The sequence below is a fragment of the Mastigoproctus giganteus genome, chromosome 4, assembly GCF_048544385.1.
Source record: "Mastigoproctus giganteus isolate SK-2022 chromosome 4, ASM4854438v1, whole genome shotgun sequence".
In the NCBI taxonomy this organism is placed as follows: Eukaryota; Metazoa; Arthropoda; class Arachnida; order Uropygi; family Thelyphonidae; genus Mastigoproctus; species Mastigoproctus giganteus.
Genome location: NC_143578.1, coordinates 41,567,938 through 41,678,419, shown reverse-complemented (window position 1 = coordinate 41,678,419; position 110,482 = coordinate 41,567,938). Strand labels below are relative to the sequence as shown.

The 110,482-nt window shown below is 36.7% G+C and overlaps 1 protein-coding gene across 1 annotated transcript; it reads left to right on the top strand.

The window, feature by feature from the left end:
* Positions 1–15,947: 15,947 nt before the first annotated feature.
* LOC150086662 (pleckstrin homology domain-containing family A member 3-like) lies at positions 15,948–94,277 on the top strand. The gene is made up of 6 exons (XM_090371502.1): positions 15,948–16,565; positions 43,213–43,329; positions 62,936–63,088; positions 72,718–72,842; positions 81,090–81,266; positions 93,859–94,277. Exons 1-6 carry the CDS (start codon positions 16,163–16,165, stop codon positions 93,871–93,873), a joined length of 990 nt encoding a protein of 329 aa, XP_090227628.1. The 5' UTR covers positions 15,948–16,162; the 3' UTR covers positions 93,874–94,277.
* The last annotated feature ends 16,205 nt before the right edge of the window (positions 94,278–110,482 follow it).

Here is a 110,482-nt window from a genome sequence, read left to right as displayed (position 1 = left end):
TTGGTGGAAAGTTTGCTGCATAGTCCATCTGCTGTAATACTGACTACACCATATTAATTTTTTTTTAGTTACTTATGTGAATTTTTTTGGTTTCCCATTATTATAATATAGCACATATTTCTTCATAATTTATGAACTTCTACTTTCCTTAATTAAATTAACATTAAATTAATGGTAACTTAATTAAAGAAAATTATTTAAATTTTTTATTTTAATTACATGTGTCAATAATAACAGGGTACATTAATTGAAATATGTTTCTTTCAAGAAATTTTATTTTTGAAAGTTTTTAAAGTCACCTTTAGCATTTAGATATGACCCATTGCTTCAATAATACATCTGTATGACTAATCTACAGGGTGGCACACAAAATGTTGACACATTTGTATCATCAATTAAAATTTTGCAATTAAATGTCTACAATCAGTGAAGAATGTCTGAGAATAATCTGTAATCCTTTAAGAAATTAAACACAGATTACACTCTGTGTGCTGGTTGAAGTGTTAAAATCTCACTACTCTCCATTTTGATATACCTGCACACTATGCCACTAAAAGGACAACTTATAACCAGAGTAGTCACTCCATATAATTATTTAATTCTTCCTGGATTTGAAGTGGAAAATATGGTAACCCTGTGATAGTCTGCAGTAGTTCCTGGAAATATTTGATAGGAGTAATAAATGACAGCACTTTATGTGCTCATAATTGCATCTGTTCTCATCAGTAAACAAAATGGCAAAGTCATGCCACAGTCAAGCAGAAGACTAAAGTGGTCTTTTTCCTCCAAAACTAATTACTGCTCAGAGCAGATTTTGGAGTTTTTTTTTTAAATGCATTGGGTACCTGTGAGAAACAATATTTTGGTATATCCCTGCAGTTTGAAGAGGAGAGCTGCATAAAGGAACAAAAACAACCTTGTGGCTAGTGTTCATTCTTCAGAAAATGTTGAAGTCCTCTTAAGTGACAATGCAGCATAGTACAGACAAGTCAACAAGAAAGGCAGCTTGTCATTAGACTCCAAACCAGTTTTTAATAATAGAAAAGTGGTCTTTGGCTTCAACACAATTCTTTATTTCACTACTAATTGTGTGTTGGCTTGTTCTGATGTCACCGTAAGATCGTAACTCTGGGCATGCCAATGAAACTCTTTAAAGCCCAAGTCTTCAAACAAGAAAGGCACCCGGGGTGGATGGGATCTATCCAGTTATATTAAAGGAGGCAGCAAAGGAAGTAAGCAAACCCTTAGCCATAATTATGAGAGCTTCCTTGGACTCAGGGGAGGTACCCATAGACTGGAAATGTGCAAATGTGACCCCAATTCACAAAGGAGGATCAAAGGCTGACACAAGTAATTATAGACCTGTGAGCTTAACTTCTGTTCCAGGAAAATTAATGGAGGCACTGGTTAAAGAAGCACTGCAGGATCATTTAGACAAGACTTCAGTTATAGCTCAGACACAGCATGGTTTTGTTAAGGGGAAGTCTTGCCTGACCAACTTGATTGGATACTATGATGCAGTCACAAAAGAACTGGATGCAGGGAATAACTTTGATATTATATACTTGGATCTTAGAAAGGCTTTTGATACTGTTGCACATGGAAGACTGCTACACAAATTGGAGCAGTGTGACATTGGAGGCAAATTGCTGCTATGGATAAAGGGGTGGTTGAGGGGGAGAAGACAGAGTGGTAATCAATGGACACTGCTTATCGTGGACTAATGTTATTAGTGGAGTCCCTCAGGGCTCAGTGTTGGGTCCATTATTGTTTTCTGTATTTATAAATGATATTGATGATGGTATATCAAGCTTAATGTCCAAGTTTGCAGATGATACAAAGGTTGGCAGGGTTGTCAAGGACACTACTGACACTATGCTGCTGCAACAGGATCTGGAAAGGTTGAGCAGATGGGCTGAGAGGTGGCAAATGAAGTTTAACATTGACAAATGTAAAGTACTACACATGGGAAACAGCAACCCCAGAGCAACGTATCACCTCTGTGGTACTACACTGACAGTGGTAGAGAATGAAAGGGACTTGGGGGTAGTTGTGCAGGCAGATATGAAGTTCTCTGAGCAGTGCAGACGGGCTGCAAGAGTAGCTCATGGAGTATTGTCAATGATATACAGGAATTTTTCTAGCAGGGATAAGGAGGTGATTATTCCATTGTATAAGGCAATGGTCAGGCCACACCTAGAGTACTGTATACAGGTCTGGAGGCCTCATTACAAGAAGGATGTAGAGCTGCTGGAACGAGTACAGAGAAGGGCAACAAGATTAGTGAATGGAACAAAGGGGTGCTCTTACGAAGAAAGGCTTAAGTTTTGCAAATTACAGTGTCTGGAGACTAGGCACCAGCGAGGTGATCTGATAGAGGTGTATAAAGCCTTGAATGGTTTAAGCATGCTCAATGCTGATGGGATTCTTCCTCTAGCTCAGAAAAATCACCTGAGAGGGCACAAATTCAAATTGAGGAAAGACAGATGTAGGATAGACGTGCGGAAATTTGCCTTTAGCCAGCGGGTGGTTGGTTGGTGGAACAGACTTCCATCCCTTGTGGTGGAGGTTGATAGCCTAAATAAGTTTAAGGCTCAGCTGGACAGGTATTTTGAACGAACAGAGGGGTGAAGTGGAAGTGGGTTTTTTTTTTTTTTTTTTTTTTTTGGCTGATGCTGCATAAGCTTGCTTTCTTGCATCAAATGCCTCTACTAATGCTAATGCTAAAATCACTATATACTATGCAATACATTATGGTACAGTATTGTACATCAAGCTAAAACAGAGAAGTGCCTTCTCCATATTGCAGCTGCAATGTAAAAGAGGGACATTGTACAGAATGTCAACGTGCCAAAATTGCATTCATTGTTCCAGGAATAGCAACCAATGGTAAATGCCCAAACCACAAGAAACAACCACAGATAGTGACAGCACCTCCACCAGACTTCACAGTTAAGATAAATTCTGGTTAAATAACATTCTACTAGCATCCACTAGACCAAAACACAGCCAGCCATCAGATGGGTAGATCTTCGTGGACTAATGTTATTAGTGGAGTCCCACAGGGTTTGGTGTTAGGTCCACTGTTGTTTTGTATATTTATCAATGATATTGATGAAGGTATATCAGGCTTAATGTCGAAGTTTGCAGATGATACAAAGGTTGGCAGGGTTGTTAATGATAGTAATGGCAGTGTGCTACTGCAACAGGATCTAGATAATTTGGGCAGATGGGCTAAGAAGTGGCAACTGAAGTTTAACCTTGACAAATGCAAAGTACTGCATATGGATAGAAGTAACCCCAGAGAAACGTACCAACTCTGTGGTACTATGCTTAAGGTGGTAGAAAATGAAAAAGACCTGTGAGTAATTGTGCAGTCAGATATGAAGTTTTCTGAGCAATGCAGACAGGCTGCCAGGGCAGGTCATGGGGTTTTGTCAATGATATATAGGAATTTTGCTAGCAGGGAGAAGTAGGTGATTGTCCCTCTGTATAAGGCAATGGTCAGGCCATGCCTTGAGTACTGCATACAGGTCTGGAGGTCTCATTTTAGGAAGGATGTAGATTTACTTCAGCGTGTACAGAGAAGGGCAACAAGATTGGTGAGGGGAATGAAGGGATCCTCTTACCAAGAGAGGCTTAAGTTCTGCAAATTGCAGTGGCTGGAGACTAGGCACCTGCGCGGTGATCTGATTGAGGTGTATAAGGCCTTGAATGGGTTGAGCACGCTGAATTCTGATGGGATCCTTCCACTTGTTCAGATTACGAACCTAAGGGGGCATAAATTCAAATTAAGAAAAGACAGATGTAGAATATATGTGTGGAAATTTGCCTTTAGCCAGCGGGTGGTTAATTGCTGGAACAAACTTCCATCTGTCGTTGTGGAAGTTGATAGGTTGAATAAATTTAAGGAGGAACTGGATAGGCATTTGGAGGGAATGGTGTGATTTTTTTTTTTTTTTTTTTTTTTGGCTGATGCTGCATAAGCTCATACATTTACTTTCTTGCATCACATACTACTACTACTACCTTATGGCAGGGGTTGGCACCCTTTTTTGAGTGAAGAGCCATTTTTTGATCTAATTAAAAAAAAAGAGAGAATCAGAAGAGCCACACCTCAGCTCAAGCTGGAGGAGGGGGGGGGGGAAGTTTTTTAATAAATGGAATAGAATGGGAAGGTGTTTTATTAAAAAAATATATATTATTAATACTGAAAAAACATAACAAACATCCAATTAGCTATGGATTAATGTGAATTTTGCTGCTGAACTTCTTGAGCAAGTCTCTCAACATCAGGCAAGTATGCCGTAATTTTCATCTTTAAACATGCTGAGAGACTTGCATTGTTCAGACGGTTTCTTGATTTATTTTTAATGTAGTTCATGTTTGAATATGCCTGCAGAAATATGTCGAACCAAACACAGAGAAGTCCAAATGCAAATATTTTCAAATTTATATACGTGTCCAGTAGGCTACTCCACATATCAAACACAATTTGGTCTTGCTTTTTCAGCTCATTTATCGCTGTCCATTTGTGTAGAATTGCAAGGGCATCCTTTTACCTCTCCAAATCCTCAATTTCAGTTTTAAGGCATTTTAGTCTTGCACTCCACATGTCCTTGATTTTTAAGTCCTCTAACTCCATTTCATATTGTGCTTCATGTGGGCTAAAAGTTAGAGCGACAGGTTGCCGACCCCTTCCTTATGGTGTGATTTGTCTCCCCATAATGCAGCTGTCCAAGTACAATGGTTTGTGCACCAGGCATATTACCCCTGTGTATTGCATTTTTGATTTGTTGGATCAAAATGAAACATCTTACAAAACTGTTTACATAATTGTTTATAAAATATTTTTAATGATTAAGTATGTACATGGCATTTTCTGATTCATGCAGTGAACCAAAACATCATTCCAATGCACTCCATTCCATTCTGAGCATTGTTTTTTTTTTTTGTTTTAGGAGCATTAGCAACTAAGGCCATATTGCTCCGAGGATATGCGGTGGTCATTCCCTGACTTTTCTGCATCCTCCGTATTTGGTGGTCACGGGCTCGAACCCCGGTCTAATCAAGAAGCGTGTGCTATGCACTGCTGCGCCTGCCCACCTGGTTACGGAGGCATCATTGGTTTGTGTACCACACTCTAACTTAAAATCTGGGTACAGCTCCTTACATATTTTCCTTTTACCAATATCAGTTCCTGTGGCTTCGTCAAACTGGTTGATAGTATTTAAGAAGACTGGAAGAATCTAAATACCACTGTTCTTAGTGCCCCTCTGACCTCTCTGTCAGTTTCTGCGGTCTGACCCAATTCTCTCAGCTATAGTAGCAGCACTACATTTCCACTAGCAATTATGTTAACCATCATTGATCCAGGATGTAGTTTTGCTGCAATGGCACAAGCTGATTGCTTGTGCCAACACAAACAAAATGTTGATCTACTTCAAGTGTGAATGCAGTTTCTTTTGTCCATATTCTTGACATGTCACTGGCAGATAGGGTCCATTTTTCCTAAATATGAGAGGTGGCCTGATACTTTTAGCAATATGGTACTTTCACCCTGTGCATACCTAATTCAGAAAGCCAATTCAGAAAGATTTCCCTGGTCATATTTAGATGCAGAGAAGAAATGATAAATTTCTAAAATTTCAAATGATAAAGCCCAATGCACATTATCAAAATGTCCTATATGAATTTTAAAAACCAAACCAGCTGCCAAATCTCCAGGCTCCTCCTAGCATATCAGACCTGTGCATATGGTTGTTTTACAAATGTTTGGATGGTACCTTTCAAACGAAACAATATTTTGTTTCGTGGATCCGTAATTCCATATGATGCGGAGAATTTTTATAGGCCTTTTTCACAATACAGCTGAGTTAGTTGGTCTCAGGTGAGCATTGTATGGTTTTTTTCTCCTGCAAAAACACAAGTTTTTTGTCCAGAAAATAGCAAATTGACCACAGAACACATTCAATTTACAGACAATATATAGAACACAATATTACCTAAGCTGCTGCTGATGTGCCTAAAACCCTATAACAATAACTTGGATTTGTAACAGTATTTTAACCTGGTATACACATCTTTGCAAATTCAGTTCATGCATTATTAGCAATGGGCATAATCGAATGACTAATAAGTGAGAGAGTTCAATAATCAAAATATTCATTCAGGAAAACATCTTTAGTTCATTTGAATGGGAGAGAAACTTTGGCTGATTTATTTAGTAAAAATTAACCAATAAACACAAAATTCCATTCTTTCTTCCAGAAACTTAGTTCCAAACTGTTTTTCTAAATTCGGTCTCATGGGTAATCCCATCCAACCCCACACATGAAAAAAACGCCAATGATACAAATTTTTATGGGTCTTTTCCACAACATGGCTGAGTTAGTCTCAAGCAAAGCCACTTTTTTTTTTTTTTTCTTTCCAGAAACTAGGGGTTTTTTGTCCAGCAAACAGGAAGGCGACCGCAGAACTTCAATTTTACGTAACACAGAACAGAACTTATTTCAGTGGTGCAGGTAATATGGTACATATGTGGAGCCCAAATTTTGTCCTGGTCCCTAACCTTGCAACCAAATATATAAAGAATATATGTGTTTAGTAATACTGTAGATTTTCTTTTTATGAGATTGTTGTAAACATTCTGCACACGCAGCAGAAAATGTCAGGATTATTCCAATACTTGTTTAAACATTTTAACAATACAATGACAAGCAAGGAACATGAGAAACAAGGCAATAGTAATAGAGGCCTGTGATGCAAATGTATGGGCTTATGTAGCATCAGCCAAAAAAAAAAAAAAAAAAACAAATTCACACAACTATTCCTTCTAAAATTCCTTTTTGAATTTATTTAACCTATCAACTTCCATGACAGATGGAAGTTTGTTCCAGCAATTAACCACCTGCTGGCTAAAGGCAATTCTGCACATCTATTCTACAACTGTCCTCAATTTGAATTTATACCCCCTTAGGTTCATAATCTGAGTAAGAAGAATCCCATCAGAATTCAGCATGCTCAACCCGTTCAGGGCCTTTATACATCTCAATCAGATCACTTTGCAGGTGCCTAGTCTCCAACCACTGCAATTTGCAGGACTTTAGCTTCTCTCTTGGTAAGAGGACCCCTTCGTTTCCCTCACCAATTTTGTTGCCCTTCTCTGTATATGCTCAAGCAAATCTACATCCTTACTAAAATGAGGCCTCCAGGCCTGTATGCAGTGCAGTACTCAAGGTGTGGCCTGACCATTGCCTTATACAGAGGGACAATCACCTCCTTTTTCCTGCTAGCAAAATTCTTATATATCATAGACAAAACCCCATTACCTGCTCTGGCAGCCTGTCTGCATTGTTCAGAAAACTTCATAACATCCTCATGGATAGCACATTTGGTACACCACCGTAATCTTCACACCAGGCAAAAAATACTTGAGTTTGAATCCCTTTAATGACGTCAGGAATTTTTTATGGCCAGTTTTCATAATGTGATTGAGATAGCATATAGTATTGACAAATGATACAAGAACAGGTTTATAAAGCACAAAAAAAAAAAAAAAAAAAAAAATCACTTTCTAGTAGGACTGGTTCAAGGCATGTGTGACTGCACAAAGATGCCGAGCACGATAGGGGCATGCTAGACCTAGATAGCTTCAGGGAAGTGCTTGCGCTGCTAAGCTGATAAAGCAATATTTAACTTTTTTTATTGGCTTTCAGGCTTAGATAGCAAGATTCCCCCCCTCCCCTGGAAACTCGGGTTTTTTGTTCAGAAAAAGGACATCGACCAGAGAACACGAAATTCACCAATATAATACACTTTGGGTAATTAAATTTACATGGGGATGACCCTAGTTGACATTTTTTTAAAAGTAAATGCATCTGTAATAGAAATATAATTTTCATGTTCATCCTTACACATAAACATGAAGTAAGTATGCAATATTTTTGTTGGGAAATTGAGGGTTGTGTCCGATTTTTTTTTCACGCGGGTGGCAAATATCACGGATCGGTCCTGCTTTCCATACGCTACTTGGCCATCCCCTTCAATAGTATGTCTAGTTCTTCCTTGAATTCAAACTATCCACTTTCTAGTAGGACTGGTTCAACGCATGTGTGATGTGTGACTGCACAAAGACGGATGTAGAATAGATGTGCGGAAATTTGCCTTTAGCCAGCGGGTGGTTAATTGCTGGAACAAACTTCCATCTCTCGTTGTGGAAGTTGATAGGTTAAATAAATTTAAGGAGAAACTGGACAAACATTTAGAGGGAATTGTTTTGTAAATTTTTTTTTTTTTTTTTTTTTGGCTGATGCTGCATAAGCTCTACACTTGCTTTCTTGCATCACATGCCGCTACTACTTCCACAAAAACAGAAGGAAATTTGTTCGAACAATCAACCACCTGGCTGAAAGCAACTTCCGCAAATTATCCTGCAACTACCCTTATTTATGCCTACATGTGGTGTCTGAGAATGGGGAAGAAGGGCATTAGCTTTGAGCTTTACTCAATCCATTCAAAGCCTTAAACACCTCAGTCTAGATGTTTCTGTCTAGATGCCTAGTCTCCAGACGCCACAATTTACACTGAACCGAAACCTTTCTTGGTAAAACCCCTTTGTTTTCCTCACCAATCTCGTTGCCCTTCCCTGCTCCCGTTTGAGCCGATTTACATCTTTCCTAAAATGAGACCTCCAGACTTATATGCAGTACTCAAGATGAAACGTAACCATCGTCTTGTACAAAGATATAATCACCTCCTTGTCTCTGCTAGAAAAGTTCCTGTATATCGTTGACAAAACCCCATGACTTGTCCTAGTAGCCTATCTGAACTGATCTGAGAACTTTATATCTGACTGCACAATTAACCTCAGGTACTTTTCATTTTCCACTACCCTGAGTGTAGCATCATATCGTTCGTACGTTGAGACTACTGCTACCCATATGCAGTAACTTGCATTTGTCAATGTTAAACTTCAACTGCTATTTCTTGGCCCATCTGCCTAATTTTTCTTGCAGCTTTCTTTGATTACTGTCATTAATCCTGCTAACCTGGGTATTATCTGCAGACTTAGACATTAAGCCTGATATACATACATCAACATCATTCATAAATATTGAAAACAACAATGCGCCCAACATTGAACCCTAAGGAACTCTATTAATAGCATTAGTCCATTCAGAACCACTCTCCGTCTTCTCCAACTCAACCATCCCTTTATTCATTGCAGTAACTTGCTTTAGTGACACTTCTTTTATATGCAACAACATCAAAAGGTTTCCTGAAATCCAAGTACAGTATATGATAACAGAAATCTTTTTGCACCACAGTATTGAATCAGATTGGTCAGACAAGATTTCCCCATAACAAATCTATGCTGTGACTGCAGTATACTGCACTTGCATTTCTGTCTAGATGTTCCTGCATTGCTTCTTTAACCAGTGACTCTTTATTTTCCCTGGAAGAGAAGTTAAGCTAACAGGTCTGTAATTACTAATGTCACCCTTTGATCTTCCTTTGCGAATTGGGGATAACTTTGCACATTACCTATCCATAGGTATCTACACTTAATTCAAAGTGCCCTCATAATTATGGCCAAATGTTTGTTTACCACCTTTGTTGCTTTTCTTAATATAATTGGAGAGATCTCATCCAGCGACGGTACCTTTTTTACTCTTCGCTTCAGCAATTTCTCTTTCACTTTCCACTCAGTTATCTCAAAATGATTTATTTCACCTTCCCTAAAAGAATTCCTCACGCGTGAATGTACGCTGAAAGGACAGAAGTCATGGGATACCTGGTCCCGGGTTCGAATGCCGCCTCGGGCTTGGATCAGAGTAAATGCAAAAACTTTGGGAGGTACATTATGACCACAGAAGCCGATGCTCTAACAACTAACAAAAAAAAAAAAAAAAAAAAAAGGGGGCACCTGGGCAACCCGACGCTGTCACCCTCTCTCGATAGTGGACGAACCCGCTGCTTGGCAGGTATATAGGTACACTGCATTCGCGTAGACGGTAATTCGATGTCAGTATGTATAAACGTCGTGAGTTAACCAACTTTGAGAGAGGGATGATAGTGAGTGTCCGACGCATGGGTCACTCTGTCACGGAGGTAGTACAGAAATTGCATTAACCCCGTTCGACCGTAACAAGAGTGTATCGAGAATACGCCTCTTCCGAAATAATATCTCATCGTGGGCAGAAAAAGATGGTGGATGAACGTGGCCGTTGACGTCTGTCTCGCATTGTTTCAGCCAACCGGAGAGCGACAGTGGCACAAATCGCCGACTTCAACGAGGGAGATGCCAGAAATATCTCCACTAAGACCATCAGGCAATCATTAACCGCAATCGGTTATGGAAGTCACCGACCCACCAGAGTCCCATTGCTAATACCACGACACAGGACTCTATGCCTCAACTTGGAAAAAAAATTTCGGCATTGGACCTTGGATGATTGGAGATGGATCTCCTGGTCCGATGAGTCCCATTTCTAGTTATTTCGAGCGGACTGGGGTATCAAACCGCACGAAGCTATGCATCCATCATGTCAACAAGGAACTGTTCAAGCAGGTGGATTGTCAGTAATGGTGTGGGGTGTGTTCAACTGCACACGTTGGGACTTCTGGTACGTCTATACGCATCTCTGAACGGTCCAGGTTATCATGTCCATCCTTACACACCATCTCCATCCCTTCCTAGTCATTGTGCACCACAGGGCAATGGACGCTTCCCGCAGGACGATGCGCCTCGCCACAGAGCCGTGGTGACTAGAACATGGTTCAAAGAGTATTCCGCCGCACATTTTACCATCATAGAATAGCCTCCCCATTCACCGGACATGAACCCTGTGGAGCATCTTTGGGATGCTGTAGAAGGTGGGTCTACCCATTACTAGGCAGGTATCCCATAATTTCTGTGTACTCAGTGTACAGTAGTACTGTATTTCTTCGCAGCGTACATACGACACAGATGTGGGAAACCACAGGTGGTGCCTGACCCTAACACTATGCCCACATTTCCCTGGCAGGCGCCTCCGTAGCCAGTAGCAGCAGTGCGTAACACACGCTTCTTGATTAGACCGGGGTTCGAGCCCGTGCCCACCAAATACGGAGGATGCGGAAAGGTCAGGGAATGACCACCGCATATCCCCGGAGCAATATGGCCTTAGTTGCTAATGCTCCTAAAAATCAAAACAACAACAACATTTCCCTGGAACCCGGGGAATAAATACATATAACGAACAATGGGAAATGTATATCAGAAAATAGTAAAAAAAATAGGAACACTTAGAGGAAGACAAATATTGGTAAGAGGCAAAGCTAGGATATGTAATCAATATTTACTCTCAAAAATACAATACACTATGACAAATATCGCATATTATGGACAGTACGTCGATAAAATACACCGAGAATGCGCGAAATTTATTTGGGGTTCAATGAACCAATGAGACGAACAACAATGTACCATGATACAGAAGCAGGAGGACGCGGACTGATCAACGTACACTTGAAGACTTTGATTCATCGAGCCAAAATCCCAGAGTGAGCCTACAAAGACAAGAAAATATGAAGTTCCTATGTCCTGTTTTACATGCAGAAAGCACTGCCAAACCGATTTAATAATACTGTAATAAATTTTCTGTTTATACTCCGGGACGACCAAACGGTCAGAGGAGTTCACAAAATAGACAGATTACAAGAAACAGCACCGTATTCAGCAGTCACGGGCTGGAAGCCCGGTCACTCACGTTCCCGAGAACCACCAAACAGACACCACGCATGTTCAAAGAAATTGCAGAGGGTTATAGTTTTCTTGAAAAATAGATAGAAATGAGTAAAGTGCTAAAAATGAGGCCCAAAGCTATATACCATAAACTATCATGAGCAGTGCTACCCCCACTACAACACAGGGAAATGGAAAGAGGACGCATCAAGCTGTCACCCATACTAAATAATGTTTTTAAATTACCAATGAGACCGACATTTATAATCTTCTTCTATAAAGTACACCACGCCTGCTTACCGACAAAAATGTGGGCCGTTGCTAAAGGCATGCCAATTGCAACACCAGCCAAATGCCACCTCTGCAATGAACCGGAGGCACTGTACAACCTCATGCTTTACTGCAAGGTGGCATCTGAAATTTAGTAAACAGCAAAGCCACTGTTCATAGAAAGCCGCACCATTGACGAAGGTATCCTGTTCTGGCTCAATAACGGCAAACTGGGAAAAACAAAAATGATCATTGTGATTCATGTGATGGACGCCATCTGGATCTACAGATGCGACTCCACATATGGAACAGAAGATGCCCCAGACATCGTGACAAAACTGAACACATATCTGAAAGAAACAATCACAGATTCGGTATATAGTAAACAGATTAAAGCACAGCAATGGGCCCAGAAGTGGAACTGGGAAAAATAGAAGATGGAAGGCTCCACGTTATACCAATCCTAAAGAAACCTGCTACACCTGTCACGAGCTGAAAGGCCCTCTACAGAACTGTAGATATACAGAGTAGTATAAATGGCCAAAAAAGAGACAATCTCCTTATATGAAAACGTGAATTCCACACGAGATCATCACACGAGGTCAGCTTATATCAGAACTATAATTACTAATTTGTGAACAACTGAAATCAGAAAAGTAGACTCGTAATAATGTGTTATAAGAAAATGTCACATAAATTATACTAAAATTGAAAGTGTTAGAATATTTATTGTTTATAAAATTATGTTAAAGCAGACAAATATCTGGAAAAGTATATTTTATTAATCAATTTAAATAGTGTATATAATGCAGTTCCTTCTGTAATATATAAAATTGTGTAAAAATAAAATAGTACAGTGGTACCGTCACCGTTCTCCCCACACTGGGTGGAAAAGGCCCGGGCATCAAGAGTTTTATTCCACATGAGATTTCAATGTCATGAAGCCAGAAAGCAATTATTGATTGGAGGAAAGTCCATGTCACTAAAGCCAGCTTGCTGTCAATAATTGTAAATGATATATGCCACTCAACATGTGCATATAACTAGGAGTAACCGGATTCCTACTTTTTTTTTTTTTTTCTCCTGTTTGCACAATAATTAGCAGATTTCTTCAATTACTAATGGAGAAACCAGAGGAAACATTCTTAAAAAAAAAAAAAAAAAAAAACAGCATTAAGAGTTTTGGCTGAGCGGACAGAATAGATGAAAAGCACAAATTACTGAAATATTGTCTGGAGTTTCATCAATCCCAGTGCCTGGCTTAGAGTTGAAATAAAAAATGCATAGCAATAAAACATGATTGTTGGCAGTTCTTAAACAGAACATTGAAGTTAGTATTAAATAATGTAATTTTAAATTTGCATTGTTTTAACTCTGCACATAGAGTTACCCCTTTACTTTTATGGGCTGTTTTTACTCCGGGATGAGTTACTCGGTCTCAGCCGTAGACAGGTCTCCACCTCGGAAACACGGGGTTTTTCGACCAATAAAGCAGGCCAATCGATCAGAGAACACACGCATACAGACACAATACACGAATAATTCAAGTTACTTTCTAGATGATCCAAATATAATAGTTTTTTTCCCACACTACAGTCCTTCCGTTACTGAGAAAGAGAGAGAGAGTTGAACATGTACAGTCCTCAACGTTATTTCCGTTATTATCACATAAAGGTGATTTTATAACCTTAGTGTGATTAAATTATAAACAATTTTTTTTTAAAATTAGTACCGAAAAACCGGAATTTTTTGTATCATTACTGGAAAAATATGACCGGGTCCCGGTATTCGAGATCCCAGTATTGTAAGCCCTAAAGAACTGGATGCAGGGAATAACTTTGATATTATATATTTGGATCTTAGAAAGGCTTTTGATACTGTTGCGCATGGAAGACTGCTGCACAAATTGGAGAAGTGTGGCATTGGAGGCAAATTGCTGCTCTGGATAAAGGGATGGTTGAGTGGCAGAAGACAGAGAGTGGTAATCAATGGACACTGCCCAACGTGGACTAATGTTATTAGTGGAGTTCCTCAGGGTTCAGTGTTGGGTCCATTGTTGTTTTCTGTATTTATAAATGATATTGATGATGGTGTATCAGGCTTAATGTCCAAGTTTGCAGACGATACAAAGGTTGGCAGGGTTGTTAAGGACACTACTGATACTATGCTGCTGCAACAGGATCTGGAAAGGTTGAGCAGATGGGCTGAGAGGTGGCAAATGAAGTTTAACATTGACAAATGTAAAGTACTACATATGGGAAACAGTAACCCCAGATCAACGTATCAACTCTGTGGTACTACTGACAGTGGTAGAGAATGAAAAGAACCTGGGGTAATTGTGCAGGCAGATATGAAGTTCTCTGAGCAGTGCAGACGAGCTGCAAGAGTAGCTCATGGTGTCTTGTCAATGATATACAGGAATTTTTCTAGCAGGGACAGGGATGTGATTATTCCCTTGTATAAGGCATTGGTCAGGCCACACCTTGAGTACTGTATACAGGTCTGGAGGCCTCATTTAAATAAGGATGTAGAGCTGCTGGAAGGAGTACAGAGAAGGGCAACAAGATTAGTGAATGGAACAAAGGGTTGTTCTTACGAAGAAAGGCTTAAGTTTTGCAAATTACAGAGCCTGGAGACTAGGCATCGCGAGGTGATCTGATAGAGGTGTATAAAGCCTTGAATGGCTTGAGCATGCTCAATGCCGATGGGATTCTTCCTCTTGCTCAGAATAATCACCTGAGAGGGCATAAATTCAAATTGAGGAAGGACGGATGTCGGACAGATGTGCGGAAATTTGCCTTTAGCCAGTGGGCAGTTGGTTTGTGGAATAGACTTCATCGCTTGTTGTTGAAGTTGATAGCCTAAACAAATTTAAGGCTCAGCTGGACAGGTATTTCGAACGAATGGAGGGGTGAAATGGGAATAGTGTTGTTTTTTTTTTTTTTTTTTGGCTGATGCTGAATAAGCTTGCTTTCTTGCATCATATGCCTCTACTAATGCTAATGCTAATACATATAGGTAAACACAAAGTCCTGTATATGTCGAAATTGTTTTTCATTGTTTTTATATGTAGAAATTCGATTTAAAAAAACATAAATATTGACATCAAACAGCTAATATATTATTGGAGGTAAAAATCACATGGGCTAGTATTCAGGGCATGCTCTGAAAACTGGAACATAACCGTAGACTTCTACCAGGCTGCGGTTTGGGGCATGCTGACAGCGATTGTTACTATGTCGATAGCGTAGCGTTTGTTGGATGTAATCGCTAAAAAAAAAAAAAAATCGTTAAGAGCCGCGAGGTTATCTACAGTCAGTCGGTACCTGCCAGTGTTATTAGTTAGTGACTATTAATCATTCGTGTGGTACCAGTATAACGGAATAATTGCTGTAACCGGATGAATAGATTAATATCTCTCAAATTATGCCCATCACTATGTATTATATGCAATGTTTCCAGTGAGTTAATTATTTATATGTCCGCTAGGTGTCTCAGCATCTGCATGCATGTGAGGATCGTGCCTCTCCAAGTTGAATTGTTGTAATAAGCGTGAAATTGTGTAACGGAACTATAGAACAATTTCATAGTATGCTTTAAAGATATTCTTGCAGATCGAGGACGTATATTGCGGGTGTGCATTTTTTTATGTTTTTTATTTGTGATTTTTCTGCATACTTGGGCGATTTCTTTTTTTTTTATTTCTGTTTTGTTTGAGTAGTTGAAAAGTACAGTTTCTACCCCCCCCACCCTTCTCCTTTTAAATTATTGGCATTGAATGTGTCAAAATCGAGTTTATGATCTGTTTTTTTACCCGCAGGTTTCAGAAGGCTTTGCACTTTTGTGCAAAAAATGATTTTCTTTCTTAAAAACAATCATCAAATGCCTCGCACATAATGGGACGCTCTGTTGTGAAGTCCAAATCTCCAGTTGTGTTTTAACGCAAAGTGTGATGTATAAAATTAATTTGAATCGAGTAATTTTCATCATTCGAATTTTGGTAATTAGTGAAAAATCATCCAGTTTGTCAAGTGGAATTTAATGTGCGGGTTATTATTCTATTCAAATTCATTATGAATATTTGTCTTAAAGCATCTTTGGCAACCTAAAACTGTTACAGCGGTAAATTAGTCGTATATCTACCAGGTGTGTATTCAACCAGATATGGAGCTCAATTCAACTAATCATAGTGATGACATTAAAACAACTTGTGAAAATAATAGCACACCTCCGGTGGCAACTGTAACTAAAAAAAAGAGACGGAAACGTATGCCGGAAAGACGGGCGAGAGATGCACTCCGTAAGAGGAAAAAGAGAGAAGGCGAAGAATTGAAACAAAGGGAAAGTAAATATCAACGAATGGGTGGGTGTCAAGATGAAACTGTAGAACAGCAACATCGTGACAATGATACTGTGCAAAGCCAGAACGAAACATTTCAGGAACGTGAGTGTATGACAACGCGGCGAAGTTCAGTAAAAAAGGACCATGAAGGACATTCAACAACGGCCGTATTTTTTACACCTAAGATGGAGGGAACACTTATGAAATGGACAGATTACTGGAATGGTATGTTTACAAGCGACCATTAGTTTTTTTTTTTTCCCAACTTTTAACATGAAAAAATCTTATAGTCAGGGTCATGGCGATATATGCAGAAGCGGTTTCGACGCCGGAGGCGTATTTTAAACTTGACGCTGTCACCTGGTTCTCTATCTTTCCTTTTTTTTTAATGAAATAATTCCTTCTTTATCCGATGAAAGTTTCTTCCCGAGGTTTAATGTATCGCTCTGACTCTGTGTATAGTTTTTATTTTTTTAATGATAATTCCATGATACTACTACCCTCATATTATGAATATAATGGTTATATCTTAAAAAGGAAACTCGACGCCGTAGAAATTAATTAGACCAGTTGGTTATACTCCAGTTTATGGGTACACCTCCGGAGGAAGTGGCTTCTTTTGCTCGAATGCGCCCCGAATTATTGGTGTAAACTAACCTAACCTTTTTTCACTAGCCAAAAATGAGTATTAAAAAACCCACACTTCTTTTGCTTGAATCCGTCCCGAATTTGGCCATGCCCGCAAAGCGATGATAAGGTGTACCCATAATCTGGAGTTCAGCTGAACAATTTTATTGGGAATATTATCATGTAGGAGGTTTAGTTTTGCGAACTGTCTCCCTTTTAAAATATATTTCCACCTGCTTAATAAATATCATTCCCTTCAGACATTACATAATCATTAATGTTTTCTTCATCTAGATCCTTTTAGTTTCATATTGGGAGTGATAACATTGTACTGTAGTATGCATAGTTCAGTGAAGTAGTTAATTATTCTAACAGGTATTGTTTGGTTGTTCTCATTGTAACATATCCTGAATGGAGCAATTCGTTTTTTCATTCAAATTTGTGGTTACAGTGAGAGGCAGTGCAGTAATTTTTATGGGGAGTGGTGTTGATAAAGATAAAATATGAGCATAAGCTAAATTTCTTCAAAAAGTTCACATCCTTTCAACATGTGTTGTGTATTGGGGTTCATGCAGTACATGAACTTCAATCCACAGCAAATGCAGGTATGTGTCAACTGAAAAAGAAATGTTTCTTTCAAAATATATCAAGTATTTTACAGTAGTATTATGTGAAAAGTTACATGTGATATTCTTGTCAACTGACCAAATAAGAAATAAAACTTGAAAAAGTCAACCAAGATAGTATACCTCTCTGGGTTGATTCCAGTAATATCAGTTTTAAGGAAATAAAATCTGCCTATATATAAAGTAAATCTAATGATTGTAAGTAAAAGGAAATCTCCAAAATTCCTGTGAGATGGTAGGTTCAGGCATGTAGTTTTCATGAAATGATAACTACATGCCTGATAACTAAGTACAGAGGATGATTGGAAGAAATTTCAGAAGTGAAAAATTCCAGAGGGCCAGTGAGATAGTGTCTCCTTTACTGGCTTAGAGTTGTCACAAGCTGAAATGATGACTTTAAAGAAGAATAAAATAGTCTGCCTAATGGAGTAAGGATAGAAGTTGTGCATCATATATAAAGAATAAATGAAAATATTTGGGAAGAAATAGGCACCATGTTCCCCAACTTGTCACTTCTGGATTATTCTTTGTAGGGAACAGCACATAGGGGAGTTGTTATCCCCTAGGCATTAGAGTCAAATTGAACCCACATGCATACATTTTAAAAACAGCAAGAAATATTTCAAAATTGTTCACTTTTTGATGCTACCCTTGTTTTCAATCTTTTCTGTTCATAACTGAAAAATCCATTTTATTATGTTAAAAACAAAAATTTTTAATTAATTAATTTTTGAAAATAAAACTCCCTCTGATCCTATCGGTGAGCAAAATGCAAATTGAAAAATCCAAGCACTTCAATGAACATGTGCGGTTTTACACCAACTTGTTAGTAACACAAGCTGAGCCCTGAGGGACTCCACTAATAACATTGGTCCACGATGAGTGGTGTCCATTGATTGCCACTCTCTGTCTTCTCCCCCTCAACCACCCCTTTATCCATAGCAGCAATTTGCCTCCAGTGTCACACTGCTCCAATTTGTGTAGCAGTCTTCCATGTGCAACAGTATCAAAAGCCTTTCTAAGATCCAAGTATATAATATCAAAGCTATTCCCTGCATCCAGTTCTTTTGTGACTGCATCATAGTATCCAATCAAATTGGTCAGGCAAGACTTCCCCTTAACCAAACCATGCTGTGTCCGAGCTATAACTGAGGTCTTGTCTAAATGATCATGCAGTGCTTCTTTAACCAGTGCCTCCATTAATTTTCCTGGAACAGAAGTTAAGCTCACAGGTCTATAATTACTTGTGTCAGCCTTTGATCCTCCTTTGTGAATTGGGGTCACATTTGCACATTTCCAGTCTATGGGTACCTCCCCTGAGTCCAAGGAAGCTCTCATAATTATGGCTAAGGGTTTGCTTACTTCCTTTGCTGCCTCCTTTAATATAACTGGATAGATCCCATCCACCCCGGGTGCCTTTCTTGTGTTTATCTTCAACAATTCCTCCTCCACTTTACTCCCAGTTAATTCAAGATTCTGTAGCTTACTGCTAGAGTTGAATACACCTCTGGCATTCCCCTCGCCGAATAACTCATGTGTGAATGTCGATGCAAAATATTCATTTAGTTTGTTAGCTACCTGAGCAGGATCATCAACAGTTGACCCATCAATATCAAGTGGACCAATCTGATTCATCCCCTTCCTTCTAGAGTTTACATAAGTAAAGAACTCTTTGCTGTTTTTCTTTGCATCCCTTGCCAAGGATTTCTCATAATCTGCCTTCGCCTGCCTAACCTCCTTTGTAACTTGGTTGCATATCAACTTGTATCTATCATATAGATACAAGTCTATATGATAGATGGCTTCTGTGTCATGTGTTAATTTGTAAGTATCCCATGCATTTTTCTTCTCTGCCATATGCCTCATTAGTTCATCTGACATCCATTTTGGCCTAAACCTTGAACAGTATTTCTTAGTTGGTATATAAAGCCTAGTAGCTTCCAAGATAAGTTCTTTGAATGCTTCCCATTTTGCATTTGCTGTTGGTAACATCATCAGTTGGTCCCACTGTATAGAATTTAAATACTGTCTCAGTCCATCGTAGTCGCCTTTACGGAAGCAATAACCCTTCCCTTTACCCCTAATGGTAGTTACCTCTTTGAGTAAATCCCTACTTCAGCACACTGTGATCACTGCCACTTAGTGGTTCATTTATCTGCAGATTCTTAATGCATGAAGAATCACTTCTGATAATCAAATCAAGAGTATTACTCTTTCTAGTTGCCTCCCGAACATGCTGATGTAGAAAAAAATTATCCAATAAATCCACAAAAGCCCTGCTAGTGTGTGAGTGACCAGCCCCCAAATTCCAGTCAATATCTGGGAAATTAAAATCTCCCATTATAAGACTCTCTGATTTACTGGCCCACTCAATTTCCCTGTACAGTTCCTTATTATACTCATCAGAGTCATTAGGCCTATAGCACACTCCTACTCTCAATTTTGATCTCCCAATGCTTATGTCACACCAAACTGACTCAACACTGCACTGTCCAGCGATGTCGACTGGCTTCATTTCCTTGGTTTTTATGTGTTTCTTAACTAATAGCATAACCCCTCCCCCCTTCCTATCCTGTCTATCCTTTCTGTAGACATTGTACTCCCCAAATTGCAGTTCTGCATCCCTTATATCTGTGTGACACCATGTCTCTGATATCCCAACAATATCTGCCTTTGATGTTTTGAGCAATACCTCAAATTCATCAAATTTATTTACTAAACTCCTAGCATTGGTGTACACGCAAGTATACCTGCACCTGTTTCTATTCTTAGCTACCCTAACACAACCCATGTGTTTACTTGTACTGCAATGGCTCCCAGCAGTCTCTGAAATATCATGCATCTTGTTTTTCAGGCTTCTGCTCATTCTAATAGAAGCAGTGCAAGAATCTCTTTCACCTCTGCCAGTGGCTACTGTCAATCTGTTGGTCTTTGTCTCCCCCCAAGCTAGCAGTTTTCTGACTCACCTAACACTGCCTCGATAGCATCAGTAAATATTCTTGCACCCTTTCTATTTAAGTGTATCCCATCCCTGTAGAATAGTTGTAGAATAGATGTGTGGAAATTTGCCTTTAGCCAGCAAAGGCAAAGGAGCCTTGCTGGCCTGTAGGCTTGAAAGGTTTTTCATTAAATAAACATGTGAAATTTCAACATCATTAATTACATTTTTTTAAAACTACACTCCCATAATTTCTCATTGATGTAAAGGGTTTTTCTTCTGTTAATATCGATGCAAAGTAACTGTTGTGTTCATCTGCAACTTCCACTGGGCTCACATCTGGTGAGTATGGGTTTGGCACACCCAGGGTCCTGAGCTGGATATCATCATTCTTCTCTTCTTGGTGATTCCCCCCCCCCTCTCTCTCTCTCTTTTAGGGTAACTGGGGAATTTTTTTTTTTTGGCTGGTGCAGCATAAGCCTCAGGCTTCCTTGCACCATATAGCTAATAATAATAATATATAATATAATCACTGCATGAAATGCCAGGTGGCACAAGAGTTTTATTCCACATGACATTTCAATGTTATGAAGCCAGAAAGCAATTATTGATTGGAGGAAAGTCCATGTCACTAAAGCCAGCTTGCTGTCAATAATTGTAAATGATATATGCCACTCAACATGTGCATATAACTAGGAGTAACCGGATTCCTACTTTTTTTTTTTTTTTTTTCTCCTGTTTGCACAATAATTAGCAGATTTCTTCAATTACTAATGGAGAAATCAGAGGAAGCATTCTTAAAAAAAAAAAAAAAACAGCATTAAGAGTTTTGGCTGAGCGGACAGAATGGATGAAAAGCACAAATTACTGAAATATTGTCTGGAGTTTCATCAATCCCAATGCCTGGCTTAGAGTTGAAATAAAAAATGCATAGCAATAAAACATGATTGTTGGCAGTTCTTAAACAGAACATTGAAGTTAGTATTAAATAATGTAATTTTAAATTTGCATTGTTTTAACTCTGCACATAGAGTTACCCATTTAAATTGAAACCTATGTTAATTTTCAGTAATAGCCTTCAAACAATATGTCAGATCTAGTAGAGGACATTGAAAAATCATTTGTGCAGTTGAATTTACTGTTTATAGATATATGGATCCAGTGTAAACAGATTCACAGTTTATAGATATATTGATATGGATACAGTAATCATACCTTTTCTAAACTTTTCTTCTGTAGGGTTGATGGAAGTTTATTAAAATTAATTTCAAGTTAATATACTAGGGTCAAATTGAACCCACATGCATACATGCCCAGAAAACTCAAAATAAATAAGTGTATCTGAAACAGACTATATTTGTGCATACCACAAGAATTAGCTTTAGGTTCATTATTATTTTTGATATACTTTAATGACATAGCACAATTTTAAAATATAAAATTCACATATTTTGTCACTTAAAAAAAATATTCATAAAGTAAATTTCAGTCGGTTATTGTAATTGTCATCTTATGTGTTGTCTCAAAGACATGCATTGGGAATGGAGAGAGTTATAATGAGAAAACACTGTTTCATGTATTATTGAGAGATATATCTTGATTGCAAATGTTCAGTTGTATGCATAGATAAATTGAATAGCATTGTACTTGTTCTTCATGGAAATTAGGGTTTACAAATAGCAGATGCATAAGTAGTATTGAAAGTAACAAAGACACGGTACAGATTATAAAAACACAATTAGAGATTAAGGACAAAAATAGTTGTACATTTAAATTCAGAGGATTATTAAGAGGTAACAAGAATGTAAATTATATATACATCTATAGATTGAAAATTAAATAAATAAATACATTTATCATAAAATAAAAAACATAAATGAGTTCCTATAGCTATCTCAATTCTGGCTTCTCGAGTGTTTGTGTTACCTACTTGAGGAGCCAGAACTCTGCTGCATAAAGAAGTGAGGCATGCGCACTGCTCTTGACATATTTTACTGTTGTGATATTATCCAAGACATACTGTAGATGCTGTTTTGCCCTCCCCTTAACATGTTTGCTTTTTCTGACACAATATAAGCTTCAAATAGCACTAGGAGTACAGTCAGTTTTGCTATAACATGGTATGTGTGTTCCTAAAAATCTCCGCGTTATGATATTTCATGCATTAAAAACAACAGGGCTTATGGGAAAGATAGGGATAGGGGCAGAGCACTCAAAAAAATGTTCAGTCTGGTAAGTAAAACACTAAAAAAAACAATAGAAACCCAACGAAATTGCTAACACAGGTTTAAACATTAAATTTCTAATAAATAAATAAATATTACAGTAAATATAGCACTTTACCTTGACAAGATATGAAGTTTGCTTGTTTGGAGTGAGTGTGGTGAAGGGCTGCAGCTGGTGAGTTATAGCGAAGAGGTAGAAGGAGGGTTATCATTCTTAGGAAGAAATATTATTATATACGATGTGGAAGGGTGTGATTCACTGTCCTGCTTTTCTTTCTTCTGTGCTGGTTTAAAATGGCTATCTAACTTTAGTTGCTTTTCTTGCCTCCTTTCATACAAGAGTTGCCTGTATGGGTCCGAATGCTACCAAGCACTATCCTGCTACACTCAGCATTATAATCATTATCTTCAATCCACTGCAGATGCAGGTACTTTTCAATTCCACGTAAAGCAGCTGGATAACTCTGCTGTTTTAAGTTCTTGTCATCATCCACATCTTGACTTTCCACTTGACTGGCTGCAACAAGTTGTTGCAAGTCTTCAGTAGATAGATCCTCATTGTGAGACTCTAGAAGCTCTTCTACATCTTCATTTTCTACTTCCTCAAAACCAACTTCTTTTGCAAGAGCAACACAACCTGCTTTGATTTGTTTTAGTTGCTCAGAAGGTTCAATGCCTTCAAAATCGTGAATTAAATGAGGGATAAGTTTCCGCCACACATGATTCAAGCAGTCTTTTGTTACATTATTCCAGGCTTCTATAATCACATCAATGGCAACTTAGATGTTAAATCTCTTTCTAAATTCTATAACAGTTTGTGCCTTGTCACCTTCAGTAGCAGCAATTAACATGTTGAATGTTTGCCTTAAATAGTAAGCCTTAATTGCTGCTATCATTTTTGTTGTAAGCGTAATCTTCATCCTGAACCTGAATTAAAGCTCGGACAAAATGCAATTCCGGTAGCAGCGGACATAAAATTCTTGGGACTCGTATTCCATAAAAAGCTGACCTTTCTGGAACATATCCGTCAACTCCGCACAAAGTGCACAAGAGGGCTGAATATTCTGTGCTCTCTTTCCTCAACATCTTGGGGTGTGGATCAATGCACCCTACTACGCATCTATCGTGCACTTGTACGATCCAGACTAGATTACGGGTCCCTGGTATACAATTCGGCCAGAGACAGTGTACTTCGATGGCTGGATCCTGTCCATCATCAGGCTCTCCGTATCGCAATTGGAGCATTTCGAACATCTCCTGTCCAGAGCTGATACGTCGAAGCAAACGAACCACCGTTATCACTTCGACGTAAGCAGTTGTCCTTAAAGTACGCCTTAAAACTGAAATCCCTGCCAGACCATCCTACATGGCCATTCGTTTTTGAACCACGATGGGAAAATCTGTACAACACCTGTAAGACTGCCAATCGTCTTTTTGGTATTCGTCTCCAAGAGCTACTCAATGAACTTAATATTAAGGTAGACAAGGTTGCCCAAACACCAAAGCAACCCCTTCCACCCTGGCATGCTCATGTTCCAACATGTGACTTCTCCCTTAGAAATTGGGGAAAGTAGGACACTCCATCATCTGTCTACCTGCAGCTTTATTCAGCACACCGAGCTGAACATTCTGACTTCGCGCCAGTTTACACAGACGGTTCGAAGTCGGAATCATATGTGGGATCTGCCGCTGTCTTTACAGACAGCACTACATCGGAGCAGATTCCTTCTGAATGTAGCATATTTACTGCAGAGCTGCACGCTATTGAGTTAGCCTTGGATCACATTAGTGAATGCCAATACCAACGGTTCATTTTATACTCTGATTCTCTAAGTGTTTTACAGGCCTTAATAACTGTGAGATATAATTCTCATCCAGTTCTGTCTAGCATTCAGCAGAAGATTCACTTCCTCCGTGAACGTGAATATGATATCCGCTTCTGCTGGATTCCTAGCCATGTTGGGATTAGTGGAAATGATTTGGCTGACACCGCAGCCAAATCAGCAGTTCCCAGTAATAATCGCTGCCTGTTAGTCCCCTATACAGACTACAAGCAAATAATACACGAGAAAATACACTCCCAATGGCAGGATTCGTGGAATAGACAGACTGCAAATAAATTATATCATATAAAGCCTGTAATTGAACTGTGGCAGTCTAGTCTGCGCAGGAATCGTAAGGAGGAAGTTGTTGTTGCCCGGACCCGCATAGGACATAGTCATTTGACTCATTCATTTTTGCTGAGGGCTGATGACCCTCCTATGTGTGAGTCCTGTGGCACAGTTTTATCCATGAAACACATTTTAATTGATTGTCCAGATTTTAGCAATATCCATTTTACCGCTTTTAATCATCTGACTGAGCCGTATACACTCAGTCAGATTTTATGCGACAATGACAATGTGTCTGCTGTTTTTAGAGGGCGCCTCCGTAGCCAGGTGGGAAGGAGCAGCAGTGCGTATTACATGCTTCTTGATTAGACCGGGGTTCGAGCCCGTCACCACCAAATACGGAAGATGCGGAAAGGTCGGGGAATGACCACCGCATATCCCGGAGCAATATGGCCTTAGTTGCAAATGCTCCTAAAAACCAAAAGAACAACAGCTGTTTTTAGCTTTTTAAAATCAATAAATATTTTTGCTCGTATATAAAATTTACATTTTTCTTTTATATATTTGTTATACCTTTGGATATAGTGACCTAACTATTTAGGTCACTGAAAGTTTAAACTTTTTTATAAATGACATGGTATTGGCGCATTATAGCCTTAGTAGCTAATGTGCCAATAAAATCAAAACCAACAACAACAACAACAGCTGCTATCACACCCTGGTCAAGGGGCTGTAGTAGAGAGGTTTGATCGGAGGTAAAAAGATGAATTTGATATTCGGAGAGAGTTCAGCAACCGTCTGAGAATGGCTTTGGTGCATTATCAAGAATTATTAGAATTTTAAAATACAAGTTCTTCTTGCAATAATTCTTGAAAGTGTCATGGCAAGCTTCAACTGTCATGACTATTCCCAACCTCGTGTTGTTTGGTATTACAAGAATGCAAAACGGGATGACCTGCAAGATTTCTTTTCCTTGGTTGGATTACTGTTTCAAAACTTCTAATGTCAACGTTTGCTCAGATCGTGTCGGTGAAATTATTCTTGTAGGAATGGAATCCTTTATCCCACACTCCTCTTTAAAATCTTGTCCTTTATCTAAACCTTGGTTTTCCGATAAATGTGCTAAGACTGTTCAAGAGAAGAATGTTTCATACCGTAATTGGCTTGTTTCCAATTCTTCAGTTTCATTTTCTGCGTACACAACAGCTCGCAAAAATTGTAAAGAAGTTATTAATCAGTCCAAACTAGATTTTGAACATGCTAAGAGTAGAAAACTTGCTTCTAGTCCTAATGGTAGCTGAGAATTTTGGTCTCTTGCCAAAGCCATTGGCCACAACTTTTGTCCATCCTTGCTCCCACCTCTGTCAAAACCAGATGGTTCTGTTACCACTTCAGCCAAGGATAAAGCTGACCTGTATCATCCCATTTTTCTTCAAAGTCATGTATTAATGATTTTGGTAAAGCACCTCCCACTATTCCCAACAAGCTCCATTCAATGCCTCCTGTGGTCTTCCGTCAAAAGGATGTCAGAAGGATTTTGACGAATCTTGATGCTAAGAAAGCTCCACGTCCTGATGGTATTTCTCCACTTATTCTCAAAACCTGTGCTCCTGAACTTACTCCTTTTTTTTGCCGCCTTTTTTCACTTTCTTATTCCAAGGTGTTTTTTTTTTTCTGCTTGGAAATATGCTCATATCCAGCCAGTTCCTAAAAGGGTGACAAATCCCTCCCATCCAGTTATCGTCCCATTGCAATTACTTCTACTCTTTCTAAAGTAATGGAGAAATCAATTAACCGCCAACTCTAAAACTACCTAGAAACCTTCCATCTGATCAACGATCACCAGTATAGATTCCATCAGCGTAGATCCACTGGTGATATTCTGGCTTATGCTACCTGTTTAAGGGCAAATTCAATGGAAGAGTTCGGTGAAACACAAGCAGTTGCTCTTGACATCTCAAAGGCTTTCGATTGTCTTTGGCATAAAGGTTTCTAAATAAGCTTCCATCTTATGGTTTTCCAACTGTTTTTTGTAATTGGTTATCCTGTCTTCTAACTTCTCCACCAATGCCAGTGTCCCCCAAGGTTCAGTTCTTTTCCCCACTCTTTTCCTCTTGTATATTAATGATCTTCTTCCATTGACTGGAAATCCTATCCATAGTTTTGCTGATGATAGCACATTGCATTCCACTGTCCATTTTGAGAAACCTTGCTCTGCTCAATCAGCTTCAACTTCTCAAAAATCTGCTACCAATTCCTTAAATACTGATCTTCAGATAATTCTCCAGTGGGGCAAAGACAACTTAGTTGATTTCAATCCTAAAACTCAGTCTTGCCTTATATCTCGCAAAAAGGATTCTTCTGGTCCTGTGCCTATCTTTGGTGACACTCCGGTTTCTAGGCAAGTTGATATATCTCTTTTAGGGATTACCCTGACTTCTAATCTCTCTTGGCACAAGCACATTGCAAATATTGCTTCCTCTGCATCTAAAAAACTTGGTTTTCTCTTTCGCTCTTGGCGTTACTTTTCTTCCAAACAGCTGTTCATTCTGTACAAATCGCAAATTTGCCCTACCATGGAATATTGTTCACACATCTGGGACGATGCCCTTAAAATCTCTCGGGCTTCTAGATTCCGTTCAGAAGAGAAGAATGATGATGATCACCAAGAAAGAGAAGAATGATGATGATATCCAGCTCAGGACCCTGGGTGTGCCAAGCCCATTTATTTATTCTTTGTTTGTGTTAAGGTTAGTTTATGTACATGGAAAAAACTTTTGTAAAATTTTGATGTTTGTTCTGATTTACAGCTCAGCCCAAAAGTAAGTGCTTAGCTATGAATTCCAGATTTTTATTTCTACCATATGAATTTTGGAATATTGTTTTTTCTCACTTTTCTGAAGGTTATGGATAACTCTAGGTCTATATTTGGGAGAGTGCATTGGATGTACTCTCCCAAATATTGGCCTTAACATGTTTACTTCTGCAATGTTAAGGCATGATTAAGGAGTTTGTCATCTTGATGGTTGAATCTTGGCTTTCTGTTGAAAGTGAGCCGCAAATTTGATTGAAGTACAGCAGGGATGATGACTCCACCGAGCATGTTTGAGATGGCTGTCAGTTCTTTTTTCAGAGAGTAGAGCATCCATTCTGAATTTGCATTGATGTTGAGGCCAAATTGTTTGAGTTATCTGATGAGAGGAGTATATTGTTGATTTCTTTTGTGATTGTAGTTCAGTCTGAATTTGTTTGAAATGTGCTAAAATTTTTATGGCATCAGTAAACGACAAGATATTTGGTCTTTTTGGCTACAACTTAGGAAATGATAGAAGTAAAGAGGCTGTTAAGGTATGATTGAGGAGTGGACCCCCCCTCCTTGTTTGGCTCCTATAGATATCCAAATGGCATTAATTTTGTCACAAGTATGGAGTATGATTGTGCAGTCAAGTAGGAAGGATGAGAGGGAAAAGCAATGAATCTCTACCAATGCAGTTGTCTTTGAGCATTCAGAGTAGAGGAGGTACTTGATGGCATCAAATGATGCTTCAGTATCAAAGTAAGTTATGTGTTCTCTTCTTTCAGTTGCTGAAAGGATACTGTGAGTGGTGATCAGAAGATTGGTAGACGTTGACCTGTTTGATAATGAGAAATGAATTTGAGGAAGAGCATCTGGAAGTATCTACATTAGAAAAATAGGAAGGAGAATCCTTTCTTTAATAATTTCAGAAGATACAAGGAATTGGAGATAGATCCCAAGTACTTTTCTAGTGTTGGTGTTCAGATTTTTGGATGTGATTTCAACAGATAGACAATTTCATTGGTGGGAAAAAGTGCTTTGAGAGAGCAGTGCATTAAAAATGCTGCAGTTAGGGGCTAGATGATATGTCCAAAGCATCTCAGCCATATACTGGAGTATTTTTTTTGCACCATCTATAGATTTTGGGGTTGAGTTCAAGATTGCTATGATTTGCTACTTAGATATAGAAATTAATGCTAATTCGTCTGGTCCACCCTGGCTGGGCATGAAGTAAAGGTTAATTTGGGGCACATGGCCTCTTTAAATTGTATTGAATAGCCAGTCCATATGGGGACCAAGCTGATCTGGGAAACTAGGATTTTCTTCTGAATAAAGTACCTGTCCAATTACTAGTATACTGTTGAAGTAGCCCTTGATTGCCAGGGATTTCTTGGCAAAATTATTCAGAAATTGTCTTCTTTTATTCAGCGAACATATGAAGATTGCAAGACTCTTAACTTAGCAACATGGATAATGGTATGGTGCTGTTGTATTATTGGGGGGGGGGGTGAAATCTGGAATATTAGGCACAAACGAATGTAGTAGGAAATGTACCCACACAATGTAAATCATATTTAATGAACAAGATAGGATAGTAAAAGTATGTGCATTAATAGTTGTTAGAGTACTTATGTTTGTGTTTCCTGTGATAGTAAAGTGGCTCCATCACTTATTTGGAAAGGTCTGGATTCAAATCCTGTATTGTGGATACTGGAAGAATTCTTAAAGGCCTCTTCAGGTGGGACTATAGTTGGCCCATCGAGGAGTAGGATTCCCCATGGGTTAATTTTGGTTTTTCAGTCTGGGCAGCATGCAGATCAGCATGTAAACAGACTTGTATTGGAATACCATAAGAAGTGGTGCATTGTAGTCCGAGTAGTTGATGCATCAATAATTCCCAAAAACAGTGTGCATTCGTGTACATGCAAACTCAGTACAGATGTGAGATTATATGATAGAGAAACATATACAAACACTGAAAGTAGAAACAGTCCATGCTTCTCATTACAGTCTTGCAGGAATAAATCAAGGGATGTTGTTCGTTAGAAAATATCTGGACTTTGGAAAATGTGTGATCTTATTCCATAGTGCTATAACAGACATCCATGCAAGTCCAGCATAGTTTTACTTTATGCGGCATAGTATAATTTTTAATTACAAGAAATTTGTAACTGTTATTTCTTTGCAGTGGGTATCCATGAACCCATCCTGTCATAAATAAATTTTCTGTTTATTTTTTAGATGGCAAGGCCAGAAGTTTACAATTTCATTGTGACTGCATACCTTTTGAATTATTAATTGCAGCCAGATTTTCAGTGCCCCAGTCGCAATTGACTGTGCAATTTTTGTGGCAGCATATGTGCTTGAACCTGCAACCACCTTACTTGTGGCTGTACACACTAACCACTGGGACAGACTATATAACCTGTTATACTAATTGTTTTTGTCTTTATTCTATATGCACTATAGTCTTGTGGCAATAAATGAATTGATACAGAGCCCCAGGTACCTTACGTTCTGGGTGACCCTCGTAAAGTGAAAACAAAGTCAGTATTTTTAACCTTCAATTGCTAGCTAACTCATTTGTAACAAGGACACTTCCATGGCATCTGTGTGACTCTTTTTTTGTTTTAATTATAAAAAATTAAGTTTTAGATATTTTTACCAAATTGAAAATAGTGATCTGTTAATTATGATTTGCTGAACCCAATTAAAATATCAAATGAAAATAAATGAAAGAAGCCAACGATAATAATAAAGGAAGTTTTTCATATTTCTTTAGAACTTCAAGATTACTGACCCTACAGATTGAAACTCAGATGCTCATGTGATGTCTGGCAGACTCAATGTGAATGCCTGTCTGTATTTTTGTCAACTTTTCACATTTAGTTAGAGAAATGAAAGCATTATAGCAAGATTAGACACCTTTTGCTGGCATCTCATAGATTCCGCATGGGAATGGGAGGTGGCAAGAAGGGCAGATGCTTTTGCTTCTGATGTCTGTTAATGCCTTGTAATTCATAGTATATTGAAATGAAAACAGAAAATACTGTATAGCCAGTTAGAGAATGTTGGTGAGATACATATTAGGATTCAATTTTATTTCCAGATTTAAAAAAGTAACAGAAAAATTTTAAAAAGAGGTGTCTGTCAGATGCCATGCTAGCAGAGGAAGGTTAAGTTGTTTTCAGAAGCCACATGAAATTGTATACAAGATATTGCCACTTTGTTCTTAATAGAGATGTTATTAATTTGTAGTAGAAAGGTTGTGGCAAAAAAAAACCCTTCAAAATAATTGAGTTACTCCTGAGTGAACAGCGGATTAATTATACATTAAATAACGGATAGTGCACCACGGAGTTACAAGATTAAGTTTAATAATGGAGTAAACAAGATGTCTAAATAACTTTCAGTGTATCAAGAATCAGAACTTTATTGGTAAAAGGGATTTTTATATTGGGAATAGCTGAATAATAATATTCCCTGCAAACACCAACAGTAGATAATAAAATAAATTCCTAAAATACAATGTTTATTTTATTATATAATTTATATCATTGGTGTTTTCAATAAATATTATATCAAAAAATTCAACTGGGAGTGCCACAAGAAGAAGCTTGGGATTAAATTTTAGTGTTATTTAATATCATATTGTAGTTTATGAAGCTAGACATCGATTTAATGCCTACCTAAGTATTTTAGAAAGGTAGCCCTTCTCTTTCCTTTATGTCAGAATAACCCATGCATGTCACCAGCTTTTTAATAGAGTGTACAGAACCTTTAATAAACTGCCATTAGATTTATTTTTGAATGAAACAAATTTTTAAAAAGTTAAAAAAACGTAATTACAAATGCTACTTGGTTATTTTGTGTGCATGCTCTCTCTTTCACTCTATGACCAATAGTATTCAGACATGCATCCATGAGCTCTCTGTACCATGCCACAATGCCCCAGTTGTGTTTATTAGCTCAGAATACAAACAGCAGTCTCAGAGATTGGAACCTAATGACTTTCAAGGTGGAAAGGTGGTTGGCATCCAACCATCAGTAAGACATGCATGCACGGTAACCTCTTTATGTATGCAACTGATTCATATGAACCTTCCAAAATCTGTTGTGGCAGATGTTACTTGTTCTCTACCACTGACAATGGTAGAGAACGAAAAGGACCTGGGGGTAATTGTGTAGGCAGATATGAAGTTTTCTGAGCAGTGCAGATGGTCTGCAAGAGTAGCTCATGGTGTCTTGTCAATGATATACAAGAATTTTTCTAGCAGGGATAAGGAAGTGATTATCCCCTTGTATAAGGCAATGGTCAGGCCACATGTTGAGTACTGTATACAGGTCTGGAGGCCTCATTTTAAGAAGAATGTAGAGCTGTTGGAACAAGTACAGAAAAGGGCAACAATATTAGTGAATGGAACAAAGGGTTGCTCTTACAAAGAAAGGCTTATGTTTTGCAAATTACAGTGTCTGGAGACTAGGCACCTGCGAGGTGATCTGATTGAGGTGTATAAAGCCTTGAATGGTTTGAGCATGCTCAAAGCTGATGGGATTCTTCCTCTTGCTCAGAATAATCACCTGAGAGGGCATAAATTCAAATTGAGGAAAGACATGTAGGATAGATGTGCGGAAGTTTGCCTTTAGTCAGCGGGTAGTTGGTTGGTGGAACAGACTTCCATCCTTTGTTGTGGAAGTTGATAGCCTAAATAAATTTAAGGCTGAGCTGGATAGGTATTTGGAACGAACGGAGGGGTGAAATGGGAGTGTTTTTTTTTTTTTTGGCTAATGCTGCATAAGCTTGCTTTCTTGCATCATATGCCTCTACTAATGCTAAGATAGAAGACTGTAGGTGATACTTCAGTGGAAAAAGGACAGCTTCATAAACGTACAGAATGTATTCTGCAACCCATAGAAGTTCATGTCTGATACATATGGGAAGAAAACATCATAGAACAGATCAAAGAGGCTACAAGAATATCCATCAGTACATCAACCATTGCAGGAAGCTCTGTAGTGTTGGGTTTTGTAGTAGGGTAGTTGTATATAAGCCTAATATCATGGTAATCAGGATTAAAGAAGAAGAATGACACCACACCAAATATGAAATTTATTTGGTGTGGTGTCATTCCCAATGTTCATGCACCCTAGAAAAGCAGCAGCAAGAGGTGCTGTGAAGTGTAAATTTCTATACACAGTGTTTCATTGTGATGGATGTGTCTTGGTATGGAGATTTCCCTCAAGAGTTTGCATCCTATCAAAGTATGTTATCTGGACCATTAAGTTTGGTGGAGGTAGTCTTATGGTATGAGACTGTTTCACTTGGTTTGTTGATAGTAGTGCCTTATACCACAACGTTCATAACTTGGACATTTTGGACAACTGTGTGCCACTTATACTGTGACAATTCTACCAAAATTGACACTCTCAATATCAGCACAGCAGTGCTTTGTGTCATAGAGTCTAACCATCCACAAATTGGCCTTTGTGGATGGTTAGACTGGCCAGCTCATCGCCTGCACTTCAACTCCCATTGAACACCTATCAGAGGAATTGGAGCACCAGACTGGGCTGCAGCCGAAATGGCCTCCTTACAAACTGACTTTGACAGCTGCTTTGAAAGAGTAATGTAGGAAAATTCCAGTCAACATCCTCTAGAAGTTGGTAACCAGTGTGCCCAGTAGCACCAAAGAGAGAGCATGCGCACTAAACAACCAAGTGGCATTTGTAATTAAGTTTTTTTAACTTTTTAAAAGATGTTTCATTCAGAAATAAATCTAATGGCAGTTTATTAAAGGTTCTGTACACCCTATTAAAAAGCTGGTGACATGCATGGGTTATTCTGACAAAAAGGAAAGAGAAGGGTTGCCTTTCTAAAATACTTAGGTAGGCATTAATCATACAGGCCAAAGGTCACCCTACGTTTTAAATTAAATTGGTCATAAAGTGTATTTATTATTAAAATGAGGAAGCCTCATTTTAGTAAAAGTGTGGATGTTACAACAGGTGCAGAGAAGAGCAGTCAGATTAGTGAGGGTATCAAAAGGGTGCTCTTACCAAGAACAGCTTCAGTTTTGAAAATTGAAGCATCACTCGCAGGGAGATCTGGCTGAGGTGTTTAAGGCTTTGAATGGACTGAGTAAGCTCAGTGCCTATGGCATCCTTCCTCTTGCTCTGACTACACATATAAGGGACCATAAATTCAAATTGAGGAAGGATGATTGTAGGATAGATGTGTGAAAATTTGCTTTCAGTTAGTGGATAGGTGACTGTTGAAACAAACTTCCATCTGTTGTTGTGGAAGTGATTAGTTTAAATAAATGCAAGGAAGAACTAGACAAACTATTAGAGGGGATGAACAAGGTGATATTAGAAGTGTGGTTTTTTTTTTTTTTTTTTTGCTGATGCTGTATAAGTTTGCTTTCTTACATCGTTTTCTACTACTAATATTAATACTATTATCATATATATTAGTATATTGACATGTTGCATTTATATAGGCTTATGCTTTTGAAATTGTGCATTCCCTCCCCTGCAGGGGTTTGCATGATAGTGTTTATGGGGGAATACATAGATATCTGTTAGGTGATCCAGAAAATATTTTTACGTCAGGTGTCATTCTTTTATAACACTCTTTAACACTTGATGCTAAAACAATCAGTACAATGCTGAAACAATCAGTGATATTCATGTTTGGTCAGGTCCCATCTATACATTATTGGAAATATTTGTTCTCTGATTACAGTTACATTTTGCGTTTTATTGCCCCCCCCCATTAAGTCATCTGCTTATACATTGAAATGTATTTTGCCATGTTAATTGTCTCCAGTTGGTAACTCACAACAGCAAAATTTGTTCATAAAGCCTGACTGCTGTAATCGATAATTGTAATTTATTTGGTGGAACTGCACGTCAGTTTCCTAAAATTCACAATACTCTTAACATGTGTAAATTCAGACATGTATTTTCTGTGCATTTCATCTTGGCAGCTGCAAGCAATTTGTGAATTACCTGTTCTTAGTTAATTTTGACATCACAAGTTTTTGTTTCTTAAATTGCTCTCAGATAGTGGGAGATGAAAGCAATCAGAAAGACATAAATCTGCACAAGGCAGAGGAGCAACTATAAAATCACATCATGATGATATATCATGAAGTGATTTTATGATATCGATGGTTGATATATCATTATTTTATACTTACTATAAAATGACCACTGACATTGGCATATGTGAATGTTTCAGTAGCCACATTACCTTCATCAAAAATTTTAAGTATGAAAAATCACTATTATCCAAAAAAACCCATAAATATCTCTTCAGTATGAAAGCATTGAAGGTTAATAATGCAAGGGTGAACAGTGCGTTTACTAAACATACTGCATTTTAGGAACATAATTTAGTTTTTTGTCGAAACTGTTGGCTTGGCTGAAAGACTGTGTCATAGCATAGAGCTACGGTACCTTCTGTTGTACAAATTTTTGCACCCATTGAATATGCATTACTGGCAGAAGAGGTGAAGTAGTCCTAGTAAGTAAATAATAACTTTCCATTGGTACTTTCCTAAATTTCTTTCTAAATTGAAGAAAGCAGTGCAGAATTAAAAAAAATATATATGTATAATTTGTGCATTAATCTCTCTTTTTAACTATTATATATTGAGGGAATGTTCATGAGAAAAATGTAAAGTATATTAACATCATCAAAGTTCATCATAGTCAACTTTTGACATAATTTATACAAACTTAAATTTGCTCTGCAGAATAAAAATATGCTAAAAATAGTAATAATCATCATATAAAGGGAATACCTTTCTTTTTATTATTATCACTTAATACCTCTAAAAACATCCAAACCTGTACTGAACTTCCATCTGTTGTTGAAGTGAGTAATTTGAATAAATTCAAGGAAGAACAAATTCTTTTTTTTCTGTTAACACCTGTTCCCGAGAACAGTCAGGAACTGATTTGGTACAAATGACAGATCAAACAAATTGGTGATACCAATGAAACTAAAATAGGGTTGAATAATTTGTAATGTCAATAAACATGCATACAATGTGTCTGAAATTAAACCTTCCGTAATGATTTATAAAATAGCCAATCTCTTAATTATTTTAGAAGTTCTCATTTCAAACACATTGATTAATTTTATCAATTAATGAACCATATATTAGTGTCATTAGTATTTGCAGTTCATTTTGCCATATATTGTTTATTTCAAATCGGTTTTGGATGTTTCTTGAGAACGTTTCTCGATATGGATTTGTACACTTTAAACTTTTAATTGTTAAATTTCAGTTTCTTAAGTTCATTGAAACATGATGTTATTGTTCAAATTTGATGTGTCCATTGATTTATGGTTTACTTCCCACTATTTGAAAGTGATGCCCTCAAATAATAAAAACTCTTATTTTTAGCTTATGGCAGTCAGATTCCTACAGATTGGAGATGTGCAAATGTCTCTTATTCACAAGGTGTTCAAAGGGTGAAAGTGAATAATTAATTACAGACCTGTAAGTTTAACTTCTGTGCCAGAAAAGATAATGGAGCCAGTAGTTAAAGAAGTAATGCAAGTGTAAGGTTTGCACCTGAAGAAAAGAAATCCAGGAATTACTTATCTGAGGGAGAAGAATTAATGGTGGTTGGGGAGGAAAAAGACTTAGGAGTTATGGTACAATCAGATATGAAATTTACCGTGCTGTGTCCAGAAAGGCACATGGTGCATCTGTGATTTATAGGACCTTTCCATATATGGTAAAAGATATCATTGTTCCTCTGTATAGATAATGGTGAAGCCCTATTAGAATTGCATGTTCAGTTCTGGAGGTCACACCTGAAGAAAGACAGCACATCTAGGGAGGGTTCAAAGAACCCTAATTCAAATTTAAGAAAAAAGAACAACCAAATTGGAGATGAGTGCTAATTGATGTCCGTATGGAAATCAGCTTAGATGTGAACTGCAAAGCTTGGCAGCTATGCATTTTAAGGGAGATCTGATTGAAGTATATAAGGCTCTGAAAAGGATCAGTAAAATGAATGAGGAAGGTATATTTTCATTGTTAGGAGAAACAAGAACCAGGGACCACAAATATAAAATCTGGGGGAATAACAGAAGGCTGGAATTTGAGGTTTGCCTTCATATCGCACGTTATAGTCATTGGAATCAATTATCTGCCATCTGGTTGAGGCAGAGAGTTTGATAAAGTTCACAGTGGAATTGGATACTCTTTTTAGTGACAGAGAAAATGAATGATTTATTTTTTTAAACAGATGATGAGAAGTAAAATATCCTCTTCTTTCATCATTTGCCATTCTAATACTAAGATCATCTTGATAGGGGCAGAGATATAAAGCAATCACAGCATGGATTTATGAAAGGGAGATCATGCTCTAGTTCCTTTGTGTGAGGCCCCACAAAGGAACTGAAGATGCAAAGAACAATTTTGACATCACATACTTATTTCAGTAAAGCCTTTGATACTGTTCCACATAAATGTTATATAAATTGGAGCAGTGTGGTAGTAAGGGCAGGTTACTACTGTGGATTAAGGCAGTGGTGGCCAGCCTTTTCCTACAAAATGTCATGTATGTGAAAATGTATCATATACCATCAAAGGACAGATTAAGACAAATTAAATTTAGAAGGGAAAAAATGTTGTTCATTGCATAATTTGGTACTACTTTTCTATGAGGAAAAAAATCCTCTATAAAAACTTTTGTCAGTCTCTTAAATAGTATTAATTATTAATTCCTCCTTGCCTCCTTATGCCTCTTGCCTTCTAACGTTTTGAAACATTTATAAAATAAATTTAATTTAGACTAATGAAAAATTTTTCATCCTTACAAAATTAATGTCCTGAGGTTCTCGCTAGCATCATTATGAAAGGGAGATCATGCTCGGGAGGAGGTCATGAAACTGATGCTAATATGAAGCATAGCTTCCTGTCATGTTGAAACCTGGATTATCATTTTTGATAGTAAAAATGGAATTTAAACAGTGTGTTTATCTTTATTTCTGATTTTTGAAATTAGGTTTTAATTTTTTTTATTTTTTCCAAATCAGGAAGCATAATACTGGCTAGACTTATGCATGTTATAGCATGCACAATTCTAGTCAATGACAAACCCATGTATGCCATGGATTTGTCACCCCACATTTAAGGGTAAGTGGCAGGAGACAGAAAGTAATTATAAATGGTTACAAATATTAGTCATAAATATATAATGTTTTGATTGGGGTACCACAGGGTTTGGTATTGGGCTCCTTACTGTTTTTAATGTTTATTGATTATATTGATATAGGAGTTTGGAATTGATGTCTTAGTTTTCTGATGATACAAAGGTGGGCAGAGTAGTTAATAACATTAATGAGGGCATGCTACTTCAAGAGGATTTGGGTAAATTAGATAGATAAGTTTGAAAATAGCAATTGTGGTTTAATATAGATATATGCAAGGTACTTCATTTAGGTAGCAGTAATCCTTGAACAACATACCATTTGTGCAGCACCAGCCAAGGTAGTTGATAATGAAAAAGCCTTAGGGCTAATTTTGTGCAGTCTGCCATGAAGTTGTATGAGCCATGCAAACAGGGTGCTGGGACAACTCATGGGATTCTGTCAAGTCAATACAGTAACAGTATCATCAGAGATAAAGGTATGATTGTTCCATTGTATAAAGCAATGGTTAGGTCTCATCTGGAGTACTGCATATAGGCTGGACACCTCATTTTGGGAAGAGCATAAATCTGATGAAAAAGGTGCTGAGAAGAGCAACAAGGGTAAATTTACACAAGAAAAAGTTTAAAATTGGGCATTTTGAAATTTTATCCTTAATTCTGATATATTGGATAATGTGAACAAATAATATATCTGATAACAACGGTTTTGTTATAAAAAAAATTGTTTCCTTACTACCTTATGTCTAAATATCAGAGTTGAAGCATGTCTTGCATGAACATAAAACTATAAGGATTTTTTTTTTTTACTACAGCACTTCCCAATTAAAAAATAATTAATGATGTAGATCAAAAGTGAATGTGCTGTACTAGAAAAATACTAAAATTCACACTGACATAAATCGAATACAGTAGAACTCTATTAAGAAGTTTTCCAAGGGAGAGGAGGTTTAGAACTTCTTACAAGGGAAAATGACCTAAGGGTATGAAATATTAACTACACAAATAAAAATGAAAAGATATGCATACATGATATAAAGATGGTTTTTAAGTACTATTTCAGAATTTATAAATATTTTACTCTGCCCGTGGGAAATATATAAACTGAGGATTTCTAATTGCTTAACATTCTATTCATTAAACTTATTACCAAATACTTCAGACAAGCTTAAACACGTGGAAAGAATTTTCACTTGAAGCTTACCTTAATAAAACTCATTTCTGTGGAAAAAAGCTAATCATGTGAATTGTAGGAAAACTATCAAGAATAAAAATTGTCATTTAATGCAAAACTATTTATTTCAAACAGTATTATTTCAATGATAAGATTTCAAAATTATAAAAAGGATGTAATGAGAATAATAAAAATTAATGATTACAATAATTACAAGTAGTACAAAAAAAATAAGTAGCTACCAGAGAAGACTGCTTCAAATATTTTGGGAAGAGCTTCATGCAGAACAAATCAATTTCCCTAAAACACATTTCAACACTGACTAAGGAACATTGGCCCATTATGAATGAATTGCTCCAGTGAAGAGAAGCCAATCATTGTATCCTGGAATGTTCGCACAGCAGGCTCATCTTCTTGTTCAGACTCACTATCAGTCATGGTTTCTTTTTTTTTTTTTTTTTTTGGTAGTTGTTGGCGCATCGGCTACTTTGGCCCTAATGCACCTCCCAAGGTTTTTGCAGTACTTTGATTCCAACCCGCGACCTTTGGGTTGCCAGGAGTCATGTTTTGATCTTCATTGCAAATATCCATTATATCAGAATATTTATATTGTTTAATATTTTTTTAATATAAAAATAAAGAATTTCTATTTAAAAAACATTAAGTGGGAAAATGTCATTATAATAGTGCTCTGTGTATTCTTCATCACATACTTTTTATGCGGGAAAGCTTTTTACCCAGGAATAATCTTATGTGGGAAAATAATACATTACAATATAGAGAGTTGAAATTGGGAATTAAGAAACTAAACCTAGTACAGGGTAAAACTTCTTAGGCAGGAATTTCTTATTCAGGTTCTACTTTTTACCCAGGAATAATCTTATGTGGGAAAATAATACATTACAATATAGAGAGTTGAAATTGGGAATTAAGAAACTAAACCTAGTACAGGGTAAAACTTCTTAGGCAGGAATTTCTTATTCAGGTTCTACTGTATATATTTAAATTTCTAAGTTTTTCAGTTTTTGGTGTAACTTTTACACCAAAAACAGAAAAACTATCATCAGTGGATGGTCAGGTATCTTGGTATTGCAGACATGACGACCCAGTTGTGAAGATAATCACACAATATGAGAGATGCCAAAAGGTGTATATGACAATATTTAAAAATAACTAAATGCACAAGGCATAATACGTTAAGAGTTTAGAGTTTATTGTCAGTTTGGTGTGACATAAGCACTGGGAGATCAAAATTGAGAGTAGGAGTGTGCTATAGGCCTAATGACTCTGATGAGTATAATAAGAAACTGTACAGGGAAATAGAGTGGGCCAGTAAATCAGAGAGTCTTATAATGGGGGATTTTAATTTCCCAGATATTGACTGGAATTTGTGGGCTGGTCACTCACACACTAGCAAGGCTTTTGTGGATTTATTGGATGATTGTTTTCTACATCAGCATGTTCAAGAGCCAACTAGAGGGAGTAATACTCTTGATTTGATTATCAGTAGTGATTCTTCATGCATTAAGAATCTACAGATAAAGGAACCACTAGGTGGCAGTAATCACAGTGTGCTGAAGTGGGATTTACTCAAAGAGGTAACTACCATTATGGGTAATGGGAAGGGTTATTGCTTTCGTAAAGACGACTACGATGGTCTGAGACAGTATTTAAATTCTATACAGTGGGACCAACTGATGATGTTACCAACAGCAAATTCAAAATGGGAAGCATTCAAAGAACTTATCTTGGAAGCTACTAGGCTTTACATACCAACTAAGAAATATTGTTCAAGGTTTAGGCCTAAATGGATGTCAGATGAACTAATGAGACATATGGTAGAGAAGAAAAATGCATGGGATACATACAAATTAACACATGACACAGAAGCGTATGATTGATACAAGTTGATCTGTAACCAGGTTACAAAGGAGGTTAGGCAGGCGAAGGCAGATTACGAGAAACCTTTGGCAAGGGATGCAAAGAAAACCAGCAAAGAGTTCTTTACTTATGTAAACTCTAGAAGGAAGGGGATGAATCAGATTGGTCCACTTGATATCAATGGGTCAACTGTTGATGATCCTGCTCAGGTAGCTAACAAACTAAATGAATATTTTGCATTGACATTCACACATGAGTTATTCAGCGAGGGGAATGCCAGAGGTGTATTCAACTTTGGCAGTAAGCTAAAGAATCTTGTAATAACTGAGAGTAAAGTGGAGGAGAAATTGTTGAAGATAAACACAAGAAAGGCACCTGGGGTGGATGGGATCCATCCAGTTATATTAAAGGAGGCAGCAAAGGAAGTAAGCAAACCCTTAGCCCTAATTATGAGAGCTTCCTTGGACTCAGGGGAGGTACCCACAGACTGGAGATGTGCAAATGTGACCCCAATTCATGAAGGAGGATCAAAGGCTGACACAAGTAATTATAGACTTGTGAGTTTAACTTTTATTCCAGGAAAATTAATGGAGGCACTGGTTAAAGAAGCACTGCAGGATCATCTAGACAAGACTTCAGTTATAGCTTGGACAGCATGGTTTTGTTAAGGGGAAGTCCTGCCTGACCAATTTGATTGGATACTATGATGAGTCACAAAAGAACTGGATGCAGGGAATAAATTTGATATTATATACTTGGATCTTAGAAAGGCTTTTGATACTGTTGCACATGGAAGACTGCTGCACAAATTGGAGCAGAGTGGCATTGGAGGCAAATTGCTGCTATGGATAAAGGGGTGGTTGAGGGAGAGAAGACAGAGTGGTAATCAATGGACACTGCTCACCGTGGACTAATGTTATTAGTGGAGTCCCTCAGGGTTCAGTATTGGGTCCATTATTGTTTTCTGTATTTATAAATGATATTGATGATGGTATATCAAGCTTAATGTCCAAGTTTGCAGACTATACGAAGGTTGGCAGGGTTGTCAAGGACACTACTGACACTATGCTGCTGCAACAGGATCTGGAAAGGTTGAGCAGATGGGCTGAGAGGTGGCAAATGAAGTTTAACATTGACAAATGTAAAGTACTACATATGAGAAGCAGTAACCCCAGATGTGTCAACTTTGTGGTACTACACTGACAGTGGTAGAGAATGAAAAGGACCTGGGGGTAATTGTGCAGGCAGATATGAAGTTCTCTGAGCAGTGCAGACGGGCTACAAGAGTAGCTCATGGTGTCTTGTCAATGATATACAGGAATTTCTCTAGCAGGGATAAGGAGGTGATTATTCCCTTGTATAAGGCAATGGTCAGGCCACACCTAGAGTACTGTATACAGGTCTGGAGGCCTCATTTCAAGAAGGATGTAGAGCTGCTGGAACGAGTACAGAGAAGGGCAACAAGATTAGTGAATGGAATAAAGGGGTGCTCTTATGAAGAAAGGCTTAAGTTTTGCAAATTACAGTGTCTGGAGACTAGGCACCGGTGAGGTGATCTGATAGAGGTGTATAAAGTATTGAATGGTTTGAGCATGCTCAATGCTGATGGGATTCTTCCTCTTTCTCAGAATAATCACCTGAGAGGGCATAAATTCAAATTGAGGAAAGACAGATGTAGGATAGACGTACGGAAATTTGCCTTTAGCCAGTGTGTAGTTGGTTGGTGGAACAGACTTCCATCCTTTGTTGTTGAAGTTGATAGTCTAAATAAATTTAAAACTCAGCTGGACAGGTATTTCAAACGAATAGAGAAGTGAAGTGGTTTTTTTTTTTTTTTTTTTTTGGCTGATGCTGCATAAGCTTGCTTTCTTGCATCATATGCCTGTACTAATGCTAATTATCTATATAATATCGGTGTATATACACAGCTGGGTCATCATGTCGGCAATACCAGGATACCTGCCGATCCACTGATGATAGGCCAATAGCCTTGAAACGGTGCTGTCTGGGTGGTGGTACTCACTGAGAATAAGTAACAATAGTCTTCTCTATTAGTGAGGCGTTACTTATTTGAAGTAGTGAAATATCATGGCAACTCGTCGTGAAGGAAGAGCACAATATGAGAAACAGAGCAAATGATGCCTACTACAACAACTACTTTGTAATTTCTTAAGAGTTTTCTACGGTGTATCTACATCGATATTATATAGATAATAAATTGATATTAACCTACTTGTCTGATATTAAGATTTAAGAATTTATCATTTACAAATTATTTTTGAAGTTTAAATTTAAAATTTCTTTTTATTTGAATAAGGATGGCAGTCCAGATGGTTTATTCTAGATAATGGTATTTTAACATATTACAAATCACAAGAAGAAGCTAACCAGGAATGTCAAGGTACAATTAAGCTTTCATCATGTGAAATTGTTGGTAAGTATTTATACCATATTTTTATTGTAACTTCATATTGCAGGCCAACGCCTTATTTTGTATCTAGCAATCTGCAAACTGGATTTGCTACTAAGTGCATCCATCTAATTATATGGAGGCCCTCCATAATATGAGAGTGATAGTAACAGTATTTGCCATTAGTGCAAGGAAGCCACAGGCTTTTGCTGCACTGGCAAAAAAAAAAAAAAAAAAGTAGATAAGAAAATACAAATTTTATGCTTCCCTCCTCACACAGGTAATCCAATTGACCTTTGAATTTATTCAAACTGTCAGCCTCAGCTACCTGTGAGCACAACTTGTTTTGGCAATCAAAAACTCACTGGCAAGTTTCTGCCAAGAAAATTTCCTACAATCTAATCTAAACCTCAACCCCTGTAATTCAAATTTATGGCCCCAGGTTCTGGGGAATTCTTTATAACAGGGAAAATTTCACCTTTCCATATTCATTCATTTTACTAATCCCTCTCTGAACCTTATAAACCTCAATGAGGTCACCTCTGAGGTGCCTGGTTGCCAAACTGTGTAACCCACATAATGTCTTTTCTCGTATGGTCATCCTTTTGCTGATCTCACCATTTGAGTTGCTCGTTTTGGACCTTTCAAGAAGGTCAATGTCTTTTTTCAGATGAGGTTTCCATACTTGAACACAGTATTCCAAATGTGATCTTACAGTGTGTCCAAATGTTATACAGTGAGATTATGACTTCTCTATCTGTATAGGACATTGTTCAATAAATCTTCGATAGGACACCATAAATTTTCCTGGCTGCCTGTTTACACTGTTCAGAAAACTTTATATCTGCCCATATCGTGACTCCCAGATCCATTTTCCTATTCTGTTTTTAATTCAGCCCCACCAAGTGTATAATTTATTTGGGAATTTCTATTCCCCAAGTGTAAGACTTTGCATTTAGCAGCATTAAAACATAGCTGCCACTTTTCTGACCATCTTTGAAGTCTGTTCAAGTCATCCCGAAGGAGTGCTGCTTGGCACTAATCATTAATGACTCTACCAATCTTTATGTTGTCTGCAAATTTTGACATCAAGCCTTCTATCCCTTTGTTGGTTTCATTTATCAAAATGAGAAACAACAGTGGTCCAAGAACCGATTCTTGTGGGACCCCACTCCTGACGATACACCAATCTGAAGAATATTCATTAATCACAACCTTTATGCCTTCTGCCCTGCAGCCACCCAGCAGTCCATCTTAGAACCTTACCAGTAATCCCAACCTGTCCAAACCTATACAGTAACCTCTCATGAGGGATCGAGTCAAATGCCATACTAAAATCCAAATAAACTATATTGAAATTGTTCCTTACATCCAGCTCATGAGTAACTGTGTCAAAATATCATACTAATTTAGTTCAACATGATTTACCCTTAATAAAGCCATGTTAGAATACCATATCTATCCTAATGTCCCTGGATTGCACTTTTAATCATCGCCTCTAAGATTTTTCCTACCACTGAAGTCAGACTAACCAGTCTGTAGTTACTAACTTCACTCTTAAAACCATTTTTATGTATTGGAGATACATTGGCACTTCTCCAATCCAAAGGAATCCTCTTCCCAACTGAGTCCAAAGATGCCCTCATAATTAACCTTATTGGTTCAGTACATTTCCCGATGGCCTCCCTCAAAACTACCAGATATATGCTATAAACTCCAGAGGCCTTACTTGCTCAAAATTTTTTATAATAAACAATCACCTCTCTCTCTCTCTTAGCCAATGCTTTCTCATACGTAGCCTTGTCCTCCCTTACCTTATTTGTGATACTATTACAGATCAACTTGTACCTGTTGTAGGCTTCAGTACTTTATATTTCTTCTGTAAATATCCCATGCTATCTTTTTCTGCTCTATTTGTCCAGCCAGCTCTGCAGTCATCCATTTCAGCATCCTCCTCCTGAAATATTATCTTAATGGTATGTATTCACAGCTTCAGTGATTTTTGCTTTAAAAGTATGCCATAATTCAAATGTATTCAAGCTCCCTCAGCAATCCACCCATTTCATAGATACCATATAGCATTTTAAACTCTCAAAGTCCCCTCTTTTGAAATTAAAACACGAAACCCGTGCCTTTACCTTTAACTACCGCAACATCTTTCTTCATCTTCCAACTGATGATTACATGATCTCTTCCTGACAATGGTTCCTGTACTTTAAGCCATGTGATATCATCCGATTTGTTAGTAATAATGTGGTCAAGAATATTGTCGCCACTAGTATTTTCTCTAACATGCTGGTACAAATAATAATCTAGTTTATTTAAAATTTTTTTCCCCATAGTGAGTCCCCCCTCCCCCACTTTTTCCAATTAATCTGGGGCAAATTAAATTCACCCATAATAAGACATTCATGCTTTCTTGCCAATTTCATCTTCATGTAGAGACTCTCATCATACTCTTCAGTCTTCTGGTCTGCAGATTACTCACTCTTATACCTTTACTTCCTTTCTCACTAACTCGCACCACACAGGTTTTATGCTGGCAGTAATAACTTCAGACTCAGCAAAAGCTCTTTTCGTGCTCAGGCTGCTTTTGATGAAGAAGCATGACCTCTCCACCCCTTCTAATACGGAGAAGTAGATAAAGGAGGCCCTTCACATACTTCAGAGCAGAGGTTCATTTAACTTGGTACAATATGAAGACAATTTGCGATGCCTTCATATTGCACTAAGGCCTCCACAATGTGTTTAATGCATTTAGTGGAAAAGCTAGTATGCATATTTCTTCACTCAAAATGAGGCTGTATCTTACAATAATATTCATTACCTTTCATAGTATGAGGCTTTTTTCCCTAAATTTTACTTCACATGAAATTAATTTAGTGGTTCATCAGTAGTGAGTGTATGAGCTGTGATCAAATAGTGCTGGGACTGACTGTGTATCTAGAAATCGTGTGATTGTAGCAAGTTGCAAATGCAGCTAATCACCTGTTTATCTGCAGTCAAGTGTTGGCTGCTGAAAATTAAGTTTAGTTAAAAGTTGCTCTGAGAAAAGATAATTCATTATTTCATGAAAAGCAACTTAAGTTTCTTTCAAGTTTGTTTTTCCTTCAATTCTTTTGCTATCATATCAAAAAAAAAATTAGTATAAAACAGAGCTACGATGCTCAGTACATTCTACATTGTATATCAATATTTGTAGAAGATTAATAAATGTTAAATAATAAGTGTTGAATTATAATTTACCACCTCCAAGCTAGCTAAAAAAACAGTTTGTGATAGATATTGAATTGGACTTCGTAATTTTCCACAAAAAGATTTATTTATTCAACAAGTTAACCAAGTGGTGAATAATATAAAAGGCACACGGCTTCCTAAATTGAATAGGAATGAAATTTCAGCTTTACGTGACCTTCGGGAAAATAAAGACATTATTATTCAGAGAGCAGATAAAGGAAATGCAGTTGTAATACTTGATAAAACTGATTATATTAATAAGTTGGATGCACTTATATCAGATACCTCCACTTATCTTGAAGTAGACCGGTATGCTGCTGCATTATAACAGCTGTTTCCCTTTCACCTACAAAAGGTCTATTATTTTTAATCGATTTCTCAATGCTTATAAATGTTCAATGACAGAACCTGCTTTAGACTCAGAAATGCAGATATTATTAACCAGCAGATTCTTAAACAGGGGTTATCCCCTTGCTACAATAAATCAAATTAGGGTACAAGCTGAGAATAGGATACAAAAAACTACACCAACCAACAATAGGAACATCAAAAAATACTTAATTTCTGTCCCATACATTGAACAATAGCACAAACAGCTTAACAGATTCTTTAAAGATACCAAATTTAAAATTGTGGCCAGAAAAATATGGAAATTACATGCTATACTGAACAATTGCTCAGTCCTTTCCTCTTTCGGGACACAAATAAATGACCTGGTTTACAACATTTCTTGTAGTGATTGCAACTTGCCTTACCAGTGCTCAACTCGATGAACGCCGGATTTGAGAGTAAAGCAGTACACATCCTCAGTCCTTGCTTCTTGTACAGCAGTGTCAGAATTGGCCTTTCATGCTGTTAACGAAAAGCATATATTTTTATTCAACGAGGCCACAATATTTAGTGTCCAATGTAATTATACTCGACTATTTAATTACAGAAACCATTGAAATTAAATTACATGAGATTCTCTTAACATTCGTTGTCCATATCTAATCTCCGATTCATGGTCTTTTACGTACATGGTGCCGTGAAGGGTATTGTAGAGTCGTGGTACCTGCGTGTACCAGTGAACTTTACAATAAAGATCTTATTTATAAAAAAACAAATAATCTCACTATTTTAAGATTCCAGCTTGCACATACTTTGAGTTATTCCTATTCTTGTGATCAAGGCATATGGTCGAAAAGCACCATCAGCTTGAGGAAGGAAAATCGTTTTTCAAAATTTGTTGAAATTTTTGAATTGTTTTTTTTTTTTTAAATTGTTTTTAATTGGTTTTATTACTGTAATCATTTTGCATTAACTTTATATTATTTTTAATTTCTGGAAATGATCTATGTATCATATTGAGGTAAATTTCTCTTATTATTCTACTTTTGAAGACTAAATGCACAAGGCATAATATGTTATAGGTTCAAATTAATTATATAATATCAATATAGATACACCATAGTTTACTCATAAATTTATGAGATACCAGGTATTGCACTACTTTAAATAAATAACACTTCTTTAGTTGAGGAGACTACTGTTATTTATACTCAGCGTGCACCACCACCCAGATGTGTTTTGGAGCTAGTTGGCTCACTCATCACTGGGTGGGCAGGTACCCTGATAATGCAGACATGCCATCACAGTTGCAAAGTTAATTCCACAATATGAGAGATGCCAGGTGATGAAGATAATGATAATATTTTGAAGACTAAATGCACAAGGCATAATATATTATGGGTTGAAATGAACTATATGATATCAGTGTAAATACGCCATAGTTTACCCATAAATTTAACTATATAAGTAGTGTAACGGCATTGTTTGATTTTATCTCATATTGTGGCTGCCTTCACAACGAGATACCAGGTATTGCACTACTTCGAATAAATAACGCTTCTCTAGTAGAGGAGACTACTGTTATTTATACTCAGTGGGCACCACTACCCAGACTGTGATGTCATGTATGCATTATCAGGGTACCTGCCCGCCCACCGATGAGTGAACCAACTAGCTCAGAAACATGCCTGGGTGGTGGTGTCCACTGAGTATAAATAACAGTAGTCTCCTCTACTAGAGAAGTGTTATTTATTCGAAGTAGTGTAATACCTGGTATCTCGTTGTGAAGGTAGCCACAATATGAGATAAAATCAAATGATGCCGGTACACTACTTATGTAGTTAAACTTATAGGTAAACTATGGTGTATTTACACCGATACTATATACTTATTATTCTACAAAAAAAAATAAAATAAAATAAATTGAATATCTTTAAGTAGAGTACTAAAACTACTAAAATATGTATAAAATGAAAAATATGCTTATTCTATTTATTGTACAGAGATATCTTAATGATTTAAAAATTTCAGTGATGGCTGCATTTCAAAATTTGCACCAGATAGTTTTTCTTGAAATAATGACCATTTCTGTATTGTAGAATAAACAGAGAGATTTCATAATTGGTTAAATAGTTAGTGAGCTCTCTATATTTTCAAGACCTGTTCCAGAATTCAAAAAAATTGCCACTTTAGTTTCCAAGATGGTTTTAGGAAAATATTTTTGATTTCCTGCTGAGTAACACATCTAAATTGTCTTTCAGCAGTGATTTATGTTTATCACAGTTCAGTTTGAACTTGACTGTGCAGCAGTTGACATCGCAATACAATATGGAATGCAAGAATAATATCTCAAACGACGATGCACCGTACGCTGAGACTAATAAGGTTTCACAGTGAACGACCCAAGAGATTCCCTCTCCTCACCGCTGATCATTGTTGTTGTATCAACAGCACACTGGTTGAACACTGAAGGACTGGAAATGAGTGTGCTGGTCAGATGAGTCCAAATACCTGGTGCAACACCCTGATGAATGCCTTTGCTGTACAAGCAACGTGAGTCCATGGACTTATTGTGCTTAATGTTTGGTCCTTGAAGCTGTCGCAGACATTCTCTCAGATAGGCCAGGCAAGCTGTGCTTGCTACCTGGGAGTCTAAAACGCTCATGGAACTGATATTTGGGTGACACTCAAGTCAAGTTTGCCCAATTTTGATGAAGTCCGGATGGTCCGTGACAGCCAAATCCTCTGCTTCCACTTTCAGGATGGTGGGACTGTTAGTAATCCTAGGTATAACTCCCCATGCGCAAGCGCACTGTGGGTGTGAAACAACATAAGCAGGGGGCAGCATTCTTCCGTGTGGTGCCCACACCACATGGAAGAATGCTGCCCTTCTGTGTTACCAGGCAATACTAGGTGGTAGATGACTCTCATCAATCGGTGCTATACCATCAGTTTGCTTATTAGAGGCTTGAAGTGGTGGATCCCATGTTTAGTCTCCAGAACTAAGTTCCAGTGAACCCTCTCCCATCTCTTCCATCATGCAGTATGATTGATGTCTTTTGAGGTTATGATGAACACCATGGCGAGACCCAAACCTCCTTATATTTTGAGGGTACAGCTCTAAAATGGTGTTTGCAGGCCTGCCGCTAGTTAGTACACCAGACCAAACCTATTGGTAACTGTAGGAGGCTTTCGGATCAACTAGTGTATAATCTTGCTGCTTCTACTCTGCCAGATAGTGACTGGAGAGAGTCCGAGTAGTGTTTATGCGGGGGAGGGGCATTGTGGAGGTCACATTATGTCAAGAATGTGGGTATATTTTTACCATGTCTATGCCATATCCAAAAATTTCATTACTTCATACAGCATGCTCCCCCACTTTTTCTTACTATTGAATACACCATGAATTGTCAAAGTAATAGAGCAAACGTATTTGTGAAAAAGATCTAAACCTCTCAAACACTTCCTTGTTTATTTCCCAAATGTACGAGGTCTCAGTTCTAATCTCAACGATGTCCATTTTCACTTACAGTCTGCCAAACCCCATATACTTTTTCTGACAGAATCTCAGATATCGGTCGATTCAACTACTGCTCATCTCAGTTGCCCAAATTATTCGCTGTATGATTCCTTTCACCTCAAAGGTCGTACTTGTGCATATGTCTGTCCTGATATTCCCTGTCAGAGACTTGATAATTTGGAATCTCTTGTTTTTGATCATCTCTGGTTTAAAATCTCTCTACCTCATTCCGTGAAATTCATCTGTTGTCTCTACCGTTCTCCCAACTCCACTAATCACTTGGAGCTCTTTGACTTCCTCTCTTTGCAACTTGACTTTCTCCAGTCCAACTTTCCTAACAGTGAGGTAATTTTCCTTGGTGATTTTAATGTTCACAACTCCAGCTGGCTTCCGTTTTCTAGTCACACCGACCCAGCTGGTCGAGATGCTGAGGCTTTTGCAATTACTAATGATCTTGCACAGATTATTCATTTACCTACAAGAATACCGTACAATCCTAATCATACAGCCAATACACTTGATCTTTTTCTCACAAACAACCCTTCAAGTACACAGTCAAAGTGAGAGGTCCTTTAGGCACTTCAGATCATAACTTGGTGATTGTCTATTCTCCAATGGAACCTTTATCTCATGGCTATTCCCAACCTTGTGTTGTTTGGCATTACAAGAATGCAAAATGGGATAACCTGCGAGACTTCTTTTCTTCTTTTCCTTGGTCGGATTACTGTTTCAAAAGTTCTGATGTCAACGTTTGCTCAGATCGTGTCAGTGAAATTATCTCGTTCTTTATCTAAACCTTGCTTCTTGCCCTAATGGTAGCCGAGCATTCTGGTCTCTTGCCAAAGCTATTGGCCGCAACTTTTGCCCATCTCTGCTCCCACCTCTGTCCAAACCAGATGGTTCTGTTGTCACTTCAGCCAAGGATAAAGCTGACCTGCTAGCATCCCATTTTTCTTTCAGCTCATGCATTAACGATCTTAGTAAAACATCTTCCAGTATTCCCAGCACTCCATTCAATGCCTCCTGTGGCCTTCCGTCAAAAGGATGTCAGAAGGATTTTGACGAATCTTGATGCTAAGAAAGCTCCAGGTCCTGATGGTATTTCTCCACTTGTTCTCAAAACCTGTGCTCCTGAACTTACTCCTATTCTTTGCCGCCTTTTTTCACTTTCTTATTCCAAAGGTGTTTTTCCTTCTGCTTGGAAATTTGCTCATATCCAGCCAGTTCTTAAAAAGGGTGACACATCCCTCCCATCCAATTATCGTCCCATTGCAATTACTTCTACTCTTTCTAAAGTAATGGAGAAATCAATTAACCACCAAATTTTAAACTACCTAGAAACCTTTCGTCTGATCAACGATCGCCAGTATGGATTCCGTCAGTGTCGATCCACTGGTGATATTCTGGCTTATGTTACCCATTTATGGACTAATTCAATGGAAAGGTTCGGTGAAACACAAGTAGTTGCTCTTGACATCTCAAAGGCTTTCGATCATGTTTGGCATAAAGGTTTTCTAAACAAGCTTCCATCTTATGGTTTGTTAACTGTTTTTTGTAATTGGTTATCCAGTTTTCTCTCTGACTGCTCACTGATAGTGATGGTAGATGGCTGTCTGTCTTCTAACTTCTCCACTAATGCTGGTGTCCCCCAAGGTTCAGTTCTTTTCCCCACTCTTTTCCTCTTGTATATTAATGACTTTCTTCCATTGGCCGGAAATCCAATCCATAGTTTTGCTGATGATAGCACATTGCATTCCACTTTCCAGTTTGAGAAACTTTTCCCTGCTCAATCAGCTTCAACTTCTCCAATATCTGCTACCAATTCCTTAAATGCTTATCTTCAGGTAATTCTCCAGTGAGTCAAAAACAACTTAGTTGATTTCAATCCTTCTAAAACTCAGTCGTATCTTATATCTCGCAAAAAGGATTCTTCTGCTTCTATCCTTATCTTTGGTGACACTCCGATTTCTAGGCAAGATGATATATCTCTTTTCGGGATTATCCTGACTTCTAATCTGTTTTGGCACAAGCCCAGTGCAATATTGATTCTTCTGCATATAAAAAACTTGGTTTTCTCTTTCGCTCTCAGTGTTACTTTTCTTCCAAACAGCTGTTCATTCTGTACAAATTGCAAATACGCCCAACATGCAATATTGTTCCCACATATGGGGCAGTGCCCCCAAAACCTGGCTCGGGCCTCTAGATTCCATTCAGAAGAGGGCAGTTAGGTTAATTAATGACTCATCTCTAACAGAGTCTCTCCACTCTGTCTCATAGATGTGGCGTTTCTGCTGCATGCGTTTTCTACAGATACTTCCACGGGCACTGTTCTTCTGAATTGGCTTCTATAATTCCTGCTCTCTCTTTCGAAACAGTCTGAACACGTGCTACTACCAGCCAACATCTATTTACTGTCGAACTTCAAACTCACAGAACCAACTTTTCTTCTTCCTCATTCATTCAACTGCCGTTTTGTGGAACAATCTTCCTTCATACGTATTTCCTGAAAAACTAGTCTACAGAAGTTCAAGTCTAATGTCAACAAATATCTTCTCTTGTCTTCTCAACCTCCAACCCAAGTATGGTACTAATTACTATAGGTTCTAATACCTCTCGTGTTTGGGGGTTTCATAAAAAAAATAAATAAATAAAATAATACTCACTATCCAGGTAAGTGGCAGTGGTTCCTTAAATAATGCACCTTTAGGTGAACACTATTTAAATAACTGCTTTTCAGACACATTCACAATAATGCCATAATTTTACCATCGATCTCTGTCTGTTTGTTTGTCTGTCTGCATATTACTTGACTTCCAATTTTAAATTTGACTCTTTTAGAAAAAAAATTGTCCAGCCATTCCAAATTAGATTAAAATCCAACAAATAGAATGCAAATTTTTCTAAGAAATAAATTCACGAATCTCAGAAAAAAAAAAGTGCAGCAGAAAAAAAGATTCAAAGAAAAAGGGACTTTCAAAAAAAAAAAAAAGCAAGCCTTGTAAAAAATAATTCACTCCTGCTACCCTAAATCCAATATGGATTCCCTCTGCTTTTCCCTCTTTTCAGCTGCTAGACACCCAGTTGTATAAATTGTATAGATTACTGTCTCTTAGCTAGGTGGTCAGTAAAAGTCTGATAACAGTAGGGTGACAACTACAGGAACTCTCATCGTCTTATGTAAGTGTTGCGTTCCGCGGAATGCTACATAAGTCAGATTTTACATAAGTTGGAGTTTCCTCAATGCTTGTGCAACACTCGCAACTGTGCTCATGGCGCCTCCGTAGTCAGGTGGGTAGGAGCAGCAGCGCGTAGCACACGCTTCTTGATTAGACCGGGGTTCAAGCCCGTGACCACCAAATACAGAGGATGCGGAAAGGTCAGGGAATGACCACCACATATCCCCAGAGCAATATGGCCTTAGTTGCTAATGCTCCTAAAAACCATACAACTAACAAACAACAGCAACTGTGATTGCTGAATTGATTGATTCATAAAAGAAATGTTCAACGAACATGTAAATAGAATTATTTATTGTATTTATTAAATTTTTTATCTCATGCGCAGGAAAAATTACAAAAGCATGCAATTTAAAAAATTTCAAAATTATAAAATTACAAAAAAAGAGAGAAGACAGGCATAACGTCAGTAAGTTTTACCTCTCAAGCATCGTTGCCAGAATCGACATCTTCAGCTGATAAGTACGCTGTGGAGGTTGAGGGCTGTAGAGATTTAGAAGGGGTCAGCTGCTCAACCTTATGAAAGAACATATTAATGGATGACTGAACGGTGGGTGTTTTCTTTTCATCGCAGATTTCTCTGTAGCAAGCAAGCATATCATTCACCCCTCTGTTAACCCCTCTGTTAACACTATCAGGATCGGGCGCCTCCGTAGCCAGGTGGGAAGGAGCAGCAGTGTGTAGCACATGCTTCTTGATTAGACTTGGGGTTCGAGCCTATCACCACCAAATACAGAGGATGCGGAAAGGTCAGGGAATGACCACCGCATATCCCGGAGCAATATGGCCTTAGTTGCTAATGCTCCTAAAAAAAAAAACCAAACAAACAAACCATCAGGATCCATCTTCTCAAACTTTGCCGATGCAATTTCACGAAATGTCATTGCTATCTCTTTGGTGATGAAGTGTCTTGGCTCCTCATTTGGTTCATCTTGATCTTCATCAGCATTTTCTTCTTTTACTATTGCTGCCTGCAAGTCAATAAGTTCTTCGTTAGATAATTCCTTCTATTCTTCTATTAACTCCCCCACATCTTTGGCATGAACCACCAACTGAAGTAGCTCTGCAACCTTTACAATCTTATCTGTAACTTCTTCATATGATCCGTCTTTTTAAAATCCTTCGAAGCCTTTTACGTGCCGTGGGCACATTTTCTTCCGTGCGCCAATCAAACAACTTTTAGTAATTTCTGCCCAGACCTTATTAATGTTTAAGATGGGGTGGTAAAAATATTGTAAAGATGGGGTGGTAAATATTGTAAGATTTCCAAGAGTCTCTTAACGTAAAATTTTTCTCATAGTCTACTGCAGACAATGCCTGAGCAAATGTTCCGTAAATATTATGCTTTTAAATTCGAAATAACACCCTGGTCCAAAGGTTGGATGAGTGAAGTCGTGTTTGGCGATAGAAATATGACTTTCACCTTTGAATTGAAATCATCTAGATGCGTAGGATGTCCAGGAGCATTATCTAATAGAAGCAAAATCTTGAAAGGAACAACATTGTCTTTACAATATTTTTCAACCTTGGGAATGAAGCAGCATTTAAACCAATCCTCAAAGAGAGATATTGTTATCCATGCTCTCTGGTTCGATCGGAAATGCACAGGTAGGGTGGCTTTATTGATGCCCTTAAATGCACGAGGATTTTTTTTTAGGCCACCCGAATAATTAAATTCATCTGCCGTTCTGTGTGTGTTTTATGTCTGTTAATTGCTTGTGTTCTATAGTCAATTTGTCTGTTTTTCCTGAAGAAAAACCCCATTTCTGGGGGAAAATCCTTGCTATCTCTGCCTGAGACTGACCAACTCGGCCACGGAGTGAAAAAAAGCCCATTAAAGTTCCTTGCGTCATTGACGGGATTCAAACCCGGACCTCTTCCACCTGGCATGGGGAGGATGGTGACGATACCACTGTGCTACCCGTGCAGACTGCATGAGGATTTTTAGAATGGTACACAAGCAGTGGATTTAATCTGTAATCTCCTGCTGCATTAGCCCCAAGCAAGAGCGTGGCCCTATCTTTCGACGCCGTGAAACCTGGCATCATATTTTGGCAGTGTATGTTCCATCCGACATTTTTTTCCAATACAGAGCAGTCTCGTCAACATTAAAAATTTGCTGCGTTGAATAGCTGCCTTCATCAATAATTTTTTTCAACACATCACAAAATTTCTCTGCGGCTGCAGAATCAACAATGGAGACTTTACTACGCACTTTAACGTTGTGGAAACCAGCACGATGCTTGAACCCATTAAACCACCCGTTGCTTTCCATGAACTTGGGTTGGGGTTCGCGGTACTTATCCTTAATATCTTTATAAATACTTGTTGCTTTTGCTTGAATGGTCATTAGACTGAGGTACTCGCTTCTGAATCTGATTTTCCATCATATTAACAGCTGTTCCATCTTCGATATAGCACCTGAATGCTGTTTTGTGATCACTGTTGATCTTAAGTGCGTTGATCCTTTGACATGTTCTTTTATACGCTCACTGTCCTTTAAAATAGTATTCACTGTTGAAGCAGCGAGGCCTAATTCCCTTGCGATAGATAACAAACTTTGTCCTGCTTCGTACTTCTTAATCATTTTCATCTTCATTTCCAAATCAATTTTATTTCATTTCCTGGCACTACCACCACTTGCCCTTTTCGTTGGTCGCTTTCCCTTCATGATTGTAATATGTAAATAGGAATGAAGAGAAGTTTCTGAAAATTTGTATTTTATATGATTGAAGATTTCAGTGAAGGGGTAACACATTTCTCCATAATAGCGTAAAAACCCACAGAATTGCAGTTATCGGTATTATCACAAATGCAATACGATCGAGTTTACTAGGGCTTTCCTATTTTGTTTTATGGTACTGACCTGTAGAAATGCATTTTAGAAAAATATCACAAAGGCATTCAAAATTGATTCTTATAACGAAACATAAGATAATGATAGAAAGTGTAGTGCAATTTCCATTATAAAAATGATCTTTTAGAGAGACAAATAGCTTAGTAATATAGCGAAATTTTCAACTCCCAAGGACTGGGAATGAATTACAAAAAAAAAACAAAAAAACAATGGCTTATTGGGTTTACATTACGATATTTTCACGATACCTCCATTTATTCCTACGGGATGCAAAATACATTCCACGATTTTTTTTAAGTTTCCACTGGCCAGCCAAAACTTACGTAAAGTCGAATTTCTATAAGTAGAGTATTAAGTCGGGAAGTTCCTGTACGTGGATTAGAATAATGTAGATGGAAATTATTCTGCAAATTGCATGGAATATATCAATACGAAGTAGATTAAATATTCAGTGTATAACTAAAAAGGTGTGACACTATTTAAACAAAATATAGGCAGCTAACTAATAATTCCAGATCTGTAATCTTCCAATTTTTCTCTCAGATACGTTTTTCTCTTCGATTTTTTTTAATTTGTGGGATATATGAGTGCCCTAGGTACTGTATACATATTACATATATATGATAATAAAATTTAATTAAAGCATTAATAAAAAAATATAAAAATGGATGGCTTAAGCAATGAAATAGTGTCATTATATGAAATAATTTTTTTAAGCCTATTGAAGTGTTTAATTTCAGCCAGTCATGTATTAATTTTTTTATAATTATTCTTATTTGATTTTATTAATATAGAAGTCTAAAAAAAATTAAAATTAATGATTAGTTAACAGTCACTTCTACTTTTCTCTGATTCAAGGAAAGAAGGGGGATTATGAGAGTGAGTTGATCTGTGTAGTTTATATATCGAGGGGGAGACTTTTGCTAATCTTCCAATTTATGCCATTCAATTTACAACCCTGATTTATTTAAACAGGTTAAAAATTATTAACAAAATGGACGTTTCACTCGTGATTTCGTGGTGGTTTTTTTTTTTTTTAGCATGTACACCGAATATCACGGGCAGATTTACAAATTTGCTGACCAAAAGTAGTTATATGTAATGTTGTCCAATTTAAAAAAAAAGTTTATAGAACTTTTTTTGACAATAAGGAATCAACAGTGAAAAATAAGTTGCCTTGCTTTAAAAACTTGAAGATAAAATAGTAGAATGAATTAACAATAAAAAGTATTTGTATTTAATATAAAAGATTATAAATTGTTTCAAATACAAATTTTCGCATTTAACTTCCACAAGCTTTTCAGCAAAGTCATTAAAATTTAAATTATTTGGGTAGTCATTTTCAGTAACCATTGGCTATTTTTCTTTTTGTTTTGTTTTGTTGATTTTCTGCATTCATTCCTGCTCTTCCTTCTGTCACCCATCTAGAGTAATATTAAAAAGTAAACATAATTTTTACATTATTGAAAAATGTACAATAAATAAAAATAAAAACAAATCAAACTTAATAACTAATGATAATACCAATACAAATAAATGTACCCCTTTCTCACACTGTTACGGGATGAGTGCCACTTGTGTCATGTAATCTGCAAGTTTCATCCTAGCACAAAAAGAAATATGACTAGAATGCCAAAAGCGCTACTGTAGCCACCACATAAATAGTGACTAGCATTGCGAAAATTTTGCAATTGTTAGCAGAGTTTTTCCTCTAGCTGCCCTAAAGAAATGTAGTGTGTTTTTGTCATGAGCAGGTAAGCCAGTACACATTGAATCCTTTCTTGTTTCTTGTATCTGAGGAAACTTATAAATTTTCTTTCATTTCAACATCTTTCTGATATTCTTTTTGATCGTCAGAAATTGATGATTATTCTCTCTGATGAACAGTCAGAAAGATTTAATAATCTTTCTGATTATTCAAAATGTGCATGTTGCATAATAATTTCACATACAAAATGTAGTACAGTCTCTATAATACTTCTTTGAAAATGACATTTTTTATTCTTGTGCCCTTCTGGTAACCTTATCTTAACATGCTGGAATGATCTGACCCAAGACATTGCTACATACAACTGGCCATGACTAAATACAGAGTTTGTAAGCAAAATTCCAACTCTATCAAACGTGCCCTTGACTTTTATTTATAGCCAGCCAAATAGGAAACTGCTGTCTCTTAAATGAGAATGACAAAGTTGAATTGGATGGAGTCTAATCTACATGCTGTAAGGCTGCCTACCTTAGCGCATTAGGTAAAGTTTCTTAATTGGTAGCACAGTTTTTATTGCCTGATATTTTCCCGAAAACTTTTGGACAACTCATTGTCATCTCTATAAAATTCTACTGAAAAGAACAGAATATTAAAAAGTACACTAAAATCCAAATTCTCTATGCAAATAGCTGTATTCTATCTGTACCCGTTGCAAAAATTTTGCAATTGGCAGCACAGTTTTTATTGCCTGATATTTTCCCAAGTTGTACCCGTTGTGAAAATTTTGCAGTTGGTAGCACAGTTTTTATTGTGCTACCAGGGAAGTTGACATTTTGAATTCCCTGGTACCTCATCTCCATGTACTTAATGTCCTCTTTAAACCTCTCACACCCTGTTTTCACTTACACTTCGAAATGTGGAAGTGTAAAAATGTACCGTGACAATCACGTTGCCACCCAAGTTCTTGAAGTTCGCCAACATATTTTCAGCTATAGTCTGGTAGTCCGGATCTTTATTGTTCTCTAAGAAATTCTCAACCACAGACCTGAAACTAACATACCTGAATTTCTCTTTTAAATTTCATTCCCTCATTAGTATGTGAATTTAAAGTTTTCTCTAGCTGTTTTAAAGAAATGTAGTGCATGTTTTGTGGTAAGCAAGTAAGCCAGTACATGTTGAATGCTTTGTCATTTCTTGTATCTGAGGAAACTTATAAATTTTCTTTGATTTCACATTTCAAACCGATCCTGAATACATTTGCAGAAACATGGGAAGGCGTGTATCTTCTTTGTCGTAAGGTACAAGCAATCATAGTAGCATGGTGGCGGACACATCTTCCTGACTGTGACATAATTCTAAATCCTTAAATCATTACTCACTTTAAAAAACAAATAAACTCAGAGTTGATAACAATAAAATGATGACTTCTGAACATTTTAAACGTAACGAATGGCAATGAGTGTATGAGCTCGTGGGAACATATAGTGAGCAAGCCATGCAATGGAATCCTAACAATTAGTTCTTTCTTTTAAGGTGGACAGTTTCGCAATTTGTAGAAGAGTTTTATTTTTTTTATTTTTTTTTTTTTTTTATTTTTTTCAGAACAAAGGACATGATTGTGGGAATGTGCAAATTGTTACTCATTCAAATAGTTAAAGAAATTGTTAATCAGAAAAAATGCCTTATCAACTTAGACAACTGTTTGTTTAACAGTTAACATCTTCCTGTAACTCCATCTGTGAAGTGAACGTTGACCCATTCTCATTTGAACTACAAAACTGGCCCATTCTGTAAAATAAAACTATTCAGAATTTTTAAATTTTAATAACTTTGCGCACACCTAGGAAGAAATAGCTTCAATTTGGGACAGTTCACACTGACTTGTCAAAAGAAAATGCCTTTCGTATTAAATATATAGATTTTTGACCTTCTATGTATTTCCCGTGGCCTATTGCTTTTATCTCTCTTGAACACAAATGAGCTAGACCCTATCTCTGCTCCACAAACTGTGCAGAAGAGACAGGGCAACCTAGATACAAGTGATTACCATGTCTATGTGTTTAAATATGTCTTATAGATGCCCAATCTGCAGACTCAAAATAGGGTACTGTAGCCACATCATAAGAGATTCAAAATTTGAAATATCTAAATTGACCTTAGAAGGGAATATTCCCAGCAAAAGTCCCAGAGGAAGGAAAAGAAGAAACTGGATGAATGATATACAAAGGGTACTAGGAAAGTTTTGCAATACAGCTTTGTTTATTTAATTTTTTCAAAGTAATTTCCTCTACATTCAATACACCTCTCCATCCTCCGAAACCAATCTTTAAACCAGTTCTGCCCAGTTTCACTAGGGAGTAAAGCACACTCTTTGTCCCAAGCCCGTAGAAGGTCCTCATCACTGGAAAACCGCCTCCCTTTTAGCTTCATTTTCACATGCGGGAACAGTGCAAAGTCGCAGGGAGCAAGGTCTGGACTGTAGGGAGGGTGCTCGAGAAGTTTCAGTCCTGTCGTCGTCAAATATTCGGTGCAGGCTTTGGCGCGGTGAGCTGCAGCATTATCATGATGGAGGTACCAGGTGTCCATTCTTGACTTTGGCCGCAGGTTCTTCATAGATCCAATGACTTTAGGCAGGTATTGTTCAGTATACCACTTAGCTGTGACTGTCTTCTGCGTGTCCAAAACAACACGTTCCACAATTCCACTCGATTTGAAAAATACAGCTATCATTTTCTTCTTTACAGATCGGGATTTTCTGACAATTACGGGTGTGTCGTCGTCATCAAAGACCTAAACTTTGTTTTGAGCCTTGGTCGGCAGATCGTAATAGTACAGCCAAGTCTCGTCACCTGTTACGATGTTGTTCACATACCGAGATTGTCCCTTATCAAACTTTTTTAACATCTCCCGGCACCAAGTCACACGTCGTGTCATCTGCTCTTCAGTCAGTTGATGCGGCACCCAGAGAGAACAAAGTTTCTTCACGTGCAAATGATCTTGCAGAATCAAACGAATTGCTGGTGCATTTAGGCGCAAAGTATCCTCTATCTGTTGGTAGGTCACTCGCCTGTTTTCGTCAAGCATTTTCCTCACAGCAGTAACGTTTTCCTCCGTAACTGACGTTCGTGGTCTTCCCGGCCTCTCAGAATCCTCCAGAGTGAAATTTCCCCTTTGGAATTCTCTATACCACCTGAATATCGTTGTACGATGTGGACAATCATCATCTAGTGCAAGAGTCATTTCTTCTAAGCACTGGTCTAGGGTTAAACCACGCACGAAATTATACCACAAAACTGTCCTTATCTCATTTCGTGACCACGATGCCATCGCAAGCACTTTACACTCTCACTACTAATGAATAACTGAGCCCATCGACTTGGTGCGGCGGCTACTATGCACGTATGAACATGTCTCAACATGCAGCAACAAGCAGCTTCCTGTGATTCATTGTTGCATCATATTGCAAAACTTTCCTAGTACCCTTTGTATAAAAGACTGGACAGGACTCTCAACAGAAGAAATCATTCATAGAAGTAGAGAAATAGATTACTGGTGTTTGATGGCCTCCAAGATGGAGATGGCACATGCTGATAGATTTTTAAAATTTATAATTAATTAATATAAATAATTAATAATTATTTTTTAAAATTTATCAGCACCATTCTAAGGGCAGCAGTGCCACCCAAAGCAATTACTTTATGAAAAGCCTGCCACCGCCTAATATTCTTTCATTCTTTTGGATCCTTTATTTTCTGGACCTTTAGTTTCCATACACATAGGTATTCCCCACTTAAAATATTCACATTCCAGGAATTTTGTGCTAACCATCTGATAGTGATTTTTTTCCCCCCAATCAATTTGTTGTTTCAATTTATTTTTCTTAAGATAAAAATTACAAATATGTGAGGTATTCCTGAAGTTATGTAACATGAAAGTTACTTGACAGTTTCAGTTACAAATTTTTTTCAGTTTATTAAGTTGTCTTGTTAGTGGATACAAAAAAATAAATAAATAAAATAAAATAAGTTTAAAATTACCAAACGTGATAACCTCTGACTTGATTTTTAACCCATTACTACCCAAGTTTCAGTTAATTCCTCAGGAATTACTGGAAATTGGGTAGTAATGGGTTAAAATTAATAGGTTAACATACTGGGGTAGTAAAGTAACTAATATAATGTATAACAGTAAATGCAATTTTAACCCCATATGCTACTGAACAATATATTAATTAGATGACCTTTGATATTCGTAGTTAATTGGTTCCTTCAAAATGTAACGAATAATGAAAGAAATGTGGCGCAATGGTCTTGCATGTAATAAAGATAATTGGTTCCAAGGAAGTTAAACTTGAGCACTAAATTTATTTTTTGTATAAATAAACATCAATAAAAATCTAGTTTAACAATAATTTTATTGAATTGAACATACAAGCATACATTGTGCATATCAGTTTACTTCTTGAAGTAGATTCACCTTCAATCTACTTACCAGGAACTTAAATTCCAAAAGTTGAGGTGTAGATTCCTGGTTTCTTTGTTTGCAGCCGATGCCATCAGCACCTTTTCCATTTACACTTTGCTGAAGCAATTTTCAGAGCAGCCTCTAATATCATTACTGTAAATATTAAACTCTCCAAGATATTGACATGGTGGTGATTTAGATTGATGAGGTCAGTGGGAAAGAGGTTTCCAATATGGTTTTTGTAGGCTCTTTATTAACCTTTCTTAATTTTATTTTAGTTCATTTGACTGACCCTCAGAGATTGGACCTTGTAGTGTCTACTGAACAGCATCTGTATTTGAAAGCTGCTACTTCTAAAGAATGTCAACAGTGGTTGCTTGCTCTAGGTAGTGCTAAAGCAGCCCTTAATTCAAAAAATAAGGATATTGCAGGTTTGTACTTTGGAAGAGTTATTCTTGTAATGTGTTTACTTACTTTTTTATGTACTTTATTTTATTATTATTATTTATTTTTATTATACATAAATGTTTAGAGGTAGTCATCAACATTTAGTTCACTCAATCCGTATAAAGCCTTAAACCTGATTGAAGTGTTAAGGCTTTAAATAAATTGGGTGAACTAAATGCTGATGGTGTCCTTACTCCTTGGACAACACACATAAAGAGACTTAAATTGAAAAAGGATCAGTGCCAGATAGATATGAAAATTTGCTTTCAGCCAGAGAATAATTAACTGTTGGAACAAACTACCATCTGGTGTTGTGGAAATGAGTAGTTTGAGTTAATCTAAATAAAAACTTGACAGATTATTAGAGGGGATGGACAACTAAGATGGATAGTTTTTTTTTTTTTTATGATGCCGTGTAAGCTTCCTTCTTTGTATTATTTTCCACTACCCTAGCGTCTATTTTAATATTAGTTTTAATATTGGGGCAAGTGATGCAAGAAAGCAAGCTTCAGCATAAATCAAAAAAAATTAAAAATAAAAAAACCCTTACCATATCACCCATCCATCCCCTCTAATAATTTCTCTAATTCCTCTTTAAATTTATTCAAACTACCCACTTCCACAATACCAAATGGGAGTTTGTTCCAACAATCAATTATATCTGGCTGACTCAAATTTTCACACATCTCTTATGCGACTATCCTTCCTCAGTTTATGCTCAAGTTACAGCTACTCAATCAAATCTCATTGCAGGTAACTAGTTTCCAGACTGCAGTTTTTGCCAAATTGAAGTCTTTCTTGATAAGAGTACTCCTTTTGTTCCCCCTCACTATTCATTGCATCCACCAATTCCAACAAATCCACATTCTTCCTTCTTCCTAAAGTTAGGCTTCCTGCTTTTTATGCAGTTGTTCAGCATTGCTTATTGATGCGTAGCAGAAATGTATATATATAATGGTGTATGTAGACAGAAAAAAAAAAAAAAAAAAAAACACAAAATCGAGCAATATAGAATACTTTAATTTAACTGTCATAATGTTTCTGAAAATCCATATGAACCATTAAAAACAAATAAAATATTACAGTCAAGAATTATAAAAGGGAGTAATGCTTTACTGTGAAACAGTCAGATTGGCAAGAGTACAGATAGAGTACTTTCTTTCGTGGAGTAACAACATTGCAACAACAACAACTGTACAAAGCAAAATCAGTAACTAGCCACACAAACAGTGCATCAGAATTCGAGAACAAATCAGAACATTATGTAATCACTTCCACTGCACATATGTGAACCACAATAAGGAAAAATAGTGATAAAATAAACTGAAATGGTGATTACAATAAATGGCTTTTTTCTGTGTATTAGCATATTTCTGATTGGAACTTTATAAAAGTAATAACATTATCTGTGATCATAATAAATGGTGTGCTTTACTATAATGTAATATTTAAAGGTGCTTAACTCAGTGAAATTTCATGATCGTCGGTGATTCTGTATAATCACTGATCAACTTGGTGAATGTATATATTTCTCACATTCATCATTTTATATAATCACCAGTTGTCAGTGGTGTTTTATTTATGTAGAATAAGTGAATGGTACTCATTTGACTAACCCAGAATGTTCACAGTCACCCTCCACCCATTTTGTTTTGTGTTACCTCATAGAGCCTCACTTGTTTTAATAAGTAATGATTTTACTACTCTAAGAATAATTAAAAATTAAAAACAAGGGAGCTCATTTCTTCTAGTGCATTAAAAAGACTATTTATTCTTCGTTTCTTGTTACTTATTAGTCTGTTATTACTTCTAAAATGTGAAGAAACAAAAGATGATGGTGATACATAGCATATCAATAGACATTAAATTAAATATCCATAATTGCATTGTTTGCTATTTGCATTTAGGTTTCAGGTTCACCAGTGAAGAAGCAGAAAAACAAAAGGAAGAGAAGCCATTGTTGATGCTAAAATAAGCAGCTCAATTGTCAGTAATAGCAAAGATTATTTTCCACATTAAAATGTCATGAATACTTTTGCCCAAGAACTCAGAAGTGACTAATCGACAAAGTCAAAAAGGAAATATCATGAATATTTCTTCATGGTATCTCTTCATGAAATATCCTAATGGAGAGATTGGTTACACTGTCAGACCTCTGAATTCCTGACATTGACTGTGCTTGTAAAGCTAAACTGCAGCCATTATCAACCCACTGCAGGATGCAAGCCTCCTCAATAATTCATGTTGAGGGAAATGGACCATAATCTGCCACGCTGGTCCAGTGCAGGTTGGCAGATCGACTGTATTTAGCAATCAGGGGCTTGAACGCCAGTTTACTCAAGGAGCATGTGCTACTGCACTCCCGCTCCTGACCACTCGGCTATGGAGTACTGATCCTATAATATGTTAGCTATCATATTCAGTGTACAAAGTAAATAGTACTACAACCTGGATATGAAATTAGGAAATTTGGTTCAACTTTACACCCAAAGCCTAGTTAGTGTTTTTGCAAAGGAAATGTTTGCAGTGTAAGAAGGTCCCTGACTGGCTTTTCTGTGTGAATGTGTAAGAAAAGAGTCTGTAACAGGAGGTCAAGAGGTATCAAAGATACGTTTATAGGTGCAAATTCAAATTGAATAGTGGAAGAAAAGGAAATTTGTGGTGTCAATCTTCTCACTTTTTTTAATTATTATGGAATGATTTTATAATGTTAAATACTCCTTCAAGAATAAATGAAAATTAAAAATAGATGAGTTCAATTCTTCCAAACACATAAGAAATATGCAATTAGTATTTGCTTTTAGGCACTTATCAGTATGTTATTCCATTCCTTTTTTGTAAATGTGGAAATAAAGATGATAGTGAACAATTATATATTTGGATCTTAGAAAAGCCTTTGATACTGTTGCACATGGAAGACTGCTGTACAAATTGGAGCAGTGTGGCATTGGAGGCAAATTGCTGCTATGGATAAAGGGATGGTTGAGTGGGAGAAGACAGAGAGTGGTAATCAATGGACACTGCTCTTTGTGGACTAATGTTATTAGTGGAGTCCCTCAGGGTTCAGTGTTGGGTCCATTGTTGTTTTCTGTATTTATAAATTATATTGATGATGGTATATCAGGCTTAATGTCAAAGTTTGTAGATGATACAAAGGTTGGCAGGATTGTTAATGACGCTAATGACAGTACACTGCTGCAACAGGATCTAGAAAAGTTCAGCAGATGGGCTGAGAGATGGCAAATGAAGTTTAACATTGACAAATGTAAAGTACTACATATGGGAAGCAGTAACCCCAGATGTGTCAACTTTGTGGTACTACATTGACAGTGATAGAGAATGAAAAAGACCTGGGGGTAATTGTGCAGGCAGATATGAAGTTTTCTGAGCAGTGCAGACAGTCTGCAAGAGTAGCTCATGGTGTCTTGTCAATGATATACAGGAATTTTTCTAGCAGGGATAAGGAGGTGATTATCCCCTTGTATAAGGCAGTGGTCAGACCACACCTTGAGTACTGTATACAGGTCTGGAGGCCTTATTTTAAGAAGGATGTAGAGCTGTTGGAACGAGTACAGAGAAGGGCAACAAGATTAGTGAATGGAACAAAGGGTTGCTCTTATGAAGAAAGGCTTAAGTTTTGCAAATTACAGTGTCTGGAGACTAGGCACCTGCGAGGTGATCTGATTGAGGTGTATAAAGTCTTGAATGGTTTGAGCATGCTCAATGCTAATGGGATTCTTCCTCTTGCTCAGAATAATTGCCTAGAGGTCATAAATTCAAATTGAGGAAAGACAGTTGTAGGATAGATGTGCGGAAGTTTGCCTTTAGCCAGCGGGTGGTTGATTGCTGGAACAAACTTCCATCTGTCGTTGTAGAAGTTGATAGCTTAAATAGATTCAAGGCAGAACTTGACAAACATTTGGAGCGAGTGGATGGGTGAAATAAGGGTTTTTTTTTTTTTTTTTTTTGGCCGATGCTATATAAGCTTGTTTTCTTGCATCATGTGCCTTTGCTAATGCTAAAAATGCTAATTATATTTTTCCCATAGCTTGAGCAGTATTCGTCAGATTTGCTGGTATCATTCCCCTTCTCTCTCAACCCATGCATGGTTCAAATAGTAACTACTGCTATTAATACTAATATAAAATAGCCCTAATAATACAATACAATATATTGTATTATACTATAATGTAATATAATACTAATTTCTACTAATACTAACACTAGCTGGTAGATGACTCCATCAACCAGTGCAACACCACCACTTTGCTTATTGGAGGCTTGAAGTGGTGAAACCCTTGTATAGTATATCAGGCTTAGTGTCGAAGTTTGCAGATGATGCAAAGGTTGGCAGGGTTGTTAATGACAGTAATGGCAGTGTGCTACTGCAACAGGATCTAGATAATTTGGGCAGATGGACTAAGAAGTGGCAACTGAAGTTTAACCTTGACAAATGCAAAGTACTGCATATGGGTAGAAGTAACCCCAGAGAAATGTACCAACTGTGTGGTACTACACTTAAGGTGGTAGAAAATGAAAAAGACCTGGGAGTAATTTTGCAGTCAGATATGAAGTTTTCTGAGCAATGCAGACAGGCTGTCAGGGCAGGTCATGGGGTTTTGTCAATGATATATAGGATTTTGCTAGCAGGGAAAAGGAGGTGATTGTTCCTCTGTATAAGGCAATGGTCAGGCCACGCCTTGAGTACTGCGTACAGGTCTGGAGGCCTCATTTTAGGAAGGATGTAGATTTGCTTGAGCATGTACAGAGAAGGGCAACAAGATTGGTGAGGGGAATGAAGGGATCCTCTTACCAAGAGAGGCTTAAGTTCTGCAAATTGCAGTGGCTGGAGACTAGGCACCTGCACGGTGATCTGATTGAGGTCTATAAGGCCTTGAATGGGATGAGCACGCTGAATTCTGATGAGATCCTTCCACTTGTTCAGATTACGAACCTAAGGGGGCATAAATTCAAATTAAGAAAAGACAGATGTAGAATAGATGTGCGGAAATTTGCTTTTGGCCAGTGGGTGGTTAATTGCTGCAGAACAAACTTCCATCTGTGGTTGTGGAAGTTGATAGGTTAAATAAATTTAAGGAGGAGCTAGACATGCATTTGGATGGAATGGTGTTTTTTTTTTTTTTTTTTTGGCTGATGCTGCATAAGCTCATACACTTGCTTTCTTGCATCACATGCCACTACTACTAGTCACCAGAGCAAAGTTTCCGACATCCCTCTCCCCCTTCTCCTTCAACCCATGCACTATACTAAGTACTATAGGTTTTGAGCTTTTCATGTTTGGGGTTTCATTAAAAAAAAAAAAAAAAAAACACCTGTGTATTTATAATTGCATTATGTTTTACATCACGTGATTCCACAAAGTTATTAATTGCCAAAATAACATTTATTATTATTTACTTAGTATGAATCAGAGCTGTACTACTCAATATGTTCTACATTGATAATAATATTAGTAAAATAATAAAAGGAGTTTACCTCAATATAGTGCGTAGAACACTTCCGTATGATACCCTCCAGAAATTAATTTCTGGAGGGTATCATACAGAAGTGTTCTACGCACTATATTGAGGTAAACTCCTCTTATTATTTTACTAATATTATTATTTACTACATTCATCACTAATACTTGGTGATTATTTAAAATGATTGATGTCCACACACACACACACACACACACACACACACACCATGTGGTGATAAATATACATTTTAATTATGAATAAAGGATTGAAATATTTATATTCATTTACAGATTTAGAGTATTAGGGTATCCCAGGCTGTTCGGAAGTTGGTGCACGAGTACTTACGATGTACTGGATGTACTATCTGTTGTGTTCAATGTGTAGCAATTACGATAATGCTCATGTTCTGTGTTTTTAAGGTAGAGAATTATTTGCTCAACAGATTTGATCAGTATGGTATTAAAAACTTTTTAAAGTTAGAAAGGTAGACTTCAAAGTATCTTATATTTTCATTTTGAAATTTGTTTTCTTGCCTACAGTAACCAGATATGCATATAGTAATAGACTAGTCTTCTTTAAATAAATCATTGAATTTACTTCTTTTTTTTCTTTTCATATTATGATCTGCATGATATTAAAAAAATAATAGATACTACAAATCAAAATTCCCTCTCTGAGATATTTCTTCAATTTTAAGGCCTGGTGAGTTCACCACTTTCACTTGTTTGGATTTGAGTTTGAATCCTGTCATTCTCGAAGAATTCTTAAAGGCTTCTTCAGTTGGGACTATAATTAACTAATATTCTGAGCTTTTCATCCTGTGCATTATTCTAATAGGCCTGCGAAGACACATTTGTGTAGACATAGTTCGTGGTAAAGATCATATGGTCTAGTACCATGTAAATTATTACACTGTTATCAAAGCATTAGTATGCCAAGGAATCCCCAGAGAATCAAACAGCTAGTTATGAATTTTTGTAGAAATGGCTCTTCTTATGAATTCCACATTTTTGTAGAAATGGCTCCTTCATGTGCTATCATGATAATTTAAGAAACAAACCAGACTTCTTGACACCAGACTTGTTTGAGGAGAATGACACTGCAATACCAATCAATTCCCCCCCCCATTTTTTTTTTTCTCTCTCTCAATCTCAACCTGAATCATATGTAAAACATCTTTGGGATAACCTGGAATACCATATCAGGATACTGCCAGTATTATATGCCATTTCAATTATGCAGCTGATAATTACTTTGTAGGAGGAATGGAAATGAATAGAATATCAGTTGTTTATTAATATATAAATTGGTCAAATAAAAATATACCCTACAAATTAATTATGTAATGAAACATCTTATACCACATGGAAAGTTCAAAATTAGCCCAAGTGCTTGTTATTTAATTACACTAAATTTGAATGCATGAGCTGATTACTGCTCCTCACTCTGTGGCCATCAAACTAAGATTGCTGCATGACAGTAAAGAATAGAGCACAAGCACTTAATAAACTAACTTTGAACTATTCACATAGATGAGTGTTTTTTTAAAGTAAAATTTATGAAAAATTACCATGTATATTCCTAAAGTACTGGTTGTTCTCGACTTTCCGAGTTAATTCATTCCTAGCACGCGCTCATAAAGCGAAAACTCGTAAAGCAAGATCTTATTTCCCATGGATATAAGGTTAAAAATAGGGGTTACGTTATCAACAATGAAATTAGTTAGCTAATTAGTTTGTTTAAACAATGATTGATTTATCGAAAGAAATGAAAACGTAGTCTGTAAAATCAAGCAAATTATAATAATAGAGAAATTATTTACGACTTACAAATGTTAAAGAATGTTTATTCTTCATCATCATCGACTAAATGCACACTCGTTGATCACTTTTTATTGTCTCAGCACTCGTTGGTTTGTTGCACAAGGAGTCTTCTTCTTCAGAAATGTTTCAAGAGGTGTTTGTTTCCAAGATAATCTTCTCTTTTAATTATAAACTTCACGATTGCATGCATAAGCATTTTTTAATGGCACACAAATTGCAACTAACACGATTCGCGTGAAGTAACAAGTTTACGAAGCTTTAAAAAAAAAGCAACGAAGAGAAGATTCTGAAAATTTATTTATGTTTTTTATACAATTGAAGATTTCAGTAAAGATTTCAGATTTAAAAGGAGGAAAAGATAGAAAAGGAGGTGATTGTCTCTTTGTATAAGGCAATGGTCAGGTCACGCCTTGAGTACTGCATACAGGTCTGGAGACCTCATTTTAGGAATTTTGTAGATTTCCTTGAGCGTGTACAGAGAAGGGCAACAAGATTGGTGAGGAGAATGAAGGGATCCTCTTACCAAGAGAGGCTTAAGTTCTGCAAATTGCAGTGGCTGGAGACTAGGCACCTGCGCGGTGATCTGATTGAGGTGTATAAGGCCTTGAATGGGTTGAGCACGCTGAATTCTGATGGGATCCTTCCACTTGTTCAGATTATGAACCTAAGGGGACATAAATTCAAATTAAGAAAGGACAGATCTAGAATAGATGTGCGGAAATTTGCCTTTAGCCAGCAGGTGGTTAATTGCTGGAACAAACTTCCATCTGTCGTTGTGGAAGTTGATAGGTTGAATAAATTTAAAGAGGAACTGGACAGGCATTTGGAGGGAATGGTGTGTTTTTTTTTTTTGTTTTTTTTTGTCTGATGCTGCATAAGCTCATACACTTGCTTTCTTGCATCACATGCCACTACTACTACTATTTCAGGAAACACATTTCACCATAATAACGTAAAAAATAAAAAACCACTCCAGCTATCGGTATTTTGGCAAATGCAAGAAGATTGAGTTTACTACCTGTTTATAATTGCTTGCAGTAACAGAAAAGCCCAATAAACTGGAAAGTGCAAATTGTTTTATGGTCGTGACCTCCAGGAATGTGCTTTAGAAAAATATCACAAAGCCATTTAAAATCGATTCTTATAACAGAACATATGATAACGATGAAGGGTAGTGCATTTTAATGATTTGAATTGGTAACTAATACAATTTACAGACCATGCTCACGACCTTTTATATGGCCTTAAGGTCACGCTCGTAACCTTAAAAATGTCATTTTAGAGAGATAAATAGCTTAATTATACAGCGAAAATCTCAACTTCTGAGATCTTGAAACGAATTGCCGAAAAACAATGTGTTATTGGGTTCACATTACCATATTTTAACGATACGATGGTGTCTCTGGAATGGATTAATATCATAAAGCTGAGTACACTGTATTATATAGCTACGTAGGTGGTTTGGAATGTGGTATTTATGAATATTTAACATTCATTTTTTGCAACGTTCATATTTTCAATTTTGTTGATACTTGATACTTGGGAGGGAAAAAACTCTTAAACCCGGGAACTCATAAAGTGAGAATTGCCTTTATATTATACCCTGAAAAATCATGGTTGTCATTAAAGATAGAGGTAAGTTGCACTGTTTATTTCTTAAATAAACTTAAGTCCCGGTGTTTGAACTAGTGCCCTGCATTACAACATAAAAGGCATGTTCACCAGTGAGTAAAAACACATGTGCTCTGTTCCATCTGTTTGGGCTGTCTTTCATGCAGCCAAGTTACTGGACATAAGTTCAAATAACTGAAATATAGATGGTCAGGTTAACTTTAATTTAAGGTAATCTGGTGAGCTGTCCCTAAGTTTTAACTAACACAATACAAATTGTTTTGCTCGTCAATTTACAAGACTATTGCCAAAGGATGTGTTGCCTATGCATAGTTTTATGTGCTGAGATGTGGTATATTCTTTAAACAATTTTTTGTTTTTTAATGCGAATAAATATCAAATCTGTAATTGATTTTGCTGTATCATGCCCCCCCCCCCCCCTTTTTTGTCCAAAATTAAAAATAAATTGATGTTTGTGTAGTGCATATTCTTTTCCATCTATCTGAAGTTTCTCTATTCTTATGAATGGCCCTTATATATTTCATTTGTAACTTTGAAACTGGGGTTTTTTTTTGTTAATGGCTATTTTTATACATTGTTATAAATAATTCTTTTATATTGAATATTTTTTTTATTAATGGCTATTTTTATATATATTGTTCTTTTATAATATTTAATATCCTTCTGAATACTTAGATGAAAAAGAAACTGATAACCTGAAGCTAAAAAAGTCAGAACTGAGACTATACTGTGATCTGCTAATGCAGCAAGTTCATACAATTAGATCTGTGGTAACCAGTGACACAAAGCCAGATTTTGAAGTATGTAAATATTTATCTCTGTATTTTTTAGTGTTAAAATGTCCCAAAAGTATACCTGCATGAATGTTATTCTAATTTGTTTTTAACAGATTGAATGCTTGTCTCATATTAAATATTATTCAAGCTAGTTGTCAAATAGGAATTGAAAAACATTCTCTCAAGTTGAAATATCGTGTGGTAGCTGCCAAGCCATCATATCTGATATTGTTATCATGAAACATGCAACTTCTTCATTACCAAGTTTTTAACAGGATAGATCTGAGATTTCAAAAGAAATCTCTGATCTATCAGGTTCACACTACATTGTGATTACAATCCAGAATTTCTAAAAGCATTAGTGATAGGAAATGAAATTTGTTGTCTTCTAGAAACCTCATAGACAAACATGAAATCCTCTGAAAGGAAGTCTCTTTTGTTTACAAGGAATAAAAAACATAGCTAATTTTTTTTCCCTTCTCCCTATAATGTGGTGTTAAAGTTATCCCCAACATCCCTGTTATATTGAGGTTATGCTGTAGTATATCACAGGAAGTTTAATAAAAGTTAAACCTCCCATGATGATATTTTGAATTATCCACTTTCTAAAGATTTTATGATGTGGATACTACTGGATTTTGCCTAAAAATGGAATAAATTAATATGCAGTTTATTTGAACATTATAGTATTAGCTTGTACAATTATGAAAATAGTTACAAAGACAAAAAAAATTGACAAAGAAAACTTTGTGTGACTGCTCTGAAAATTGCAGCATATGCTGTTCTGTTATTTTAAAAAGATAAAATCTTTACACTAGTGCTTATTCAATTATATTTGAATAAGAATTGCTGTGATATATATATAATATTTGAATATACTTGTGTCCTGTCTTGGCTAGGCAAGTTTTGCTCTTTGTAGATAGTCATTAAAGAGCACCTTGAAGTCTTTTCTGATGATGCCAGTGCTTAGCCAAACAAAAATTATTTTATTAGAGAATAGTTAATCGAATAATATAGCAAACCCTTAGATTAATACTTGCTCAGTTCTAGTAATTACTTTTAATTCTAGAAAGTAATCAGTTACTCTTAAATGGTCATAGTAGTAAATGCAAATGATGCAAGAAAGCTAGCTTATATAGTATCAGCCAAAAAAACACACCATTCACTCATCCACTTCTACAACTACAGATGGAAACTTGTTCCAACAATCAACCACCCGCTGTCTGAAGGCAAACTTCTGCACATCTTTCCTGCAACCATTCTTCAACGTGAATTTATGCTCCTTCAATGTGAATTTATGCCCCTTCATGTGTAGTCTCAGCAAGTGGAAGAATACCATTAACATTCAGCCTACTCAATCCATTCAAGACTTTAAACACCTCAGTCAGATCTCCCTGCAGGTACCTAGTCTCGAGACACTGTAATTTACAGAATTGAAGTCTTTCTAGGTAAGTGCACCCTTTCATTCCCTTCACCAAATCTGACTGCCCTTCTCTGCATCTGTTCCAGCAGATCTACATCCTTCCTAAAGTGAATCCTCCAGACCTGTATACTATACTCAAGGTGCAGCTTTACCATGGTCTTGTATCCCTGTTAGCAAAGTTTCTATATATGTCATTGACAAAACCCCATGAGCTGTCCTGGCAGCATTTCTGCACTGCTCAGAGAATTTCAAGTCTGACTGCACAGTTATCCCCGGGTCTTTTTCATTCTCCACTACCTAGAGTGTAGTACCACACAGTTGATAAGTTACTCTGGGGTTACTGCTACCCATGTGCAGTACCTTGCATTTGTCAGTGTTAAACTTCAACTGCCATTTCTCAGCCTGTCAACCCAATTTTTCAGATCTTGTTGCCATAGCTCACCCTGCCACAACTTTTGTATCATCTGCAGAATTAGACATTAAGCCGGATATACCTTCATCAATATCATTGATAAATATTGAAAACAACAATTAACACAGAACTGAACCCTGGAGGACTCCACTAATAACAGTCCATGAATAGCAGTGCCCATTGATAACCACTTGCTGTCTTCTTCCACTTAACCATCTCTTTATCCATAAACTCGCCCTTAATGTCACATTGCTCCAGCAGTCTTTGTACAGCAGTCTTTTATGTGCAACTGTATCAAAAGCCTTCCCGAAATCCATGTATATGATGTCAAAATTGTTTTTTGCATCCCGTTCCTTGGTCATTGCATCATAGTAACCTATCAGATTGGTTGGACAAGACTGCCCCTTGACAAATAAATGCTGTGATTGCAGTATAATTGCATGCCTGTCCAAATGGTCCTGCATTACTTCTTTAATCAGTAATTCCATTATTTTCCTTGGAACAGACATTAAACAAAAAGGTCTGTAATTACTCATGTTGCCTTTTGATCCCCCTTTATGAATTGGGGTTATATTCACACAACTCCAGTCCATAGGAAACCTCTCCTGAATCCAAGGATGCTTCCATAGTTATGGGTAAGAGTTTGTTTACCTTCTTTGCTGCCTCCCTTAATATAATTGGATAGATTCCGTCCACCCCAGGTTCCTTTTATGTCCATCCTCAACAATTTCTCCTCCACTTTCCTTTCAATTATCACAAAGTCAAATAGCTTCTCGTTAGAGTTTGATGAACTTCTGTCATCCCCTTCACTAAAAGAATTCTTCATGTGTGAATGTAGATGCAAAATATCTATTCAGTTTGTCTCCAACCTGAGCAGGGTCATCAACAGCTTAATATTAGTTAATAAATATTTATGCTAACATTTTTAAGTATGTACATAATTAATACAGTAAATTGACAAAAAGTTTTTACCTTTAGTTAAAAAGATTGTTGCCTAAAAGGGCTGATAGAGAAAATTTTTGGAAAGAGTGTCTACTTCCATAATAACTTCTGCTTCCATAGTAACACTAAGATAAATTATAGCAATATCCAAATAAATTATACAATTGGTGGGGTTGAATTAAAAACAATAGAAGAAGAAAGGGATCTGGGAGTTACAATCCGGCAGATATGAAGTTTTTTGAGCAGCGTAAACAGGTGGCCAAGAAAGCCCATGGTGTCCTATCAATGACTTATCGAACATTATCCTATAGATATAGGGAGGTCATAATTCCATAGTATAAGGCAATTGTAAGACTGCATTTGGAATACTCTGTCCAAGTATGGAGACCTCATCTGAAAAAATACATTTAGCTTCTTGAAAGGGTCCAAAGACAGGCAACTCGCATGGCGAGATTGACGAAAGGGTGACCACATGAGGAAAGACTGATTATGTGGGTACAGAGCTTGGCAACCAGGCTCCTCAGAGGGGACCTCACTGAGGTTTGTGTCTCTGACAGGGGTTAGTAAAATGAATGAAGGTGGAATTTTTTCTGTTATAAAGAATTTCATAACTAGGGGCCAAAAAATTCAAATTACAGGAGAAGAGGTTTAAATTAGATTGTAGGAAGTTTTCTTTTAGCTAGCGAGTCATTGATTATTGGAACAAGTTGCCTCCCTAGGGAGTTGAGGCTGCCAGATTGAATAAATTCAAAGTCAACTGGATAGTTACTTTCATGAGGAGGAAAGTGCATGATTTGTTGTTTTTTTTTTTTTTTTTTTGGCTGCCATCAAAAGTCTCTGACTTTCTTGCATTATTTGGCTATTATTAACACTAACTTATCAAGGTCCAGTTGGTTGAAGCTTAAGTTACATCTGTTCCTCTGTCAAAAAAAAAGTATCCAATGTTGTCTATTTTGCAGCCATTCTCCTGCTTGTTAACAGCTTCTTGGAGTAGGCCAGGACAGTGTCTTTATACTGAAAATTCATAAGCTCTCTTTGCTCTATGGAAAGGTGTCTTACACTCAATAATTTTTTTACCTGGTTCCAATGATGCAGAATTTCTTTGACATTTGCACTTGTATTATGATCATCTTGCCCTCTTTTCTCTTCTCCATTGTCCTGTTTGCTCATAGACTCCAACTGTTGCAGGTCTTCAGTGGCGGAGCTCCCTTTCATGAGATTGAATCAGGTTTGCAATTTTCCTCGTCTACTTCAATCCCCATAGATTGACCCAGAGAAAGAGAGAAAATATCCTGGTATTCAAATCCCTCAAAGTCTTTGCTGAGTAACTGGCCAGAGAAGTTTCCAGGCAGTGATTGAGACTTCTTGTCATGCTACAAAAGTGTTCTTCACTGCCTCCAAGATTTTTAACTTTGTCTTCCAAAATTCCTTCTTCGTCATGCCATCACCAGTTGATATTGCTTCATGGCATTTCCTAAAAACCTTCATGTATAGCTTGAAGTCAGCTATCACTTGTTGATCCGTAGGCTGAATCAGAGAATTGGCATTAACTAGCAGGAACATCACTGATAAAATCAAATTTGCATTCCAAAAAAGCAGCAAGTCCAGGGTTATGGACGTGTGCATTGTTCAAAAGCAGTAGAGCCTTCAATGCCAGTTTGTTATCATTCAGATACTTTTTCACAGCAGGACCAAAAATTTAAATTTCCCATTCAGTAAATAGCTGCCTGATCATCAGTGCTTTGCAGTTGGACTTACAGTAGATCCACAGTTTACCTCTGATAATCTTTTGTTGCTTTAATACCCTGGAATTTTCAGAATGAATCCATAATCATGGGCTTTAATTTAATTACCAGAAACATTGGCATCAAACAACAAGGTTAACCTGTTCTTCATAGGCTTGTGCCCTGGCAAGGCAGCTTCATCCTTAATTATGTAGGTTCTCTTTGGCATCTTCTTCCAAAAGAGGCCAGTCTCATTTTCATTGAAGTATTATCTCCATTGTGAGTTGATGGAAGAGGAAGATAACCTTCCTCTTCCATCAACTCACAAAACTCAGCCTTAAATTTGTCTGATGCCATTTTATCTGCACTTACAGCGTCACCATGTTTACTACACTCTTAGCTTGAGATATCTGTATAAAGTTCTCAAACCATCTCTTACTAAAGTCTTCAAAATGAGAATCATGTGATTGAGGAGCATCACATTTTAAATCATCATAAATGGCTTTAGCTCTATCACAAATAAATCGAGCACTCACAAATTCACCTTTAATTTGTTTTTCATAAATCCATATCATTAATAGCTTTTCCATTTTAATAATTTGCCTTTTGAAAACTGGTAGAGGCCTCCTTTACTTTCACTGTTTTAAATACATCCTTTTGTTTAATGATTGTCAAAATCATGGGTTGCATGACATCATATTCACTTAAAAGTGCACTTACATTAACATTTTACTGTTTCGTTTGCACAGAAGTTGATTTCTTGCTTTTTTTTTTTTCCTTTTTTTCATACAAACTTTTGGGCCCTGACTGTTGATTTAATTTAGTAAAATCACAGATGTTAGCACTGCAAACACAGAATACAAAAAGAGAAGATAGACTCCAAGGGCTGATTAATGTTTCCTCTTGATTTTTAGAATACAGTAATACCCCGACTTACGCTACCCTGACTTACGCAAACTCAGAGTTACGCGGTTCTTGATTTTTTTCGTTTGGCAACGCTGCCGCCCACTATCTTCAAGGTCGTTTTTCATGTATATTATCGATATACGGTGCGACGGCGGAGAATGAGAGCGAAAGATGAACAAAATTCAACTTTGCTGCTTTTATGTTTTTTATATCAGTGAAGGGGAAACACATTTCACCATAATAACGTAAAAACCAACACAATTCCAGCTATCGGTATAATCGCAAATGCAATTAGATCGAGTTTACTACCAGTTTATAACAGATTTCACTAGCAGAAACGCAACTGGATTTTTATTGTTTTATGGTAGTAACCCCTAGAAATGTGAGGTGTTAATAGTGTATCTCTGCCTTTACGGTGTTGTTTATTCAGTTGCTACATGCGCGCAGCTTTGTTTATGCGTATCAAGCGTGCCTCCTCGTTTTGTAATTGTGCTTTATTCCCTAAAAATGAGTAAAATACTTAATTAAAAGGTGTGAAAAGGAAGCGTCCTGGTGAAGACACTGCAGATTCAGAGAGAAAAAGAAAATCAATTATCGATAAACAGGCGGACTGGGTCAAAAATTCTTACCCGGGAAAATTTATAGTGGCCTCATACTATGGTTTATGGCCAAAATCACACTGGCCCACCGGGGTTTCCCCGGTAAGGCTTATGGCCAGTCCACCTCTGTCAATAGAGAAAAAATATGAAATTGTGAAACGATTTCAAATTGAGCGAAATGAAAGACCATGTGATATTGCACGTGCTACAGGCCTAAATGAAGCAACGGCGAAAAGCACATGACAATTGCAAACTTGACAGGTTGAAAATTGAAAAGGGCTCAATTGTAAAGGGCTTAAAAATTTTAGAAAACATAGACTCCAACGAAGAACGCGTTATAGCTACAAAGCAAGGAATAAAAAAATTATTAGCTTGCTACGAAGAAATTCTGCGTGAAAAAAAGAACGCGCTGTGTCGTCAGACGAATTTGTTAGATTTTATGAAGCCATCGACATCAAAATAACTTTTTTACGTAAGTCATTTGTTTTTTTAATACATATTTTGTATTAATATGTATAAAGAACTGCAATTTTATTAATATTTTTCTTCTAAACTAGTGTTTTTGTTAGTCCTTGGTCCCAATTAAGCAAAATTTATATGTATTTATATGCAGCAAAGTTTTACCCCGACTTACACGATTTTCGTCGGACCCACCTATCGCGTAACTTCGGGGTATTACTGTACTGTGATTGCCCAAATATTAAAGAATTTTGGAAAGAATTCCACATTTTAGATGCAATCAAAATAATAAAACGAGCGTGGGACAAAATTGCAGCGAAAAAAATGAAGTGTGTTTGGAATAAACTCTGTCATCAGTTTATTGATAATGTTGAAGGATTTCAAGAACCAGAAGAGACAGTACAAAATGAAACAAAAGCATTTGTAAATGTTGCTAACCAATTGCAGCTTCAGGTTTGTACAACTGATGTCACTGATCTGCTTCAAGTACACAATGGAGAGCTTACAAATGAAAGACCCCACTGAAATGAGAAAATGTGAAGCTGAGTAAGAAGAAGGTTTAACAGCTGAAACTCCTGTTCATTCCTTCACTCTCAAAGAGCCTGATGAAGCTTTTCAACACAGAAAAAGCAACTGAGATTTTCAAGTCACAAGAAAAGACTGTCTTGGAAACAAATGACTCTTAAAGCATTTTTGAGAAGAAAACTCCTTGTGCTTCCAACAAACCAACGAGTGATGGACCATCAATGAGTGTGCATTTAGTTTGTGATGATGAATAAACTTTCTTTAACATTTGTATGATAAATAATTTCTTTATCATTATAATTTGCTTGATTTTAAAGGCTATGTTTTCATTTCTTTGGATAAATAAATCATTTTTTAAGCATAAACTATTGTTTTGTTGACCTTTATTTAACATTACTATGGTCAAATTTCATTTTTGAGAACGTAACCCGTTTTTAACATTACGTCTGTGGGACGTAATGTTAAAAACGGGTTACATTCTCAAATGTGCTCATAAAAGCGGGAATTAATTCCCGCTTTATGAGTGCGCGCTAGGAACAAATTAACATTTAAAGTCGGGAACTACCTATATATATGTTCATAATTTCATGCAACAAATTAATTTAAAGGAATGAAGGCATTATTTACTTTCTTAAAAAATATTACATATGATGCCTCTAATTTTCATAGCAACATCATAAATGGCCTGAAAAATGGTGAAATGGTTGGCTTCTTCACCATTTTTCACAGTGATGTGTAATAATGTGTCTTATCACACGTCACTCACTGTCCAGAAATTTTTGACCAGCAAAAGTGTTCTCAGGCAAATAAAGTGCTTCATCTACTTTATTTATATGATTTGTTGCAATGCAACTTTTGGCTGTTCCCAAAACTTAAACAGGATATGAAAGGAAAGTGATTTATTTGAGTTGATTCAAAAAATCTGTTCAGACACAATGGACTGCCTAAAAGCATTTACAAAATAAGACTTCCAAAAATGTTTTAATCAATAGCCCAGAATGGAAGAAGTATTAATAGTGGTAAATGAAGCGTCAGCCAAAAAAACTTCCCCATCACCTGTCCATCCCTTCCAATAGTTTGTCTTGTTCTTCCTTGAAAAGTGTGGTTGCAAGCAGTTATACTGAAGAATCTTGATGTAAACATTTTTTATTTAATAAAATTCATTTTTTGCAACTTTCACCAAACTATTTTGATTAAACATTATACATATAAATTTATTCTCTTTTTTTGATACCTTCTGTGTGCATGCCACATACTGAAGTTATTTTTATGCCACTTTAGAGAATGAATGATGCAGCAAGTTTAATCACTGGCACTTGTGATACTTTTATTATGACATTGGAGAAATGTATGAAGCTGTCAAGTACCAATTTTAGGTTTGAAATGCCACATCAACACATTACAGATTTGGTTGGGACCTCTGCAATTGAAGTATCGCCACCTCAAACATCAATAAAAGTGAGTTAAAAAGTTATTTTATATATAATGATGCATGTCATTATAAAGTTTGAAACCGTCTTTGTTTTATACATTTTTTCTTAGATAAATCAGTGTGGTGTATAGCCATATTATAAGATATTGGTTAAATAACTTTTTATTAGTAAAAAAAAACTGATTCATTCTGTGCAGAAATACAAATTAAGGATTACATTGTGCCATTTTCTTGATCACATGAATCACCACACGATTTTAAAAAAATAATAATGTAAATACTAGTTGTAGCATATACAAGATGGTCCAAAAAAAAAGTATCTCAAATGATCAAAATTATATAATTTCTGTTACTTTTTTTTCACACTTCAGTGTTGTCAAGCCTCTTGCAAATGAAATTTGCACATTTTTTGTTGGTTCAAACTTAACGTCTGAAATTACTCTCCCCCCCCATAAGTATAGATCCAGTTTTACTTGTTGTTTTAGAAGGCAGTATTTTAAAGTTTTCACAGAGTAATTATGTGAAAGCACCAGGCATGCTGTGTGATCCTTTTTGCAACTTTTTATGCATTTCAGATGTGTGGAACCTCACAGGTCTTGGTCCAGTATTTTGATTTCTGTTCTAGTTCAAGATAATCCACTATTATGCTCTCTGACTCTAAATATTTCATTGTCTCAACCTTGGAAGGAACAATTTATGGCTTTCACTATGTAATTAGCTCTAAAAACATCATTGGGAAAACATGAGCATGCTCGAAAGGTTGTTCCTTCAACCCTTCTTGTAAAAATTTTTTTTCAGAGCTTTGTGAAGCGAATGAATAATAAGTACTGTAGTGTTTCAGTTTGTTTATATAAAGCTACTCAATCTTTTGATATTAAAATATTTTAAATTAAGAAATATTGCTGAATGCATATTACAGTCCATAGATGAAAAGAATTTTAAGTAGAAAAAAGTGAAAACATATAATTTTTAAATTTCATGCTTTTAATGATTTTCTGCACTGGAAATGGCTATTAGTTTCATGTTTATATTTTACTGTGCAATGCTTTTTTTTTTTTCCAGCAGATTTAAAAAAATGTTCTGCAGATTTCTGCTTCCATATATAATATATAAGCAGAAATAATAATGCATGCATAAAATTGAAATTTTGCACTCAATGCCATCTAAATATAGTGGATCTGGGTGCTGCACATTCTCCCACAGATTTTTTTTTTGCAAAAGTTTGCTAATATTTCTGTTGGTATTTTGTTCAGTAGGACATCAATGTTTCACATTGGCACAGAAGAACTCCAGCACACAAACCAATCATCAAGGCACACATTGTGTACAGCATCAACATGCCTGGTACATAACCCATCAAAATTGGTCTCATCATAATTGACCTTTGTAGTGCTGAAAAGGTTGTGTTATGGAGTAACAAATTATACTTCATGGTTTTTAAATCTGTTGGCCATGTTTGGGTATGATGGATTCCCATACAACATTATTTACCAGAGTGTATCATCTCAAGTGTGAAGTTTGATGCCGATGTTGCTACTGTTTGGGGTCTTTTCTTGTGGTTTGGGCTTTGACCATTGGTTGTCATTACTGCAGCAGTGAATGCTGTTCAGTACATGACATTGTGGATGCTGCCTACTCTCTAGTGGTTGTATAGGGCCCATTTACATTTCAGCATGACAGTGCACTACTATACTTCAGACATTCATGTGCAAAAATGCCATTGTCCTGCCCTTAACCCAATGAGTACTTTCTGTATGAACTGGAAGGTTCATACTGAATCAGTATGAAAAGTCAGTTTCTAGCCAGGCCAATATGCCTGAAATTAGTAAGTAAATTGACCACTGTGTTGTGAAGGAGGAATGGACCAAAGTACTGACTTACTTTTATCAGAAAATTAGTTCAGTATCTTCCAAATTAATAAAAGGATACAGTGTGTAATTAAGACAAGAGGTGGGCTGATGTTTTATTATTAAATATTATATCAGTAAAAGGTTCTTAAAAACATGTAGGCTACTTTTGACAATATAGTGCATGTGGCAACAAGGCATCAATGATTTATGATATTACTCTAGGCGCACCAGACTTTTTCTCCTTTCATTTCCTTTACTTCCATTGGACCTTCCATCATATGTTTTATAAAAATTAAAACCTATAGAAATTCCAGTTCAGTTTTAAAAAGTTAACTTCAGTCTTCCCAACTCCCATCCCAATTCACCTTACTAGAAAACTGGATTTCAGTGGCCTTACATTTTTTGGATTAACATAAAAAATTAATATTTAGATTATTAAATGTTTTAGAAATTGAAATATTTAGTAAACTTCACTGTAAGGTGTTGGTCCTTTTGTAAATGTACACTGTTTGATTTTATCAAATAATTAAATTTTGGTGAATATTTCCAAGATACCGTGGGTGGCCAGTACAATGTTGAGTCAGTTTGATGTGACATAAGCACTGGGAAAACTAAAATGAGAACAGGGATCCTCTAAGCAGCAGACTCCTATTCAAACCTCTACCTGACAGACAGAATACACAGACTGGTAGAGTGGGTATCAGAATGTCTTATAATGGGGGACTTTAACTTTCCAGATATTGATTGGAATTTGTGAGTTGGTCACTCCACAGTATCAGAAATTTGCTGGATTTATTGGATGACTGTTTTGTACAGCAGCATGTTGGAGAGGCAACAAGAGAAAACAATACTCTTGATCTGATTATCAGCAGTGACTCATCATGCATTAAGAATACCCAGATTAAGTAATTACTAGGTGGCAATGATCATAATATATTAATGTAAGTTATACTTAAAGAAATAACTACTGTCAAGGGTAGGGGGAAGAGATTTTACTTTCATAAAGACAACTTCAGTGGGACCAACTGCAAATTCTAAATAGGAGCCATTCAGGGGAGTAATTATAGAAGATATTAAGCTTTTTATACCAACAAAGAGATATAGTTCAGGGTTTGGACCTAAATGGATGTCAAATGAACTGATGAGATTAGTGACAGAGAAGAAAAATGGATGGGATGCTTATAAATTATTGTGGGATATAGAAACCTACAGTAGACACAAACTAGTCTGCAATCAGGTCATAAAAGAGGGTTAGATAAGCTAATGTATATTACAAGAATTTTGGCTGATGCTCTATAAGCTTGCTTTCTTGCATCATATGCCTCAACTAATGCTAATTCTAAACCAAGGGATCTGGAGCTGGTGGTCTATCCGATTATCAGAGAAGCAGAAAAAGTAAGCAAGCCTTTGGCCATAATTATAGAAACATCCTTGGATTCAAAAGGGTGGGGGGGGTGTTCTTATAGATTAGAGGTGTGCAAATGGCTCTCCTATTCACAAAGGGGAGATCAAAGAGTGATGTGAGAAATTATAGACATATAAGTTTGATTTCTGTTCCAGAGAAAATAATCAAGTCAGTGGTTAAAGAAGTATTGTAGGATCATCTTAATAGGAAAGGAATGATATGGAAATCATACCATGGATTTTTTAAGAGGAGGGATCCTGTCTGGCCAATCTAATTAGTTACTATGACATAGTAACAAAGGAATTGGATGCAAAAAGTAATTTTGATATTATAACTTAGACTTCAGAAAAACTTTTAATACTGTTCCACATAAAAGGCTGGTATACAAATTGGAGCAGTGTGTCATCAAGAACAAGTTACTGCAATGGATAAAGTGATGGAGAAGGCAAAAAGTGATTGTGCTGCTCTTCTTGACTGCTGTTATTAGTGGAGTCCCACAGGGGGTCACTGCTGAGTCCATTGTTGTTTTTTTATATTTATTAATGATATTGATGGCCTATCAAGCTTATTGGCTAAGTTTGCAGATGATACAAAGGTTGACAGGAATCAAGTCATAATACTTCCCGCATGACTTAGAAAAATTGGGTAGATGGGCTGAGAAATGGCAATTGAGGTTTAACATTGATAAATGCAAGATACTGCATGCAGGTAGCAGTAATCCCAGAATAACATACTAGTTGGGTGGTCCCACACTCAAGTGAAGGAGACCTGGGTCTCTTCCTTCTGCACCATCTGTCCACATTGCACAGTCTTGACATGAAGTTCTCTGAGCAGTGCAAACAGGCTGTTACAACAGTTAATGGAGTTCTGTTAGTGATGTATAGGAACTTTGCTGGCAAGAACAAAGAGATGAGGCCCGGGTGCCAAGAGATTGTGACTGAGCAATTTTCCAAAAATTGATTCTTAGTTCTTTTACGTTCCTGTCCTTAAAAAAATTTATTTATTTAATAACAGCTCTTGTTATTAAATAAATTTCTTGTACAGAGCAAGAAAGGAAAGCCACCTTTCTTTATTTCTTATATTTTTATTACTAACACCTACTACTTCTCGCTTGGTCACTCCAGGCACTGCTCCTGCCTCCCTGTGGCGGGGCCGGAAACCTTGGCAGAACAGTTAATCTGCCAAGGGCCAAAAGGAGCAATTATGGAACACAATAAGTTTCCTCCTCTAGAGCTGACAAGCTCTCGGCCAGACATAGAAATTGAACATGACATGTCTCAACCCAAGAGGTTTAAGCCAACTCCGCAGCCATAGATTTTCCTGCATTTCTCATAATGCACTCTCTTACAGATCAGCCTCTCACCAAATTGTCTCCGTTTCTTATCCAGAAGCACCTCGAAAATCTTGCAGGATCTAAAACAGTCAAGCGACTGCAATCAGGGGACCTACTAGCAGGAAACATTCGGAGCATCTACTGAAAGTTACAAATATTGCTGAATTTCAGTAAAAGTTTCTCCCCACGGTACCCTAAACACATCTAAGGGTGTTATATCCAGCTGGAACCTATTGAATGTCTTGGAGGAGGAGATAAGTCAAGAGCTTCAGGAGCAAAATGTAATTGCAGTAAAAAGAATCATGATTAAAAAAGGACAGTACACTCACACCTACTCACTTTTAATACCCGAAACCTGCCTTCTTTCATAAAAGCAGGTTATCTTTGCACATTCAGCTCTACATACCTAATCCATTGAGATGTTATAAGTGCCAAAAATATGGCCACTCTCAAACGGAATGCAGAGGAAACCCAGTTTGTCTCAACTGTGGGTCCTCTGATCACACTCATATTGATTGTTCGGCAACAGGAATATCCTGCCCTAACTGTAAAGATAACCATCCTGCTTATTCTAGGACGTGCAACAAATGGAAAACTGAAAAGAAAATTGTAAAATACAAGATTGAAAATAAAGTAAGCTTTCAAGAAGCAAGGAAATTAATTACTCCCAGTATTTCTAAACGTACATACCAGTGTGGTGCAAAAATATCAATCAGTGGCTACCCAAACTGATGTTACAGTCCCCCCCCGCACAATGCTTCAATCTCTGACTGGGCTCAGACTGTTCTCTCTTAGCAACAGTCTAGTATCCCCAAGCACTTGAATCAGGCAAGCAATACTGCTCCTACAGTACCTGTGAAATCTCCTCCTCCAACAATTGATGCTACATCAAATAACCAAGGCTCAAACATAAAAAAGAATATTCAAGACACATGGATACAATTGACTCATCCAGACAGGAAGACCCAATCTTAGAAATATATGCGGAAGAGGATATGGACACTGGTCGGCCATTCTTCTCCAAAAAAGAAAAGCCGAAGCCTGAACCCATAAACCAGTCACATCAAAAAAAAAAACAGTCAGATACTTCTTCTTCTACTAAACGCCAATAATGCCTTATATTCTACAATGGAATTGTAGAGGATTTGGTAGCAACTTTAACAATATTCAAGATTTAATTAACTGCTACTTGCCAGTTGGTTTTTGTCTACAGGAAACATATCTAACTCCTCAAATTTCTACCACCATAAAGAACTATTCTATCTATCGACAAGATCGTAATACTTCAAATGCTGCCTGTGGAGGTGTGGCTATCTTGGTTAGCTCAAAGATCCCAACCAAGCAAATTGTTCTACAAACTGAAATTGAAGTTGTTGCCATATGTTTGATAGCCCAGATTGCGTTAACACTAGTATCAATCTATCTCCCACCAAGACATATCTTCTCTTACCAAGATCTTGAAAACTTGCTTGGGATTTCAATAGCCACCACCCGATATGGGAATCTACTAAATTAGATAGACATGGTCGACTAATTGAAACGTTTCTGGATAAGCAAAACTTTACCATTCTTATTACAGGTCTACCCATTCGCATACAATTACCTACTGGACAAACGTCTGCAATCAATCTTTCAATATGCTCTCCAATTCTGTTTCCAATCATGGAATGGTCTGTTATGGACAACTCCATGGGCAGTGACCATTTTCCAATTATTTGTGATCTGCTCATTGCACAACCACCATTAGCCCAACCCTGCAGGAAATGGAAGTTCTCTCAAGCCAACTGGGTCAAATTTCAGTCAGCTGTCACCCTGGATGAGAAATTTATACAAACGCAATTAATAGATGAAGCCACAGATTATATCATTTCACACCTACTATCTGCAGCTAAATGTTCAATTCCATTGTCAAATCCCCAGTCCTGACAGCACCTTAACTATTGGTGGAATGAAGAATGCACAAATGCAAAGAAATTAAAAAATAAAGCATGGAATTTATTTCGTAGATCCCCAACCACAGCTAATCTTATTAACTACAAGAAGCTAAGGGCAAAAGCACGCCTCATTCAAACACAAGCCAAGAAGAATTCTTGGATTCGGTTTGCATTTACCATAAATAGAAACACTAACTCCAGGTTAATATGGAAGAAAATCGGGCGGATTTCCAGCAAATTTCCAACCACCCCTTCACCAATTCTTTCATGGAATGGGCAAGAACTCTCTGCTCCTGAGGACATAGCAAATGGGCAAAATCTTTGCCCGAGTTTCAGCAGCATCAACTTATTCTCTGGATTTTCAGAAAATAAAGACCAAGACTGAATAATGATCCGTCAACTTTCAAACCTCAGTTTTTCTTCCGTATAACCAGCCTCTTCAATTTTCTGAACTTTTACATGCCATTAAAACAACACGCAACAGTACTGCTGGGCCAGATGGAATAACTTATGTTACAAAACCTTGGTGACAAAAATTTACAAATACTGCTGGTCTACTATAACTGAATATTTATGAAAAACATTTATCTCAGCTCTTGGCATCATGCCACAGTTCTTGCCTTTTTTAAACCTGGAAAAGATCCTAACAGTTATAGACCTATTTCCCTATCCAGTTGCCTCGGTAAATTACTTGAAAAAATTATCCATAATCGTCTTGTTTGGATCATTGAAACACAACAACTAATTAGTAATAATCAGCATTCCTTTCGAAAGAACAGGTCCTCCCTAGATCTCATGATCAAAGCTGAGTCTGCGATTCATAATGCCTTTGTAAAAGATGAACATCTTGTTATGGTTTCCATAGGCATAGAGAAGGCATTTGATACTACCTGGCGTCGTGGCATTTTCAGTGACCTCCATGCTCTTGGTCTACGAGGCAACCTTCCTATATTCATCAGGAACTTTCTCCAGAATCGTTCATTCCAAGTTCGATACCACAACTTGCTTTCTATGACATTTTTACAGGAAGGAGTGCCACAAGGGTCTGTACTGAGTGCAACCCTGTTTTTGCTCTTAGAATCAATTCCATCACAAAAGAATTTCCAAATACTGGAAGTTCACCTTTATGCCGATGATCTCTCTATATCTTGTCCTCAGAACATGAGATCCATTGAATGGTAACTGCAGATATCCCCGAATAAGGTCCAAAGGTGGGCAGGGTTAAATGGCTATCGTCTATCACAGCAGAAAACTGTTGCAATCCACTTTTGTAATCAATGGAAAATGTATACAGGTCCTGAACTTCAGATATCAAACTTTACCATTCCAGTGACTAACAACATCAGATTCTTGAGATTAATCCTTGACAGGAAATTAAATTTCCTTGAACACATTAAATTTGTGCATACTTCCTGCCTCAAAAAGCTGAACATACTAAGAGCTTTATCTGCCTTGTCTTGGGGAGCAGATCATACATCTTTGTTGCTCTTATATAGAGCATTGATCAGATCCCGATTGGATTATGGTGCTGCACTTTATGATTCTGCCCTTAAGAGTACACTACGATGGCTGGATCCTATACAGCATAGTGCATTGCGAATTACACTTGGTGCTTTCAGGACATCTCCTACTCATAGTTTATACATTGAAGCTAATCAGCCCCCTCTTTACCTCTGCAGAAAAATGCTGCTTCTTAAGTATGCAGCCCGAATACAAAGTTGCTGGCAGCATCCTATTGAGCCATACCTCTTTAATCCACCACTGCAAAATCTCTATAGAAATAAACCCACTAAAATAAGACCAGCTGGCTTACGCCTTATTAAATTAACACAGAGTTGGAATGTTCCTATTGTTAACAGGCAACAAGTAATGAATTACTCTCAACCACCGTGGACTCCCCTCTGCAACTAACCTGCAATACTTATCTTCACAAGTGGGGAAAGAATCGCCTACCAATGATCAATGTGAAGGAATCCATGCAAGCCATATTCCAAAATATGCTGATTTTTTGTCAATATATACTGATGGTTCCAAATCACATTCAGCCGTTGGGGCAGTATTTCCTTGGGCGCCTCCGTAGCCAGGTGGGCAGGAGCGGCAGTGCGTAGCACACGCTTCTTGATTAGACCGGGGTTCGAACCCGTGACCACCAAATACGGAGGATGCGGAAAGGTCAGGGAATGACCACCACATATCCCCGGAGCAATATGGCCTTAGTTGCTAATGCTCCTAAAAACCAAATAACAAACAAACAAACAGTATTTCCTTCTACAATCATTTCGGCTGCTCTTCCACCTGAGTATAGCAGGTTCTCAGCAGAACTCCATGCGATAAAATTAGCCTTAGAAAACCTGAATCACTACCCTTCTGTAAAATACATAGTATACACGTACTCAGTCAGCTCAATTACATCAGTGCAAAACTCTTCTTACAAGGTTCACCCTGTGTTAAATCAAATCAGAAGTCTCCCTCCTATTGAAAATTGAAGAAAGTCACCAATCAGTGACCTTTTGCTGGATCCCTGCACATTTGGGGATAAAGGGGAATGAACTAGCTGACAAAACTGCCAAAAATCCAACAACTTTAGATTTAACCTCTGCCCTAGTCCCATCCTCCGACTATAATCACATCATACAAACAGTGTCTTGTATAGTGGAAAAAGCTATGGCACACCCAAACCAATAATAAACTCTACCAATTAAAATAGGAACCAAAGCTTAGCACTCTAGTGCCGAAACAGTGCGAAGAAAAGAAGTGGTACTTGCACAGGCACGAATAGGACACACATATCTGACTCACCTCCATTTACTGACAGGAGAGGATCCTCCTCACTGTCCACACTGTTCAGCACTTTTGACAGTGAAACATATCCTGATTGAATGTCTGCACTATCAACATGGCAGAACATCCATCCTATTTTCTTTGAAAAATCTATAAGACCCAATGATGAGGAGAGTGTGCTGACTCTCTTTAAAAATTACAACTGTGAATTACAGGCTCCGGAAAAATGATGTGTTTGCCATTTAATTTACCTAATTGTTATTTTATATTGTACTTTATATGTAGTTTTATAGCTCTAGTTACGCTGGTTATTTTTATTTTTAATTTAGATAGAGTTTTTGTAGATTACTACTTAATATACGTAAAACCGTTGTTTCGTTCGAACCTTGCAGCCATTATTTTTGTATAGAGTGGTAGGGAATTCAAATTTTTAATTGTGGTAGCTAGGTAGCTCTAATGTTACCACTAGGTGCAACTTGTGAAATGTTTGCCGAACTCTCTGGAACAGAACATGATCTAGCCAAGGAGGGTGTGTGCGTGCGTGCGTGCCAGGTGCAGAGAGTGTCTAGAAATTAGGCATCAACTCAGCATTCTAATGGGTGTCTATGAGAGCTTGAAGTGTAGAGTAGATGCTCTCGAAAAAATTGAGGGCCCTGTCAAGCTCTCAGCTGCCCAACTCAATACCAGAGCTCACTCCTGGGCATCAGGCAACACAGTGGCAATCTCCAAGGTCACGATAGGAGGGAGGTCCCACAAGAGTTAATTATTGTTGGTGACTCTATTGTCAGGGAGACGGGTAAAATATTGTGTAAAAAGGATAGATGGAATAAGACCAGGATATGTCTGCCAGGGACAAAAGTTGATGGCGTTGTAAAGCATATATCATCTTTCAAGGGCACAAAAGGTGATATTGTTGTACACGTTGGCACCAATGACATTAAGAGTAGGAGATCTGCAGATTTACTTAACACATACAGGTCAATGTTGCAAAAAAAGTCTTGAGTTAGAGTTAAATTTGAAAGTGTCTGCAATCCTGCCCAGACACGATAGGAGGGAGTACATGATGAGAGCCTTGTTGATCAATTCGGCCCTGGAGGGAATGTGCAAGGCTCAAGGGGTAGAATTTTTTTCAGCGTGGTCTGTGCTTGATAACAGGAGAGACTGCTTCTACAGGGATGGGATACACTTAAATAGAAACGGTGCAAGAATATTTGCTGATGCTATCGAGGCAGTGTTAGGTGGGTCGGAAAACTGCTAGCTTGGGGGGGGGGGGATTCACAGACTAAAAGGTTAAAAGTAGCTGCAGGCAGAAGTGAAGGTGATTCTTGCACTACTTCTATTAGAATAAGCAGCGCCCTGGAACAAGGGGTGCTGGGGTTTTCAGGGACTGATGGCAGTCATCACGAAACAGGTGGGTATATGGGATGTGTTAGGTAACTAAGAGTAAGAATACGTGCATGTATACTTGCATGTATACCAATGCTAGAAGTATAGTAAATAAATTTGATGTGTTGGTCAAAGACATCAAAGGCGGTTATTGTTGGGATATCAGAGATGTGGTGTCACACAGATATTAGGAATGCAGAATTGGAATTTGCGGAGTACAATTGTGTACAGAAAGGATAGACAGGATAGAAAGGGAGGAGGTGTTATGCTGTTAATCAAGGAAAACAAAATCAAAAGAAGTGCATCCAGTTGATACAGATGAACAGTGCACTGTTGAGTCAGTTTGGTGTGACAGCACTGTGAAAGCAAAAATTAGAGTAGGAGTGTGTTATAGGCCTAATGACTCCAATGAGTACAATGAACAGTTGTACACTGAAATAGAGTGGGCTAGTAAATCAGAATGTCTTATAATGGGGGATTTTAATTTCCCAGATATTGACTGGAACTTGTGGTTGGTCACTCGCACACTAGTAAGACTTTTGTGGATTTATTGGATGATTGTTTTCTGCAACAGCATGTTCGAGAGGCAGCCAGTGAGGGTACTACTCTTGATCTGGTAATCGGCAGTGATCATTTCTGTATTAAGAATTTGCAGATAAAGGAACCACTAGGTGGCAGTGATCACAGTGTACTGATGTGGAATTTACTTAAAGATATAATTACCATCAGGGGTTAAAGGTAAGGGTTTTTGCTTCCTTAAAGGTGAGTACAGTGATCTCAGACAGTTTTTAAATTCTGTACAATGGGATCAACTGATGATGTTACCAACAGCAAATTCTAAGTGGGAAGTATTCAAGGAATTAATTGTGGAAGCTACTAAAAGTTTCATACCTATTAAGAAATATTGTTCAAGGTTTAGGCCTAAATGTTGTCAAATGAACTAATGAGACTTGTGACAGAGAAGAAAAATGCTGTGAGTATGAGGGTTACTTTGTTGGCTTACTCAGCCACCAGATCTCAACTAAATTGAGCATCTGTTGGATGAGATGGAACAAGCTATTCGTGTCAGAGGTGCACACCATCCATTCTGAGGCAGCCGTGAGATGTGATCAAGTCTACATAGGCCAGCACTCCTGTGGAAAGCCTTTGCAATTTCATGAAATTTTTCCCAATGCATTGAGATTGTTCTGAGAGCTAAAGGAAGAAGTATTCAATGTTAGGGTAGTACATACTATAAACAGGCCACAGGAATGTAATACTAACATTATGTAAGATGACAACTCACTAAAATATAAATGTAAAGTTTTCTGTTCATTTACAAATTTTTCACAAAGCATCAAAATATCTCTTAGTAAAGGCTTAACTACTACATCTGTAGTTTTTCCATTGCTTATAGCTTAATAAATAATCACTAAGTTATTCTTGTGAATAGCTAGATGAGCCATTCATTATGAAGACTAATATTAAACTGCAGTTAAAAAAGTAGTTACTTGGGGATCTGATTTTAAATTAAATAAAACAAAGAATTAGCTGTTTAAACAAACATCTTTTGACATTTACTAAAGTATTTTGTAAATTATTTGTCAAGCTATAATCTTTTAAAAGAAATGTACCCTTTTTTCATTTTCAGTAACACTCATCAAATTCTTCTGTTATTCTTATCAATTGCTTAATAAATAATAACTCAAACCATTATAAGGAAATATTTGTGGTTTGGACAGGGCTTTACAACAACAGATATAACTAATAAATTTCCAGTGCTATGAAGTTTATATGGATACTGTTTTGAAATGAAATGGGGAGGGGAAATCAGTGAATTTTAGATATCCTAAGTTTTAAGTTGTTCAAGAATATTGGTTCAACTTGACATAAAGTGCATTGTTTGTAATGCATATTATAAAGATGAAAACTAACATTTTCTTTTTTTAGGTTAGTGAAAGCTAGATGTCATCTCAGTCTTTTGATTGCTAAACCATGAATTATGAGTGGCACCTTTTTCTACTAGTCTTCATTTGGTTCTCTGGCCAGTGTAATTTTTGAAACAGATTTATTTTTACTCATTCCAATCTGTGTGATTATTGAATTGCCTTTGAGATAACAGAAACCAGAAATTTGCTACCTGTGACTTGACTACAGAATTCAGTGATTATATGATTGTAGTGAAAGTGTTAGGTGATCTTTTAGGCATATTTCATAAGATACAGTGTGCCTAATAACTAACACTTTCACTAAAATTCAAAAATTTTGGTTCATATAAGCCACTCAGGATTACCACTTTATTAGAAAACACATCCACATATTCCACAATGTTATATTATAGCTATATTTTAGTTATAATAACATATTATAACCTGCTCCTTGCATTATACCTAAAGAGAGTGTGAGCAGTGTAATCAGTTGTCATGCAAGTAAGTGAAGTGCTGAAGTTCTTATTTAGCAGTTATTGATTAGAAGTTTTTGTCTGCTTTAAGTGCATACTGTGTAATGACTTTGGGATTTACATAGATACATTGTTGTTAGGCAAAAGAAGATCATTATTGGAGACCTCTCTGTTTCACATGATGAAGAGTTATTTATTCTACAATACTTTTTAATGGTGAGGGACTTTGACGTGATTGTGGTGTGATATATTTTTGAATTTGTGTAATTACATTCATTTGTTATTCAAATGAAGGTTGTCATTTGTGAGATTACTAGTTAACATGGTGGAAGAGTTATTTATTCTGCATTACATTTTAACAGTCAGTGACTTTTAAACGTGATTGTGGTGTAATATGTTTTGACTTTGGGATGTATACTATACTAGTAGTATATTGCAGAAATTGAGGCCTAGAAAGTTGACGGATAAACAACGTGAAGAATCAAAAAGGCGAAGAATGGAAAAGGACAAGGAACGCCAACGTAAACGGAGACAGAACTCTGACTTACGAGCAAGAGAGCAAGAACGGAACACTGCAGCACATAGAAGAGCACGAGAAGATGAAGAGTATCGTCGCCAAGAGCGAGAAAGGGACACTGCAGCACGTAGAAGAGCACGAAATGAAAACTGTCATCGCCAAAAGCAAGAACAGAATATTGCAGCATGCAGAATGGCACAAAACAGTGGAGAGAGAGAATATGACATTTCAGCTCATCATCAAGCTATCTTTGTGTTATAAGCATGTATATACACATTTATATGTGTGTACATGTGTGTGTATATGTGGTTGTGTGTGTATATATATTATGTATATCACCAGCATTATAAGTGTTATTGAAATTTTTTTTCACTAAGATGAACATAGGATATATGAAGCACATCTACTTAAAGTTTTATGGTCAATGTGCTCTTTCCTAACTAATCTAAGAAGAAGAAGAATGCCTTAAATCCATCCACTATATATGATGCTATTTATTAGCAATGTTTTATAAATAATGCTGTTCATAAAGAGCAGTTTCAGTTAAATTTGAAAGCATTGTTCTGTTTACATTTACAGTTTTGTATTTTAATCAATAGCAGACCTTGAAATGTCATTCCATACATTACTTAAATGTTTACTGGGTTTTTTGTTTTTTTTTAAATAGTGTGCTGTAATTTTTAATAAAGGAATATTAAATTGTCTTCCACGTATAATGATATCCACAACAGTTTTCAGTGTTCTTGTAATTTATTTTTTACTTTATTTTACATTTTGTTATTAGCATATTTTTTGCATACAATGTCAAAAATATTTTCTCATTACATTGAAAAAATGCTGAGATAGAATATTTTGAATATAATGGAAATAAAGACTGGAGAATGGTAACTGGTTTAATTATATTGAATATATTCTGATTATGTGCTACATTAAATAAGTTTAATCTGCTTTATATACAACTTAACTAGAGAACAGAGATAACTGTAGGCCTTTCATTATGGGAACAGTTGCAAATCTTATTCCTCCCTTCAGAGTATTTATTTATGCACTATTTATATACACAGAATTACAGCAACATGTCATGTCTTCCGATGGAAGACCGCTGTTACCTTGAATGCGCGAAATCATATTCAAGTTGATACTGTTCTTGCATTTAAACATATGTTAAAAAAAAACTCCTGATGCTAAACAGTCATAGGAAGTAGCAAATCTGTGAGCTTCAAAAAAAAAAAAAAAAATTTCACAATATGCAATATTTATAAAGAAACTAAAAATATAACTTACAATAGGGTGGTTAGATTTGAAGTGAGTAGGGAACATTTCTAACCTAAATTATGTTAGAGTAAATAACAAATTCAAATAAACATAATAGAAATATAGTATATTATTAAACTTAACCAAGGTGGGGCAAATATGTTAAAGATTGTTGATGGGTGTGCATATGAGAGGGGAGGTTATTCAGTTAGCCACATCTGTAGCACAGGTATCCCACACAAGTAAGTTCTCAACTTGCTCCCACCTGGGCCTCTCAAATGGCAGAATTTCCTGTAAGAGGAAACCAAATACCTTGCATACTTAATTTTGAGACACATTCTGTCTCTTTTAGAGCAGGTTCAGTCACTAATTCTTGGATGGTTTCCTGTTTCCATTTAAACAGTATGTCCATATTCAGTAGTATTTCTGATAATTTTGCTATTTTAGTGACTCTTTTATAAATTGAGCAGAAGAAATTTTCTTTTTATTGAACTGCTGTCACATGGACCATTTAACTTGAGCACCACATTAGCATACACTAACATATCATCCCACCTTGGTTAGATTTAGTAATATATTTCCATTCCTGCATCTATATTTATTTGATATTTTATTTTGTTTATTTTGGTGATGATGAGTTGTTAATGCTTATTTTATATTATCTTTTTTTGTGTAATTTAATTTTATCTTGTCCTTTCTCTGTTATTACTTCAGTTAGGCATTTCATGCCTATTTAGACAATTTACTCTCTTTGCTACAAGTTGTGTTAATTGCTTTCCTCTAATATTTCCACTATGAATTGTTATAGCATTTGAATTTATGTGATTCCCAAATTTACCATCTCTTTAGACTATTTAACGTAGAGGTTTTTTCTAATGAAGGTATATACACTCTAGGATACTTTAAAATTTAGCCTAAATAATTATTGCTTTTTTTACTGCTTGTGATATTCATTTACATATTTGCAACATGTGGACCTTGGTAATCATATGATGATATTACATAGTCTTAATGTCAGAAGTCATTCCTGCATGGCTCAGAAAGCTGTATGATGTTAGCTATTGTGTTATTCCACTGAAATGTTACCATTAAAGAGACAACATAGTGTGACTTGCAGCTTTTGTCTACTTTAAAGCTATAGCTGTGTTCTAAATATCTGTAAATAATGTATATGTAGTTGTTCTGGAAGAGGGATGTATTAAATCATTACATAATGTAAGCCTGATGTTTATTCCTGGTCTTTTAGTTCATTGTGACAGTATAGTGGTTTTGCCTCTTGCCACTCATTTGAGAGGTTTGGGTTTAATTCTTATCTATGACTGTAGGAATTTCTGAAGTCCTGTTCAACTGAGGCTGTAAATCAATCTCAGGCAGAGGGAGTAGGGTTTTTCTCCATGAGTTGTTCCAGATTTTTGAAGTGAAACTTCTTTAGGTGTGCCCAAGGCAGTTTTCACATGGGAGTAACTTGCGTCCCGTGGATTGACAAAAATCACCACGAAAATGCGACACAAAATGATTCATCGCCCTCACCATTGTACCACTCCGTACATAGCAGCGATGCATGATGCAATCAGTACCCCTACAGCGTGGCCATGGTGTAAGTTGCACGCGTGTCTCGTTTACGTTTTAAATCGCTATATCTCAGCTTCTAGCAGTCCGATTTTAAAAAATTTAAAAACCAAAATATTTGTTTCTGCATTCTCTACCGTATTTCATAAAAAATTTCAACAGAAAAAAAAAAAGGTATAATTCCACATGCCGAAGACTAATAGTGAGTGTTGTAAGATGTATAGAGCCTGTATACATGCAATGCGACCACTGAAACCACCTCTGTTGAGTACAAAGGAGAAATCTGTAAAAACTTTGTAATAAACTTGTAAAATATTAAACCACTGTAACATTGAAATAATAAATGTTTCAAAAGATTCTAAAGAAGTTTCACTTAACTTCCACTATGCATGCTTGATGTGCACACAATTTTTTTCATCCCTCACAACATGAAAATCATCCCATGAATGTACATTTGTACTGACATATAATATACAATGATGCAATATGGCCTAAATCACTAAACCACGTGACCAACTTGTCTCAAGATATGTGCTTAAAAAAAAACCAGACAACAACAAGAATGAAGTTTGTCTGTTTTAAATATTGGGTTCAGAAAAAGTCTGTAAATTTACAGGCAGATTGCACACACTAAAACAAGGAGAAAAGTTCATATGAACATATAAAATAATTGTCCTAAACCTTGTAGTTGTTGAGAAAACAGGTCTTCCTCTGTGATACTTAAATCCAGAGATTTGTCTGGTGCAGTCCTCCACTTATTTTCTCTTCTTGCTTGGCCCCTTCATTTTGGAACAAGAGTTGGTTCACATCCTTTATTATCCAGTTTATTTATAATAGTCTTGATCTTCCTCCATCATCTGTCATCTCTCTCATTTTTAACTTTTATCAGTTAGTGGGATCTTCCATAGTCTTCTATGGCACCACATCTCAAATGCCTTACGTCTTCTCTTCTCCATGACTCCCATAGTCCAGGCGAGAAAACAGGTATGATACACTAAAGAACTACTCAACCAACATAGTTACTGCAGCACAAGTTCCAGAGTATCACATCAGGTGCTAGAAAATGGCTCTTCATCTCCATACAGCTATTAACCCATTGCATCATTGATTATTGCACGTAGAACATCTCCATTTGATTTTGTATTAAGGTGCACGAGGTTACAATATGTTTCGGCAGTATTGGTCAGTGGAGTGGCACACACCAAATATTTTAAATATCTTCACAAAAGAAATCAAGGGGATTTTAATCGAGCAAGCACAGAGACCACGTGACCAGCTCATCTCAACCTACTCATCACACCAGATAGGTGTCATCAAGATATATTAAGTTTTGCAACTAAAACTAGTTGGAGCCCCATCATACATAAGCCATTTGTTCATTCTTGTTGCTAAGGGAACATCGTCTGGCAACTGGAAAATCATTTCTAGGAAGTCAAGTTAAATTGGTCCTGACAATCTGTTCAATGAAACGTGCTGGCTAATTAGACTGTCACCAACGATGCTCGCCCACACTTTGATGCAGAACTGTTGTTAATGTTAGGATTCCCAAATAGGGTGTGGATTTTTAGTATTCCAGTAGTGAATATTACAGTTAACAATAGAATCCTGTTTCATCAATGAATATCATGATGTGTGGAACACTAGGATTACCAACACATTTTTGCAACAGCCATACACAATTCAGATTTGGGTTGATAATCTATAGTTTGCAAGCCCTGAACATATTGCAAATGATACAGGTAAATCAGCTCTTCATGCAGCATGTTTCAGACTTCTGAATTTGGAGACACCCTCTGCTCCCAGTCATCTGTCATGTGCTCATTCGAAGGTTTTCCACAGTGTAACCTGAATCCTTCAAGTTCTGGAGTACATGTTGTTCTAAACCTGCCATATTCAGCCCTACAGGGAACATTGTACCATGATACTTGTGACACCTCTCAAGAGAATGTAAACACTTTTTTCAACTGGAATTAAGTGGTGGGGAAAACTTCTCAATAAGGCTGGTTCTGGATTACCATAAGAACAAACAAACGTTTACATTACATATGATAAATCACCCCACATCTTGCCTATCCACTAATGTATTTCATGTTGAATGAGATGTCCACAAACCAATTGCTGTGTAGTATGCAAAGTTCATTTCCAAACAAACTCTGCTATAACTCATGAATTAATAAGTTTTAGAACACATTTAGCCTGCAAGTTATAAATTTTATTTTACCCAGCAAGTTATGGGGCTCACACATCTGGTGAGTAAGGGCTTGGCACTCCCAGGGTCCTGAGCTGGATATCATCATTCTTCTCTTTCTTGGTGATTCCTTTCTACTTCTTACTCTGGCTCCTCCATAGCCAGATGGGTAGGAGCAGCAAGGCGTAGCACACACTTCTTGATTAGACCGGGGTTCGAGCCCCTGACCACTAAATGCGGAGGATGCGGACAGGTCAGGGATTGACCACTGCATATCCCCGGAGCAATATGGCCTTAGCTGCTAATGTTCCAAACAACAAACTTCTGGCTCTTGTTCTCTCTCTCTCTCAGTGTAATTCAGAAATTTTTTTTTTTTTTTTTGGCTGGTGCAGCATAAGCCTCAGGCTTTCCATATAGCTAATAATAATAATAAATTACTGGAATAAGTTACCTACATGGGTGGTAGAGGCTGACAGTTTGGGGAAATTCAAAGGTCAGCTGGATTACCTACAGGAGGAGGGAAATTCATAGGTTGTCTATTTCCTTTTCTCTTATTATTGTTTTTTTAAATTTTCTTATTATTTTATTTATTTTTTGTTATTTTAATTTTTATTTTATTTATTTATTTTATTTTTTTGGTTGGTGCAGCATAAGCCATAGGCTTCCTTGCACCATGTGGCCATTGCTAATACTAATTTTCACTTGAATTTTTTTCTTCTGGTTTTAGTATTACAATTTAGTGGCAAATTTACTGACAACCTTTCCTGTACACTCTGTATAAGGCAGATTAAACATAATTCATTAACTTATATATAGTATGAGTTTATTTAATCTTTTTACCAATGTGATGTTGGTCACAGACTGTATTCAGATATCTTATTTATAGTAAAGGAATTTTAGTTGGATTTGCGCTCATTAAGTTAAAGGTACAAAATGGAAGAAAAAAAAAAAAGGGTTGTGACATCTGTCTTCATTTTTAACATGTTCAGATTTTTGTTCTGTGTGTTTTCACATTACGGGTGAATTTAGTGGTTACTGGAATAAAAATTAATCCAATAACTCATACCTTAGAAAACTAATTGCTTTTTTTTTTTTGTTCATTCTCCATTGCTGATGTGGCTGCTTTTTTTTTTTTTTTTGTGTGTTCCATGTTATGGATAAAATCCTTCACTTCAAAAACACTTAATATTTTTCGAGTAATTATTCCTTTTCTTTAACTTTTTTTCAGTTCAATCCATTTATTTATGTAAAAGTATAATGGAATATGGAATACATATTATGAAATCCCTTACTTCGAGTGGTTTCATATTACAGTGGGGCTTCGACTTACAATGACATCGACATCCGATATTCTCAGGAACCTATATACCTTCCATACGATTTTATTTTAAGGACCGATGATATTTGTAGGTATCGATAGCTTTCTGATATAGCTGGAACGATACATGGGTGGAAATTTTCAGACGCGTGCCGCACGGAACATCACTCATACAATTGTTCTCGACCAATTAGCTTTTTTTTTTTTTTTTTTTATTGTTCAATCACACGATTATTTCAAATCTTTGAAAATCTGAAATTTAAAGCTCCATCAACCAGTGTCAATGCTGTGTGCTTTGAAGACTTTAAAGATTACAGAGGCTGGTTTGAGTGCTTCAAAAAATAGGGTGAATGTCAAAAGTGTTGAAAAGGCACAGGGAGGCTTCCAGTACTGATAAAAAAAAAAAAAAAAGCAGCCGAGACCTTTAAAATTGGATTACAAGAGTTTGTTGATCAGGAGAATTATCTTACCCACCAGGTTTTTAACATTGACGAAACCAGCTTCTTCTGGAAGTGAATGCCCAGGAGAATGTACATCACTGAGGAGAAGGCTAGTTTACTTGGGAATAAGCCTATGAAAGATAGGCTCACAAGCAACGGCTTCAGCATCACTCTAATACCCCCAGAGTATTTAAACGACAAAGGCATGTTGGGACCGTTTTGGCGCAGTAATAAGAAGGCCTGGGCTACGGGATGTCTTCAATGAATGGGAGCTTGCAGTTTTCTGTCCTTCAGTGAAGAGTTATCTTGAGAAAAAATAAGTTTCCTGCAATGGCACTGCTCCTATTGGATAATGCTCCAGGCTATGATTCCAACCTTGTTCAATCTCTTGAGGCATAATTTGACTTTGTTCAAGTCAAATTTTTGCCATCCAACACCACTCTTCTTCGACCAATGGACCAGCAAGCGATTGCAAACTTTAAGAAAACCTACACCACAAAAATGTTTGCAACTTGCTTTGTGGCGACCTCTGGTGAAAATGCTGTCACCCTCAAAGATTTTTGGAGGTCGAAGTTCAACATACTGGATTGTGTGAGGCTGATTGTAAAGTTCTTGTAATGATGTTTCCGCCAGGTGCTTAAATTCAGCCTTAAAAAACATCTGGCCTTTAATTATCCATAACGTTGATGGATTTGAAGATGATGGTGCTTTGACAAATGATGTTGTCACTCTTTAAAAATCAATGGTCTGGAAGTTGGCGAAGAGGATGTGGAGGACCTTATTGATGCTCATGGGCATGAGCTAACAACAGAGGAGCTTCAAGAGTTGGAGAAAATTATAGAATGACACTGGAGAGAAAGAAAGACACCCAAAAAGTGTCAGCAGAAGAGTTGAAGAATGTTATTTCTTGTTGTGAGCATTTAAGAGAAGTGATAAAAACACCCCAACATTGAAAACACTGAACTCGTGTGCAAAATGGATGACAAAGTCATTTCTTACTTCAGAAAGCTACAATAAAGTCGTAAAAACCAGTCCACTTTGGACAGTTTCTTTACCAGTAGCAACAAAAGATTGAAAAGACACCTGACGCTTAATATAGAGTCCCACCACCACTATGCCACCATTGATTTCATCAGCTTTGCACTTCGAGTCGAAGGTAAATGCTAATTTATTGTTTGTTTTTTATTTTAAGATGTTTTACGACTATTTCTATCACTAATTTTTAACATGCAAGAAATATCTATTTTATGTGTTGTTGGGCAACAAATTACGGGAAATCAATGTTTTCTTGGTTTCAACTTAAAATATTTTCAACATACAATGGGTTTTGAGGAACGAATTATCATTGGATGTTGCAGCCCCACTATATTCATCTAAAGGAATAGCATAAAAAAATGCTTGTGCAGTGAAATTTTATACAGAAGTGAATTTGTATAATCTGCAAAAACAAAATGTGTGAGCAGAGAATATAGGGTGGGGAGGAGAAATTTTTTTAAGATTTCTAAAATGGTATATTTTGGGATTGGTATATTTTGATATTTGAGTATATAGATAAAATGATATAGTGTTTGATTTTTTAATTTTCAAATTGCTTATATGCTGAAAATACATAGTTGTATGATATGTTTAATGAAATCCCCTCATCCTTGAAAGTTTAAGAATTCAAGGTATTCTATTTCTCTGCAAACTATAGGAAGCTAAGGGCTACTGGAATACTGTACTTCAAGGTGTGTGACTTTTTATAGCATCAGGATTGGAGGGCTAACTGTTATGCCTGCATATTTTACTTGTAATATCTAAAAAATTAATTAGAGCATTTCATGTAAAATTATTTCTTGCAAAAATTGTGTTGCTGCAGTGACAATATTAGGATTTTTCATTTTACTCAAAAGAAAGATGGTCAGTTTTACACTGTAGAAGTCTTTATGATCAGAAGTATTAGCATATATATGCAATCCTTATCCAGAAGTTCCTTCTTTGTATTCAGTACTTTAGAAATTAACTGTGCATGGAACAGATTTTTTTCAGAACCTAATATTTTCAGATTTCTTACTTTACCTGCTTTTGTTTTGTCAAGAAGTTACATGTAAGGACTTTGGAACATTCATATTTAAACAAGAATTTTGAGAAGAATTTGTGAAGAATTTTGTTGTAATTCCTGTTTATGACAAAAGTTAAAATAAGGTTTAATGTTTATTGACATAATTCTTGATTAAGCACTACTCAATTGAAGTTATACCAGTATATAACATGTTTCACCCATTGGTCTACACAAGACTTGTTAAAAGGTCAAAACAATCTCCTATTTAACTCCATAATATAATGGTTATATTTCAACTAACAAGTCATAAATTTAGTACTCATTGTTATCTGATATATACAGTATATTAATGTGTTCATGTCATCTTCCTTCTAATTGGAAACTCAGTGGTGTCTGTGTAACTTTTTCTTTGTAAATAAAGGGATTGGTTCAGTTTTTTTTTTTTTTAACTGGTTTTCTCCTAAACATTCACATTTGTAATAAACTTTCCTACTCACCTGCCACAAATAAACAGTGTCCAAAAAAAAAGAACTATCATATTTTACAATTAATACTATTAAAAACTGTTTATGCTAGCTTGAAGTGTGTACAACAGTAAGCAGTAAACATCCATATATGCATGCCTTTTGTCAGTTTCAGAATATGAAGTGGTTTTCGAACATATTTTTGGCTCACAGTTGTGGGCAGTTCTGTCTTTTTGCTTATCCAGGAGTCAAATTTATTGTACACTTTCTCTCCTTTATGTATTGCCAAAAAATCTAGCTATTATGTTGGATGAGAGTAGTAACCATTAACCTGTTTTACACACATGCCAACTAACCTATATATTAATTCTTTTGCCTTCTAAAACTACCTTGGTTTCTCTGTTAAAAATTTGAGATATCTCCATTGAATCAGGTCAAATGATTCACATGTAGCCATAAGTTTTGTATGGTGTCACTAGGCTAAGAATAACAAACTTACTGTCATTAAAGTTTGTACTGTTGAAAACTAAAACTCTGCACTAAGAAATAAGAGAATAACAGGTTAAATTCCTATGAAGAATTACAAACTTCTGTAAAGTAACCCATTAAAATGAATAGTTAAATAATACCGAAGACTTTAGTTATTCCTTGTTGAAAGTTTGCCTTTCATTAGTGGCATGCATTGTTTTTCATTGAATTTTTTTTATTATGCATCTTTAGGTTTTTGTTGGAGGTTTTTAGTGTACTGATAATGTGCATGACACCTTTATATTCTATGAAAAATGTGTATTGGGGGGGGGGGGGTTCCTATTCATAGCCTGGCAGTGGTGGCATCCCCCATTTGTAGCAAAAATGGTGGTGGGGTGCTGACAGTTGCCCATTTTCCTTTTAATTTTTTTAAATTCTTGAACAATGCAATATTTCATCTTTTCTTAATGGATTATAGTGTATCATCTGTAACTTTTTAAATTTAAAAAAAATATTAAACTTTTTAAATTGAGTCATGTAGTGTGTTTACATTTTATTTTCCAAAATACAAAAACTATTAATTTTACCAAAATATTAATATTTTCTATTGCAAAAACATATTAACATAAAATAGAGGCATTGGTCTTTTAGTCTCTCACATTTTCCAGTTTAAAAAAGCATTAATTGCGTGAAATTTCAAACTGTGCATGGTCATATCTGCTTATCTATATAAATATTAAAAAATTTAAAAGATTATGTATATTCTATGCTATTATTTACTTCCATTTTCAGGCTTGTTTCAAATTTGGCCTTCATGACATGGGAAATTTGAAATTATGTATTTATTCCCACAGAGTATTGGCTATTTTGAGAGAATACCAAGTTTTGTGTTACCACCTTTATGCCATGAAAACATCTTTCAAAAACGACTAGGGTAAGACAGTAGACGTTTATTGATATAGTCGTAGGGAAAACAAATAACCTGAAACTTTAAGCAAACACAGCATTTCCATTGATTGAGTTGCAAAAATATTTGTTGTTGCAAATAGTTGCAAAAATGATGGTTGGGCACCTGACAGTTTCTGACACCCAGTTTCCATAGGAAAACCATAGGGAAATCACTTCAGAAACTATTGCAGTAAAAGTCTGACTCCATTTAGATAGGAAAAAAATATATATAGATTTTTAATTATTGAATAATGGTTAATGCAGGGATTTATTTTTGAGTGGCACCTACAAGGTTCAGAAAATGCATTGAATTATAAGGACATTGCATTAAATATACATAAAAAGGAGAGATATTTGATTGCTAATGAGTGTTTAATTAAACAGCTGTTCTTCCAAAAATGTAATACTTATCAGACCAGATTAAAATAAGTCATCCAATCTCTTGCACAGCAAGGCCTGAATTAGATGGTTCATATGGATTAGATTACTTGCAACATTGCAGAAAAAAGTATGCCAATTTTTTTTAACGTTAATATGAATTTTAATATTCCTCCAGTATGATTTTGACCAACAATCTATTGTAACTGATTTTGTTGGAATTGATATAACCATAAAAAAATTAGATAAATGTGCACTCATTCTTGGTTACCTCTATATCAGTGTTGTGCAACGTTTTGAATAAACTTCTTTTGGCCTACCTAAAATTCATATAACTGAGTGACCTCAGTTAAACTGAGGTGAATGGGACTGAGATTGCTTTGGATAACAGTAACTCTGATAATTGCAACCCAACTTTTTTCAGTCATGTAATAAATACTGCACAGTAATTGCAATAAAACGTATTACAGAATAATTTTAGTTTTTATTAAATAAAATACAGTACGGTAATATGTGTAAAATATGCATTATATATAAAATGCACTAAATCAATAATTTTTAATTTTATTCTCTGCTATGGCATTTAATAAAACTGTTTAAAAATGAAGTTCTAAATGTACCAGCTGATAAGTTTCCTTTTTTATATATATTATGCTGTTATTATTATTTATATAGCACATTAATATCTAAAAAAGTTTTCAAAAGAGATTGTCACTGTCAATTAGAAGTTATAGAGTAGCATTAGTAGAGGCATATGATGCAAGAAAGCAAGCTTATTCAGCATCAGCCAAAAAAAAAAAAAAAAAAAAAAAAAAAAAAAAAACCCACTACTCCCATTTCACCCCTCCGTTCGTTCGAAATACCTGTCCAGCTGAGCCTTAAATTTGTTTAGGCTATCAACTTCAACAACAAGCGATGGGAGTCTATTCCACAAACCAACTGCCCGCTGGCTAAAGGCAAATTTCCGCACATCTATCCGACATCTGTCCTTCCTCAATTTGAATTTATGCCCTCTCAGGTGATTATTCTGAGCAAGAGGAAGAATCCCATCGGCATTGAGCATGCTCAAGCCATTCAAAGCCTTATACACCTCTATCAGATCACCTCGCCGATGCCTAGTCTCCAGGCTCTGTAATATGCAAAACTTAAGCCTTTCTTCGTAAGAGCAACCCTTTGTTCCATTCACTAATCTTGTTGCCCTTCTCTGTACTCGTTCCAGCAGCTCTACATCCTTCTTGAAATGAGGCCTCCAGACCTGTATACAGTACTCAACGTGTGGCCTGACCAATGCCTTATACAAGGGAATAATCACATCCCTATCCCTGCTAGAAAAATTCCTGTATATCATTGACAAGACACCATGAGCTACTCTTGCAGCTCGTCTGCACTGCTCAGAGAACTTCATATCTGCCTGCACAATTACCCCCAGGTCCTTTTCATTCTCTACCACTGTCAGTAGTACCACAGAGTTGATACGTTGATCTGGGGTTACAGCAGCATAGTATCAGTAGTGTCCTTTAACAACCCTGCCAACCTTGGTATCGTCTGCAAACTTGGACATTAAGCCTGATACAATACAGTTAATCTTGGTATCTGAATATCAGAGTTCTAATATTTCAATTAGAGCCCTGGTTAAGAGTTAATTGGCTACACAATGTGAAAGGTTGTATTTTAACAATCTCTCTACACTGGTGTATCTTCAAAAAGGCCTCTAAGGTTGGGAGAGTACATATCCAGAATTTAAAACAAATACACCAACCATTTAATTATAATGGTTTAATACTAGAAACTAAAATGTACCAAACGATACAACACTGTAAAATGATATATGCAAAAGACTGATTTACAAAATAAATATACGATGAAACTTTAATATACAATAAAATATTTAAAATACAATAAAGATAAAAGCGATAAAACATTGACTGAAGCTTTCGGAGGCTTCCGCCTCCTTTCTCAACAACAATGATGTTTAAGCAACACATCCTTAAGTAACAGGCTCACAGCACACGTGGTTGCGCATGCTCAATATTTCTTCCATACGATCCAGAACCGGAAGCGGCTCGGGAGCGTGGAAATATAAAACGCTCGTCTTTTGCCAGGACCACAGCTTCTAGCAGGGGGTGAAATCGAACACCCCTGTCCCTATTCATACTATTGTTCCCAGACAAGCCTATCCCTATAAGAATTCCCTATAAGAAAATGAAAGTCTTTCCCTTTAATAACTAAATTCCTTGGATATTTCCCATACCAAAAACATTTGGATCACTGATGGCTAGTGCCTCCTTCAAGAATTTTAATAGCAGGTGAATCTCTAGTAATTGAAAAAGTCAATAATCGATATTGAAATCTGGTTATGATTGCTGGCCTTCCAACCCATGAGTAATGGCCCTGGTTCAAATCAGTCAAGAGGAAATTAATATTAAAGAGCTTTTTTTTTCACATCATAGCCAAATTATTTGGTCTCAGATGAAAATTCCCTGATATCCCATCCAAAGAAAATTTGGTTTTTCATTCACTTTGTTCAAATTGACCATAGAATATACATATACAATTTACAGAAAGGATCTCATGCATCATAGCCTTAGTTGTTTTGAAGCAAAAAACATATTCTAAGAATTGACTGTACTAGGTGAATAGTTTTCTTTTCCACTCCAGTTATTTATAGCTTATTATGCCTATTGGATTCATTAGGTCTAGCACACCAGATTCAGTATTCTGATGTTCCCCATCCAGTGTATATAGTCTTTAACTCTGTGCACCACTTGATGGTCTGAGGCCTAATGCATTCTATTATAGCTTTCCTGTACACATATTTACCATACAAAGTCTGCCTGCATTTGGGACAGCAGAGTAACATGCTTCTAATTTTGTTTTTGTTTTGTATCCCTAATTGCTTTGGTAAATGTTTTTTATTATATTGCTTTTCTCATTGGAAATGGGGAAATCACTGACCTTTATAAAATGATGGAATTTGATTAATTCCATAATTTTATAAAGAATTCATTTGTAATTTTCTATGATGCTATAGTCTCGCAGTTCCAGCTGTTATTCTAATAGTATTATAGGAAAGAACTCCAGTGGGCTAGGTGCTATCTAGACTATTTTCCAAGTTTCTATTAGTAACCTGAACAGTTTGAAGCAGTGCAAGGGCTTTGGTTTGTGCCACTGATCTGCATCTTTTTAATGAGCCCTCCAGTTCCTTGTTAATACTTTCCCTAACCCTTAAGTTCTCCACTATCCACTAGAAAAATTACAAAAACCCTTGTACCTCTTCTATTCAAATGAATTTCAGAGTAAAATTTCTACCAACTGAAGCAGACTGTGGCAAGAAATTTCCCCCACAAACACTGGAGAACCCTCACCATTTTTAATATTAGTGGCAATGATGCGAGGAAGTAGTCATATATAGCACCAGACAAAAAATATATTCATATATACCTTCAACGAATCTGTCTAGGCCTTAAATTTATTGAAAACTACACAATTCTACAACACCAGATGGAAGTTTTGTTCATGTCTCATTACACAAACTACCCTCATTCTCCTCTACCCTGAGTGGGTTATCACATGGTAGGTTATTAGGATTACTGCTACTCACAAGCAGTACTTTCCATTTGTCAATATTAAACTTCAGTTTCCAGTTCTCGGCCCAAATTTTTCTAGACCTTGTTGCAGATCTAGAAAACGTTCCCCATTCACAGGCATTAACCACCCTACCAACCATTGTCATCTGAAAACTTAAGACATGGTTTCATCAATAAATATTGAAAACAATTGACCTAGCACTGAGCCCTGAAGAGGACCACTTAGTACATTAATCCAAGAAAAGTGCCCCTTGACTGTCATCCCTCTTGTCCAACCTTTTATCCACAGAAGTAACTTGCCTTTAAATACAAAAGCATGTGAAATGCAACATGCATTCCAGCTCTGGGACTTAGTGAACACTATATCATCACACTTTGCGATGCCACTCGCATAGCAAATGATCGATATAGTTGGACACAACAACTCAGAGAGCTATGTGACTGGAAGAAGAAGAAGATTCTACGCAGGAATCAGTAACGATATTTTTGTAATAACTGATAAGTATCAAAGAAGGAATCAGCAAGCAGATGAGTTGCACTGACAAATGATTAACATCTGGAACCAATCTGGAGGTAGCTTTGGCTGATAAATGAGATTGTGGAGTTCAAAGAAACTCGTGCGATGCACTTAATAGGCTTCAATCTCACAGGAACTGACCAGAGTGCAAGGAGATTGTAGAGGATGCCAATATGTTATTCAGTGCCAATATCAGTAATTTCAATAGAGAGCAGATTATCAACCTTCAAGAGGCTGGATGGTTGCTTTGTTGTGTAGTGGAAAATATGTTATATGAAATTACACTGCAAAAAGGTATAGCTGATTGCCAAATGGGTAGTGAAGCAAGGAGGACTACAGATCACAAGGATCATATCTGTCGACAGGTAAGACCACCTACCATCATGCTGACCACTGCCCAAGCTGTGACATCAGCTGGCTGTCATGATATCAACCATTGAACTACACCGTGTTCACAAGAAGAAGGGGGCAACACTTGTTTTTG

Coding starts and splice junctions, on each gene's coding strand:
- LOC150086662 (XM_090371502.1), top strand. CDS start 16,163: ATGGAGCTCAATTCAACTAATCATAGTGATGACATTAAAACAACTTGT. Junction 43,330..62,935: donor TTCATCATGTGAAATTGTTG/GTAAGTATTTAT, acceptor ATTTTATTTTAG/TTCATTTGACTGACCCTCAG. Junction 63,089..72,717: donor AAAAAATAAGGATATTGCAG/GTTTGTACTTTG, acceptor CTGAATACTTAG/ATGAAAAAGAAACTGATAAC.